The 121,896-nt window shown below is 37.6% G+C and overlaps 1 protein-coding gene across 4 annotated transcripts; it reads left to right on the forward strand.

The window, feature by feature from the left end:
• The first annotated feature begins 21,905 nt into the window (after positions 1-21,905).
• Positions 21,906-121,140, forward strand: LOC148408872 (seizure protein 6 homolog). 4 transcript variants are annotated; one of them, XR_015868596.1, is made up of 18 exons: positions 21,906-22,268; positions 73,727-74,461; positions 74,878-74,999; positions 91,510-91,702; positions 99,203-99,388; positions 100,018-100,186; positions 101,981-102,147; positions 102,242-102,436; positions 103,266-103,404; positions 113,270-113,466; positions 115,409-115,603; positions 115,724-115,915; positions 117,043-117,237; positions 118,259-118,297; positions 118,400-118,508; positions 118,589-118,685; positions 118,965-119,045; positions 120,758-121,140. XR_015868596.1 is itself a non-coding variant. In XM_088441138.1 (17 exons), exons 1-17 carry the CDS (start codon positions 22,217-22,219, stop codon positions 118,989-118,991), a joined length of 3,009 nt encoding a protein of 1,002 aa, XP_088297264.1. In that variant the 5' UTR covers positions 21,906-22,216; the 3' UTR covers positions 118,992-119,294. The 4 variants fall into 4 exon arrangements, 2 of the variants coding, with proteins under 2 accessions (XP_088297264.1, XP_088297263.1); XR_015868597.1 differs by having other exon boundaries at positions 118,968-119,045; XM_088441138.1 differs by lacking the exon at positions 120,758-121,140 and having other exon boundaries at positions 118,965-119,294.
• Positions 121,141-121,896: the final 756 nt, after the last annotated feature.

Consider the following 121,896-nt stretch of genomic DNA (forward strand, 5'->3'; position numbering starts at 1 on the left):
AATAGTTGAACTGAAAAGAAATTAAGCACAAATTATTAAACGTTAACCTCAGCAAATTTGCTGTACTAGACCTGCATTTTTAGCAGTAATGGTTAAAAATACAGATTTTATCAATACTTTAAGTGCAGGACATGAAATGAAGCCCTATAGAGGAGCGCCATCAACATCAATTGACATCAACCACACACCAACACAAAGTCAGAAAACTGACTTATGTATGTCGTCATGTGATCCGAACAACGGCAATTGAGTTAGCATTTAATGTCTACTGTTCGGCCACAGGATAAAGTTAACCGAAAGGAGGGAAAGGCGAAATAGTTTCCTGTCAGACATGTCAATTATGAAAGGAAAATGAGTGAAAAATAACCATGGTAACTATAGATCAACAAATGTAATTTAAACACATTCATTGCGACGGCACTAATTATGCAAAATTCCACGTCTCCTTCATTCTTATCGCATGGCTACATGCTGGCATGCACTCACTACATTTGGCCTCCTGTAGACGCTCCAAAATGACATTCTGGCAGGTGTTGAAACCTGCTCTGCTTGAACACTCCACAAAAGGTTTATCGTACACCTGCTTGGCTATTTTACAGGCCTTTTTCTTCTTGGGGAACATCCTCCAGGGTATCTCTCCCCCAGTCTTAAGCAAATTAGTTTTGTGCCCATCAGCGTGATAGAAAGCTAACAATGTTAATTCAAAAGCAAACTGAATGTGAATTGTATCTCCACCAGGCAGGTGAGAGTCATTAACTTGAACGCCTCTCGTGCTCTGGCATGTGCCTCGCCATCATTTTTATCCCTACCAAGTGCAGTTAATCATCGAATTCACGGGGAGAAATATTGACTTTGGCTTTTCCAGAGACATAAATATTTCTTTAAGATGTATGAAAACACAAATAGCACCAGAACCATCACTGTACCCTTGAAAATCTCTGCCGATTTATCAGGTGGCGAGTGTTGCTTAGCGCATGTTTGGCCAAGCCGAACACAAATGCATCACACTCAAATTGAGCAATCTTTTAGAAGCTGTAGATGGAGAATAACTCATTTGAACCACTTGGCGAATGGTAAAAACGTTCTTAAAAAAAAAAAAAACAACAACAAATAATATTCAAGTGTTCACACTCTCCACAGGGTGAATAATAACCAAAAACAAGATGCAAAGTTGGCATTGAAATGCAAAGTTATTCATTTAAACATGAAAATAGTACTTAAACAGAAGCAGAAAGTACATTTAACCTTTTCCCTATTTTTCTTGCATCTTTAAAACAGTCAAGCTGAAGGAGATGCGCATGAAAAAAAATGAGGTTGTTTTGCATTTTCCCTCATCCCCAAAGGATCAAATACCACTTAACTTTTCAGAACACAACTTTCTTGGCACATATACACTTATCCAGACTTATCAAAGAGACTAAGTGTAGCTGGGTAGCCATTAAATGATTGGTTGGAAGTGAAGATGAGGCAAAATAACGACAGTACAGGTGAAACTCCTACTGAGATTTGAGCAGTTGCACACATTTTGTACAGTCAAGCAAACATTTTGACAATTGCCAAAAACTGGCAGCACACCCCAAAAAAAAAAAAAAAAACAACCAAAAAACTGTGATGTCCTACTTGAATAAATGCCCCTCATAATATCATCATTCATGACACAACGGCTGGAGAAATCATATACAGAAGCACGGATTACTGGGCTTTGCATCACCTTAATCGTGACAATTTTCCTGAGCATTTAAACATCAATAAACCCACATCAGCTTTTAAAACGTATTGGTTTGACTTATTTTGGCTTGACAAAGTAACAATAATTTGAATGTCGCCATGTTGAAATCGGTGGTTTTGAGAAAAAATGTGGTTAAAGTTTTGGCCCATTCATTTTCAGTGGTGCACATCGTCTACTAATCCTTTATTTTAATACACTTTGATTACAAGTGGAACCTTTTGTCTGCTGGAAAATTAAAGTCGAGACCTAACGGATGTTGTTTTGTAGAAATTCCAAACTGGACAAAAATTCATAGTTTCGTCAATAACTCAAACATTTTCCGCTATTTAAACCTGCTTTGGTGAAAATGCAAACACATTATACTTATATCCATCCATTTTCCATAGCCACTTATCCCCACTAGGGTTCCTGGTTTACTGGTGCCTATCCCAGCGGTCTTCAGGGACACCCTGAACTATATCATTTGTATTGTAGAAATGACAACAGTGTGATACAAAGGTGAAATTTGTACCATATAGCCACAAACTATATCGTACTATAGGTTTCATGAGGCATTTTTAATTTATCTTGCCTCAGAATGCATCACATAAATCATAATGCATACAGTACATACTTACTTACACACTTTGTGTTCCTATCTAGGGAATGATTGATTTCCAAATGACTCACAAGAACCAAGACCGTTTAGGACAGGGGGTCGTAGGAGGGCGGGCTGTTAATTACTTGTCACAGACTTAAGGCGCAGAACGTATTTTTGGACACATTCAGCCAAACAGCACTTTCTGCTGAATGTTAATGATGCATTCCAGGTTACTTACAGGTTAATACAGTACGTGTCTTTTCTGATTAAATACTAAAGCCTGATGTTTAATGCATAAGACTGGCTGCTCCCTGCTTGGTTAGTCTTAAACTGACGTGCTTCTGGAGCTCATATATGGACCCAATATGATCATAAAAACAACAAAATAATACACCAATCTGGCCATATTAAATATTTATGCTGGCCTAAAGTAGTATTGGTTTCGGTTATAAATTATTCTCGGTTGTTCCTGACAGGGGCAACAACCTTTTTCTGTATGGTGTGTCATAATTAGAGCGTTTGAGGCGTCTCCTCCATCATTGTTGGCGGTGACAGTCTCATTTACAATAGATGGTAGCCTGAAACAGAGCTGCTGTTAAACTCATGTTGGAGATTCATCAAAATGGACTCTCAATTGGAAGCAAGCCCAGTAAAATTGATTTGCTGTAGTAGTTTGCAGCCAATATGTAAACTAAACATTGGACATGTGTTCAGCCCGAAGTAAAGCACGGAACATGGATTTCTTTAACGTATCCCTGAATGCTACTCGACGCGTCGATTTCTGTGAGTTTTTGCAGCTGAAAGCTTTGTTTTCCTCACTGTGGTCAACATTTTCACTAATTAAAAAGGAAGATCAGTTTCAAAGTGTTTCTTTTGATCGCGGGGAGAAATTGAATGCTTTGTATGTGTACGTGTGCTCTGTCCTATCTTGTGATGGCACATGTCTTGGCCCATGCTGTGAGCGCTCCTGCTGAGTTGTAATAACATACCTCAGTGCAGTCTGAAATATTCATGGACAGGTAAGCCCATCACTTTGTGCCCGTCACATGGATTCTTATTATCACTCTTCTCTGCTTTTGCCTTCAGGTCACTTTATTCCACCCGACTTTCACTGCATACAACTCACCCCTCAGCTCCCGGTTGCATCTTGTGCCGCCACCCAATGTTCAAGCCTCCAGCACCAAATGCCACTCTTTATTGCGTGTGCTTTTTCCAAAAAGCCTGAAAACAGTAACTGTCAGGACTTCTTTTTCCCCTCACTGCAAGGTAAAAAAAAAAAAAGCTACATCCAGTCATGTGTTCCGGCTATGTGGATGCCGTAACTTCAATCCAATCCATCCTGTCTGTTGCAGACCTGATCGAATGTTCAAGTTTAGTTTGCCATAGAGCTTTCCAATGCCTCCTTACTTTAGCATCTTTGTTACTATCGTTAGCTATGGCTGCAGTCGCAGCTGGGTGCTTTGCATTTATGTTTTTAGCTAAAGTTGAGCTGTTGAAGATACTGTCAGAGCATTTTTTTTTTAAGTCAAACTTACTATTCATTGGAAAAACCTCACATGCTCTTTCATTTTCATGCCTTCCTTGGGCTCCTGAACTTCCCCTCCCTCCTATTACAGGAGCCTATCAAGTGATGCCAAACACAATGACAGCCAATCCGAGTTCACTTCAGGATTGGATTGACTTTTGTTTTCCAAACCACTCAAGCAGAAGCCTGATGCATAAAAACGGCCTCATCAACATACAAAAAGAATGAAATTAGATTTTAGATTTATGCGATTAAAAAACATAAACTATGACTGTAGTTGATTCATCATAATTCATGTTATTTTGAATACATTTGGTGAAAACATAATAAAATCTGATTTTAAAAATTGAAAAAAATATTGACCACCATCTTTTCAACAACAATTGTACTGCATTTCTACATTTTTGCACAAGAAGCATTATCACATTTAAAGCACATTTGGGTCAAAAGAACAATCCATTATGTTGAGGGGGATATTTTACTTAAAACAAGCTCCAAAGTCGGGTCAAATAAACCCACGTAGCATATCAGTCCATTTTTTACTTAAGTTTGGTTATTTTTTATCCACCTGCTTTTTGATTGTTTGCTTATATAGACCCAAGACATTTAGTGATTTATTTTTGACTGATTTGTTAGGGTGGTGATTCCTCATATGACAACTTCTTGGATTAGGTAAATAACCTAAAAAATACATTTTTCCCCCCCTATTCAATCCCATTCAGGTTATTTTTTGCGCAACTGTCTTTTGAGTACATCATGTTTGGAAATAGTCAGGAAACAAGATCAACTAAATAAAGTTCCAGCAATGTGTGAGGTAAAAGTCTATACAGTATGTGCGAGTAGCGTATGCATCACTTTTAAAATATGATCTTGTGGTTCGAGTGAGGTCAGGCAAGGGCAAATCATGCCTGTAAGCAGCTTTCCTTAGCAAACAACAGTCATCATCCCTCCCAAGTCAAGGTCTTCCCACGAGGTCAAAAGCATAACAGGTCAATCGCTATTGGTAAGAAAGCCACAGAAAAGCCGTATTTGCTTCATAACAAGTGGGAGGAAGGCAAAAGGCACGCAAAAGAAAAGTGCCACCTCAAGATATTGTTTGTGTTATGGTTTTTTCGGGTGGCAAAATACGTCGGGGTCACTAATGTTACCACTCATAACTAGCCCATATTTGTCAATTTCTTCATTATATCACAGTGATTTGATTTTACATTCCAGGAAAGAGGTCAGCGTCTTTTTATATCCTAATTTTAAAATTGCAATCGAAGTGTGTGACAGTAAGGGGTTAGTTGATGATATGCATCATGGCTAATGTGTTTCTGGTGAAACCGTCAACAAATAAGCCGGGGATCCTCACGCCAAATGACATTTCTTTTTTGCAACCGATAAACGTCATAAACAGACCGTTATGTTACCCTTCTGCACGAAATTTAGTGGAAGCCTGACATACGTGTGGCTTTGTTGTTTACATCATCGTATTGATGCGATCTGGACATCGGCAAATGAGTGATCTGTGGTCATTGAATTTTTCCATCAGGAATATGTTTCTGTGGAACTTAAAGGGGAATGTGGCAAAACTTTTTTGCATCTTAGGAAAAATTCTAATTGCTGCTACTTTGTGAATTTTTGAGGGTTCTCTATATATGATACATTTTAAAAGCGACTGAAGAGGAGAATTAGAATATATGAATCACTCAATTTTCAGTTTTTGACACATAAGGACTTTTTTTTTCGCCGAGCCGGTCACATTTATAAATGAGCCTTAATTACTATTCATTAACTGCTATTTCTTAGCTCTTGAATACTGATGCTGTTTTTCTTACATTGAGTTGAGCTAAGTTAGACTGTCAATTTTGCTGTTACCTAAGAAGGCTATGATTGCTTGAGCCTGACTTCTATTGCCAATCTAGCCACAGAGAATCACTCATCTCAGCACAGTTGCTCTTTCCACGGGCAAAAAAATGGATTGTGTGCTCTGGTCCGCTCTGCAAGGCATTCACCCAAACTCACTCAAAAACTTCAAACAACTTCAACTTTGAACCCAATGATGGATGTTGGTTCCCACTCTGTACCTTTAGAAGTGGCTACTCCACCATCAGGCAGCCTAACCATCTTCTTTGTAGAACTCTTTACTCTCTTTCTGGATTCATTGAGGGTGTTTGGGATCATTTATAACTATATTTTGGCACTGTTTCAGTTCAGTTCAATGGCCAGTCATTCATGTCTTAGTCAAAACAGTTCTGCCTCCCTGAGAAATTTGACCAGAGATATCCATCCATTTTCTCAGTCGCATGTCCTCACAAGAATCAAACATGCTGGTACTTATCCCAGCTGTCTTACTGCAGTAGGCGGAGTCCAGCCTGAACTGGTCGCCAGCCAATTGCAGTGTGCAAAGAGACGAATGATAATTCACACTCACAAACACACCTAAAGGCAATTTGCAGTATCCAACATACCTAACATACATGTTTTTGGGAATGTGTGAGGAAACCATAGCACCTCGGGAAATCATGCACAGGCACGGGGAGAACATGTAAACTCCACACATGAAGCAGATGTGCTAACCAATTTTCCACCCACCAAAGAGTGCTGTGAATTGTTGGGTACTGGCAGAAATCTGTTTCTTCTGCAGACGTTAAAGTAACATACGGCATTATAACGTCTTTTTTATCTTTTGCAGACGAAAACAATATGTGCTCAAATGTGGTGTTTTTTAAGGCAAGGACATGTGTGCTCTGCTTGTTCCATTAACATGTAATTGTTTGCCTTTTTTTTTTGTCATTTATATGATTTGGATGGAAGGACCCGACTGGAAGGTAAAATCTGCCTGTTTTGTGCCAAATGATGGATGTTGGAAATGTTTACAGTTCCATTGACTATTACAAAAGTCAAAGATTCACTTGAAGAAAAACATACTGAAAGCATTTGTGTTTGAATGAAATTGATGGTTTGGAACAAAAACATTCTGTTAACGTCTGATAAATAACATGGTTTATTCAACCCAAAAAAAGCGTTGTTTTTCTCCTTATTCACGCAAGTTCTAAAACTGGTCATTTTTATACTCTGGTGGCAAAAGACCAAACACAAATGGAAATCAAAAATCACAATCAGAAAGCAGACAAAAGAAAAACTGTTGTGAACAGAAAGATAAAAAAGAAACAACACAAAAGACTGAACACACCTGCAAAACAGAAATCCCCTCAAAATTAAACAGTAATCGCAAACAAAAATAACATTAAAAAAGACAAATTGCAAAATCATATATATAAAAAACACTTTAAATCACAAACACATGGAAAATGTTCATCATTTGTAAGATGTCTTTCGTCTCCTGTAATATGCTTTGTGTTTTTTTTTCTTTACAGTTCATTTTATTTTCATGGTTTTTGGGTGAGCTTGTTTGATATGATGTTGCATCAGCCTTTTTTGATATAGTTTTGTCTCTCTCGTTTGTGGGTAATTTTTTTGGGGGGGATTTTTAATATGATGTTGTGTTTCGTCTTTTATTTTTTGGTTCGGGTTTATTTTTTGTGTTTGTGGTCTGTGATTCCTGAGTTGTGTTTTGCCATTTGTAATATATATATATATATATATATATATATATATATATATATATATATATATATATATATATATATATGTGTGTGTGTGTGTGTGTGTGTTCATTTTGATGGTATGTGTGGATGTTTTGTAAAAACATCAGCTCAGTAAGAGTGTAGAGGGGTTTCATGTCCAGACAATAACTGAGAAATGTGTCGAAATTGCATATCTGAGTGGAAACCTCTGTGGAAATCAGCAAAGCAGACCTACCCTCAAAAAAATCAATCTGCAAATGTTTACAGGTCGCATTGACTTTTCAAGCAGTGTTTTGGAAAAATGTGTCAATATTATTTTAATGAGTGCTTTGTGAATTGTTTTGTAATGGAATGTGTGGATACACTGTAAAAAGGAGATGTGCACAGCACATAAAATATTCAATAATTTATCAACCCCAACTCTTTTACATTTTGCTTTGAGTTGACTGCTCTGGAGACATGCTTGTCACCAGAATCTGGATGTTCCATAAACAATGTTACTAATCATGCAAGTAAAGGACATGCAAATATTTCTCGTGCTCACTTGTTTCTACGGTGCTGCTGATGAGAAACATTGTTATCTCTGGTTCAGTGATCGATAGAGAGGCAGCCTGACAAAGGTGAGATTTAAGCATCTACCGGGAGATATGATCCGAATACAAAAACAACCATGTGAGGAAAAAAAGCAAAGCATCATGATGTGGTGAGGATGTGTGATGCAGGGTGAGACAAAAGTGCTGATTTGAAGAGTTTTATTCCACAGAAATGACCTTTATCTGTGGAGACTATGAGCTCTATTTCTTATGTGGAAGAGAGTTGGACCCCACGTTAGTAATTTCACAGACGAATGCGAGCCAGCGGATCTGAGAGATGGGGGGGTTGGGCTGCGGTGGGGGTGGTCACAGCTGACTTCAATCCCGGCCAATCAAAGCAGCTCCTTTGAATGCCAAGTCGCGAGGGGAGGGACAAAACACAAATTCCACGAGACGAGATGTCTCACAAGATTGAGAACAAGATGACATTTTGGCAAATTTGTAACAAAATTGCACTGATTTTTTTTCACCCCCTGAGAATTTAAATGAGAGAAACCTCTACCCTGCTCCACTGGATCTAATTTAACTTTCTTTACGATCAACACACCTAATGATCCATATTTAGACCATATTTAACAGTGTGTGCATTTGCTAAAGTTTACATTTACAGCTGGCGTTTGATTATCCCATTTGAACAGATGGGAGTTGGAGAAAAACACTTCACCGATGGCTGTATTTTGATGACATCAACATTGTGTTAATGGTGTATATACAATCTGCCTATTTACTCAGCAGTTGCATTGGCAGCCATTGACATCAGATTTTTATCCACAGTGAAAAAGGGCTGGATCCGATCATAAGCTTTCTCAATTCATATGCTTTGTACTTTTATGCTTTCATATGCAAAATTCGCAAAAAAAAAAAAAGTCATGTGAATTACACATTCTGAACTGTAAACAAAGTTTCAGAATAGAATCCATGCTCCTTGACATTTAGGCGTAAAAGAATACCAACAGTAATCTAATATCACTGCGAGCTCATCATTTTCACTTTCAGTTGACTGCACTGCCATGTGCTTCTACACTAAATTGCCAAAGGACTGAGTCATCTCACCGTCAGCAAAGCTGTGATTTCAGGCAATTAGTTGTCTTTTACAACAATTAGTATGGATAGACATGGACGGTTGCAGTTCCACACGCTACTTTCTTCTCATTTACGTATTTGTTCATTTCATTTAGAAGGGAAATAGCATGGCGCAAGCAAAGAAAGAATACCTGTATGTTTAGAATGTTTTCTGGTATGCTGCAGTTGATGAAAAGATGATGATGAAAGAACACATTGAGCGGCACAGAGTAAGGTTGCCATGTTGAAAAGCTTGTATAAATTCCTCATGCGTCTTGCCATGGTTCAGTCTGAGTCACTGTGAAGCTTCATGGAGTAATGAGCGTACCGAGGTACAGAAGTCAAATTAAACCCTGTAGCAATAAAACACATAAAATTGCCTTTTGAACCATTAGCAATTCACTTCATAATTCCATTCCATTCAAACGTTCTTTAATATAAAAGTCACTTAATTGCATCGAATTTAAACTAAACATGCACTCAAAAAGAATAGCATAAAAATCACAAAGGAAAAATAAATGTGTCTAATTGGACCATTGTTCCCTCAGTTAGACTGCAACGAGAATGTCGGCAGAAATGCCTTTGTGCTGGTATTAATTAACAAAACATGAATTATTCTAAAAAAAAAAAAAAAAAAAAAAAAAAAAAAATTACCACACCATAGAATTGTATGAGCACAATAATTGTCTTGCAAACAAGTAGAAATGCTTTGTAAAGCAACTTAGGAGTAAACATATACTAATACATGCAGTATCACATGCTCAATATTACCCAACAATGTAGAGGAAAAATTCTGCTATGTATAGCCAGTGCTAGTGGGTCAGTAGATCGTTAAGTATATATATATATATATATATATATATATATTGCGGAAAGACGTGCTGTTGAAGGTTTTCTGAATAACAAGATGACTGTAATTGCACATGCCAAGGGCACTCCTTGGATGTTGACCTAGATTGGAGCCCGTAGCTGACTAATCATGATGAACAAGGCAGCATTTACACTAAAAATTTCTTTTTTTTAGAACAGTATTTTATTCTGCCCTCACCGTATTGCTCTGGCTGCACGTGTGAGGTGGAGACTCCCTGCTGGAGGCACACCCAACAACGTGGACAACGCTGGCCAGGCAATCAGTCAATCAGCTCACATGCACTATACAAGACACACGATTGGCTACTGGCATGACATCAACCAATGAAGGCTGGAGTGGACCGCATTAGAAGCAGAATGGTGAGGTTGAAAAAAGCGTTGAGAAGATGTTACCTAGAGTGCTTTTGTAACACATTTGAATTTCAAGTGTAAACTTCTCTTCCCTGTTGTTATGTCCCCTCAGCTGCGGACTCCACTCTAGGTCGACGTCCGAGGGGCGTTACTACGAGGGCAACTCCGGCTCTCCGTGTTCCCCGACCACAGGAGACGGTATTATGGGCTTATGTGAACCCCTATACATCGTAAAGAGTTTTGATATGCTACATGCTAAAATTGAGAAGTGCTGGTATGCCATACTGCTGCGTACCGGCCTATTTAAAACACTGTGAACAGCATATGAAGCATAATCCCGATATAAATATTGCACACCGAGGTGAGCACATATTCTCAAGGTCTACTGGGAGCAGTACTGAATGAGCAGCTTTTAGAAAGCGTCATAGCTAACACTTCTTCTGATGACTCCAGCAGCTTGTTGATGTGAGAATCTTTATCAGTTCGAGTTCTGCTCTCTGGAGTAAGACATGCTAGAATTCCACAATTTGTTGAGAGTGGGTGGTTGACCTCCAATTAGTTTTGAAATCATTTTCCCCATAGGAAATAACAGAAGGAGAAAAGATCTGTTCCGGGGTCAAGCTTTCAACATCAGACAACCTTTATTAACTTGTGCCACAAGTCACAGTGCAGAAAATAAATGAAACACAAAATATCATAAGGTAATAGACTTGTTGTCTTTTATAATGTGTTGCATGTCAGCATGAAATCGGGATGCGGCAGTTCCTCAATGCATTGTACATGGATGCGTAGCAGATTAGCTTCTTTCACAATCACCACACCTTTTTTAACTCCCCATTAGGAGGTCATCTGACATAAATCGACAACCTGTGACCGAGGAGAGCACGGCGTACTGTATAGATGACACCTGGCGGGGGAGTATGAAGAAAGCGGGGCGGTTTGTGTGACTTGTCACTTGTCAGGCATTGCTTCCGCTAGCCTTGAGATGCTGGGCTGTTTCCTGAGAGTGCTTTATCATCATGATAAATGCAGCCTTGGAGCAGTGCACTATCAGCATGCTCAGAGGCGCGGACACGCTCTGACTAATGAAAAGAGAAGGTCAAGGAGAGGGAGGGGGGCACTGTTGGATAGGGAGAGTGAATGGTGATGCCTATGCTCAAGTGCGGGACAACATGTCAAAGTCTCTGCCAAAAGGTTTACGTACGTTAATGTGTGTCCATGCTTTGTGTGGAAGTTCCATACGTCGGCCATTTATAAAAACAATGAATACATGTTTTTGTCCACAGATAACCTCATACTTCTCCATATAACCGGTTATATATATAATGTGGTTTATGCGGAGATTAGCCGAGAGATAGTGACGAAAATACGAAAAATATGAATTTGACAGAGATGTCCCTTTTGGGATTTCTACCAAAATAACCTCCTTTAAGGGCTGGAATTTCATTTCCCAGCAGCCAAATGGTTCAAACAGTAATTGAAATGTACGAAAACAATATAATATCAGACCATGCGCAACATTTGAAGATACCTGTGTCACAACTTTAAACGTCTTTTTCTCAAAGCTAGGAAACATTCAAATTCCCTTAACTTTGACAGATCATTAAGATACCGCCGTTAACTGTTTACTGGGCACAGCGGCTACTTTCGGCTGATAGTCTAAACAGGCAAAAACATTTTTTTAAACAGGCAACAATCCTCAAGATTTTTAAGAAATTTAAGACATATTAGAATTTAAGCAATGGGTGTTATGGATGCTTTTGGCGGTTTTGCCATTTTTGGCCAAAACCAGCTGCTGTGCCCAGTAAAGGATTAATTTCATACAATTTTGAAGGAAGTTAAATGTAGAAATAAAATATATCAGTATTTTAGTTTACATTTTCTGAGACACGTGCCTGATTTGGTATAAAAGCATCATATAAAGCCCCATCTCCACTAATGGTTTTGACCCTGTAAAACACCAAAGCACATTGCGCCCCCACCGCCTTTGACAACCCGGAAGCAATGCCTCTTCTCGCTAGTGATGAATGTATAATGACGGTACACTCAATTTGACATAGTTTGAAACAAAAACAACGCAGAGTGCTGAAGATGATCATAGTCCCTTACCAATCAATTTTTTGGGAACCACAACGGAACTCACACCAAAAACCACAGTTCAGGATAGCCTCTCCAATTTTGTTTACCTATGCTTCCTGAGAATATTTTTTACCATTATTGGTTAGCTAATTCTTGATTTGATAATTACCGTGCGTCCCTGATAAAGACACAAGATAATATCTTCAGTGGCAAAACAAAAATAAAGGGACAAAAAATTCATTGTGGTGCATCTGCAACTCCATGCTTCTAATTATATTAGACAAGGAGGGTTACACTAATTTTCCCGTACCCATATTACTGTTGACATATTCCTTCTATCTCAAACGTTATTACAGCAGGTGTTGAGTATTTCCTGCATAGTGTTAATTTTGGAGTCATCAAAGTGACAGCGTGGAGCATAGGAATCCTTTTGGGCTCATTACCATAGGCTGCTGAATCTATTGGCAAGACTCTGCATGAGTGGGACTGGTGCTGCTCCACAGCCGTCAGATAGGAGTAATGATCAGGGGGGAGGGAGGGAGCATGCTGCATATTCTTCTGGGTCGCAGAATCGGCCCGAACAACAAAATATGCTCGCGCGCGCGCGCACACACACACACACACACACACACACACACACACACACACACACACACACACACACACACGAAGAAAAAGCACAAGATGCGGTATGTCTCTTGAGTAGTCTTCTTGTCAACAGCTACAAAAAAACCCACCAAGCAGATGTGAAATGGTTGCGGTCAAAGGTCAAGCGGAGTCTCATGCACAATTCCTTTCTCCCTGGAAAAATGGATGCGCAGAAAAAGCTGTCTTGTGTGCAGTGAACCTTTCCCTCCGACCATTACTCTCCTTGCTAATAAGGACGCGCAATTAACAGGGCTCCAACAAAAGAAAGAAATACATTATGTACTTTCGACATGTTCTGATCTATTCATAAAGCGTGAGTTAAAGTAAAAGAAGACATTTGCCATCTGGGTGGAAATTGGGTCATTACAGTAATGGCCAAAGAAGGCATTTGACACCAAGGTGAAAATGGTGTTATTACAGTAATGAGGCAGATAAGAAAGAAAAACCGCACTTGATTAAAGAGCGGTTTTCGATTCTCATCAGTAAACATGGATTTTTCTTCCCAGTCAAAGAACACTGTATTGCCAATTTGCACATTTGCACAAACAATATTTATGAGGCCTTTGCACGCATGAGTGATGAGGAGGAGCATCTCCCGTGTAAAGAAGTACCAAAATAACATATTCAGGCTATTATTGCTGCCGTCCTTTTGACACTTTAATAACGGACAGAACAACATCCCATATTTCGAGCTTTTGTCAAACGTTTTTGACCGTCCGCCATGATTACCTTTTGGCTTCTTGTTTTGTCAGAAATTTGAACTGACTCACATGCTTTCAATCAAACATTTAAAAAGAGGAAAAAGTAAAGCACAAAGTTTTGCATAAAATAGAACACACCAAATTGGTTGATTCGTTTAATTATTCTATTGTCTATTGTCTCCGTTTCCAATATTTCCTATTAAAGCCTCGAGAGTTTTCGGTTTCAGGAGAAGGTTGGCAGAGTTGGTAGAGTGGTACAGCAACATTTTATGTTTCTTTCTGGCCTTAAATTATTTGGATACTTTTATGTGACTGCCTCAACAGAAATATGGATTGTATAAAAACACTGACATAATGGATGAATCCTGCCTGGAAACATTTTTTTCCTTGTAGCCATATTCAAAACAACAGTGGAAAGAAAAAAATAATTTCCCTGATCTATTTTGGTACAGCAACATTTTATGTTTCTTTGTACTTTTAGATGACGCCTCGTTTATCGGTAAATCAAAACAAATGTTACGCCGGTGCTGATGCTTACTTTAAAAAACACCAAATATGCAAGTATTCACTTGTCAAAATTGTTTATTTATTTGGTTCTTTGTGTGCGCTTCAGAGTAAACAGTGGCTGGAGATAAAATTGGAAATTTATATTATAGCTTCTATCCAGGAAAATTCTATTTTTGTTCTGTTTAGAATGATCTGATCACAGTCAATGTCATTCACGGCCATCGTTCATCTTATTTACTTTTGTTATTTTGCTTTTCTATTTCACCAGAATTGAGTTGAAGTCAATCAAGATGTCATTGAAGGGTAGGCTTTCATCTTTGATTCAAGAGGTTTCATAAAAAAATATGAAAATGATTATTCGGGACTTCAATGTCAGCCTTGCAGTTGGAATCTGTCAGAATTTTTGTGTGTTGTTCGCTTCCAGTGACTCGGTTCAGATATTCTGGTTTGCTTCCAAATTTTAGAAGTCATGCAAGCTTGTCTGACTGAACTCCCAATTTTTCAATTTTGTCCATGTGCTCTGTGATTAATTGGCGAGTTCTGTCATTTGTGCCTGCATAAAAAAGCTGTCATTTCAGCGTCTCAAGAAGTCCCCTTGGAACTAAAGATACGAATGAGGCTGTCTTGGTTGGAATTAATAATAATAAAGTGCTCTGTGCATGGGCGGGCAACACCTTGTTTTCGTACTTTTGCACACAGCTTGGTACAGTTTAAAATAATTAAATTCACACTGCCTGTGCCAAAACTTAGATGTGGTTCAAGTAGATGCAAAGTTTAGTCTTTCAGCCACCAAATTGTCAGGTGAGCTGGTTGTATTTACAATAAAATACCCTTGGTATGGCCAACTTTATGCAGACTAAGACATAAACCACATTCCCAAACCAGTCACTTAGGTTTATTTCAACAAGACATTCAAGTCACGCCAGTTTTTAGACTCAAGAGGAACTACGCCGTCTAAGCATATAGAGCCCAAAATTGTAGTTCAAACAGTTTAGAATTCAAACTGTTTTGCATCAGGACAATCATTCAATGGCTGATAAATGGGAACACACCCACTTAAGGTTATTAAAACAAAAAAAGTGGGAACATTTGGTGCTGCCCATTTGCCCAAGATGTGTCAGTAAAATTTTGTGGGCACCTGCACAGTTTATTTCAAAGCTAATGAAAAAAATTTACTTGCAAGAATAGAAACCCGTGGTATTATTCTCACAAAAAACTGGTGACCACACCGCAAGTGAAGGTATGTAACAAGAGAGCAGAACGAAAGTCTAATGCTGCAAATTTAAAACCGAAAATTACAGAATTACTTAATGAACAATAACAGAGAAGTTTCTGCTAGACTGAGCAAATGAAACCTGGAAAACAAAATTGCAGCAGTGCTTAAACCCACAAAGCTTAAGTGCAACTGCAAATAAGTTTTGACGCAGTAGGAATAATGCCAGGGAACTAGTCGAAAAGCAAAAAGGCAAACACTTTCTTCCAGCTGGAGCCCAACCTAAATAATAACCAAAGCTGATTGGAGACAGGTGCAGCTGGCTGATTGCAGGCAGGTGCAGCTCAATGACTCCGCCCACCAATTAACCAATTTAGCTTGTAGGAAGAGAGAACACACATTACCAGCAAACACATAACAAGTTAATGTCATTTTATTTGAACAATTTTATTTGAACGTGATATTGTTGGCTGAGCATTTTCAATCTATTGAACATGGTCGACTGCAAAGTCGCATGTAAGTAATGGTGGTAGCGATACTGGGGTATGAAAACAGCCATAATATCGTGGTGATTTTACGATATTAAAAGGAGTGTATATGTGTCCAAAAAATATTTTACGCCACTTTTTCACCGTGACACTGAACCAAAAGTGGAGGAAACCATTTTACTTGAAAAAAATTATCTTTAGCAAGTCCAGTGTTATGAAGATTAATATTATTACCAATTTGGTAAATATCTTCATTTTCAGAAACATAGTTAAACATACTTATCAGTAGCAGATTTTATTTACAGTATAGGCTATGCTATACGTTGCTAAAATGGGTCATAATTTGGACGTGTGATGCATATAATGTGGACAAAAATATTGATTTTGAGATTTCTTCCAATACCCGCCTTAAGCGCTCTATTTTCATTACCCAGCAGTCAAAAGATGGAAGGGTGTGTAAATAACGTATTAGATGACGCACATCATTGCTAACATGTTTTTATCTGACAAACTAGCTAGTGTGTTCAAAATAAGTTGGAGATCCTTTCCTCAAACGTCACATAAATGCACATAGCAAGTAATAATTACATTTGAAAATACACCATATTACCCTTCAGTCTGAATTCCAACAGGACAAACTTACGTACGGCTGTGTTGTTCAAAATGTCAATCTTGTCATTGAAACCAAACACGGCCACGCCCATTTTTATCTTCCACTGAATTATAAAATAAATGATGTTGTATTTTCTGCAGTGGTAGACAACGCTAAAGAGCCTCTTCTTGAGTTCTGTTGATGTGAAGGGCTTTCTTTTCGCAAGGCACATGAATGCTTGGTCTTTAGTTTGCCAATGTATTCATATTTTCAAGAAAAAAAAAAACCCTGCGAACGAACATTATCAACCAAACAATACTCTGCAATAAATGTAGTCAAATGCAGGTGTTCCGGCTGCGGGATATGAACAGATTTGAGGACAATCGTTTTGATTGCGGGCTAAAAGCGGTCACAATGCCGTATTCTGAAGTTAATGCATTATGATTAGCCCTGCATTCACATGTGAGTCTGACTGCATGTGACTGTGATATTGTGGAAAATTACTACAGGCTGTAATTTGAAGCTCGCCGTGCTGTGTGGGACGGGACCCATTGATAGCAGTTGGCAAGCGATCGCGCCAGTAGTCCATCTGAATATCGCAGTCGCTGCTCTGAGTCAGTAGTCAGTGTATTTGTTAGCTGAGCATGTAATAATCAGTCAGTCCTTCGCTACTTAATCAGCATCATTAGATGTTTTTACATAATCCTGCCATATGAAATTACCTTAATGCTTGTAAAGGCTCACTGCCGCAGTGTGCCTCATTACCTTGGGACATTGGTCATTTCATTTCAAGGGTCTGATTTTCATTAACCGCTCACCCCCCCGACCCATTAGCAGAATGAAAGCTCGCCTGCGACCATCTGGCTGCCAACTAGACCTGAAAGCTTCTTCCAGCCTTTCGTGTGTTTCTTTCTAAGTGAATTTGCAATATTAGTTGCATCTGGGAGAACAATTAGAAAAGAAGATATAGTGTTGAAGAGACAGTTGATAAGAGCCTGTCACCTTGTGTTAGGGTTATAGCACTGAGCTAAATTTAAGCTACGCTATTTTATATTCATCCATTCATTTTCTATAGCCGCTTATCCTCACCAGACACCTCTATATGTGTCTATGGATATATACGTATATACATATATGCATATGTAGATACTGTATTTTTCGGACTATTAGCCGCAACTTTTTTCTCATGATTTTGAGCCCTGCGGCTTTTAGTCCAGTGCAGTTAATGTGCCGAATTTTTTGCTAGCCACCAGGAGGCAGTCCACCAGCCAAATAAATGTGTGTATCGATCTCTCAATTTGTGGAACGACAATGAATTGGAGCTAAAAATATGTGAATCAATGGCTGTGTTCAAAAAAAGTTTTAAACATATATTATTAAAAGATAAAATTACGTATAAAATGACTAATAATTTGTATGATGTAAGGTTTGAGGTGTGCCTATGGTGATCATATATATATATATATATATATATATATATATATATATATATATATATATATATATATATATATATATATATATATATATATGATTGTGTATATGAATTATGTGCAATGTGGTTATATACTGTTGCTGTTAGCGAGCAATTAAAAAACGTTCTAAATACATTTTTAAAAAGGTGTGCAACTACCATTTACCATCTTTCTGCATAAATATCTGATGTTGTGATCTGCAGCTTATAGTCCAGTGCAGTTTATCCGTGACATTTTTTTTTTTTGTTTTTTTGCTCAATTTTTGCATGTGTGGCTTATATACCGGTGCAGTTTAGACAATACGACAGACAAACAGACACAGACAGACAGACAGACAGACAGACAGACAGACAGACAGACAGACAGACAGATAGATAGATAGATAGATAGATAGATAGATAGATAGATAGATAGATGGATGGATGGATGGATGGATGGATGGATGGATGGATGGATGGATGGATGGATGGATGGATGGATGGATGGATGGATGGATGGATAGATAGATAGATAGATAGATAGATAGATAGATAGATAGATAGATAGATAGATAGATAGATAGATAGATAGATAGATACTGTAATATTCATCCTTTCTAGTTTAGAGTAAAAAAAAAACTCAAAAGAGCAGGTGTGCTTTTTACAACACCACTTGATACATGATTTGTTCTAAAGGCTGGTCTATTTATAAAATAGCATCTGCTTGCTGATACTATTTTGGTATCTTCAAAAAGTTCTCTCTAGTGCTTTTATTCCCACCCTTCTTCTCCCTCACCAGCCTTGTCTCCTAATTTGCTTTTATTTTGGTTTTCAGAATGCATACCACTAATGTAAGATGTACTGTTCAAGTGACAAAACACAGAATATGCTTGAGAAATTCAGCTATGGAATTCTATATGAATTATATTAATAGGCAAGGTGAAATGCATACATCGATAATAGTATTCATGAGCAGACCAACTGACTATATTGAGCTTCTTTTTAAATGCGATATAGCATGCACTGAATGGGATCTTCATTAGGTCTAAGGTTTGTTCTTTACAAATATACAATTCTTTTTTTTTTCAGGTTAGAATAGGTAATTGGGTAACATTTTTAGCTAAATTAGAGGAGTAAAATTAGAAACAGCCTTCAAGTGTGATAGAGTGCACTTCTACATTACTGCAAACAGTGATAACATCAATAATCAACTACAATTACTAAGACAACTAAAACTTACAAATGTCCATTGTGTATTGCCAAATTCTAACATACACTGTACTTGTAAATGAATGATAAAGTACACTTACATAAATGTGTTCAGTTACATGAATCGAAAAGCCCTTTGCCAGAAAATGTTGTGTCTATTGGGTGAGTTATACGTTTTTACCATTACACTTAGCCAGCCGATAAAAAACTAGGCCTTGGCCCTAAGTGATGAATGCTCTCTGATTTTATTATAAGCTGATGGGTGTTTGACAAATAGCCCTTGACGAATGCTGTCACACCATTGGGGATATTGATTTTTCAGAAGAAGCCATTGTGTTACTTGCTCTGTCTTGACTAGGAGGTCAAAAGTCAACAAGACTCAATGTACAACTGGGACTTGCTTGGTTTGCTCACGTTATACCTGACTGAATCTTATGCGGTATTTTGTCCAATATTTTGAGCTGAATTTCAAACAAATTTCACAAAAAAGGGAGCGGAAATTTCAATGTGGAAGAAAGTTACCCAAAAATCATCAAAATAAAACACAAGGGAAAAAAAAATAGCGACAAAGATCTTGCAGCAGTCACAGCATGCTTAAAGTCAGCATGCTATGCCTACCCTTATGTGATGAAAAAAAAATAAAATTAAATTAAAAAAAGCATAAAAAATCAACCAGTCCCATAATGTATACAGGACCCTGTATGATAAAGGCGATAATACATAAAAATGACAAAAGGCAAAAAATACATGTCCATACAAATGCATAGCAACTGATACCACAACATTTTTTGATCATTTTGGGAATGTTTTTAAATACTGGCAGTTTTTGTGATTTTAATAAGCTACTTTTCTTCATTTTGCTTTACTTTACAGTCCTTTCAGTTCTTCTGTTTCCAAATACTTTAAGGTATTCATTCAATTCATAAAATTGTATGACCAACACCAAGTTGGCTTGTTTATGTGTTGTTGTATACCTGTAAATAAAGTTCTTATGCCTTGCTTAAATTAATACACCAAAAACAATGACATGTTTTCATGTTTGTGTCGCACACACCATGCAAACATTCAAAGTAGAGGGTGTAAAAATATGTCAAGATCTGCGCTAATGACTTCTCCGAGAGCTAATCGGAGTCACGAGTCAGCCAACCTAGAAACCAATCAATGTGACAAGCTTGGGGGCGGTTAGAGCTGCTCCGCCCTATGAAAAACAACCACACACCAGTTTGGAGATTGATATTCTCAAACCATGGCCCAGGGGCCATTTGTGGCCCTCTATTTATTCCAAGCGGCCTTGTAATCCTGCCAATAAAATGTGATGCTAATAATTTTTATAAGGTCTGGTGCCTTTCTGAATATGCATATATGCAACTAAACAGGTAACAACATTTCTCTAGATAACACTGTTGGGGCTTAACTTATTTCTATTTTTACAAGCAAAATGGTTTCCTCCACTTTTGGATCTTTGTCAAGGTACAGAATGTGAAAATGGGTCATGATTTCAAAGTAAACGCTTAAAAATGGGGTATTTATGACAAATTGCTCCTGTTTCAGTTCTGAATTGAAAGTTGGAAGTTGGCTGTGGTTCAGTGCCTCGGTTCAAGCCTCTGAAAAAGCTCACATTTTGTAAAATCCCAAACTATTTGCAGAAGAATATTAAGAAGAATTTTTTTTTCTAAAATATCATATAATATTCAACAAAAACATACAAATGGAAATGATTGCTTTTAGTGTACTTGATATATAAAAGTTAAAAATAAACTCCTTTCATCCGTTGATATATATATATATATTTTTAAAATGATTATTATTACAGCCCCCAGATTAGAACAAAAATGCACACCTCTGTTTTAGTGATATTATTAACCTAAACTATTAAATTACTTAATAGTTCAACACCTAAAGCTATCCATTAATAAAGTACTTACATTCCTGATTATTTTAACACAGGAGTGTCCAAACTCTCTCCTCAAGTGCCAGCATCATGCAGGTTTTTGATATTCCAACGTAACTTATTCAAATGATCAGGATCGTTATCAGACTTCTGCTGAGCTTGCTAATGAACTCATCTTTTGAATTGGGTGTGTTGAATAACGAAAAAAAAAAAATCCTGCAGGGTAGCAGTCACTGAGGACTGAGTTTGGACACGCCTGATTTAATACTGATTTACCTAATGAATAGATAGAAATGATAGATTTATTCTTTTGTATTCTATTAATTCAGTACCAGACACTCCTTAAACACCAAAAACTTAAAAAAAAATACATTTAAGTGAATATGTGAGAGTGAATCCTTAGGGATTTTGTGCCTCTTGGCTGATTATATGATTTTACTTCTCCTGTAAAAGAAAAAAAAATGAAACAATTCAGAGTGGCCCTTGCATCCTTTGATTGTCTTTTTTATGGCCTCCAGAGGAAAACATTTGAACATTAGTTCCTGATCACCTCAATTACTTTAGCACTCAATTACATTTTTAGACCCTCTTTAAGCCAAAGACTTGAAAAGAGAAAAGTTGCAGGGAATGGATTTCTGAACTGTTCAAAAATAGAAATATTTGTCTTTAGGATTGAATGACTTCAAAGAAGCATTCAAATCAGTAAAGCTTGCTTTTGCAGCCACGTGTTCCTAATGTTGTGTCCAATGAGTGTCACATGACCCAAACGCACGTTGACGCCCCCCCCCCAAACTCCAGCGAGGCTGTTCCGTCTTCTGACGCTAGGAGAAAGAGCTGTCCTCGGTGCTGACGACTCGCTCTGCTGTCTTTTGGTCCAATGTGCCGCCAGCTCTCGTAGCCACAATCCGCTTACCGAGCGTCCGAATTAAACCAGGACCTCCGCGTTTCACTTGATTATTATCGCTTACCGCCTCACGGCCGATCCGACCAAGTGAAGCTGCACAAAAAAAAAAGAAAAAAGCCTGGCGGATTCAACTTTGCATTTTCGCGGACGTTCAAATCTCACGGTTTGCTCCTCCGACACAAGGACGATATTTTGCATCCGCGCGACCTCCACTTGAATTTCCCGAGAAAAGCTTGCACGTTGGCGAGCATGCTGGCGGTGTGGCTTCTCGCAGCTGCCGTGGCCAGCAGCCACGGGAGAGGTAAGAACTTACCTGCACTTTTGTTTTGCTTCTTGTCCGTGCGTGTGTGTGTGTGTCAAACTAAACAAAGCCGGGCTTCGGGATGCTGACATCTACAACAAGCCGGGGCACCTCCAATGTCTATTTATTCTTTTTTTAGGCAGTAAAACCCCGAAAAAGAACGTCATTATTTTGACGTGAACCAAGGTTTGAACATAAAAACCGAAATGAGAAATCTAAACATGTTTTGAAGTCATCCGTTCAACAAACTTAATACATCTTCAATATTAAATAGTAAACAAACAAAGCATCAATTACAAACCGGCTGAGCTAAATCTTGTGTTTCAAATTCATCAAAACGAGCTAATCGCTAACGGATTTTGATTGATCAGACGTGCAGAGAAGAACCGTATAATCCAACAGTAGATCCACTAGACTTTTTCTGCACACCGATTTTAAATCACCGTCGGGCGAATACTGATTATTAAAGGATGATGAACTCCTAAAGTGTGCAGAAAAAAAAAAACAAAAACATTTCCACAGGCTGCTTTGCAAGCAGAGTGTTACTAACCACACATTGATCTTCATACAGCCACGAGGTTCAAATACACAGTTACTTCCTGTCCTATCAAAACACAGCAAGAAACTCATCTTAATTGACCACAAAATCAATCAAACAGGCTATTGTGTTCAACCTTGCAATGTGATCAATTCGACATAGGGGTGTTTGTGAGTTGATTGGGGTGAGGGAAAAAAAGAAGAAAAAAAAAAACAAGTGCCAGTGAGTGACTTATTTGGCCGCTGAGGTCTGTGTGACAGACGGTGTTGGGTAATAAGACTCTAATCCTCAGGAATTGCTGAAGATTATTGACCAAGCTGTTTGACACAGTTGAGCGCTTGTGGGAAGTGACGATGGATTCATGCATAGTGGCCTTGTCCTAATTATTTTTGTATTGTGCATCTGGCCTCTCCTTCATCCTTACCAGCAGCTCAAATGACGCCTTCTCAACTTCAGTTCCATGCTAGGGCGTGAGTTTGAAATATATGCCTCATAAGTCATCATTTGTATTGAAAATGATGAAATATTTGAAAGTGAGTTTGTGATTTGTACCTTAAAACTTAAAAGTGTGGAATACTAGTTTAAAACGGTCATTAAAAATGTTCCTATGCCCCTGTGGACAAATTCAATCCCAAATGCATATTTTTACTTTTTTGGAAGAACACACAGTCAAGTCAATGCATTTTTTTCATTGTTTTTTTTTTTTCAAATATTTGGGTAAAGAAGGGTATAAAAAAGCTGTCAGTAAAGAAGTAAATACAAAAGTAATCAATACATTTAGTTAATTAAGTATTAAAACAAGTACAAATTTAGGTAACCAAGTAATAACATAATCAATTGCTTCAGGTCATTTAAACTTCGGGTAACTAAGTAATAACATAATCAATTGCTTTAGGTAATTTAATATCAATACATTTCTTTGTTACTTTAACACCTAAAATAATCAACTTCTGGGTGGTCAAGTTCTAAAATAATCAACTACTTTGGGTAAAATACAAATCACATTTTGTAATTAAGTCATCAATTATTCTAAAGCAATCAATTATTTTAGTACTTGATTACCTTACATAAATGAATACTTAAATACATTTATATATATACATATATATACATATATATATATATATATATATATATATATATATATATATATATATATATATATATATATATATATATATATATATATATATATATATGATTTTTGACACTGTTCAATTGCCTTTGCTGAAAATGGGAATAGGAAAAATAAGTCTAATGCAAAACAAATGTAAGACCAGTGGAAATGAATTCATATTGCGCTGCCTATTTCATTCTCCCTATCTCAGCCCATCTAAAATGAGATGCAATTTGAATGCAGCGCCTGCCACAATATATTACAGCATCAACAAAACGAAAACAAAACACCCACTGATTGAATATCAGGTGGAGGAAATGTGCTTTATTTCACCAGTAGAGTTTCCGCATTAGTAATGTGCAAATCCAATCATTTGTGAAAGTTGCCCTTAGCAGACATTTTATATTTTTAAAACGTTTGATTGAGTAAAGACTAATGCAGAGCGTGTTATGGTTGTTGAGGAAGACGTCGGAATAATTGAGTGTTTTCAGCCCCCAGGAACACACACCTGCACGCGTGTGTTCAGCGCTCTAAACTCCAGGGAGATGGAAAATGCAGGAGGCAACTATTTTTAGAGCAAAAAAATGAATTTTCACCGCTTTCATTAGTGAATTTGCCGCTTAGCCTGCAAAAACTGCCTCTTACGTTTTTCAATTTTTAATCACTGAGGTTTCGATGTTTTAAGAAGGTCAATCTATGTGCACGCCGGAGCTTGCCAGTCGTTGTTGGCGTCTGTTTGCGAGCTTGCGAGGACCCCGAGCAGCCATTCGCTGCATTGAGAGGAACGCATATTAGCGGCTTGAATTTAAGATGTGAATTGGAGTCGAGCGTTTTTGGAAGCATTTTTGGATTGTAACAAAGTTGACTTTCCCATGGCGTACTCCATTGTTGATCATTTTGCTTTATTTCAGTATTCTTTAGTTATTCATGTATGTTGTGCTTTCAAGTCATATTTCTTTGTTAATTGGTTGTCTTTTTTTCTTCAACGTCGTGACATCACATTTTCATTGTCAATGCAGAAAGAAGAGGATAGTCATCTAAAACATTTTTTCCCTTGATTGCTTTGCCGGAGCTTTGCCGAGATAACTTAATGAGCTTGATAAGCCAGCCACTCTGTGACAACATTACATGCAGAACACATTAATAATTAGTTTGAAACTTTTTTGCAAAGTGTGGCATCTGCTCAGTGGGAGTTTGTGTCACACCATTGCAATTATTAATACTAAATGATATTTTGATTCCGAAACGCAGACAAAATTGCTTTTGGCACCTGGGGTGCGGAATTTATTTTCCAAAAATTCAAAAGGTCGTATAGGGTTGCACTTACTTCCTAACCTCAATTGTGCTCCCTGTTCATTTGACAATTCTTGTATTTTAGTTTGTCAGGAAAAGCAATTGACTTGCAAGATTAATTTGACTCAGAGAGAAAACAAAAATCTTAAATATATATATATATATATATATATATATATATATATATATATATATATATATATATATATATATATATATATATATATTGAACAATTAAAAGAGGTTTATTGTTAAATGTATAGCATACTCTGACCACCTCCGGAGCAATTTGATATGTTAGAATTGAGAAATAAAAATATTGACCAAAATTATAGGTAGCCTATTATATTAAACACGATACTGATAATTGATCCATATTCCCAATAAATCAAAAAATGTGGCTACAACATTCGGTGTCCAAACTATGGCAAGGGGGCCATTCGTGGCCTGGCATTTATATTTTAGCGGTCCATTACAAACTAAACATATTTTGACATGGTACTTGAAGTACAAAAAAATAAAAGTTTATGGCAGGTAGCATTAGAAGTGTAAAACAAACTGCTAAATTGTCCGATCACCTTTAACATAACTTCTTGACAAACAATAAGTAATAAGTAATTTCTCACATGATTGACAGATTTTTACCATGTTTAATAAGAAAAAAAATAAAGTAGCCCCTACATCTTTCTATTTTTCTGTATACGGCCCCAAAGGAAAAGTTTTGGACACCTCTGGTCCTACAATGTGCATCATTATTTTTATTTTGTCCTGAGACTTTTTTCTTTTTTTATAATTGTTCGAACTCTTATAAGCATTGCAATGCATAACAACGATCAACAACAGAATGTCTGAATAGTTTAGGTTCCCATGATAACCTTGGTTTTACAATATGAACACACATGACACAATAGTCCATTTTTCTCAGTGCTGTCTCTGACCACATGAAACGTTTTTCCAGATAGGAAGAAAAAAGAAAAATCAACAATCATCAGTTAACTTTTAGCTAACAGTGTAAAAGTCAGCGGTGCGTAAATTCAGGAAAAAAAGAGAAACAGTAGTGAAAGAGGTGGAAGATCAAATTGTCTTTTGGAAGATGTTGTTAACGTTGATATGCAATATTTGGAAAACATTTTTTAATTAATTTTGTACTACTCATGCATCATATACTGTTCATTAAAAAATGCTAACACGAACAATAGCAATGTAATGGAAATGTAATGTTTAAGGCGGGTCGGTGAAACAGTGGTTAGCACATCCGCCTCACAGTTTAGGTACCCGAGTTCAAATGCACCTCTCTCCGGCCTTCCTGTGTGGAGTTTGCGTGCTCTCCCCGAGCCTGCGCGGGTTCTCTCCGGTCACTGTTTTTCAAAGGATTACAACCATAGTTGAAAGAAGCTTCAGTTTCATATGATTTTCTTCTTGTCAAATTTTGATAGACATCTCATATGTTGCTTCCATTGACTTTGGTGAGTTTTCATCAGCCCTGCAAACCCCTTTTTAGAGTTTTATAACATTTAACGACATTCAGCCGAGCCTATTATCTTTATGCCGACACATTACTGCCTCCAGTTAACAATGATCAGCAGTGCGCTGGGAGTCAGAGAGTCAGGCATGTTTTATGTATCTTAAAGCTCATTAAATGAGTTACGAGCAGTTGACGGAGCTCTCCATGACATCCCTCTCATGGTATAAAAAATGTGTCCAAGATGGAGGCTTGTAATTCACATCCTAATAATAACTTCTGTCTTTAAGGCCAGGAACCTTTTCCTCATACCGAATGAGGCATTAGTAGATTGACAACAGATATTTATTACTTGGCCATATGCTAATGAAATGGTTGGGAATCGGTATTCGTGAACTGAAATTTGGATCACCTGGCTGATCTTTTAATTTACTTGAACTCAAAACAGGAAACTTAATCAATGAGGTGATCTGGCTGCTTGGGCAACGGTATAGAAGAAAAAGCGGTTTGGAGTCGTAATGGCAATTTGTTATTTTCTTTATCAAAGCAGGCACAAGGTGATCCGTATTGAAAGTTTCATCGAGTTGAATGGATTTTACTGCTCATTAGATGAATTAAAACCAGGACAACAAATAGGTAAATTAAAAAAAGAAACTTTTATTTCTTAATTTGTTGACAGATGTAAAGTCCCGTATTTTTTGGCCCGATACACTGGATCTAATTAAGAAGGAAGTTGAATTAAAGATGACAAACTTAAAAGCCATTTTCTATACATGAAGTGGCTTATATAACCCAGACCGCCACGGACAGGTCAACGCTTAAGATTTGGGGGGGGGCTATCACAGTGACTGCTCTCAACTGATGCCGCACTGTCCTTCCTCACAACAAAATGTCATATCAAGCGCGGCTAATAAGTAATAATATATAGATGGATATAAAGCACCACATTTTTCAGACCAAGCCATAAGAAAATAGGAAGGAATTTGAATTAAAGATCACAAACTAAAAAGCTGATATCTATACATAAGGCACAAGGAGCTATAGGGTGCACCAGGTTATAATGTGAACCGTTTTGTAATGCCAAACTAGCTATTGGGCACACCCGGCTAAAAGGTGAATCGTGTTATATATTACTGCACATTAAGCTTAACAAAGTCGGAGAGAAAATAAATCAATAAAACCCTTCACTTTCAAATTTGGATTTATCCATATTAAGATATATGCATTTTAGATATGTATTTTTGCTAACGTGTAACATTTTGTTGACTGATGAAACGCTAAATATTTCTCAGAAAGTGAAAGTAAATATGAAGGAATTTGAATGGCAAAAGTGGATATCCATAAATAAGGCTAAAGGACATATTATTGCACATTGAGTAAAACCAACTAATAAAACAAATAAGCAAAAACAATCTTTAGTTTTACATTTTCCATATGAAAATATATGTATTTTAGATACCTATTTTTGTCAATAGGTAATCATTTATCAGCAGAGATGATGTATCTAATTTTGGGGACTGTGCGGAAAGTAAGTAGGAAGTAATTTGAAAAAAAAAAAAAAACTGAGAAACTAAAAAAACAATATCCATACATATTTTTTTAGATAATTAAAGGATTTTAATTATCATGAAGAACACAGTAGTTCCTCATTTTTGCGCATTCTAGAAGCTGTTCAGGCTCCACGATGTTCATCAAATGAGTCGATGTATGGGAATAATATCAGATAATTCTTCTTTGGGATGGATTGTTGCTTGGTGCGGCACGGCCCATAATTTGAGGGGAGGTAATCGAGATCACCCAACACCTGTTTGTTGGATTGCTGGTGATTAAGTTCATCAAGGGCTATTCAGCATCTGTATGCTGTCATAATTAGTTTAATTTTACCAAGCCTTGTCACTTCTAAATGAGAGTCATTAAGCCAGGAAGCCCCTTCGCACCCTCCAAGGCTGCGGCGCTCGTCTTCCTCGGCCCCTTTCTGTGCCCGTCTCCGTCTCTTTCACCGCCTCCTAGGTGGAGCTCACAGCTTGGCTGAATGTGACTCATTTTCATCTCTTCATGTGCAAATGTCTCTCTCGCTCAACCAGAATGTTGCATGCATCCTAATTTGAGTCCTCACCGATTGTATCGCTCCCTCAAAAGTGTGAGGGTTTATTTGTCAAATAGCAAAGAATCATTTTTCTGGGTTGGTTTTGGATCTCCTGGTTTATGGCCAAAAGAGAAAAAGCCTGGGGTACGATTTTGAAGGAGTTTTTTCCAGGATTTTTCTCAAATAAGATTTTATGATATTATAGTCAAGTGGTGTATACGTAGAATTACATTAAGAGTAAATAGGTTGAAACTGAACATGGATACGTAATTTTGCAATTAATTAGTTAAAAAATGGCTGACAGCACTCTCTCTCTCTCTCTCTCTCTCTCTCTATATATATATATATATATATATATATATATATATATATATATATATATATATATATATATAAAGAGTATGCTATCGAAGTATTGATTTCGAGTTTTAAATGCTATTTAACTCTGGAGTGTTCTGTTTTTAATATCCATCCATCCATTTTCTATAAATATAATGTTGGGACTAAATAAGCAGTCATGTTCAGTCTGTTAAAAAGAGGATGTTGCATTTGGTAGACAATTAAAAAAAATATAAAATATACATATAAAAGAAAAAATAAATATAAAAATGTCTTTTTTGCTAAAATTTTGCTGCTGCGGCTTAAACGCGCGGTTTCTTTAGCTGTGATTGGATTTATTCTCCAGTGGTTATTTGACACTTCTTGAAAGTTTCAGGTCAACATATTTTTTCCTAAGGTAATGGCTGCTATGGACATTTGAAAGATGAATGTGCCAAAACTTTAAATGTTTTTAACCCTCAAAACTTTACAATATTCAAATTTCTCTTTATTTCTGAGCTACCACTAAGTATTATATATCATTTTAAAAGAAATTTTGCCTAGATTTAGAATACATCAAGATCTCAATTTTCATTTTCGTCAACATAGTTTTGGTTTTGTGAAATGCGCCACGTACATTTTCAGCCAACTCCGAAGTGAATTCAATAATCTTTAAATCTGGAATCTAATGACGATAATGATGGCTTGACGCTGATGTAGAAGCCATTCTAGGAAGAAAATATTGGCTTTCCTTCAAAAGCATTTCCCTTCCTGTTTGTATAATCAGTCTCACAGATTGGATGAGCCTGAAATGGGTTCCAGATAATTATGTGAGATGTTTCTGCAAGAGCCAGTCGTTTCAGTCAGTGAAATCCTGAAGTCCCTGAGTCACTGCAAAAATTAAGAATACAAAAAAAAAAAAAAAAATAGAATCATCAGATCGACATATCGGTTCAGACTTAATTCCACATTCCAAAAACATGTATCTCGGGTTCATTTCAGATTCTAATTTGTCCATAGCTGTATATGCTCTAATTGACGGGCTATCAGTTCCTGGGTGTTTTTGCTGCCACTCACCCAAATTCAGCTGGGACAGGATCCATCTCACCCGTGACCTTAACGAGGACAAGAAGCACAGAAAATGAGGAGCTGGAATTCCAAGCAGGTCTCATCTGCTTCATTTATGATGTTTCTCTAACAAAACAAAGAGAGCATAGTGGAGCAGGACCACCTGCAGGGAGCGTAATGGATCCAGAAACCGCTCGGCCATATTAGGAGGGGGCACAAATTTCAAACATTGCTATTTCGGGGGAGAAAAAAAAATAACAGGTCTAAATGAAGAGATCTCTGCCACTTTGTCAAGGCAGCACATCACCACCTTAACTTTATACCTGCGTCGCGTTCGGCCCGGCGCACAATCGATCGCGCTGGCCGGACACTGGGGGAGGGAGGGGGAACACGGTGGCCCTCCCCCAGGCCAGAGCAGATTTCTGCACCTTTCACGCTCAGCCCGTCTGTGAACACACCTCTGTAATCTGGACTGGCGTGCTTTGTGGCTGCAATGGGGATGCCTCTCTGAAACGATTAGGCTCGGGGACAGCGCCTGCACTCTTCCCCTCTTCTCTATGCCAGATTCCATCTAGAAAGCATTTCATCTGTGGCGGCGGGAAGGCGCATGTGGGGTGGCTCAGCACTGTGTGGAAAGCAGCAGGTAATAGGCTGTGTAATGTGTTTGGGGGACTCGTTTTAGTATTCACAGTTAGTCCTGACCTCTGGCGGGTGGTGCCACCCTCGCGGTAATTTCCTCTGAAAAGATGTAATTGAATTCATCGGGATGAGTAAACATATTATAAGTAGTCGAGAAAGATAACGTTGTTGTGGATAGATCAGGGATGGGAATTGTATCGCCGTGAGTAATTGAAAAGAGTTAAGACAAACAAGAGAAGAAAGTGTGCAAGGGCTGAAGAAACTTTTAATTTAAACATTTTTTTTCACCCTCGGTCCACTTTGTTCTCTCCCCATTCGGTTTAAGATCAGATTTACTGTGATGTATTACTTTGGACGATATTTTACAACGGTCTGATACGATCCCAATATGCACCATGAGTTGTTATTGTTTTCGTAAGAGATTGTTCCGAAGAGGTATTACAATTTATTTTTATTGCAAAAGTATGAAAGTGAGAGGTGTGTTTTGAATGAATACCACAAATTATGACGAAATGGATGTGACAGTCACTGATTACAATTTGGGCTGAAAGTTTTGGGAACAATTAAAACTTTTGAGGAAATATCCATCGGTGGGGCTGGGTGATTATGCAAAAAAAATAATAATCATGATGATTTGATTGCTTTTGAAATAAAAAAGCAGTTATTTACTGGTTTCAAAATTTTGTATTTTGTACCATCAGCACCATGTCAACCGCTCTCAATGTAAATAAAATCTCATCCAAATCTTATCAAACTGACAAACATATGCTTGACATTGAACATTTTATATATATATATATATATATATATATATATATATATATATATATATATATATATATATATATGTATTAGTTTTCCCATACAAACATTCTGAACCAGGAAATGGTTACATAAAATGCATATATGACCTTTTAAGGGAATTCTTTTTGGCTTGATCCCTTTCTAATGAAACCTTGTTGGACCAGGAAGTAGCTTGTTAAAATATAACCACATCATTAAGGAACAATGCATGAATTTTTCTTTGTGCCCTAAACGTTAGAGGCGGCATGTTACCAGAATGTATTGTCAAAGCCATTGTGAAGAAAAGCTCTGCAGGTATGCCATCCATTCATTTCCGTTCAATGTTCCAGCTGCTGTTTCTAGTTGTCACAAAACCCACAGAGCAGTCAGGCTGTGATGTCTTTGAGTCTCTCTTTGGTGAAATGTATTGAAATGAGGTCCCCCTGGGAGCCCTTTGTATAATTTCGAGGTACTAACATCGACCCCCATCTCGGAAAATATCGAACATTGCCACTCGGAGCAACTGCTGCGTGGTCAGGCAATTGTCTGTCGGTTGCGGGCGAGACCTGTGCCTCTCCTTGTGATTGAAAGCTGGCTCATTGTCATGGTTTCCATCTGTCAGAGCAGCAAGATGCCTTTGAAGAAAAACTCGCAGCGAAGAATGGATTACTGAGCGAGGGAACAGCTGCAACGCAGGTGGACCAAAGCGCTGAATGATGAGCGGGATCTTTTTGTGTTTATGATGATACCGACATTCTCAAAAGTGATGTGTATAAAAACACCAAACTAATTGGCAGTGAAGGAATTCAGCCTTCACAATAATACTCCGTTTTTAATGACACTGTCACAGCTCATGTCAGAGAACGGCTTTGAAAATGCTCCCCGAACCAAACTTTTCTGGTGACATCATGACATTTATGTGGAATGCGCTGGTGTTTCCATACCCACGCTTTTTACATTGCAGCTTATGAAATAAACAAAGGCTGACATTTAAGGGTAGACTTGGCAAATAACACTCAACGCGGGCTGCATTGTGGATTAACCTCAGTCATCACAACGCGAGCCGGGTTACACACACAGGATCGGAAATAGCTTCATTGCTCTTTGTGATTTTTGTGCTGTTTAGAGAAATGGCATCAATTGGAATAGCATCAAACCCTGGGCTTTTATCCTCTGAAAACGTGGCATGGCTGCAGGAATTGAACATTTTGATTTTCGGATAATTTGCTTCCTGGTTGAACTTTGCACCGACTGGACACAATTTTATTTACACAGGAAAAATGTAATGAGAGACAATAAATGAGTAATTAATCATCAATAGGACCTTACCACTTGGCCTTCTTGTAATTATTATTTTTATTTTTTTTTTATTCTTATGATCTATTATCTTTTTGACATATCTTCATGCCATTTTAGGTTGATTATATATATGTATGCCGTGTTTCTCTGAGTAAGAGTCAACCTCGCTTTTAGGTTTTACTTCAATTTGGGTAAATTTTACAAAAACGCAAATAAAGGTCTAACCTTGACTTTAGTGATTGCATAGATCATTGCTTTCCATTTAATTCACTTGGTGTGCGTGACTAAAATGATGAAATTACGGTACTTTTAGAGGCATTTTTACACCACATATCAAATAACATACTGTTGTGGTTATGGGGGGTCGGGGGTGGCGCAGGAGAGTGACAAGATTGCGAGGCAAATACTGAAGCTAGTGTTGCAAAAATATAATGATTTGAATATGCAATGCTTTATTTTTTATTCAATTGAATGTTATTTTGTCGAAAAGCCCTAATGGTCATTTCGCTACCCAAATAGCTCCTTCCATTTTACTCGGGAATGTCCTCTCCTTCCTGCCCGGCATTTGTGCAAACATCCTCGTTACTCTTCCATGGGTAGTCATCTTCGTACCCTTCCAACTGCACACATTCAGGGATTGAAGGAGACAAGTCAAGCCGTATTTTCCTTTTCATAATGGGTCAAAGACCGCCGAAAGAGACAATAAGGCTACGCTTGACGCAAGTGCATTTTGTGGCATTCTGTGATAACACTCTAAAGGGGATACATACTATATCAAATTAGAGGTATATATAATGACCTCTAGCCCTGTAATGACATGATATTACTTATTTATTTGAATTAATGTCATTCAAACACAGAAATGTGGATAGATAGATAGATAGATAGATAGATAGATAGATAGATAGATAGATAGATAGATAGATAGATAGATAGATAGATAGATAGATAGATAGATAGATAGATAGATAGATAGATAGATAGATAGATAGATAGATAGATAGATAGACATAATCCGTGCCGTCAAACAATTGAAGAAAATGTATATCCTTGGAACGCAGTTTCATACGGGCTAATTATTGTATAACATTTCAAATCCCTGTTTGACTTATTTAACCCAGACATCAGTAGCTAAACATGGCTCAGCAGCTTGCCAAGAGGAGCGCACGGGATATTCACTTTGTGAAGCCCTACTCTGTGTGTGCATGTGTATGTGCTGGGATTACATCTGAATTATAAAGGCAAACAGATGAAAAGGGATTGTGACAGTAAGAGCTGATTCTTGCCAAGGACATGGCCTTTCACGCAGCACGGGCACAGTAAACTGAGACTAGGACAAATGTTTTATATCAATTTAATACTCCCTCGTGTGATTTCTCTTAAAGGTCACACTTGAAATGGAGGTACAGTATTACGATTGAACTCAAAAGGGAATGGAGTAAATTGCTTGAACATCTCAACGGTATCATGTGCAAACCATCTTGTAAAATAAAAGGAATTTTGCAAATGATTAAGACATGAAAGCGTTTGTTCTTTATGTCAAACACAACTCATATTCACTTACATGCGGAGGCCATTTTCACGAGATGTTAGGATTAACGAAGAGTGTGTTGTTGTGACATCCGGCTTGTGTCGTCGGGTCGCCACAGCGAGTCGGTCGTGTGATTTGTTTGGCACAGTTTTTACACCAGATGCCCTTCCTGACACAACCCGACCATTTTCTTTTTTTTTTTTTTTTTTTTTAATTTTGGCCTGGAAGCAGACACATGCTGTCTTTATGAAAGGCAGCAGCATAAATCACTACACTACTATCCCAAAGATAGTTGCGTTGCAGCGCTATTACTCATAAGTAGAGCTGTCACTTTTGAATCTTTTTAAATTGATTATTGAGTCCATCACCCCCAGCTCCATTTTTTTAATAATCTATAAAAGTAGATGAGAGTTGAAGTGAATGGCTATAACCATTTGAATTTGTCATTATCTTCTATACATATACATTTTGAGACACCAACAAAATTTGCCCTTTGCTACCAATAGCGCACTAGCGATTACCATTTAAGGTCAACAAACACTACACATACACAGTATGTTATATGTTACATTTACATTACACTGACAGTATAGAGTCATTTAAGTCACATAGAGATGATGTATACAGTGAAGCTGCCTGTTAGCTTCTATGAGGTCAATGACTTCCTGTTCTTCTTCTTGACGAGCCTACTGGGCACATATATGCTTGAATATCCCCGTACTGGTTAAAACATGAATACCTAAAACCTCTATATATTATTTTTTGATTAAAGTTTATTTGTAGTTGCAGGCTATTTTCTAATTAATATCTATGCTTTTTTGGAAGTTCTTTCCTTTATTTGGAAGCTATAAAAAATAATGGAACCGTATGTCAAGGCGGTTTTTTCATATGTTTATTTTTTATTTTTTTGCCAAATACGGTTGTGGTAATCCTATCCAACTTAATTATTGAACACTATTTTTGTCACTTTATTCTTATTTGGAAATGATTCCAAACTTGTAATAGCTCATGTTTTTTGAGGGAGTCTTTCTTCTTTGCCGCCATAGAAACACAGTGTGTCAGGAAAAAAAAAGCTCTGTGTAGAAAACAGTTGCACAAACATTGTTCCGGCAGATACAATATTTTCAGTTGACCGATCTCAAAATTGATTTACCACATATAAACAAACTTTGTTACCGAATCACTTTTTGAGTAATGCATTTAATTACCATGTTTTTCAAAATATAAAACACACTTAAAATTTTATTTTCTCAAAAGGTTTGCATAATAATCAGGTGCAGCTCCTGTATAAATGTCTAACTGAAGTTGAATAAAGTTTGGCTCATTTGCATAAGTGGTTTATTTCCCATCTTGTGTACTAATGCCCCTTATAACTCTGTACGCCGTATTTCACCTTCTATATAGCAAATTCCAAAGCTAGAGCTGTTCATTGACACAGTGCTTTATAATGTGGTAAGCCTTATAGAATGAAAATCGAATGAAAATTAAGGTGATTACAAATCAGTCATTATAATTCTGTTACTGTTGCTGTCACATAAAAAGGTGCTTTATTTATAATATTATATCATTAAAGCTGTTTCCATCAGTGTTTTCTTTTTTTTAACTGTTATATTATGTGGCGCAAGGTGAGGGGGGGGGCATTTTGATAAATGATGGTATTGGCTGAGGGAGAGAAAATTTAGTAATTGCAAACCAGTCAGAGGACAAGCTGGGCAGGTGTTGATGCAAACAGCACACTAGACACTTATGAGCTATTAGGACTGAGGAAAATAATAATAACATTAATAATAGGACTTCAACTAAAATATCAAAAAACTAAAATATATCACTAAAAAACTAAAATTTATCACTAAAATATTTTTCACAGTGTTAACAGTAGCGGGTAATAATGCGTAAAACTCATTTATCACTGTTGTGTTATTTTATGATGGTTTTCCATTTTTGGTTGCTGCTGAACACCGCAACAAACATTCTTGCCCTTTTGATTTATTTATGGTTTGCAAAGCAATTCAAAGTGAAGTGGCCAATTTGAGCTGATAATAACTTTTTTTCCCCACAGTCAGGATGTGCAGCACAATCACCACTTGATTTAGTAATAAGGAAAAAATTACTTAACAGCATGCAACCTTGGGGGAAACGGAGAGGTTATACTTAAATTTCCTTTTTCATTGAACATCCCAATTGACAACTTTTGTATTTCGACAAGTAACTTCTTTCCACATGCTGAAATTAGGAGTGTACGAACTACACATTGAGAAAGTGGAACAAAATTGACAAACTCAAACAAGAAAAATAAATTTAACAAGACATATTTTTAGTGAAATCCCCTGAATTCAACTTTCTTGCATTTTTTTTTCTTTTTTTAATTATAATTGGGCTCTCATTCAAAATGTTTCGGGCTTGGTAAACATGTGCAATCACACACACACAGATCAAATTCAACTACCCAAAGCCACCTGTTCACCACGAATGGATTTTGCATATTTTAAAGATGAAAGCACAACATGCCACATATCAACCCATTAATATAAACAAAGTTCACAGAGTGCACCCAAACCTATTCTCTGCCTGAAAAAAAGCAATTCTTTGCTCTGAGCGAAGCACCATTGCATCATGAGTGTGTTCACAGCAGGTTGTTGTCATAGCAACGGCAAGCCGAAAATTTAGTGCTCCCCATGGTGGTGTTTATGTGCGTTCAAAATAAAAGAAGCATAAAGGACCGAATGGTCACATCCACGACTGGACAAAAGGGACAAACAAACTGTAAAATTCCACGCATAACTGATGCCATTAAACACAGTTGGTGTTAGCGTTAGCTAGCAGGGCCGCATTACGCATAGTCTCAAGGCTCACCTCTGTTTTGTGTTTTTTGTGCAGGTGCCACTCATTGGCTGAGATTATGCCGCCTCTGTGATATTCACATCCTCTCGTAGTGTTGCTATCGGTTAGTTCGCCGTCAGTGATCATAGAAGCAGACATCTCAAAATATCTGACACGGCTTGGGATCTGTCGCAGCCCGTCTCCGTTTGCAGGATGACTTTAGCTTTCATCTGGGCTTCAGTGTCTCAGTAGGATATACGACCACTACTCATGAGCCGTGATGGTTGAGCATCTCTCCAGCTTCCAAGGTGTATAGAAAAATAAAAAAACAACCAAAATAACAAAATCAGACTTATGGCTCAGAAAATGAGATATCGTTTAATTCTACACTTAATTCTCTTACAAAATGATTTATAATAGATGGAGGTAGCTAAGAAATTGACAAAGTTATAGACATTTGAATGGTGCCAAGTTGATATCCTTAATTTTGAGAAAAAGACTTTTGGCACGTTCATCGGTGCTCATTGTCGACAAAAGGAAGACATGAAAAGGGAAGAGCATGTGAGAGTTGCCATTACGATGAATGATGAATTCGTTTTTTGATTAAAAAAAATGCTAGAAGGCACGTTCAATAAAGGTCTAGTGATATTTATTCTTGGTAAGAACCACCTGAAGTTTGGTCTACCACATAAATGCAAAGCACCATTTCATTTTTGGTGCGTATACTGCTGCAGAAGTCATGGGAATGTAATACAACCCTTGTGTGATATTTTGACACATTTGTGATCATTATTTCTGCATTAGGGTATTTTAAGACAAGGGATGGCACACTCCTGGTCGTGTGATGTGTTCATGTTGCACTTCGACATGTTATCACCATCTCGGTGAAATTTCAGCTTCATGGTGTCTTCTTTCAATGTTTTCCTTATGATGTAAAATGACTTTGATGTAAAGATCAAATGATTGGACAAAATATCACACAAGGAACTCATTTTTGTAACAATCACTACTTTGCGTACAATATTTTTCTGGTGGGTGAAAAATCACCATTGCATTAATAAAATACACTCCAGCTTCAGTCTGAATATACTTTTTCCTTTCAAATCTAAGTGATGTTTTCAGGTCCAGCTTTGCACATAAGGACTCAGTCACTCACAAGGACAACGTCACCATTATTCTCACTCTCGGTAATGTTTGTGTTTATGATGTGTCCCTGTCAAACCACTTTCTTCCACTGAGTCAACAAGTCCTGGCAAAGTTTTATCAAAGCGAAAAAAGTAAACAAATAAATATATCCCAGCACCGCTTGGCTCCAGCGCAATTACCTTCTGTAAATGAAGCACAGTGTGTCCTGTGAGCCGCTCACCTGAGGTGTGGGTGGTTCGCACATACATTGTGTCAACAAAACAGCAATGGCCTATCTGGAAGGTGTGAGGCTGTTTACCTTTGTTGCCATGTGGATTGATGAGGTGGCTTAGGCAGAGGCAGGGGCATGATGTGAATAGTTGGAGAATTACTGTGAAAGGAGGTGTTTCCCCTCGGAGGCGGCTAACTGAGTTTGACAAAGCTGCTTCAGCTGAGAGGCTGCGGGGACGGTTCCTGGCTGGGATCCAGCAATGCCGGCTGCTTGTGTGGATGCACACTTAAGGTAGCGAAGAAACGTAATGCACGGGCAGCAGGGGAGAGACAGCTCACTGTTACATTGTTTAAATCAACCTGTGCACAGTGTGTGTTTTAATGGTGTGAGGACAACCGGTGGTGTTTGTCCAGTTTTCAAAACTGTATATCCCTCATCATTAGAGGGAAAGCGCAACACAAAAATACCCATAACAGTGATAATAACGACAATAAGAGTTGTGAATTGGAACACAGTAGTTGGAACCTACAGTAACTCTAACTGACTATAAACTTTAATTTAATTCTACTGTGCTACATCATCTCACTACTCTCCTTAGCCTTTCCTTTTTTTCCATATTCACTCAATACTGGATGAAATGTGGAGAAAGGTTTCTATGGGGAGGGGGGTAGATTGATGGATTAATTGCTATCAATTAATTACAGTCGCTGTTGGACCAATGTTTTTTTTTTTTTTTTTAAATCACAAAGGTCACTCATATGCTGCCTTTCTGTTTGGCATAACTTATCAGGCTAATGTGAGTTGGAGGGCAAAATGAAAGACATGAAAATGGAAGAGCATGTTAGAGTTGCCATTTAGGTAAATGGTAAATTTAACATAAGGGACAAAAAAAAAACCCTGACATCCCTTTGACAAAGGTTGAGCGACGAGCATTCTTTCTAAGAAGGTGCTTGCTTACCTTGGAAGGTTAGCCTACCACATAAATGCAAAGCACCCAGCTTAGAGGGTAGCCACAGCTAATGATAGCAACAAAGACGGTTATGTAGCGAAAAACTGAATGTAATTTATGTTTGAAGAAATTAGTAGTGTTAGTAGTAATTATAGTTAGTATGTATCATAAGATATATATTAATAACATTGAAAAAATATCTACAGAGTACAAACAGTCCGCATAATCTATTGTTTTCTGTTTCTGTACTCCAGTAAAACCAAAGTTGTTTGCCCAAAAGGCTCGTCATGTGAATACTCTACTTCAGAAAAATACACAAATAAAAAATAACGTTTCCATGGCAATGGAGTCGAGAAAAGCTTACCTCCTTCAAAGAAAAGATGTTTGGGGGGGGCAAGGTTAGAGGAGTATAAGAGGAGTTGCAATGCGGCGATGCCCTGATCCAACATATGAACAGGATGATGACAACAACTGAAAATAAGTCATTGAAAGAAGACCTTAATGATTATTTGGTATGGAGTGGCACAAAAGGAAGAAACATGAAAAAGGGTCAATCCACGAATCCAGCCGTCAGACAGCTGCGTCATTACTGCAAATGGATCTCAAAAGGCACTTTTTCGTATGTTTGCTCTTTGTCTCGGGCTCCCCGCGGAATTGTTAGCGAAGACAAACCCGCCATGCATCTGAAAGCTCAGCATCGAATGGAAGACAGATCAAAGCCCGCGCTGTCTCGCTAAGATGCTTTCGTTAGAGCCCCGAAGATCGAGGGAGGGACGGAAAGATGAAGAGGACAACAGAGGGCAAAGTTGGTGTCTTTGTGCTCACTGTGTATAATTAGCCTTCTTCCCTGGTAAATGTTGAGATGCAATGGATGAGAAAGATGCATTCAAGGATATTGTCACAAAACCCCACAGCCCTTGAAAACAAGTAAGCTAAATGATGTGTTCAAGTACAAGCTGGGAAATAAAGCAGGGTCCTCTTAATTATCTGTAACGGATGTCTTTGATATATTCAAGTAAAAAAAGAAGCGTAGATACGACCACAGTTAAAATGGTGATCAATGCGATAAACGACTTAAAAATTCATGCGATTTAGCGTAATTAATTTTTGTTGAGCCTCAGACAATTCTTGGCAACAACTTATATGATATTTACACAAACTTTTGGACCTTTGTAACATTTTGGCTCTACACTATGTTCAGTTAATCATTAAGCATAACACTGTCCTTCTTGGCCTTTTTTTTAAACCTCCCTTGTGAGCGAAGCTTCTTAAATTAATTATGTTTGCCTAATGAATAATTAAGCCTTGGGAAAGATAATTTGGTGTTACGCAGCGAGCCAGTCCATTGTTGCATGTTGCTCTGCGTGCCTGCCCGATTTCACATTGGGAGTATGAAATGAGATTTAGCAAACAATTAATCTTCTGTTTCGTCATCTAGCGTGACTGAAATGTCATTGTAGATTATGTCTCGACAAGTGTCAATACCGCTTGTCGATTTTTTTTCTCCTAATTATAATAACGTATTGTTTATGTGTCAAATTTGACGCAGTTTGAATCAGAAAAATGACTCTGACCTAGCTGCTATTGTCACAGAAAAGCAGGAGTACCGCACTGACAACGGCGGATATAAGGAGCCATTAATTGTCTTTTGTCTGTGGAGGTGAGCCATGGAAGGCAGAGGTTAATCCACCACAAAAGATATATAATTACCAAAGTCCTACTTGAAGTAAAAAAAAATAATAATCCATGTATTTTATGCATATATTGTGCATTGTTAACACCATTGATGACAGTAAATGCCTGTCATGACCAATGAAAGCATCATGCTCATATTAAATTGGTGCAAGGATATCCGCCACACTTAAATTTAAGCATGAAGATTAAAATGACACCTCGTACCAAAGAAAACAGAAAAATACCACAAAAAATTACGACCACAAAAAAATATGCAAATAATAAAAGAATCTCAAATTACCAACACAGAATAAACATTTCTGGTAAATTGATAGAGTGACTGCCATGAAGGAAAAAAAATACTATACTGTTTGAGTTGGACGTATCAAGGATGGATTGTCTGACGGTCCTAAAATAGCAGCGACAAAATTACATTTAGCAATTATAAAAGAGAAGTAAAATAATGATGATGTAGTGACTGACTGATGATGACAGATTTGGACGCCAAAAATAATGACGGAATGACGATGCAGGATGGGTGGCCCTGTCATTGCCATGTGACGAATGAGTGACCGGAAAAATTTATTTATGCATAATCTTCTGCAAATTGCGACACAGATATATTTTTGGAGCATGCATGGAGCTTTTTAACTCATTCAATGCCAGGGACGTATTTTCAAGTTTTTTTTTACGAGTCCGGATGTTAAATCCCAGATACCTAAGTATCGATTTACCTTACTTTACTTTAAGTATTAAATAACATAAGTAAAGTAACTTAAGTATTGATTCAATGTTTAAGTATCTGAGATTGAAAGTTCGGATCTTTAAAAAAATGTGAAAACACGTCCCTGCCCCAATTAATTTTGGCAAATCATTATTTTACATTGGAGCTTGTATATGTGCCAATCATCTCTGATGTCAAATAGCGCTGTGGTAAAAACTTTTTTTCTTGAAAAATTATAGTAAACGTTGTGAATACATTTAAAAAAAAATCATTATCTTTGAAAGGATGATGTTTACAGTTATTACTTTGGGAATTTTTGTGTATCCTAATGTGGTGAATATACCAATAAATTCCATCATCGTCAGTCCACCATTTTTCCAAACCTAATCAAACCAGAATGGTTGTGGTCACCACAGGTGGAGATCTTATAAATACTTATTGGTCCATGGTTCGTCAGCAAAATGGATGCCCGTCGGCGGACTTACACCAATCTTTGCCCACAACGAACAAACACCCTCTTTCCTTCACTGCTTAGTTCATTTTTTTTAGGTATCTTGCAATTTCTCCGCAACACGGGTGTACGTCATCGGAAGACGGTCCTCTACCAATATATATTTACCTCGGTGTGATACAGTACCGTACGTATGTCTGTTTTAACAGGACCGATACCAGTGACAGATTCAATTTCTCTGGCCTTGGTGATTTATGAAGTCTGTGAGTCACTCCCAGCGTAGAAGCGAGGGAGAGCCCAGACAGACGCGCAACAGACAGACAGAAAGACGCCTGCCCCTTTCTCTGTCCTTGTCTTCTCATCTACACCGCCAAGCAACTCTTTGTCCCCCTCTGTTGCAAAAGGCGTGCCAAGAAATCATTGGCTCGTCTGAGAAAGGGCAAATCCTTTTCAGCCAATTTAAATTCTCCTGAGCACATAGTGCTGACTATTCCAAACTAATTAATAGACATGTCATGAATAAAAACACTTTGATTATGAGAAGAGGTTGCCCTCTGCCTCCTTTTAGGCTTGTCATTAGTATGGGGACACGTGGTGAATAGCCAGAGTGGCCGTACCAGCAGCCAGAGACTGCCGCAGATGCCCTCGCCTTGATTAATTTTTTTTTTTTTTTGCTTCATGTTTTATTCAGGCCTTACTGCATGGACCCAATGCCAATGTCTCTGATTAGCCATACCTGTAACAACGAGCAAGCCGGGGCAGCCAGGACTAGGAAGGCGAGGCTTATTCAAAGGGCAGGACTCAAAGGCACGTGACCTCAAGGCCCTCGTCAAACGTGCGCACTCTATTACCAGCCACCTCGGTCCCCTCAATCAAAGTGACATACAGTGCATGTCCTCTTGAGTCCATCCAACCAATTGCAAAGAAGATTTATTTATGGCCGCCCTGAATTATTACTAGTGGTCCCAGGGTGTGTTTTGATTCGGATATATCAATTCCTGTGCAGCGACTACTTGATGTCTTCTTGCTCTTGACAAAGCACACTTGGAAATCGCTTTTTAAGTAGCCACAGCAAGCCCCGGGTGCACTGAAAAAGAAATGTCAAAAAGAATTTCAAAAAAAGATCTTAGTTAGCTTCAATGCTAGGATCAAGTTTCATCCCATATCTGTTTTGGCTACATTTCCATGTGATATTTACCACTGTTTTCATTTACTGAACAGCCAAAGCAGGGGGTGCCCAATGCTTCAAATGGGGGGATTTCGAGGCAGTGTTATTCAACTGCATGATATGGGGATAAAAAAACAAAAACAAACTCAGCCTAAAAAAAGAATTTTAATAAAAAAAGAAAAAAAAATGTCACTGAGCTGCTCACTCTCGAGGAGCAAAAGACTAGACCATTGTCATGAACATGCTTCTGGAAGGAACTTCAAACTAAAAGCATACAAGGCTATTCGTGCCATATATTATATGTTATGGTACAGTTTATTTTGAAACATTGGCTGGCCTTCTCACAACTTTCAGCTGTTTTACTGTAATGCAGTAAATTGACAGGCAGTCTATTCTCCCAAGTATTTCATTTCAAGTCTGGTCCGACAAGCAAAAAAAACAAAACAAAACGTAGTGTGACATAGCCCAGATGTGCACTTTCATTCGCATGGTTTTACTGAGCACAAAACACTGTTTAGTGAGATAATGCAAAAAGAAGCTATTAGTTCATTATATTGGTGCTGAGCTGTATTGAACGGCCATCAGAGGTGATTAGGTTATCATAGATCACACCACTATGTATCCACTGGATGAGTTCAAGTTTTGTAAAAGTGAACAATATATCAGAAAATCATGTGGGTTGTTCATCCAAACCATTGGTTTTTGCTATTTAAATTTTATTGAAAAATATCTTTCAGAACATTTTGAATTTCTGATTCCGGAATATGACAAGTTGAAACAAAAGTCATACAATTTCCATTGTATTTTAGGGTGATTAACAAAGACAAATGCAATTTTGAGCCTAGTGTTTGTTCCGAGTCCTCATTGATTTCACCAGCCCTTGTTTTTTGTCCCCATCTCAGGCAGCTACATTGACTAGCGACTAAATTTGTTACAAATGGTTCTTGGTGAGAATTTTTTGCATAATCCACTTTCAGCTAAACTGCGGTGTGCCACTTTTTAATTTTGAAAACCTTGTCACTTTAACAATGATCCTAATTAGCTCTTTGAAAAGTTCTTTATGGGCTCACCAAAAAGAAAAAAAAAAAGCATAGACCAGCCTGCCTTAAAAGAATACAAAACATGCTTCATCTTGGCTGCTTACAATTATGGTAGGACAAAGACTAGGACAATACGATTCCCAACAGAAGCAATCTAGCAGGACAAAAATGCCCATGGATCAAAATTAGAGATGCACCTACAGACCCACACCGATTTCAACTCCATAAAAGAGCACAGCAAAACAAGAGTTTTCATTACACACACGTGTCAGCACAAGCAAGCACCACACAAACAATTAAAACATTTTAAAAAGCAAAACATTGCTTCCAAGGCGTTACAAACAACCAAGAGGAGCTGTTAGTGACAGCTCACTTTAAAACACAGCCGGTTGTGATGAAAGGCAAACGAGCCCTTTTTAAAACCTGTGGTGAATGACAGCTGCAGCTGATTCGTGGCGAGTTTTCTTTGCATCCAATCATCTGCCTGAGTGGGAGGCCATCTTGCTGAGCCCAGGGGGTCAATTTAGAGAAGAGGGCCACCAATCACTCAGGTGTAACTATAGCAGCATCCACATATTTGCAGATAGAAGCTCACCAGCGTTTCAGATTGTAAGCAAAAAAACGCTGCAACAGAATGTAAATACATACACTTAAATACCTTTAGAATGATGCTGCATGCACCCAGGCGAAAACAAATGCACAACCTACTCCACAAATTGTACTTAACACTTCTTAAGATGTTTCTAATGAGCCAAACAAAAAAGTTGCATCAATAATTTAAACAGATAATAATGCTTTCGATTTATTCAAACTGTCAGAGGTCTTAATTTTCCAACACATGCTATTTTGTTGCAGTGGCCCAAAAAGCAAACAGCATTGTGTCCAGAGTGTACCCTGGCTCTTGTCCAATCTTAGCCGGGATAGCCCCCAGCGCCCATAAGGCCCTCCATGATAAAGGTTACAGCAAATGGATAGTTTCTACCAGTGTAAAACTTTAGTAAACTGAGCAGTAGACTTTAAAAATCAAAAGTCAAATTTTTTACCAAAATGGTGATTTTTTTTTTTTTTTTAACTTGGATGCTTACATTGTGCATCTTGCTTGAAAAGTTTCAACCAGAGCAAATTATGCAATGGGTACACATGGATGCAAAGTACATATACATGAGTACAACTTGCTGCATTATCTTGATTGCTATTATTATAAGACTACAGGAATAGCCAGAATATTGGTTGGAAAAAAATCATATATATATATATATATATATATATATATATATATATATATATATATATATATATATATATATATATATATATATTTTTTTTTTTTTTTTTTTTTAAATCTAATTTTTAATCTATCTGCTTGCTGATTTGATATACTTTTATGCATTGGGCTGCTTTTTGTGCTCAAGTTGTTGAGGGCTGGAAAACAAAGATCAATCATATCCTGAAATTAACAGCGATTGGCTGTGATTGTGTTTGGCATAACCTGATAGGCTCCTGTTGTGTTCGGGAGGCCAAGGAAGACATGAAAATTGAAGAGCATGTGAGAGTTGTCATCACAATGAATGGTAAAGTTATCTTTAAAAAAAAACAAAAAAAACCCTGATGACACCTTTGACAAAAGGTAGAGGGCAATCTGAGTCACTGCAGTTACACTAAGTTCTTGTTAGCTCAGTAGAGTATCATGTAGACATCAGGGTAAATAATAGTCGTCAGACGTTAATATTACGGTATGTGAGCATTTGAATGCATTGTCTACATTTTATCCAGAGCTGCGTGCTAGTTTGCCACATGAACCCAAAACCCCGTACGTAATAATGCTGTAAGCGTGGATGATTTTTTTTCTAACGAGTGTTGAAAAAAAAAATCATAATTGTACCTTTGAGTATTGCCTAGATACAAAGGGAGCCTCATTTTATTGATTATATGCTTCTTGCGCGCTGTCTTGTTTCGTCCGTGGCCTTTTTATAGATAGCTGGGTGTGACCGTATGTTATTCAGCGCGAAAGCGGCTCGTCAACATGTGGTCCCGAACCCGGCTGACTCTTCCCAAGGGGAGACCCCCTGCAGGAGCCATCTGTATCCCAGACAAGGTTATCCATCATTCTTGCTGTAGCTCTCAATTTAGGGTTCTTGTGCAGACAGCTTCAGGCGTCTGTGAACAGCTTTACATGGACGTGGCAGTAATGAGAGCCCTTGAAACTTGCCTTGTGGCTCGCAAAGCCGGCCGCAGGGGCTGAAGGGAAATCAGTGAGACGATCCCCCAGGATGAACCCGTGCCTGCTGTCCTGGCTTTCTGAAAATATGAGCTTCTTCCTTCACCTTGTTTCATTATAGAGCAGTAGCACTACATTTAAGGGAAGCAAAGGGGATTAGGAAGCGGCCACAATCCAAGAAGCACAGTAATCCCTGCTTCGGGCTTTTTAGAGACAATGTAGTCGAATGTTTTCCTCAGTGGCATGGAGTGTATAAAGCTGAACAACGTTAATATAAACATCTTAGCTCATTGTGATTTCATTATTCATGATTACCGTGAGAACAACGGGTATGCACTTAATATGGATGTTTATGTATCATTGCTTCCAGGTATGTTGACGTATAACCCGCATTTATATTCTTCCTGGGGGCAAACCAAGAGGATGTACGATTACATGCGTTCCATAAATTAGCTTGAGGGCTGCCTATTCCAACCACAGAAATGTGCGTTGCTCATTAATTTTTACCGCTTAGAGTTTCCTAGTAACTTCCAATCACCCGTCTGCTTCTCTAACCGGAGGCTAGCTTCACCCCACTAAACAAATACGTCAAACAGAAAACTGTCTTTGATGCAGTGCTGAAACAAGTAACATTTTGCAGAGACTACAAGAACTCTCCAATCTTCGAGGGTTGTTATGTTTTATGATTGCTCTGCTTGTATTTGACGAGTCACACAGGACATGCCTGAGCTGCTGAATCCCAATATCACATGCAAGGCAGTTACCGTATTAAGGCGCACCGGATTTTCAAGCTCGATCTCAGTGGACAGATTGATCTATTTTAGGAAAATTTCCATATATGTAAACTGAGTTATAAATTACACAGGGTTTTTATGTTGACAGGGTTATAGGGTGCACTAGTTATAGCACATTACTTCGGCACTAACCTCAACTCTAGATTTAGACCTATTAAACTCATATTTTTTTGCAAAAAAATAAATTATTTGCAAATGGAGGCTAAGTATTATGTTTTTGGACCATAAAGTCAAAACAAATAAGAAGGAAATTGAATTATGAATTGTAAAAATGGACTGTAAAAAAAATAAATAAATAAAAAACCCATACCAGTACGGGCCAGCTATTAGAAAGAGTTTTGTGCTGTTTTATTTGTTATAAATATAGAAACAATTTGCCAAAAACACAAAGTCAAAGTCTTGTTTCATTTTTTTTTTCTTCCAAAAATTTTTTAACAAAGCTCCGGGGACCCCTCTTTTAAATAAAAATAAACAAAAAAAAAACTGTAATATTCAATTGTAATCTGTATTTTTCTAACCCTTTTCTCGCCCTCCTGTATTTTTTTTTTATTTCCCTGTGGCTCCCTCCTTTTGGTCCGTACCCATATAAGGCACATCTGAAAAGGCACAGTTTTTGAGAAAATTAAATTCTTTTAAGAGTGCCCTACAGTCCCAAAAACATGATAGATAAAGCACCCGATCAGCAATGTATAGAGAAATTCATCAAGCAAGATAAGTAAGTAAGATGCTTTATCAGGTTTCAAAACGATGTCTAACCCAGTTGATTGCAATAAATTCTAGATCAAGTTCATTACAGACCAAACAACCTGATTGCTCAAGACAAAATAATATATATTATAATCTAGGGTATAAGAGGCATATGTTGTTATTCTATATTCTGTCACATTGTTGTAGTGTTTGGTGAGATTTTAAATATGCATCGAGCATGCTAAGTCCTTATCCATATTCCACCAGTCCCAAATCGAATCATTTGTTTGCCATATCCAGCTTGCTTGAAGTCTGAACAGCAAAAATCCCACAGGACACATTTTTTACTACAGACTGAGCCCAACCATCTGTTGAGGTGCTTTGAAATGTGATTCAAATTGGATTTCTACAGATGCATCTTCAGTCCCGGCGTGCTGGTCTCTCCCCAAATTGGTTATGAGTTTATTGGTTGAGTCACTTGTGCTATGGCTCTCACACACAACACCAGCAAAAAAAAAAAAAAAAAATCATTGGGGAAACTGCGCAGGTCCACTGGTTAAGAAGTAGAACAACTTTGTTGATGTTGACATGGAAAACGCATACTACAATGACTCATCTACGTCTGCTGGCTAATTTGCCGAGATCACCAAATGTCCCCCCCCCGACCAGTGAGATGTTGTTAGTGCTTCTGAACGTACCTCGACTTCACAGCACAAGTGTGTCGAGACTCCCTGGAGGATCCAGGAAAGAAAGGACATGGAGCCATTGTTGTTGATATGGACCAAGTTCAGCTAGAAGGCTCCCCTATGAAGCTATTGCTGACAACTACATTGTGTCATTGCAGTGATAAGCTAGAGCTTTGCCAGTCATCTAGGTTGATGTCATATGTCCTCCAGAGGCCCTTTCAGCTTGGGCCCTGAAGCAATTACCTGCCTTTTTATGGAATTTCTGCTTACTGCTTAATGCCTATGTGTTGTGTTCATATTTTTTCCCTGATGGTTTAGCAATGTAAGCCACCGGATTGTATATTGATAACTGTTTCCACAGCAACCAATATGGACACTTCCGTACAGCGTGATAAAGTATAGATGCAACAGATCCAATCTAATTGCTTAGAAATGGCAGTGTGAACCTACATTAAGTGACCCCCAGGTGTGACATGAGCAATGTAATATTTTCAAAAGGAACGATACAAGGAACGATACAAGCGCTTTCTGCATGCGGATGAAATAACGCAGTTGCCTTTCTTCAAAGAAATAGTTATCCAGGTTCCAGGGCTGGAAATGCTGTGGGATGGTTAAGCGTGGCACTCTTTAATAGTGCTTGTATTGGATTTTTCTCATTGTTTAGTTCACAAGATTTGTGAGCAGAGGTTTTTGTTTCTATTCTTAGGCAGACGAACCTCCACAGGGGCTTCCTGGTCTTTTATTTTGATCACACAACAATATATTCTGGTTTTCCCAGTAATGATTCTGTTTCTTCCCATTTGTTAAACTGACAGTACATCTCTGTAGCCAGAAGTAATTGAAGGAAGCTTTTATATATATATATATATTTTTTTTCAACCTATCTACTCTTAATGTAATTCAATTTATGCACCACTAGAGTATAATATAATAAAATCCAATTTGAGTTCTCCACTTCTCAGCTCAAACTAACAATATTACTATGCCTTGCCACTTTAAGATTCAAAAGCTTGTCCTCACATTATTTAGACTGCCTACCTTAGCATAAGGAGTCTTGAAAAACAATGCAGAAAGAAGAGATTATGATGAATATAGACAAGACATTTTCTCTCACGCTGTAAAGTTGTGGGTGTATTTTTCCATTTTGAGGTAACCAGGAGGTGTCACTAATAACAGAGATGAGATCCTGTGCATGTAAACACATGAGAATTGTGAGCTGTGAAATTGACTTTGGAGTGTGAAATTAAAAGCAACGCTGACTGGCTGTGACTCTGATTTGTTTAGAGGCGGGGCAAACTACTGCAATTCAATTAATGCCCTTCATCATCGACACAAGTCTGTTGGGACGTGACCATGGAAAAAAAAACGATGTGAGAACATCTCATAGATGATTTGGAAGTTTCTGAATAGATCTCCTATCAGTGCTCGTTTGCACCCAATGAGCAAAGCAGCCCTATTTAATCCATTTAACCGTTGAAAAAAAAATGACATGCGTGATAACTACTGATGAAACCAACATTTTCAAACAGGCACAGTGTGCCAATCCAATCCATAATGGATTAGGAATCAAATAGTTTGGTGTGTGAGGACGAAGAGAAGGCTAGTGTAATGGCAGTAGGATTAAGTCTGAGCGGATATTGTGCGGCTGCCGAGGCAGACTATCTTACAGTTGCTGCCTCTCAATAATAGAAATGTCAAGAAGTGAAAACAGGGGTGAGGCGGATGTCCTGACTGCAGGTCTTGGAAATTACACAGCGGTGGGGAATCCATCATTTCTGCTTCATGCATGGATCCAGTTTTCTTTTTTTTTTAATGACAATAACAGTGTAGTACATTTACTTTTAGAAGATTTTTTGGGGGAGTAATGATTAGCATATTAGTGCCATGCACTTTTTTTTTTTTTTTTTTTAATTTTGGGGCAAAAAAAAAAAAAAAGTCGCACAGGGACCAAGTGGAGAGAGGAAGGTTGAGCAGAGGTGGAGTGCAGATGCTGCTGAAGACATTTTGTCGACATGAGTGGCTACAGACACATTTGATAGATTTTGCACTATGTGTTTTTTTACTTGTGTATGTTCTAAAGTGAATAAAATGTTATTGAATGTTTATATTTTAGATGTTTCCGTATGTCTAAATGAAACCATGTTTCACACAATATTGTAAAGGAGGCATGTCCAAACCCAGTCCTCGAGGGCCGCCTATCCGGCATGTTTTGGAGGTTTCTGTCCTCCTGACACACCTGATTCAAATGATCAGCTCATCAGCAAGCTCAGCGGAAGCCTGACAACAAACCTGATCATTAGAATCAGCTGCATTGGATGACGGAAACATCAAAAACATGCAGGATAGGCGGCCCTCGAGGACCGGGTTTGGACATGCCTGTTGTAAAGAATATTAAATGTCCCGTCACTTAGCACGGGTGTTCATTTAAAGGCCACTTACAGGAAAATGGAAGAATGGCCAGTTTAAAGTTTTTCACAATTAAGTTGGTAGACACAGTAAAACAATCAAAGAAGCAATTTTACTAGGGCTGTGACGATTGAATATTTTTTAGAATATTCCATTGATACATTGAATGATCTGATCAAATTTTGTTTATTAAAGTGTATTACAATTTTTTTCCCCCAGTTAGTTTACTTTCCAATCAAAAATACTGATTAAGTTTGAATTAAAAAAAAAACAAACAGAAAAAAAACACCCGTTTTTATTACCAAACTTATTATTTAAACAGGGGAATGTTAATGTTAATAAAGTTGTACACCTGAACTTTCATGCAGGTTTTAAATAAGTGTGACAACAAATATCAAGTCAAGTCCAGCCACACACATTTTTTAACTAACTTTCCAGTTGTGTTAAATGGTATCTATTTAAACACATATCTTCAGCCACTGAAAAATGAATGGCAGGCCGTAGAGTGGACACGCCTGACCTAAAGTATCACATGAATTGTATTTCATCACTATTCCCAGTGTTATTTTAAGGGTAAAACATTGTTGATTCAAAATAAAAATGAAAAAAGAAGTCTTTTAAACGGCTCTTTTTAATGAATGGGTCTAAAAGTTCCATTACTAATGCAACCTCCTTCATAAGCCTAAATTTTGTAATTCGTATTAACACATTCACTGAAAATTTGCGATTAAACTCTCAACCCTTTCTAAGTATGCACATAAACAGAACTTATTTTCTTTATTCCGACCGTCTCTGGAAAATCCCCCCAAAACACTAACGGGGCAAACAAACAAACAAACCAGAATAAATTACAGATAAGCCTCCAAATGTAATGGGTTGTTCTTTAGTGCTCCATAAAAACAATATTTATTTATTCTTTTAGGTATTACTGCTAAAAAATAGGAAATAACAAAATAAAGGGTAAAAATCTGTTCTGGCAGGCAATGAAGCTCTGTGTCCTCTATTTGACTGACTGTTATTTGCCCAACTGTCACTCCCGGCTTTTCAAATTTAAAACAGTATGAAGTCCATCATTATACATTCATTAAAAGTCCATGCTGTGCTGGTCAGTCTCAAAACATCTTGGAAAGTTGTGTGAAAACACCTTCCCTGTGAAGTCCTGAGCTTCATCCGCCGTCCACAGGCAGTGTAAAATTGTTTTAAAGTGTGCCAGTTGCCTGCAATTTGTCACCACTTGTCAGGTGTTTTACTTTCAGTTTAACTGGAGTCGCCTTGAAAGAACATCTTAAAGAACATTTTTTATCTTAGTTTGTGTGCTGTTTTAGATAAAATACACACACAGGACGTTTAGGGAATTGCCAGAAAATTAAGATCTTTTTAGTTTAAAGCGGTGGTTCTCAAATGGGAGTACTATTACTATTACTATTAACTTTAGGGGGTAAGGACATTTTAAAGAAAACAAATAAATATACAAAAATCCTTTAAAAATCATTATTGAAGTAATTAATTGTTTCAGGAAAAAAAGTTCATAAAATACATTTTATTATTCAATTTTATTATTGTAAAAACCAAGACCCTCCCCCATACTAGAATGGTACGGCCCAACTTGACATATGCCACCTCTCGTCACCTGTCAAGTTAATGATTTGCTTTTGTGTACACATCTCTACTATGATTCCAAAAGAGGACACTGTAAGTTGAATATTTTTCTGCAGACAAATATTGACATAATTATTTCTTGTTGAAAACAGGTATGACATTTCATATTGATTATTATTTTGTCGACAAATATTGTCAATAATAAGTCAATGATCTATTGTTGTGAACATTTCTCTACTCTAATCCCAAAAAGGACACGCTTTATGTTTAATATTTTTCTGTGGACATATATATATATATATATATATATATATATATATATATATATATATATATATATATATATATATATATATATATATATATATATATATTTTTTTTTTTTTTTAATCAGGTCTAACACTTTATATTGATTATTTTTTGTGGTAAAATTTTAATAATTCAAGAATTTTCTTTTTTATTACATTTCTTCTATGATCCAAAAGAGGACATTTTGTGTTAATTCTTTATTGTAGGTCAACACAAATGAAGTTTGAAAGGGTCTGAAGTTTACTAAATCAGACACTGATGGCATGTTTGAAGTTTTTTTATTTTATTTTTTTCACTACCCAAAAATGCTTTGCACTGGTTAAACGGTAGTTGGCTGAAAAGATATTTCACTGAAAAACGGTTTAGAATCACTGGTCTGAAATGCATTAGTTAAAACACACACATATTCGCTATGATATTATACAATCGCAATATGTGTCGAAGCAATTGGATTTAGCGTAATAAACATTAAAACAACCTTGCCGGCGGAGCAAGAGTACCTTGTATCCAGTTTCATGCTTTATTTTGTAATGTTTTATCCCTCCTCAAGCGATCACTTTGTCAGCATCAGTGGTGGCCATAAATCCTACACTGGAGGAGATTAGTCTGTGAGAAGTGCTGCCGCCTGCAGTAATTAAAATTCTGCCGGATGGCCGGAGTTTTTCCTGCCGTCTCCTCTAAACATCACATGCTGTCTGTCTGACTATCACTCTCCTTTGTTGTCCTTTTGTCCCTCTCGAAGGTTTGAATCAATTATAGTTTGGGCACTTTCAGGACACTTGTAAACTGAATACAAACAGCCTCCTTGACAAATTAGACTCATTTCTGCACTAAGTATTTGAAAGAAAAGAAGAGAGAGTATCGTTCTACTCATGCAGTCTTAATCAAACTATGATTTTTTTTTATTGGTTTATTTACTAGATGAAGTCATACAGTGAAGCATGTGGGCATCGGTCTAAAACGATTTTTTTTTCTTTTTTTAAGACAAATATGCCTGTCTGAGATTGCCTCGCTGGCATGCGTGCATTTTATGACTCGGCTGCTCATATCTTGACAATTGCATTCAATCACAGACAGAATGAAAAACCATTGCACATCTTGCTGCAGCATCAGCAGTATGCAAAGGCTGTGCCGGTGTCGAGTTTGTTCATTCAGAGTTCTTATTTCTTTCTCAAGTAATTCCTGAGAGACCCGTGAGTGACCTCCATCGATCTGTCATTGTCCCCATTTTCTCAGAGGAATAACGATACTTTCATTTTGATATTTAATTCTAGAAATCTATAACGGACTGTCGCGGGATCTTTTATTACAGCTATATATCTTAGTCTGACAATTGAGTAAATACTCTATCAATTTTATAAAACACGCTATAAGATTGATGGTGGGCCGGGTTTTATTATTTACTGTTTTTCGATTCTTGTTTATCAGGATGAAAAGAGCAAAATATCAAGTATAAGTAAGATTTTTTTCCATTAATTTCACACCCAATCACCCTAAGAATAAACCTCAAACATGGTAGTTAATGCCAGAGACATTGTACAATGATAGTGTAACCATTCCAATATTAAAACTATTATTTCTCAATGTGGTAATTTGGGTAGGAGTAATATGTTTATGATTCAAGAACTTCATGAATATTTCTGAATATCAAAACTATGCCGACAAAAACAAAGCAAATACTGTAATTAACCTTCAATTTTGTTCAGTGTAATACATAGAATATGTGTATGTATCAATTTAAAATGTGTTTAAATTGAGACAACAAAACACTTTCACGGTGGAAGGTTATATAACCGCAAAGTAATACTTTGAATTCAGTAAACCTTAGGATATAATCTTTTGGAAATACTCCGCCCCAGAAAAAAATAAATAAATAAAAATTCAATGCAGTTTACAAATGACCAGTGTTCCATTCAGCATCTATAATGTCACTGCGTCACTCAATTTTATTTGGGATTTCCCTATTTTTGTCACTCATTGCCTGAAATGTCATGGTTTCAGTCATTTCATTACCATCTGCACCCAATTTTGTTTATGGCCCAGGTGACCTTTTGTGAGCCATAAACAATGTCTTTGTCAGTCTTTACGGCATTGCAGGGTAATCGTCTTATCGGTTATTTTCCTACTGTAAGAGCAACGTGACCTAAACTTTCTGTCCTCTGCCATGAGATGTGAAGAGATAAAATGCTTTATCTGTAAAAGATGCTATTGGACTACACATGCTGACAAAGTGCCAGCTGATAAGAGGGAGCATGTTGGCAGGTCATGACTCTGCTGTATTGTTTTGTACGGCGTGTCAAATAGCAAAAATGAGAGCTTGGGTAATGAGCACTTATGGACAACAATTATTATAATTATTGCAGGAAGTGCAAAAGTAGAAAATGTCTCGCATGCATTTGGTCTTCTTGATCCTGAAAGTCAGCCATCAGTGATGCTACTTAATGAGTGTGGTGGATTCAGGCCACGAAAGAACTTAACTGTACTTCAGTGAACAGTTGGCTTCTGGCTTACGAAAATGCCAAAGGAAATCCTTGTGTTCCACAAGAGACTCTTCCGAAACTAAAATAGGAAAAATAGTGCATGCCGTTTAGTGAAATCTTGAACTCAGCGAGTTAAAACGACAAAATAAGTGCCCTTGTGTGTCTCTATGGTCTTTCAACAATAAAATGTGACACAACCCAGCTGGGTAAGGATAAAACTAATTAAGGGATCAATATTGTTTTAGGCTGAGCATTTGATGTGTGTGAGTGTGTGTGAAGTGTGAGTCCACACTAGATCCAAGACAGACATAAAATGTGTAAAATGTGGTTATTGTCAGAATCGGAGGTGCCAAAGCAGTCAATCGCTGAGCTTCTTGAAAGAATCCACAGTCTATCAGGTATAATAAATGTATAACTGTAAATATAAGAGATAATAAATACATAGAAGGTAATGTTTATTAATTTAATATTGAGTTTATTCATGAAGAGACGTCCAAATGCGGTGCAAAATCAGAAGTATTTTGATACACTTTCTCTCACAGGTGTCCAAACTATGGCCTGGGGGCCACTTGCTGCCCACCATCCACATTTTTGCGGCCTGCAGTATGATAAGATGTAATAAAACATGTTTGGTGGGAGACACGGTTAGAAGTGTGAAAAAAAAATCACCTCACCTTTAACAGAAAGCCTTGATCTCGCAGTTTTTTATTGACATAACTATGTTATATATATAACATGTTTAATTGCTTGACTGATTGATTTTTTAACCATATTTAATAAGTTAAACATAAAAAATAAACAAATAATCATGTGACCCTTCTATCTTCTAAATTTTTTCTATTTCTCTGTATGCGACCCTCAAAGGAAAAATATATATATTAAAAAAAGAAAAGTTGGCCCTGACGAAAAGACTGGCCTTAATAATTACTTAACAGTGGCAATAGTGAACACAACTGAGGAAATTAAAAAAACAAACAAACAGACAAAAAAAAACAACTTCACGTGTGGATCAGATTTGTTACACTGTTGTTTAATTGACCATTTGAAAGCTGGGGTGGCAAATGTGACAAAACTATCAGTTGTAATTTCATCACTTTTGAGCTACCTTCATGTATTTTATATACATGTTAAACGGTATCCAGTGTTTGAGTATTAAGAGTTAGAATACAGCAATACGCACCTCTGATTTTGTGCAAATGCATCACATATATTATAACTTCTATATATCATGTATACTTGGTTATAACTCCCACCAGTGTTGTTTGCATGCTTTAAATTCCTAAATACATGGTAAATTAAGGTGCCTATAAAATGTTGACATGAATTTAATGAAAAAAAAAATCTGTCAGATCACTAGATACATGTTTCTGCTTGATGGCCAGTGTTTCAGCAAGAATTCCCAGTTTCCAGAGGTACAGCCCGCAGGTCAAATTCGTCAATAGCTTTTACCTTCTTTCAACGGTCTACTGTTTTCATCTGATATTTATCAGCGCTAAATTTATATCATGAGAAAATCTTATCCATAATCCCATTTCCCATTTTGGTCTTTTTCTTTGTTGAACATTATGAAACCACGATTATCTCCTGCTACCTCCCAGGCTGAATTGACATCACATTTTACATAACCTCTCCGAGCAGCTGTGTGTAAAGGTTGCCGTCCTTTCAACCTTGTGGTTGGCAGTGCTCGCGGGGCCGACGCTCTGATGTGTTGGGCTTCTTTGCTTACTCACCCCCCACATCAGCACTCCACAACTCCTACTCACCCCCACTCTCCCCACAGGAACAAGCTGACAGGTAGCAGGAGTCGAGGGAGGATGTTTGGTGACTTTGTTGTGAGGATAGCTTTTGTTTTAAGTATATAAGGCGCAAAATTGTGAGTGTCTTCAGGGCTTTTTAAACACTTGAATGCAAATCATTTTTTTATTAAACATAAACACTATAGGAATGCAGGAATATTGCAGTTAAATTGGGAGCAATTCAAAATACATGGGATTTTAAACGCTGCCAGCATATTTAATAATCCAACAGAGGATTTAAATGGTGGTTATAATTACATGCGTTCCATGCGCTTCTGCCAAACAAATATCTAGTGACCAAATGGGAAATCTCTTTCCACAGGAGACCGAACTACTCTAACATTAACAATGAAAGTATGTGTATGACAGCGGCGCCCTTTCCAGTTATGCTGGCTCTTGTGTTTTATTGTTTTATTGTCCCCTGAGCTGGTATATTCCAAGATTTAAAGGATTAGAGCAGAGTTATATTTTCCATGGTGCCACAGACCGCTTAACCCTGAACCACTGGGACAAGGATTTGTTTCCTCATATCAGATTAACTCCAAAAAGTACATGATTTTACAGTTGACTTATTTTACTCCATGGTCAGTATGTGGGTAGACGTTCCGTAAATATAAGGCCTTTTCTACATGTAACCAGCTTCATAGTCTCCCGCTTGTCGTTGTTTGTTTATTGAAAAAACTCTATATGAAACTGCATAGCGCGGTTTCAAATTTGTGTACAAGCATGCCAAGTCGCTTGGCGGTAGAATTGTCTCAAATTCTGTCCAATCAGAAAGAACGTCAGCCTCTGACGTGTCCAATCAGAAAGAACTTCTGCCTCTGACATCACCAGTATCCGCATCTTTGGTGGGAGAAAGAGTAGTGCGATGACGCAAATCTCCGTTGAAGCTGGCTACATGCAACCACAAAACCTAACACTTGGGCAAATCTCCACTTTGGCTGGAGGATTTGAAATAATTCAATTTTGATAAAAAAAAAGCCCAGCAAAAAGGGCAAAATTAAAACATATACTGTATTGCCTTTTTGTAAGAACCCCTGCTACGTTTAGACAAGGTCTAAATTTAGCATCTAGCCTTAAAAATCACAAATAACAAGGGGCAAACTGATTAGTCTATCACATCTATGTTATTGTTGCTTGAGATTTCCAAAAGACATATGTCGTAACGTTTACAAATTGAAAGTAAGCCAAATGTGACGACACATACCCCCCAGGCACGTTGGCACGCTGTACTGGGAAAAAAGTATGGAAATAGACCGCAAAGAGGCTGACTCATAAAGCACCTTTTGCACATGCAATACCCCTCTACACCATTTGTGGCGGTAGTCGCAACTCCTCATTGTCAGAAAGAGCCAATCGAAAACCTCATTATGGGGCATATTTGTAAAAAAAAAACAAAACAAGGCATAGCAATATCTTTCTTCTCACAATGAAGTCCCATGCAAAGCAGACCCTTATGCACACTATCGTGCAATGTTGACATAAGTCCTTCTTGGTATATCCAGTAGTGTCCCTATATCTTGCCATTGCGTGACTTCCTCAACTTTTTGACTTATTAATACAGTAATATAATACAACTTGGGGCTAGCTTGCATAATAGTGATAAATTCATGTTCTCACTCTTACGTTCAAATGGAAAATGTACATCGAAATGCAGGGAAGACGGGTGAAAATTTTTCAAATACGGTATTTTTCAAATACGGTGTTCATCACTCCCTGTTCTTACCTCATGGAGTGATTCACTAGTTACTAGACAATTGGAATAATCAATTAACGATCAGACACGGAATCAACATGCCGAATTTGCCGAAAATTTCTCCTGGTACCTGGTCAACTATATAACAACGTTTTCTTATTATTAAATCAGACACTGGATACTTTCTGAGTTCCGATGTTGGATCAGTTTATCTTTATCTATTTAGGCCCCACGATGTAAAAAGAGTAAAACCTATTCGGTAAAAACAAGTACAAAGGCCAAATGCATAAGTTCCTTTACATGTTGTCCATTTTGAAATATTTTTATACAAGTGGAAAAATACAATTTTACACTCAGAATTCAAATTTATGCAAGATGCATATTTACTGAGCAATGCTGGAGTTTTATCCTCACAAATCTTCTTGAGGAAATTCCAGCAAAGGCATCTTGTGAAGAGTCAAAGCAAAACAAATCTGGCTCTATATAATGTTCTCTATTAACAATACCTTATTTTGGGTCCAAAAATCCTTTAGTTTTCTCAAAAATTGAGAATCCACGTTATAATAAGGTGTGTCTAATAACCCGGTAAGCCCCATTATATGAAGTAGAGCTGTTCATTGAGCAGTGTGCCTTCCAGGCTGAAAAGTACGGTATACTGCATGCAATATTCCTTATAGTTAGAAAAAGAAAAGCAGCATGAACATTCTTTGTAGCGATGCCTCGTTATTTGAAAAGGATGGTCAGTGTCATCATTTGGATTCACTCTCTGGTTTTGCAGCGGACATTATCAAGAGAGTAGCAGTGCTTCAGAGCCTCTTGTAATTCATTTCGAAGGGAGCGGCAGAATTTATTATTTATTACGTAGTCAACTTATTCTTAACAACGATATAGAAAATCCTTTCAATCCTGAGGTCAAAGGACAAGCATATTCCATATCTGCGAATATGCATTTATTAAATACAAATCCCAAGTCCCAAATGGTCGGTGGAAAAACAAATCAGTGAAGGCGTGATTGAAAGATTGAGTCTGTCAGGCACTGAACTTTTCTTTTTCGCCGTTAATATAACAGCAAAGGAGTCATATTGGATTTGTTTTCATTTCTTGCGTCCTTGTACTTTCAAGACATTTCCACTTGCTTTGACGAGACAAGTCGTGCAGCATGCAACTGTAAAACGCTTTTATATAGATGGATGATACTGAATTTGTGAAAATGATAATGTATAAATAAATTAAACTGTTGACACATGAGATGCAAAAAAAATAAATAAAAGGTTTTATCAGCGTTTATGAAATGGAACACTTCAACACATATCTTTTAAGTTACTTTTTCCAAATATAAGTGCTGTATTGGGCTGCAATATAAAAAGGTTTGACAACTTTATTCATTCCTGTGTCATGCACCCCACATTGTGTATGCACACCCTACATGTGATAGAAGCAAGCGGTGATAAAGGCTGACATTTGTGATAAATGCACTGACCATAAACTGTCAAATCATAGCAGAATGTGGCTGCTGGTTGCTCCTGGTTACGCTTTGCACCCTCGCACTCGCCCGTGTAACTCCCCTTCAGCGTGGCTGCCATTTTGGACACACATGGTCAGAGTTCACTTTGACAGGAGCCGGAGTGAGTCACATCGTGGCCAAAGGCATGAGCAGCCAATGTTAGTGGCCATTAAGCATCTTTTTTACCTCATCTATCTCGATGACCCCATTTCAAATGTCCGCATTCCCATGCAGCATCGTTTTTTTTGCATGCTTGTTTTACATGCGTAAATGCGCTTTTTCTCGGGTAAACACTTTGCTTGAAAACAAAAAAGGTGCGGATGATGCAGGGTTACCAACATCTGATAGCTGAGCTTCTTCATCTCTTATTCATTCCCCAGTTTATCACCCGCTGACAAGTTGTCACTCTCTCTTAGTCTTTTGTCCTTTTAAAAAACACATTGAATTATTCAGCCTGGCTTCATGCATGATACTGCTGCTGTCAGGCCGCATTACTTTGGAAACAGAAGTTTTTGGGTCATGTTTGTGGAACCAGCCGGAGGCAAGATGATAAATGCTGATAAGCTTTTTAATTATCATAACTTGGCATCGTAATGTATGAATTGCATAATGTAAACTTGGAGAGGAGTTTTAGTTTGTGCTACTTTTGAAACTTTTATTGTTGACAGAGAAATAACTTGCAGGTTACTTGCAGATTACCTTCAAATACCGGATTCAAACTCATCTGATTGGCACACCTATCTGGCTTGTCCCTTGTGGCATACCTCTCTGGATACCGCTTATCATGTATAATCTTTGAATGACAATGTTTTTACTGTTTGCAAGGCATGCTGAAAGATAAGCAGGATGATAAAGATAAAAGCAATTCTATAGGACTTTGCATGAGGTGACCATTATGTTTTGTACAGTATTTTTCACATTATATTGCGCATATATTGATATATTCTAATTGTACACTTAATTCCAAGGATGAAAACCCATTAAGTGATGTCAATGACAGTGGAGCAGTGTCAGTTCATTTTTCATGCGATTTAATTCATCATTACAGTCGATTTTGTATAGTCGTCTAAGAGTAATTGTCAATAGAACTTTATCTCTCCCCCTCTATAGATATACACTCATCTTTTTTAAGGTGATACATCAACAAGAATAGCAAAAATAAACAAGAATAAAAGACTCCCTTGTCATAAACCACCAGATGCAGATGTGAACAGCTTTGATAAGTCTTGAGTGATTACAAGAGTGTGTGTTGGTGTGAGTGTTGAAGCCACCTGCTGTGTGTAACGAACTCAAATGTTAAGAAAAAAAGACAAAACATCAACAAGAGTATTTTAATGTCTTGGCGTTCATCTCCTCAATACGATTCGATGTAAAATAGTTGTTTACTTTTAGTCCGTCCCAGATGGCATCCAATTGGTCACCACAGGGATTTCACATCTGTGTAATGCATGTCCATAATGTAAAGTTGTTTGGCTGGCCCTTTGCCAGATTCTGAATTTGCTAGTATATCTTTTTTGTAAGTTAAAAACACATTTGCTGCTGTACGTGATTAAGCTCTATGCGCAATTTATTGTCCTCAAGAGCTGCAGCTGCAGTTTTCGGCATCAACTTGATATACACAAGCGACTCCAGAGGGACAAATAAATCAAAGGGCTTGTTTACACCAAAGGACAGAGCTTACGAAAATGCTACATTTTGCATTGAAAGCATTTGTCTTTTACTATGGAGCTTATTTAAAGATTTTGGATGCATACATTTTCTGTTCTTATTATTCTTATTCTTATTATTATTAATCATTCCATTTTTACATGCTTTTAATAAAGGTACAAACATTCAATCCCAGGTACTTGTGATGTTTGTTTACATTTTTTCCCAAGTGTTCGGTGAAATGAAGGTCTAAAAAAAACGCTGGCACTAAATAGATTGAGCACTAAAGTAACGGATTACTTTAGTCATCAATTTATTTTATTTCTAGTAAAAAGGAATTGATGAGTTTAGTCCTTAAGTAACTCAAGTAATTTGTTATTTCAGATACTTTTAATAATTAAATAAAGAAGCAATCCATTTCTTTTGTTCAATCAAGTACTAATGGAATCAATTACTTTATGTGCCCAAGTAATTGTAGTAGTACATTAGCACCTAAAATGATTACATTTAGTACTTCAGTACTGAAAGTAATCAATTACTAACCCTATTTGCATACTTAAAGTATACACTTTAGTACTTGATTACCTAGTAATCAATTTCTTTAGTAGTTAATCACTCACAATAATGGATTACCTTAGTATTTAGTTCATTGAATACCAGCCATTTTAGACCCTTCTTTAATCATATTTTTGGGGGAAAATATGTAAAATAAATAAATGAATACCTGGGAGTGAAGATTTGAATTTAAAAAAAAAAAAGTAAAAGCGAAGCAATATGTGTTTGAATGATTAAATATTAGTATGAATATTGTTGATTCTTCAAAACCATAAAAAACATTGGTGAGACTTAATGAATTTTAATGCAGAGTATAGTTTTTTTTTAGTTTTTTTATTTTTCTATAGCCACTGTTCCAGAAAAGGGGGCGAGCCGGGTTTCATCAATCAATGTATCTATCCACAAAAAGAATAGACTTGACTAGGCATGAGGAAAATACATGTTTTAATCAAGACCATGGTGCCTTCTCCGCTCTAAAAAAGCCATGTATGCTTCACGGTGCCACGGGGAGCACTGTCATATATCACTGTCAGCGTTATTATTTGTATCCCGGTGCCTCCCCATAGGCAGCTTGTGTTCTGGTTTACAGGGTTTATGTTTTCAAATTTGTGCACACGGGCACTCACCTGGGTCTGCTCTCTGACACCCCGCTGCCAAAACAAACAAAACCCATTTCAGGATTACTCACAGTCAGCATATATAAATCTCTGCCCTTCAATCCATCTCTATTTCATCACCCCATTATATCTCTTTTGGTTGTAGATTTAAAGCTGCTATTGTCATATAATGAGATGCCTTCTAAAAGGGCTGTGGTGTGTTAGTTCATTTGGATCAGGGTATAGGGCACACTTGGTTATAAAGTGCGCCGGGTTATTAGGCTGCACTGTGTTAGAACGCGCATCAGGTTTTAATGTGCATTACCGCACATTTAGGGAAATAAACCAATAGAGCAAGGCAAGCTTTGTTCAGCATTTGTATTTGCTAACTTTTAAAATGCCATACTACCAAAAGGTAAAAGTAAATAGGCAAGAATTTGAATGAAAAATGACAATCTGACATCCACAGTTATACAAGGGGAACCTAATTATGCGGCACATTTTCAATTTTTGAAATAAAAAAAAAACATTTTGAATGGGCCTTATAATGTCTTCAGCCCTTGACTCTAAGTTAAGCCTGCAGAAAAATGGCGGGTAGATTTCTCTTTCCACTTACTTTTGCCCGTACTCCATTTTTGACAAATGGGGATTTCAGTTATTTCACGGAGCAAAACCGTGAATGAGTTTGTTCGTGTGTCTTTTGCAGTTACATGAACAAGTTGAAGTCTTAGAATCATGCAAACAACACAATTTAGCATTTTCTACCATTGGAGCACTGCCCCCCAAAATAAGCACATTTTTAATAAACCGTAAATATTTCAAAGCATATGGTATTTTAAATGTATCACATGATAGTAATCCATTTTAAAGTTGTGAGTCCTGTTTCACCCTGAGCTCCCTCCTTAATTGACTCCAGCATGGCGTAAATGAGAAGAAAATGAAAAGATAAATTACAGTAATGGAAGGAAATGAACTGTGTAAGAGACATTTTCTCCCTTGTATTTCCTCAGATGCGCAGCATTGGTAAATTGAATTACAAGAATGATTCTTCTATGTGAGACGTGGGTTGCCAACACAAAGCAACATGATGTACTCTCATTAGTTCACTTGTGCTTGATAAAGATAAGCTAAATACGCGTGAACGAAATTGAATGGAATTGTAATCTTCCCAATTCAACATAATTCAAACCCACCTTGAATATTCCTCGCTATAGTATGCATGCAGAGTGGTCCATTTACATTGTTGCTGCGCGGTGTCTCTCATGCAAATAAGGCTGCCGCGAAGGTCTGTTTTCGTTCCGCTCCGGGTAAAGGTCAGGTCTTATGAGCTTCTATTAAGACGTAGTTTGTTTGGAGCCTGAAGGACGAAGCTCATTGAACCGGAACATAATAAATGACAGCGGAAAGTTATGGTTCCGCTCAATGAAGTCAGAGGGCAAAAGGAGAAAAAGAGTCCATTTTATTATGCTATTGAAAATTAATCAATATGATGCTTCCAAAATCAGATTATGCAAGGTCACCTGGGCCGAATCGACGAAATATCCCTTACTTAAATTTTACTGTATTTTTATTTCATTCTTTCAAGGCAAAATATATTTTATTCGACGCCATAAAACCTTTTTGGTGTTTATTGCTCACACATTTTTGACAGGCTACTCTTTCGACATGTTTTTGACCAATTTGCATCGTTCCAACTTCAACATATTCCAACAATTCACCCCTCATATGCTTAAGAATATCTCATTAAAAAATTAACGATTTTCCAAAATTTTAAAGTTTGTGAACTCAAAATTCTCACCCTATAGTAACATATATACCATTCATTTGACTACATTTGGCTACGTATTTATTGATGTTTTTTCAATTCGAAATTCTAAACGATTGGCACGTTCCAGTCACCTTAGGAATCATTTATTATGACAATTTTTTTGCGTACCAAATATGGCCAATCATTCAAACCAAAGAATGACATTTGTACTCTATAGTCACTCCTCCCTCAAGAATTCCCGATTGATTGAAACAAACAAACCACCATCTCTTGTTCAAAGCTTTTTTTTATTCTTCAAATACACAAAAATCACAACATTTTCCCAAACCCAAATTTACATTTGAAATCAATAGTTTTGAGAAGTTAATCAACAGGCGTTGTCTACTAATGACATTGTCATACACTTTGACTATAATTTGAACCTTTTGGCTGCTTGGAAATGAAAGTCGAGACATTAATGGGAGTATGTGTATGTGATTTTTTTTTTTTTTTTTTTTTTTTTTTTACGGTAAACTCAGCACTACACACTCCTCCTCCGGCTGTCTGTAGCTGACATTGCAATCTCTGGAGAAGTGCCACCCTCCATATAATTTTATTTTATAACTAGGCCTACAATTATATTTAAAACACACTGTTGGTCATTAACAGCATGTTCATTTGCAATTTTTTAAGATTTATAATAACAGTCTAAATCTTACATATTGTCACTTCAAGGAGGTTGATTATGTAGAAATCCCCCAATTTGATATCTGTCAAAAATGTGTATTTTCATCAATAACTCAAAACTAGTCTCCACGACATTCGCCTGCTTTTGTGAAAAGGCATCACATATAAACGTGTGCTTCAATGGGTTTTTATTCAGCCTTTCAGCATTTACTTGCAATTGCAAGGATATTGCAAGTGCAGGCCGCATTCACTAGATTTCCAAGAGAACTAGCTTGTTCTTCCAGCCGGCACTCACCTAATTGAATTTTGTACATTTTCTCCCCGACACTTTATTTATTTCCACTTCCGTGCACCTGTGACACCTAAAAGCCTAATTAAATTATCAATTCATTAAGTCGACTAATGGAATCATTTATCAGATTCAGCTCATTATGTCCTGTCGTCTTTCTTTATCGCCGTTAGTCCAAACAAACTCTACAGGTATGGAGTGCATGTCAAAATGAGGACATTTTCATTTCCTGATGTAAACCTCTACTGATGATCTGGAAGTCACGCCGGCAGTTTTGAAAGACGCGCATGTGAGCCCAATGGAGGCTGTCGATTGATTTGCTTGTCTAGGGGTTCGGTGTAAAAATAAGGAAATAAAGCCCCTGGATATAAAGGAGATTGATGTCAATCAGCAGCGCGCCTCAAGTGCAGCTTGTCCCATCTTATTAACGCGCTCTCCATGCACTGAGTGTTCTCTGATGACTCCATTGATATGCAACTGAAGAGAGAAGCTTGTCTCTTGCCATCTTACCGAGGAGTCCCTTGTGATTGCTCACTCTGTCGCTGCATTCGGCGAAGGCAGCCTGATAGATTGTCATGGATACGGAGATGTATGTGAACAAAGTCGCGGCTTGTTCCCCCCTGTTATAAGCCTATTTGCAATTAAGATACCTATTTTTTCTGGATAATTACAGCAATTGACACACACACACACACACAATCATGCACATTTATGTAAATGATGTTCATTTTTTTCTAGGATTAGTTGCAATCAAAAACAGTTTTCCACAAAACTTGTATTTGAGTGAAATCTAGGGATTCATGTAAAATGTTTGCCGGACAAAAATCAACCCCTCCGAATCTGAGACCATGGTCCTAAGTTGGAAAAAGATGGAGCTCCCTCTCCGAGTTGGGGATGAGGAGGTCCTGCCCCAAGTGGAGATCAGTTCAGGTATCTTGGGGTCTTGTTCACGAGTGAGGGTGAACGGGGAATCAACTGGCAGATCGGTGCAGCGCCTGTGGTTATGCGGACGCTGTACCAGTCTGTTGTGGTCAAAATACGTTCCTGCTCTCACCTATGGTCACGAGCTGTGGTCTGTGACCGAAATAACGAGATCTCGGATACAAGAGGCCAAAATTTGTTTCTTGCTCAGGGTGTCCGGGCTCTGCCTGAAAGAAGTGGGTGAGAAGCTTGGGCTTCTGGGAGGGGCTTAGCATTGAGCCGCTGCTCCTCCGTGTTGAGAGGGTCCAGTTGAGGTGGTTCGGGTTCGAATGACTCCTGGTGAGGTGTTCAGGGGGAAGGAGGGACTATGTCTCTCGGCTGGCCTGGTCTCTTGAGGGTCTTGTTCAAAGCAATTTAAAATGTTTAAAACTCCAGCATAAACTTCAACAAATAGAATGCCACTGCACCACCTGGTGTCATGTATGTGCAATTACACGCACAGGAATGGCAGTGCCTTTTTTGACATCACATCTGGCTCTGACACAGTATTTGAAAAGGACTGTCTCAAAGTAATGCCATACACCAACAGAGAATAATACAATAAAATAATTCCGGACAGTCCAGGATGAGTTCCCTCTTTCTCAGCTCAAACCAACGAATATGCCGTTCCCCTTTAAAAACTCACTCGCTACTCATTTTAGATTGTCCTTCTTAAATTCTTGAAAATAATTATTGAAATTAAACACAGAAAGAACATATGATGAATATAAACAAGGCATCCACACACTTTCCAGAATCTTTCAGGATAAAGCAAAATGTAACACTCTCAAATTGATTTTATTTGTTTGTCTCGACAGACATGGTGATACTAGTAATGGTGGAGTAGGGTTAAACACGACTACTTAAGTTTGTTTAGGAGGAGATATGATTTTTCTTGCCTAACATAATAATTGTTTCAATTATTTTAGTTTAGTTTTCATTGGTTTTAATTAGTGAATTGAACATTTACTTTGGATATTTGGTCAAGTCCCATTTGAAAGAAATCATAGCTCATCAAATCAGCACACATCACAAAGACTCCACGAGCTTTTACATTTCCTGAGCATCAAACCTTCATTCCTCTCACACCTTTTAAAACCTGCAATCTACCCGCGAGACCCACTAAAAGTAAAAATACGTTCTAAACAAGAAGCTTCATTTCACTACCTAAATTTCCCCATGGAGAGTAAATGACTTCTTTGTGTATTTGTGCCAGTAGTCTGAGTAGGAACACTCAGACTAACCAGTAGGATAACAGTAATCTCATTCTGTCATGGCAGTCACCACCTTTAATTTATGAATACGCTCTAATTAACAAGCCTCCGTGTCATGTGACTTATGCAGTTACACACATAACCTCTTAAGTGTTTCAGCTCGGGGATCTACTTTTAGCCACAGCAGCTCAACTGCAGTAAATGAGAACATGGCTGTGAGTTTACATCATCCTCAATATCTTCTGCATGTATGCAGACCTTCACTGGCGTCACATTCTGGAACGCCAGTAGTTAAAAACATGCATTTTTCATCTAAGTTACCCAAAAGAAAACATCAATCAGCTCTTTGGGGGTTTTAGTCATTGATCAGCGGATCGTTAAATATGATGGCGATACGCCCATCTTGTGAAGCTGACAGAGCCCATGAAGATCACCTTGTTTCGACACTCCAATGCTTAAACCAGCATATTACAGTACATCTGCACTTGATTGGAGTCCTTCAAGCGCGATGAATTTAAATTGGCTGGCAATAGAGTGAGATGTTCCATCTATGGATTGAACTGGGAGACGGAGAGATCTCTGCTTTTGGATCAAGAGTCAGCCTCAGTAGTCTTTGCCAAAAGTTGTAATTGGAAAAGAAATCAGTTTTGCATTTGAAAACAAGGCAAATAGTTTGTATTCAAATATACTTTTGTGACAAGATACCGGGATTACAAGGAGTGTCAGATGAACAGATTAATTGCGATCAATTAATTACAGTAATAGTAATAGAAGTGTTTTGTTTTGTTTTTTAAACTAAGTTTTCATGTCTAACTTCATGCGTACTATATGCTGCTTAGATCCGTTTTATGCATCAAGCTTCATGCGCTTGAGTTGTTTAAAAACAAAGGTCACACCCTGAAGTTGACACTGATTGGCTGTCATTGTGCCTGATATAACTTGAGCGGCTCTTGTGGGTGGCCGGCCTAGTTCAGGAGTAGAAAATATGTGAGAAAATGGAGAACGGGAGAGTTGTCAAGACAAAGAATGGTACATTTAACTTAAAAAAAAGGTAGAGTGCTTGTTGACTTCGGAAGCAGCTCAAGTTTAGCGTACCACATCAATGCAAAGCACCAGTTGCAGTTGCAGCCACAGCTAACGATAGCACAAAGACGCAAATGTTGCGAGCCTTAGCAAAGCTATTTGAAAAACTAAACTTGTGAACACCCTGTTTGAGCAAGTGTACGAGGAACAGGCTGGACAAGGTTTTATTTTAATGTTATTTTATAATTTTTTGGCAATTGGGAAAAAAAAAAGAATACAGCACCATTTCTACTTATGTTTGAAAGTTGAAACCAGCAAAAGGTAAATACTAAAACTATAAACAGTTACATAAAAATAAATGGCCGAAGCCGCTTTCTTGTTATTACAATCAATGTTGAAATCCGCCAAAAAACACAATGTATCTAAAAGAAAAAAAAAAAAAAACTGACGGTTTTACTGAAAGATATTTAGGTCAGGTTAAAAAGAGATTAATTAGGTCAATTAATCACTGATTTTAAATAAATAATGTTTTTTTTCTTGACCCCATTATTCACAATACATCATCAAGATTAAGTTCAGTAACAGTAACAGAAGGTGAATTAATATGAACAATAAACAGTCAATGAGAGCAATAAATAAAGAAATAATAAAGGATCAAGAAGCACCATTGATCATATTCAAAGGAAGTTTGAAGTAATTTATTTTAGTTTTTGTTCAATATATATGTGTTATAAATGTAAATTCATTAATAGCTTAATTTCATTAATAGCTGTGGTTGAATGAGGCCCATTATTGTGTTGCAGTAAAAATATGCATCGACGTAATCAATTCCAACATCACTGATCACGGAAAACATCCAGCATTTTTTACGGCTATGATACTAAAACTGTCAATCAAAAACTTGTTATTTCATTCTTTAGGTGTTATATCCTCCTGGGACCAATTCTTGGCAAGAAAATATTTCAGATTTGCCCATTAGTTATATTCACTGACACCTTCCATTTTTACAAGCATCCAACCTGCAAGCTGTGCAATCTTTGCAAGTTTCTTCTGCTTGATTTTTGTCTCAGTTGCATAAATAAGTATCTGCTTCACTTTTGTCTTTTTTCAATGCAGTTACAGTTGTGTATTACTTAGTCTAAACAGTGGCTTATAGTGATCATTTTTACTCATTTACATAACACAAGTACCAAAAAATAACAAGATTTCAACTTTTACTGAGTCAAACTTCTACTGCAAGCATCCAATTAGGGTTGAGAGAACATTGTAGTAGCTCAGTAATCACCGCAGCGGGGTCTCCAACCTGTACACATTGACTTTGTATTGATCTTTGTATGAGAAACTCTGCTTTAACCTAGTTCCCTACTCCATCTTTCTACACCACTCGATATTCTGACTGCTGGGAGCTAGCTGGATGGTCAAAAGCTTGAGACGGAGATTTCGACTCAAAGGGGAGCCAAAGATAAGGAGGACAATAAAGATAATGGCAATTCTATAGTCGGTCTGGATTTTGCCATACTTTGCATGAGGCGATTCTTATTTTGTATAGAGTATTGGTCACATTACACGGAACGGATATTGATAAATTCTATATTTTATTCCCTTTAAAATGATATAAAGTACATAAAGGCTTTTTGCTTGTATACATTAGTTTTTACATCATATAGAACACTTAAATTCTTATGGGTGTGATGTGTTTTCACACAATCAGGCTTATGTCTCAGAAAATTAAAATGAATATATTGATACACTGTAATTCTACGCGTAATTTCCTTTCAAATGATATATGGAATAATGTTACATGGAAGTAGCACAAAAATTAACAAGATTACACCAATGTGAATGTTGCCAAATTGAAATTATAGCGACTACATTTACTACTTTATTTTCATAGATTTCAATTACAATTTGAAACTCTTGGCTGCTGGGAAATGAATACACACTCACACCTACACACACATATTTATATATATTTTAATTGAGACTGTGCTTTAAATTCCAGTGCACCTTATGGTCCACGTAAATTTGTACATCATTGTTTTAAGTAGTCTTTTATACTTTTGGCGAGCCTTAGTTGAGCAAACGTTTTCTCTCCAGCACAATGATTAAAACGAGGACTCATTGTTAAGCAACCATGTCAATTCATTCTGGATGACTCAGTTCTATTTCAAAAGCCAAATCAAACACAATGATAAACACAAACAAGCTAGCTCTCAGGAAGCAAAATGTTTCTACTGTAACATTACCGTGCTCATGTTAAAGTTTGTGTCAGACATGGGAGCTTCTCCGCTGGTCCATTTTGTATTAGCTAAGCCATGTGTCCCATATGACATTTTAATGCGGGGTTTATTTTTCAAGCCTTTGGAAGATCAATAATGCGCCAGTCCTATTTCCAGAGCAAATGTTTGCTTGCTTGGTTGCAGACTGAATCCAGCATCTATTTCCCATGCTGAGAAAGCAAAGGCAATCTCAATGCAACCATGCATAAAAAACTGCAGATTGTAAACTGACCTCCAGACTTGTTTGTTGTGTTTTCACACAAAGACATACAGCAATTCCCAGGGCTTCACTTTAAGCATATTGTTATTTGCTCTTTCTTTTAGCAGAAGTAGATTGAAATCCTGCCACGATAATATGCGGCGTGGAATGAATGACAAGCAATTTTTACACCCATTTAAACTTTTTAATATCTGGGTAATTATTGGTTTGTTCCTGTCAAAGATTCTGAATGCATGAATATTTTCAGGGTTTGGCAACTCCAAAATCCATTTGTCAGAACTCCTCAGACAAACAGTGTGAGGGGAAATAGACACTAGTGAACACACAATTTAATTATGTGACATGAGCTGCCACTTAACTGTTTGTGATTACATTGTACGCAGATTTCAGCTGTCACCTTAACAGATGTAGGTCAAATGTGCAAGTATAATCCTGTCAGGCATTGTGTTGTTTACTTCGCCTGCGAAATGGCTCCCTTTATTTGTCAAAGTGTTTTAATTAAACTTTAATTGGCTGCATTGTTTAAGAGGCTTGTGAAAATTTAAAATACTGAAAAATGCATTTACTAAAGGTCTTCACATCACTCTACACCTTCAAGCCTAAAACATTCATACTTATGGCGTTCTGATTCTTTATTATTTTTATTCTCAATTGTTTTTGGCCCGATCCCTCAACTTAAACAATATATACATATTCAAACCCAATTCTCATACATAGGCAGATTTAAACCATTCCAACATATTCAGCTCATTCCATTTTGTTCACTCTCATTTAATGTAGTTCCAAACACTTCACTCAGCCTTCCTTCCGACCTTCATGAGAAGTTTCTCCAGAAAATGTATTCTCTAGTTAAATAGAAAAATCGCCAGTTTGATGAAAAAATGTCAGCACACTTCAATTCTATGACGAAAACATACTTTGACTTGGCACCACATCACACACCTGAACATTGCGCTTAGAATTAGAAGACAATAAACACTTGATAACAAGACAAAAGTGACAACTACATCATTTTTTTCTAACTCACCAGTGATAATTCAAATTCTTTCTTCAACACCACTCACAATTGTGATGCATTGGAAAACTTAAAAAACTGACTTTTTTCACCAGGCTAAATATCTTAACTGAGGCATGCAGCGATAAAGTTACCGAAAAGCAAAGATATTATCTTCTCATCCCTTCGCCCAGTTGTATGGCAACCAAAAGGCTGTTTGAATATCAAACTAGTTGACAGCCATGCGTCACATCATGAGACAACGGAAAAGGAGTGGGAGGAAGTCAAAATGTGCCTTTTCTTCCACCAGACAAAGCTTGTCTTCTTATAATACACAAGCTATGACATAAAGGAAGAGTAAAAATAATGTCCTCCGCTGTGTTCCTTTGTTTACTGTGTCACGTCCCACTTGATTCATGGCTTGGTTACACTGTAGCGCTGCTATGATGTCGATGTGCTTGGATAACTAACACAGCTTTCGCCAACCTTCACACACACATACAGGAAAAACATAAAGATGAGCGATTGTTTCAAGTTGTATTGCAGTAAGCTGATTTGTATGTGATGTGATTTCGCAAACGCAGGCTTATATCACAGAGTTTCAGTTTGAGTTATTGATGAAAATATACATTTTTTGACAGTGATTACCATATTTTCATTTCTGGAGACGAAAGCCTGATTTTGAAAAACACATCACAAATCTCAAAACAAGTTTCATACTTTTTAGAAACGATTGGTATTGTCTTTACTTTCAGGTCCAAATGAGAGTGGCGGCACCAGAGAGGGGACTCTAGATTTGAACCGGGGTCACGTCACATACCCAACGGAAGACACAGAGAGCGAGGTTCACTGGGTCACCACCGCGTTGCCGATGAACAGCCCAGATCACCGGCCTGTCCTTAAAGAACTGATGCTTCATGAGCACCTTCTGTTGCGGGACTTTGAAGGAGACCAGCATTTTTTCAGGAGCGATGGCTCAATGGCGGCAGCGTATCCCACCAGACCAGGCTCAGATGTAGTGCACCCCATCACTCAAGTGGTTCCCCACGAGGATGCGCCAGCCTTCTCAGACATCGCCTCTACTGTAACTGCAGCTGCCACCTCACCACTTACCACATTCTCCCCGACAACACCCAGACCTCTGAGGCCTTTCCTTCAAAAGTCTTCTGAAGAAAATAAAGAAGTAGTAAACAAGATCGAGGCTAACACACACTCCCTTACAACCCAAGTGACACAAAATAATGACAAGACCCCAGCTGCTTCCTCAGTGCAGCAAGATCAACCACAGCCTTGGAGGTCTTTTTCTGCCCAAGCGAATCTTCCACTCTCTACAATGAGGATGGAGAAAGGGCAAGCAAGGGAGACATCACCAAAAGACAAAAACAGTCCCAATCATTTCTCCCCAACACTAACCTCATCAACCAGAACTGAGAGCGCCACCACGTCAACCTCCGTGATCACGACAACCATCACCACGGTGCAAACATCTGGTGAGTAACGTTCTTAATTCCTTCAACTCCTAATTCTATAGATTAGTTGGAGGAAAGCAGGAGGGTGTTCAAATTACTGTGAAATAAGCATCAGCCACGTCACAATAACCTCAACCCCAGAGGAAATCCATAGTTTGCAGTACCTCCCTGTTAGGATTTGACTCAAGTATCTCCAAGGAGAAGAAAATTAAGCGACAGATTTGAGCATCCTTTCAACACAGCACAGGAGAAAAAACAGAGTTGCTCATGTGTCAAAGACAATCTGATTTGTCCTGACTGCCCATGCTGTAGCTGGAGAACCAATCCACAGAGATAGTTTGAGGGGTAGATGGCCGCAGAGACACAGGTGGGCTGTCAGTAAGAGTCAGTGGAGTGAAGGAAAAGGGAATCACATGTCTTTTTGCTGTCTCTGGCAGAGCCGTGCGCCCTAAATTTCACTGACCCTGAGGGCAACATTGAAATCCTTCAGAAGCTTGACACGGCGATGGAGTGCAACTACTTGATTACCGTCTACCTGGGGTATGGCATCGAGGTTCAGGTCAGTGCTCAAGACCCTGTGTCATTCTTGTGGCTACCCGAAACAATACCAAGCTTTTAATGAAGTGATTGACTTGTGTAAACATCATTTGGCCTCCCTAAAGCAGGCCTTGGCTGCAACTCATGACTTCAAACAGAACCAAAATGATGGGACCAAATCGAGTGCTTCTCTAAAATTATTAAAGCAGGTTTTACCCCGATTGTTTTGTCAATCTGTCGATAACTATCAAGCAATAACATATACCCAATTTCCTAACACCATGAGTGACTAGGTGCCAGGCAATACCCACACTGAATTATCACCCTTGCATGTATATGTGGACACAGGTAAACAGCAAGCCAAACTCAATTTAAAATAAATACAGTTGTCAGGAAGTAGCATGTAAGCTACTAGCGTCCAAGCTCCAAGTGCTTTATTCAGAGGAACTATCATATCCAATATAAATAAATGAATCTAAAGAAAATAAACAAACATGCACTAATAGGTGACTGCCTAATTTGCAGTACATGTGCATATTATTTACAAATGAATAATGGCTTAGTAGCTATAAATGTATACTGTGCAAATTAATTCAACTACGACTCTTTCCAAGGCCATTTCTAAACATGAAAAATAAGCAAAATGTAAAGTCTACAAAATTCACCATTTGTTTAAACTTGTCACACTGCAGAACCTAAATCTGCGAACATTCTGAATACTTAAAATGCTTTCGAGCGTGGCAGGCAGAATGTATTTGTATGACTGAGCTATTAAAACTGCAGCCACTTGTAGTGCGTCTTGCAGAATAAAAGGCAGCGCATGAATAAAATGCACCTTACAACACAAATGACAAAACACACATGATATCGTTTTTGCCGTTTATTTATAATCAGCGGTGAAAAACGGTAGGTTTACAAAATTCTCCTATTTCTTCCAGTGGACTCTCAAACTGTTGATCCCTTACCTAAAATGGAGCATTGCTGTCATCGACTGGTGTATTAGTAAAGTTATAGACATTTACTGTGGAGCAGAATCATATACTCCCACACACATTTCATTTGTTAATTCCACTTCACTCATTTCACTCACTCTACTGGTAGTGAAGGCATTAAGTGTATTGAGTCATTAGAATTTGTTCATTTTACAATAATTGTTTAAAAGATTCATTCACTGACTCTTTTGTCATTCCCATACAATATGTTCACAAACTGATTTGTTCGTAAGACTTAAATGGATCACTGAGAATAGCTGTACAGACACTGACACCTTCACTATTGGTATTGTAGACTTTGAATTGGAAATGAAGTATGTCCCCCCACCGATTTGGCAAATGGATCAGTGAGTACCAGAAAGGCAATGCTCACAGGAAATGAAGTACCGTCACTTACCGAGGTATTTGCAAACGGGAATTTACGTACATTCACTCATTGACGCGTTCGTAAACCTGAGAACAGGAAATGCAGTACAGTACCTTTGTTAACAGGAAATGAAGTACGATCACGCACTGATTCATTGCGAACAGGAAATGACATACGTTCTCAACTGGCTGGTTAGTAACAGCAAATTACGTCCATTTACCATTACGTACATAACTCGTTCTGAAACCTCCCTACCTTCACTCACTGAGATATTTGCTCACGGTAATTCACGTACATTACCTCATTGACACCTTCGTACACCTGAGAACAGGGAATGCAATACAGTACCTTCGCTAATCGGAAATGAACTATGTTTACTCGCTGATTCATTTGCAAACAGGAAACGACATACGTTCTCTGAATGGATGGTTAGTGAAGAGCAAATTACGTACAGAACTCGTTCTGGAACCTTACTACTTCCTAACTTAGAAAAGAACAAATCACTTCGGCAAGTGAGCCATTCACCCAGACCCAAATAAACCTCACAACAAAGCATGGCCTTACATAAGACTCCTACTGCGGAAGACAATCCAATCTAATTATTTTAGCTATCACTTTGCCACTGCAAGTGACCCCTTTTATTGACAGGTGGGCTGATATTGTTGCACATTATAAATTGTGGCTGCTATAGCTCATAATGCGCTTAATAAGCGGTAATGTTTGTTATATAAAACACTCTCAAGTGAAACAAGGGTCCACGGGTTAATCCAGTAAAGAGCTATGACATATTTGCTGTTAGCTTTTGAATATTTTCCGGTCTTGTGTGGGTTGATGGAGATAGACAGGCAGAAAATTGCTCTAGTGTGTAGGAGGACAGGGACAGTCTCAGGTTGAACGTTTGCATGGAAAGTCTTTTTATAAAAGGTTAAAGGAATTAATTTTCTGTGTTTACGGGAGTGTGTGTTGCCTGGCATTTGCAATTCCTCAAAAAGCTAATTTACCACAGGAGACTTTAAACTATATGTGAGCTTTGTTTCCCTGCCTCTGGAGAGCCAAGATAAGTCTTGACTGAGTATACTCTTTCTGAAGAGAGTATTTTTCCAAGAACCACAGAGACTCTTACCTGCACATATCCACACAGGCATACCTGAGCAAAGACTTGACAACATTTGATGTCATAGCTGTGAGCCCTCATAGATTTTTCAGCACATTTGACAAAATATTCATTGGGTACTTTGAAGTAGCAACGCAAGAAAGGAAGTTTCCGTCCACCATACTGATGAGCTGATTAGGAAGGCTGAACTTTATAGACAAGTGCGTGACACAAGTGATGAAAGTGGAGCTATGGTCTCCATTTTTTTTCAAATCAGACACTGAAGGCAAGCATGTGTTGCACCTACTCATCAGCAGTCATCTCCTTCTGCCCGGAGGCCATCCAAGTCTCTTGGTATACGTGTGGCAGTCTCGCATTTCTAATTTTCTAGTCATTGTTCTTTAGTTTTAGAAGGAAATCTTAGAGTGATTTGCTATCTGTATTATTTTCACAACCGCGTAATTATTGCTGCGATTTCAAGTAAGACATTGAGGTACTGTGCTTTATTTCATAAAATGGATTTCACCCAACTTCCCCCCTCACACACACACACAAATTGATCTATTAGGCACCTCAATTTAAATGCCCTTAACTCTCATTTCAAGAGTTCCACTTTTCATCATGTTGTGCGAAGTCATTTTGGTGATACTAATCTCTCTTTAATCACAGTATCCAATGAGAAAAGAGCAATGCCATGAACTGTCGACGGAGCGGATAAATTGATTGCTTCCACCTTCCTGATGAGTTTATTTGCCATTTTCCCTCAACTATCTCTGGAGGTCTCCGACACCTCCCACACATTTCTGTGGGCACAATCTGCACAACTCAGGAGACATACAATCATCACATCCGCGGGCGCCAGGCGATGCGACTCCAAATAAATCTGCTTACTAGTTGGATTGGGCAACATTTTACTGTAGCAAAAATAGAATCATGGTGTATTAGTGGAGAAGCAGCTTGGTCCAAAAAGGTGTTTTTGGCATTTCGCCACCGGTAGGAAGGGCAGTCATCAGTAAAACTGCATGATACAAGAGCGAAAGAGAAAATTACGCGAGCGATTAAATGAGCAAATTTGAAGGGCACATTTTTTTTTTCCATTTCAATTTATGTTCCTCATTTACTACTCTGCTGATTATTACAATGACTACCAATATGTGGAACCGTAAACTTTCAAATATAAGTAGTCTTGATTATTTTAACGTATTTATTTTCTCTGACACTTGCAGGGAATCGATAAATCAAGACAATTTTCAATCAGCTCCCCGATTTGGATCTGTGCTCCCACAGCTCACAGCATTTAATGAATTCTCCCATCTGTTCCTCTGACCACTTTATGATTATTTTGCAGCATAAAATGGAGGCTGATCTTATGTTAACTAGAAGAGTAATCAACCAATAGTCTGGAAAACAAAAATATAAAACATCCATTTTGACCATTATTGCGCATTATGATAAAGACGACACGTTGAAATACAAGCTAGCTCCTGTCATTTTTATTAAGAAATTGAACTTATTTTGAATTGAAATAAGTTTATGCCAAAAATGTTTTGTTGGATTTAATTCTATTTTCAATACTACTTCTTCTTTTGGGATGGAATTACAGCAATACATTTATTTAGGTATTACATGGAAGATGGCTTGCAAAAGCATACAACTTAAGGGTATACAGTTTTCAACCATTTTGGGTTTGAAGGAAAACCCAGTTCTAGGGCTCCGGACATTTATCTACAGTGTAGATTTTTGAGCATCCATCAAGTAAAAGTAGGAATTGTCCTGAGATAGAAAAATGAAAATATTGATGATAATTATCTAACAAGTGAACCCTCTCATGTCTACAAATACAATATCTCTTTTGCTGAGATATTGTCAGAGTTGACAATAAGAGAGACTAAAGAAAAGTATACAACCTAGGTCAAATGTGTTTTTTTCAATGGAAGAGAAATATTGTAACTAGTTTAGTTGTTTATTTGCATATTCAGAAACATAATAAGACACAGGCTGCTTCAAAGTAGATGGAGGTCCGCAAATGGCCTCCATGTCATTGTTTGGACACCCCTGGTCTAAAAGAACAGTTTACATGGATGTGTATCTGTATTTGCTATAGCTACAGCATCTGGTAAATAAAGCTAATAAGGAAAATGGCTGGTCTTATGACAGATCTTTGAGGTACACCTGTAATAGTTAATCTTATAATGACTTCAAAGATTGATAAACATCAAAAGGAACGAGACTGATAGTACTGGGAATTTTTTTAAATGACATGTCCATCAAGCGTCATGTGCTTTTAACAAACTTAAGATCAAAATCATTCATTTGCATCCTCCAAATGTCCCTGCTTTTCTGCGGTGCATTTCTTCTGAAATACACTTTTAAAGGACAGATGGAGGTTTACAAGAGTGTGAAAGTAGTATTAAATTCCTTCAAATCTGTTTTGGAGCTCATCTAATTTGACCAGCAGTCCTGTCGATAAGCTGGTTGTCAGCTTTTTGTTGCACATCTGTTCCAATTCGATATCCCCCCGCTCGCTTCCAGTCTTTTCCTTTCCCGGTCTCGAAGTCCTTACATTTCTGTGCGCATGCTGTCCTCGCAGGTCAGTTTCATGGAAGTCTGCATTCTCGGGGAAAAGAGGAATGAATTCTGTGGGGGCTCAGAGAGTTTGATACATTTAAGGGGTTAGGAGCCCAGACGGGCAATTTCTCCCACTGCCACAAAGCATGATTGGAGGAGTGTTTCCATTTTCTGACAGGCTTAAGGCAGCAGCATTCAAGAAGATGGTGGGGATAGATTTTGTGTTCAATACTGTGAATCCCATTTTTTCTTCAGTTCTTTTCTTGTTTCTCATTTCCATACTAATGCCACAGTTTTTCTATTTGTCCGGCTATTTCAATGCCTCAATCAGCATCAGTTCTACTGGAAAGCTTTCAACCTTTAATAGTCTTGGCTCTTTCGGCCTTTGAATTAAATATGTAATCTCCAGTTTTACTTGGCCCATCAGCATCAAACATGTATGCTGTTTTGACTCAGCACTTTCAACCGATGCATTAATGAATAAATGTGACACGACTGTTAGAGAACATTAATACGACTCAAGCTTGCTTTTTTTCTTAATCTCGTTTCACCTTTACATAATGAATAGCCGGTCATAATGAATCCAAAAAGAAAGCGCATTTGAAAAGAAACCTCATCGAATACATAATTGGTGCACTGATATACCTTATAGTTTCTTAGTGTTAATAGTATTTTGATGTGAAGAGTGTAAGCAAAAAGCTTGTCGATTCAAATGCAAACCTGCCCTATACTGTCTGATTACTATCCACAACTGAATATTTTTCTTTGAAAATTCTAGAAGCGGCACGGTGAAGAGTGGTTAGCGTGTCCGCCTCCGTGTTCCGTTCCGGCTCCGGCTTTGGCCTTCCTGTGCAGAACTTGCATATTCTCCCCTCGTCTCTGTGGGTTTTTCCCCGAGTACTCCGGTTTCCTCCCACATTTCCAAAGAACTGCCTGGTAGTCCAAATATTGGACATTCTAAATTGCCTTTAGGTGTGTTTGGGAGTATGATGAGAGTGTGGTTGTTAGTCTATGTGTGCCCTGTGAATGACTGGCAACCAGTTCGGGGTGTCATCTTCTTTACAGTAATTATCCTGTATAGTCTTTTGTGAAATTTGATTTATCTTATCTTGTTTATAATAAAAAACAATGACATTATATTTTACTTTTGGCAATCAACGACCAAATCAGTGACTACCAATCTTGGTACCCAAGGCTAACCCTTTCAAGTTTGTATTAAGCAGTAAAATGCACTATAAATACAGGTTTGTAACCACTCGCGATCGAACAAAGCTTTACCATTCCGCCATTTTGAAACGAATGAGGCTGACCAATAGCAGACCAGCATCTCCGTCATGTGACGGCAACAGAAAATAAGTGCAATTACCTAAAAACGCCTGCAGATGGAGACAAAACAACACAAATACAGTCAACACCCTGGGGTCATGACAGTTGCTTTTGTCACAAAGCTGGGAAATTACGTAAAGAGGGGACAAAGAAACTCAGTATTCCACATCGCAACATGAAAAAAAAAAAACATTAACCAGAGACGCTGTAACACGGGGGTCCACTGTATATGATTAATTAATGGAATAATCATTATAATTCATTAAAAAGTATTCAATAGCGACACCCTTGCCATAGAGCAGTGATTCAAATTTAGAACCTTGCCCACATATTTTGCATCACATTTCAGCCTAGTTTACACAGGCATACAGTGGGCCTTCAAAATTTTGTATTGAGGTGGATCAGCGTATTGTCAAAACAAAAAAAACAATCGACTTGGGGCATGTCATGTGTTTTGAGGTTTAACAATTGTTTGTCGATGCTACCGCAGTGACCAAGCTCTTCAGAACCCAATCAATAGTCATTTTAATAAGCAGCACTAACACTTGACACACAGCCTCTTCACAGATCCGGCTGAATTGCAGTATCGATCTGAGTACTCTTACTTTAAATTCAGTGTATTTTGTCCAAGAGAAAAAAAATGACCATGACATTGACCCTGGTCGAGGAAGAGAATTACTTTTCTTTTGTTGGTGTTAATTAACTGCGAGCTTCCTCATCACATTAACTGGACAACAATGAACATTTCTTTTGATTCACTTATGCTTTGATGCCTGCTGTCCACACGTAATAATAACACACTTATCAAGTCTTAATTTTAAGTTTGTCTGATGTAAGAAATAAAAGAGAAGTTAGAGCGTAAGAAAGATAGAGTTCAGAGGTTTTATTAGTATGTTCAAAATGAAATGATCATGCTTTATTTTTTGTTGACAATGAAATTCCCTGAAAATATTAAATTATTACTACTGATATGCTGAAAAAAATTCATGCTATGCAATTAATCTCATTTTAAAAACAAATATACAGATGTGTGACAACTTTTCAAAAGTATTGTTGATAAAATTAAATATATATATATATATATATATATATATGCAAATTAGGAAAAAAATAGAAGTTCATTGTGACTGTACTGCTTAATCTGGTGTTCATAAAAATTGTGTTTCTTCAGATATGTTCAATATAGAATTTAAAAACATGCATTCCTTCAAAAGAATACATAGCTGGAGCAATCCACATTTCCTAACTGGCTGACAACATTCGCTCCATAAGGTATTTTCAAATCTTAAAGGTTGCTATATTTCCCCCCAGAGTTTAATAACATTCACAGATTTCCCTATTTTGACGCTGGCCGCTGCTGTCAATGGTCATGTTTACATACAGTCAACAATCCTTTCAAAACAGGCGTATTGGCAATATTCTGGTTGCGCGAGGCCAAATAAACACTCACAAAAACCTGACTACACTCATATTCCACTTATTAAAAACCTGAATAAGGCCTCTGGGTTACTATTTTTACAACCCTTGATCTTATCATTGGCCGCTATATTCAGATTGAAAAGAACATTTGTATGCAGGTTCTTTCCATAAGGGACCTTGGTCTTTTGAGAACAGGAACTTCTTAAAAGTGGAAAAAGAAAAAAAGAGTTATATGTGGACATCCCATTGATTACAATTACCCAACATGTAGAACTGACTGTTGGTTCACGAATATCACGGATTATTCTAAGACCTTGTCTACGCGTAGCCAGAGTTCTTGCAAACTGTCAGTAAATGTTTCTAGTTTTCCGTGTTTGCTATATATGGCTGGCCTATTTTTATCATCAAAACAGAATCTTTCAAAACCTTTGGCCAAGAGAAGATTTGCCCAAGCCTCCAGTCCCGGAGATTTGCGATCTTTCCCGTCAAAGACGTACGTAGATACTGGTCATGTCAGAGGCAAAGGTTCTTTCTGATTGGACAGTATTTGGCAACACTACTGCCGCCAAGCAACTTGGCATGCTTGTAATTGAATGAAACCGCACCGTGCTGGATTTGTATGGACGCAATTTCTTTAAATCAACAAGGGGGAGACTATGCGGGTTTAAATAAACCGTGAACATGTACGCAAGGCTTCAATGTATCAGGAACAGACATTTTGACCTTAACCCGAATATTGACGGCATATGAATGTAATATTCCCACACATTTCTGTGGGCACATATGTTTTATTCTAATGACTATTCCATCAAAATTGAATGCATTCAACATCTGTAGTGTATCCATATTCATTATCAGGTTATGCAAGAGTGAGGGTGTTCAAAGACTGGAAGGGGTGAAAATACGTCAATGAAAAGTACGCAAGGGATGACAGGCAACATGGGACTTCACTTGAAAGAGAGAAAATAGCACAATATACAACATATTTGTCTAAGAGAAGCTAAGACTTTGCAACAGAAAAAACAATTGTATCCGTTCCTCAATTTTGGAAGGAGATAGTGTGGTAGAAGGATGCCTTCTTCATGTTGTGCCTTTTGGGAGTGAGACAGGACATAAAGACTGGCTTGATCGTGATGGGCTTTTTAGGGTGTCAGGGCTTTGCTGAGATGAGTTTTCATGAGGTCTAGCCATCTTGAGAGGAATGCTTTTCAGGTGACACTAATTGCCGCTGCACCCATCAAGCTGTCATAAAGGCAGAAGGCTATGCCTGGCAGAGGGGTTATGTTCTCTCAAACACACAGTGTCACCATGGGGGAAAAAAGACACTTAAGATGCATGCTTGAGAATACAAAAAGTAATCCGCGAGGCAAGAACTGAAAGCTATGGAAAAGTGCACACTGTTGTAAATAAACTCAAATGTCACGGCTTGAGAGGCACTGAATAAAGTGGGGGTGGTTTATTGGAAAGTAAGAACCTCATCTCATGAATAAGATTGATGCAAGACTGCCGTCTGTCTTTCTGTTGTCACAAAAAGGTTGTTAAGTCTTTGTAGCATTCCCAAATAGGAGGAGCGGAGTGCTCTGTTATTTCTGACCTTCACTCCCTAGACCTGTTCCAGTTGGTTGGACCAACCAACGCCATTAACATTGATGCAACGTATAAATCTTATAGGTAATATTCACCTGACATCACACAACCATGCCACTGACTCAGTGACAATTCTCAGGGCCTAACAAACATTTGCAAACCGGTGAAATGTAAAAGCTTAAGGTCTGTTTCTATAACAATACTTTCATTCTATATTTTTTCCACTAATAATGGTACATACATGGGTGCAGCAATAGGGTAAACCAGAATGTGGAAAAAAAAAATGGTTGTTGGGAGTACCTTTACACCACAAGTGTGAATGAACAAAGAAAATGGTTCACTGGAGAAGAAACACTAAATTGTAAGGATGAATGGGGAAAATTCTAACTGAGATTTAAGTCGAACTAAGCAGTTTTGCATCGCTGTTTACATTTTGGACTTTGAGCCTCATGTAAAAGCTCGGAAAACAGAATTAAGCGGTGGCCAGGAGTTCCAAATGGTTCAAATTTGAATGAATAAATTGCTTGCACATTGTTGAGCAAAGCATTCTAGAATGCCTTTTCGCAGACAAGCAGTTGAAAGCAGTTAAGTAACATCGCAAAGTGACAATGATGGGCAAAAGGTTTTCAAATTCTCCCTGAAAAGGCAAAATTTTGCTTTTTACTTGTTCTATATGTGACAGTTGATATGTGCTCACATGTGAATTTTGTTTTACGTAACTGTGACATAGCCTCTAAAAGAAGGACTTGAGAGAGAGTGAAATGTGTCTGAATCACAATGATTTGTATCCTTCGTAATGGACGTGATTGATTATTCCAGTCCAATGCTGAGGGAACACATTGAACCAATGTACAGCAAGCATGCTCTTTGATGTTTATGCTCCCTAATGGATGTGATTGCTTATTGCAGTCTAGTGCAGAGAGAACACATGAAACCAATGTGCAGCATACATGCTGTTGTCTGCACACTAGGCATTGTTTTGTGGGTTTAGTTTATTTTATTTATTTATTATTTTGTCTTTAGCTTTATCTACCTTATTTGGATGATTGAGTGATTGAAATAAAGACTGTAATGCTTAGTTTTTGCTTTTTTTTTTGGGCTATAGTTGTCGAAATCCAGTCTTCGAGGGTTAGGGTTATCCTGCATGTTTTCTGTCCTCAAGATATACCTGTTTCAAATATCATCTAAGTAAGGTCTGCAGGAGCTTGAAATGTATCAGAATCATTCATACCACCATATCTATTCCAATAGTTCCCTGTCCAGATGTTTTGTGTTGTCTTGTTGGTTGTGGGTATATTTAGTTTCCAGTTTCCTTTCAGTTGGTGTCGGGGTATTGCGTACCGTTGCCGTCACACTTCCAAACTGTTGCTGTCTCAGTATTGTTAGTCCCCGGGAGTTTATCTTGTTTTTCCCCTCGAGTCTGGTCTATTATTTTTGTAGTCAGTTTATTTCCGAGTCTTGGTTTTTTATTTTACTTTGTATTCAGTTGTTTACTTTGTTTTCTTATTTTATCTTCAGATGAAATCATAGTTTTTCCAGAGTGGAACCAGCCTCTCTGCTTCTCTACATCTTGGGTTCACAGTCACACCCGACAATTTAGGATCGTAATAGAATCAGTGCATTTGAGAGAGAAGGTTAGAAAGCATGCAGGATACCGGCCCTTGAGGACTGGAGTTCAACACTTGTGTTCAAGGCCAAGCTGTGCAGAGGATGGTTTAGATTTTAACGTGATACATTGTTTTTTTTTTTCAGTGGTTTAATTGTTTTTATTTTTTAGTGGGAAAGGGAGACTTACAGTTTTTGTAAACACCTAAAAAGACAGACCGATGACAATGAAAAGAAGTTTATAGTGAAGTTGGACTGTAATTGACAGAACAGCAAACAATGTAAAACCCACCTTGCAAATAAGATCTCCGAACCGCACCACATGACAAAATCCAAAGGTAGATTTTCTGTCAATATTTGTAAGAAAACCTGAGTGTAGCCTGTTTGAGGTATAGGTAAATAAATAGATCAGCAAAAAATGTGAAATGATTCGAAACAAGCAATTTATTGATGAATTCAGTCCCAGCCTCTGGCATATTCTCATTAGCACTCAGGTTTTGGCTGGTTGTTAAGGAGTCATTGTTTTAGACCGCCACTAACACAAAAAATGGCCTTGGCTTTTTTTCTTTTTTTTTTGCATGGAGGCAAGTGTTCATTTGAGATAATGTTTTTCCGCATACCGAGCACTGGAATGAGCCTGTTTTTGAATGAATTTATCAAGACATGCACAAAACACCACCTGGAGGCAGCTTATTCACTCCATGATGGAGAAATGAGCATGTAAAATAGAGGGCGATGAAGCAGGTACCCTCTATGAACGCTTCAGTGTATCGGTCAGTAGGTTTCATCATGGTAATGAGGTCTCCGCAGCTGCTGAGTCCAAAAGCTGTTGAATTATCACCCCCACCCCCCAGCGGCAGGGTCATTTAATTTCCATGTATAGTGGGATGAGTTTGATTACAGACTCCTCATTTCAGCATCAGCGATGGCTCCTGCGAGTCGCTGTAAATGTTCTTAATGGAGCCGTAGCAGATGTTTTCAACTATAATTTATCGGTATGAGTCAGCCTGTGAAAAGTTCATTCATAGAATGTTTGCTTACAGATGAAATGTTATGTGCCAACATGTTATGTGTTAGACATGAAGACGGAACCTGGAGAAGTGTTTGCTATCATTTAATTTTTTATTCCCCACATGCATCTCATGTTTCAAAGTGCTGATCGATTCACTAATGTATTACAGACAGTCGCCTACCACTTTTGATAATTAAAGTAAAAGCTACAATAGTAGACTATAAACCATATAATAAATGTAAAAGCTTGTTGCAATCAAAACAACAGTTTATTATGAGCTAAATACATTCAATCACTTGTTTTTTTACGCATAAAATGGTTGCTAGCATTGTCATAAATTCCCAAACATCATTATGCATTTACGTCATCATTAAGCCTTTGCAACATTTTATGTGAGTGTGATTCACAAGAAACTGTGAACTTACTGTCACAGCACAACTGATTATATGAAAAATATGTTCACACATACTATACAAGACTTGAAATATTTTTTGTAGCGCTGTTTTGCAAAGCATTGCCTTGAGAGAGGAGCAACTTTCCGGTTTTGTGGAGCAAATTTTTTCTAGTTAATTGCAAGGTCATGAAGAAAAGTTTTAAGAACAAAAATAATACAGTATGATTAACAACTGCTGTATACTTTGATTGATATTGTTATAGTGTTTGATGTTTGGTTTATCAATGGCATATTATCCTGCATTTGAATGTGCCACACGTCATGTCCTCATGTTGGCAACTACCAGAGACTTGGACATGTCAAGCTCATTAGAATGGAAACTGCGCAAAAAAAAAAAAAAAAAAGCCCAATAAGGCTATTGTAATAGTTATTGTAATGTTTATTTTGAAGCTGGCCTGTATTATCCATTGTTGAATTGTTGTTTTATGTTATTTTGTTGCGGCGTTTGACATAAGTTCTCCTCCTAAGGTTCCTCACCGTATTCCATATCTTGTACATAATTGATTTTCTTCTATACATACTCAATAGTTTGCCAGGTTATCATTGCGCATTTGCATTTCTAAAGTATTGATGTCTTCAAATATACACATTTGAATGCACTGTATTTGCAAGTACAGTTGAACAAGTTAGCATGTCATTTTTTTTTGCCCCGGTTTTTACCCCACTTCCATATGACGATGTGTTCGTATTAAGACCATGAATACTCATTAAAATCATGCTATAACCCTCAGCAAGTTTGAAAAAATATATCTTAGAGTATTGAAGATTTTTTGTTCGTTTTTGAATGAATTATGACGGGACCTACCAATTCTGTATCCAAACAATTCGGGGCCCGAGCCGAATACATAAATATTTGTTATATGAGCCCCAGAGCCAAGCAAGACTGTTGAAAAAAAAAATGTGGAAGAAAATGCGCAAGACCACATGAAATCACACACTTGCACACCACTGAGCCAGTAAAAGAATGGACAGGTGAGCAAGAGAGCTGTCCCTCTGGGCATTTGGCTGCAGTAGCGGTGAATTTAAGGCAGTGTGATGTCTCCCGACATGGCCAATGAGTCATAATTGAGGCAGGACAGCTGTTGCCGGCTGCAGTGACAGGTCCCAGGGAAGGTGACGGATGACAGGGCCCTCGGGGGCTCGGTCCAAATGTTCAATGCTGGCTGCATCCCCCTGTGTCCTTCATAAGCTTCCCTCGCCTGTGTTAACCAAGTCGTCACACATTCATAGTATGCTTTACATTTTGTTAAATTGACAGAGAATGTCAAAACATTTAATCAACCCCAGAAGAGACTGAACTAGACCAAAAATAGGATGTAGAACCGAATATTTACATGCAAAACATGAAAATCATCCCTTCTAAGCAAGTAAGGATTCAAGAATTCTACTCTAGTTGAAGTTTGTAAAAAAATTGTTTACGTAATCTACATTAATAATTTTCAGCAAATATAAACTGATTAAATGTCTGACATTTGGTCCACTACTTAAGATACCTGGATATTATCTCAGGTCAAACTGCATGGCGTTTAACTGTGATAAATGATGTTGCTGTCCATGACGGTCAAAGCATAAATTGTGAAAAGGTCACCGAAATTACTATAACAGCTGTAACCTCGTTCATTGATCACATGCATAGAAAGTCCTTTCAAACTGATTACACGGTATGTGGAAGCGAAACCAATTAAGGTCATAATCTCTGTAAATTAAAGAATAATATGGGATGCGCAACCAGAGCAGCATGGTTTGATTTATTAATACGTATATTATATATATATATAATATTTTCAGAAACTTCCATATGGGGCACAGAGGGTTACGTATAAGGCTCATCAGATTCTAATGCACACCAGGTTATACCTGTGTGTGTATTAGCGCTTGGAACGAATATGTGTAAATTCGGTCATTTGGTCAAATATGAGTGGTAAATGATTAAGTTAATTCATTTTTTAGACCCACTTCTACCCTGAAAAACAATGAAAAAACACTAATTAACTATCTGGGAATGAAAGGCTAGATTCCGAAAAGAAGTATCAATTTGTCCTTAGGATTGATTATATTACTAATCCAATTATAATTTGAGGATTCCAGTTCAATGTTGTGATGTCACCAGAACAGACATTTTTTTACATGGTAGATGTTCAGGGCAAGTGGACTTTATATATATTTGTATTCAATAAAAACAGGAGGTATATAAATGAAAAATTCTTCTCTGTATCATTTTGACATTAGTGTGTGTAAAGTATCATTGTCCTTTTCATGCAATACAGTCCTCTATTCTTTATATTAATATTTTGTTGTGTTGAGTATTGTTAGCTCAATTGCTATGCTAATATAGCATTTGACACCCTCAGTTGTTTTTCTCCTCTATCAATGTTATAACTCACTCTCCAGGCATGACTAATCAAACCAGTCTCAATCTAACTGCAATATTCGTGATACAGGTGGATCGAGCGTAAATTGATTAGTCATGCCTGAAGAGCCTGACACAGGGATGTTGTGCTAAACATGCGGCTGTTTACACTAGTCACTTGACTATTTATTGACCTGAGGTCAATAAATGGAGGCTGCGCTGCGTACATTTGTAACGGTTGCCAGCTCACTTTATGCGAAAGTGCATTAGTCAAATGTTACACCTTGAGAACAGGGACGTAATTGCCATTGGGAAATTCAGGGCCAATCGAACCCTACCGTCACAGAATCGGTTTTGTGCAATCTCACCATCCTAAGCCTCACCTTGAAAAATCCACTACTATTCATCAGACGATAAGGCACGTAAAACTAATTTAACTTTATCAATGACAGTGTGCGTTATACTATAATTTTATGCGCCTTATGTATGGAGGTCAAATTGACGTTGAATATAGTTTGCCTCATTTGCTGTATTGGTTTGTTTTTTTTCCTCTTTCCCCTTATAACCCAGGGCGCCTTATAACACAAATACTGCCTACCTATTCAATGAGACTGCGTTTTATAATCCAGTGTGCCATACAATCTGAAAAACACGATAAATCCTTTATTATACCATCTTTTTCAGACTATACCATATTTTCAGACTCTTAAGAAACATCAGATACAATGCAGTCCTAATGATTATGTTATTTTCAGGAAACGTTTGGTTGTATTGGGCACACTGGGTTATACGGCGTACTACTGCAGATTAAGAGAAACAAGGAAGAACACCGTATAAGTCAAACTTTACTCAATTTCAATTCGTTACGTTGAACGTAATAACAATTTCATCAAATCATAAGATGATATAGCGCACCGATGCTTTTCGCCATCGATTAAATGAGATGACGAATTGATTTTTATGTTACTTTTATGTCACCATAAACAACACCACTCCAGCCCTCAGTTCAATGAATATTTTGTTCACTTATTATCGGTAAAAGAATTGACAGGGAATCAGCTCAATAAGCAGTGGAAGTAATACAATCAAAATCAATTTGAATTATTTTCTAATAAATTCCCACAACACTTTGAAAACAACCTAAAAAGAAGGTTTCACAGTTGTGCAAGAGCATTGTCATGGTGACCTGTGATAAAAATCTAATCAATCAATCAATCACCTCATGAATGATTCCGAAAGAGGTCACCTTCTAAACTCAGTGTCCAAGAGTCCATTAGCCCACCTGTGCATATTGTACCGCCCCAGCCCCATTGTCTATGTGACCTTTTTTTTTTTTTTTGTGCGATGTGTTGACACTGCTCACCATCTAAGCTCTTTCAGACTGTCTCACTGCGGCACACATATCACTTGGCAGGCAACATGTTTTCAGCTCGGTAGCATACCTGCGCTCACAATGACTCCATTGGCTTTCCGAGCATGCAGCAATTTTTTTTTCCCGCTAGACAGCACAGTTGTGTTTTAAAATTGATGTAATTCTGTTGATGTTCAGGTTTTTTTTCACTGTGTATGTGGTTTTTTTTGTTTTTTGTTTTTTTTTTTTGGGGGGGGGGATAAAGTCATGAACACATGGCTACCCATAAAAAAATTGACGAATATGACTAAACACTGAGGCAATGTAAATGCTCGAACTGTCCATAATTGAGATGCACCAAACCGAACATCTTGTGTGTGACACCATTTTTCTTGCGCTAAATTTTAGGTTGTGAACGCAAGTGTGTCAGAGGGGGAGCAAGTGACAGTGGAAGACACGGGTGGCCGAGAAGCCTTCGTTCTTGCCAATGAGTCAGTCTTGATACGTGGCCTTGTGCTACGCAGTCGGAGCAACCAGATCTCCATACGTTTCCGTGGCGACCAACAGCACAACTCTAGAGTCCTTCAGCTCCATTACCAAGGTGAGAAAAATATGATCTAATATGTCCATTATTGAATGTTAAAGTGTACCTGTAGGTTTCAAGGTTTTTACACTTGTCTCTGTGTTTATTTTGTGTTCGAGTTGTGTAAGATTTTAAATCACAAAACAATGTCATTTTGCATGATGGCTGACACAGGCAAACATATTGCAGAATGCGCTGAAGTGCAGTGGGTAAAAATGTAACCCAGAATGAAGTGGAGACAAACTTGAAACAAAACAAGTGCAAAACAAACACGCTGATTAAAACAGCTGGAAATGAAACATACAAAAATGAAAACCACACAACAATGAAAATGCAATCACAAAAATGAAATGAAAGCAAACTTACAACAGATACACTGCAATTAAATCAGCTGCAAACATATAATGCAAACACATGAAAAAAAACACAAAAAAATGCAATCATAAAAACGATGAAATAAAAAAAAAAAAATGCAATATTTTCCTAGCTGTCTTTGTGATTGCAAGGTTTTTCTTTTGTTTTTGCATTGTTTTAAACTTTCTTTTTGTTGTAAGTTTGTTTCCATTTCTTTTTTTTTTCATTTTTGCCTTTTTGCTGCGTTTTCTTACTGTTTTTGCATTTTTGCATTTGTTTTTTGGTAACATTCTGCCATTGCAGTGTGTTATACCCTTTCAGCCGCAGCAGTTTTGGTTCATCCAAATTTTCCCATAAAAGCTGCAGACTGCATTGAGTAATCAATTGCTATTAAATCATCAATAAGATACTCACTTCACATCACAAAAACTCATTAATATGATAAACGCAATTTGCTTTTCTAGTCCTATCCTAAATATTTTGCTCCTAAAATCAAGATTTTTGCATTTCAAGAGATGGCAGCATTCACAACATATTGTTCTGTGATACTCAAAAGCAAACACATGAGTTTACTTTTATGTTATTTCTTAAAATTTCCATGTCAGACTGACATTAGTGTGACATCCGCGGCAGGAAACTAATGAGTAATGAATTTTAACTGTCAAATGTGGCTTGCGTACACAAAAAGATTATAAAGCTTTCAATGCCCTTAAGTAAGAACGAGCGAGTAATAAAAATCTGTCTGAATAAATCATTAGCATGCTCCGGCAGCGTATGTAATGGGTCATAAATTTGTCTTCAGCATGCCAAGTGTGTACGGACGGGCGTGTGCGACATTGATCTCCCATGTCCACAACAATGTCTGTTTATCCTAGCAATCGCACAAAGTGGCCACCAATTACATGCCCCATCGATTTGAGTTGATGGTGGAGCTGGTCAACAAAACATTTATTCCACCACATTACGGCAACTCTTTCATCAGCTCGAAAATGAAAGGCATCGTGCAAACATTGCCACCGATGGGAAATATATCACTGGTTGCAGTGTGGTCAGAACTGATGAGAACTTTGAGGGGTCAGTGCAGATGCGACACAGCTTTTTAAATTAATCAACGTGATGTAATATGGTACTTTCCGTTATTATATTGTTCTCTGTTCCATCTGCCAATTCAAGGCAATATATTTGAGGGAAACGTGTTGATATTAGTTGCTATTCTTTAGTTGTCTAGTTTCCGAGTCTACTTTTGTGTTCGATGTTCCAAGTTTAGTTCTGAGCCTAATATCCCGAACCCATTTATCCAAGTCATGGTTACAATGGATTTGTGTATAGATAATTTCTACTACTCAATTTGCTTGTCTGTCTGAATTTTGCAAAACAGAGATTGAACTTTTTTTTTGGCACTTTGGTTCACTTTTTTAAAAATGTGTTTCATAGATATGGTCATAACTAAAAATCCATTTGTAGACGAATTAAATAAAGCTGCTATTACTATTGCTACTGGTCTGGCTTATAAGGAAGAACATTTGCAAGAAAGATAAGTGTAGTAAACCTGGAATGGAAAGTCAGGGTCATATGAAAATTTGCATTAAACTGAAGCTGCAATAATCGGACCGCGATGTCGCAAAATAACACTGTAATGGACTGCATTCAAGGAAATGCGTTGATATTAGTTGCTAAGGTCATAATGGTCACATATTTTTCATTTTTATGTATTTAGTACCTGCCACAAAGGCTCCTGTATTTACTGTTGACATTCATTTGTTCATTGATGTATCAGTTGCCATTGCAGATTTTTTGGTTCTCTTTAATATGTTTTTAATGCGTTACAGATTGTTATCTAGTTTCCGAGTCTAGGTTTCTGACTAATATTCCAAGCTTCATTGAGTCCCAGGTTTAAAGTCTATTTCCAGTTTCAGATGCTTGCCGTGGTTACATAGGATTTTTACATGTAAATACATTCTACTATTACACTTCCTCATCCTGTCTACTTGTCAGTCCAAATTCCGCGAAATGGGCTGTAAAGCTGTTCATATGACTAGCACATGCTTTCTCCCTCTTTCCAAGCATGTGGGTAGATTTACAAGTAGTTTGCCCATTTTTGCAAACCTAGATAAAAGCACTGCTGTGTTTTTACTTAATACTGTTTCAACAGACGCCTTTATTTTCTCAGTGTGATGCATGAATCGCAAGGCAGGTTTATCGGTGCAATATCTTGTTGGTCTAAATTAGGATCGTTCAACCTTGGCAGAGGTCGGCGCTCTCATGAGTGCCATTTCTGCTTTAAACTTAAATCAAATCCAGCCACATGAAAGAAAATTCTGCTGAGCTGATTTTTAAATGGGGAGGGTGCACACACCGGAGACACAGCAGATATTTCAATTTGTGTTCTTCTCCCCACCAAGCCGCAGCGACACCTTGTCCTTTATAATGGGCTGTGAGAAATGTGATTGGACAAGCATGGAATAAGCAGGCCGATGGAGTTGTGTAGGCTTGGTCTCGGCTCAGAGTAATTAATATCTGTCTCGGCATTAGCGCGGCCTGCGACTGATGGATGCTTCCATAACATTATTTTTAGTAATAGTCTACTATGAAAACAGTGTGCAAGCAAGTGACCTCATATATATATATATATATATATATATATATATATATATAGATTTCCCAGAAGCAACAACCAGAAGTATAACCTTTGCATTTACTTCTAGTAACTGGCACATATACTTTAATTATCATTACCATGCATGTATTTCACATACAATGTAAATGACCAGATACTTGTGATTTTAATTAAATTGTAACTCAGGGTGCCTTAATAATTAAACTGTGTATTACAGGACTAGAAAGAACACTATTTTTACACAATGGCCAAAACAAATATCACATTAAAGAGGAATTGATAACGAAAAATGTGATAATGATGATAGAACTTGAACGTTATATATCTTTGTTGTCATTTAACACACCCTAAAAACTAAATAGCTCAACAATGTCAAAGTTCACACTATGGTTTATCGCCAAAAGCCTTCTGGGTAGCTTTCAATGCAACTGATCAATGTGATGAATATAAAATAAAAAAATAATCACTGAAAAATGTGTTGATCTCAAAAAAACATGCAAATCTCAAATGTATCTGTGTGAAATATTTTGCCACAAACATGAAGTGTGAAGGTGCATTAATGAGAAACTTTAGTCAGCCAGAGAATTTATGCAGGCAGAAAAGAGCTCAGCTGTGTGCCTTTTTCCTCATCCGCATGGGGGAATAGCGCTCAAGGAGAATAATTTATGTAACTGTAGTCTAAGAGTTTTAAAATTCATAGCCCATGAAACATGCTATGCTTGGCATTGATTTTCTTCACAAGTCATACATTTTATTGACAAGTGATGAGATCAGAGGACCTACAAAGTTATTTCTGTCCTCTGTAAATGAGCGCTAAGCCAACCATAAAATTATAAATAGGCTCGTTTGTTTAATCTTTTGAGTAACCGTGACTTATAACGACGCACTTTGTACTTCTCTTGCCTCCACCGCATCATGATTTAGGACACCTACAGTACTTTGCCCACACACTCGCAAGTATGTGTCACCTTGCCTGATGTTGATGTTAGTCAGTATTCACACAAGGCAGTTGTTTTTGGACTGTCCTGATGGGCTGGTTGGAAAATTAGGAATGCATTTTGAAAAGTTGAAGGATTATAAAGCTTTGGCAGCATTTGGAACGGAATCTTACATATAGATTTGTTGGCACTAAATAGGAAAAAGAAAAATGAATTAATGCTAATACTGTACATCCTTTGTGGAAGTTGCTTTGCTCCTCGCCAGTGAAAAAAAACAATTAGGCATAACAAATTGAACATGATAATCAGCGCTTTGTTTGTTTTAGTCATCTTTGATTAAGGATTGATGTTTTGCAGTCTTTTAACTTTATTTGGAGCTGCGTTTAATCCTGAATTGATTGAAATAAATAAGATGTTTCATGGTCATTACAAGTTTTGTTGTTGCACATCACTGCTTTAAATATGGAAACAGCTGTTTAATTTAGTCGTGTTATTTTTAATAATGCCACAATTCTAGTGGAAATGCTTTTAGTTTAAGAGGCTCTAACTGTGTATGCATATTATACTGTAGTGGTACAATTGAATAACGAGGTATTTTTTCTACTTGAGAGGACATAAACTATGCAATTGTTCTAATCACGGGCAATTTATATATAAATTCTTTAAAATGTATTGAAGAGGTTTATTACTCTGTATGTTCAGTCCAAAATATTTCGTTTCACAGTTTTGTGAATTATTCAAATCATTTTATAAAGTAATAAGATGAATAAATGAATGCATTTTTTTTGCAATTCATGAAAGAATCTGTGCATTTAATTTTTATTTCAACAAGCAAAATTTCAGTAGATTTTGGACTATTAGATTTTTTTTTCCTCACACTTTGTACACTGCGGCTTACAGTCTGGTGTGGCTTGAAGGCAGTTTTTTTTTTATTAGCCTTCCAAAGGGCAATCTCCTGGTAAACAAAGACAGATAAGATCCCTCCAAGTTTTGCTTTTGAGTTTGAACTGATGTTACTCGCCACTAGGGAGCACTCTCCACTCGTAAACACAACCAGGCGTGTTACTGTTGTGTTGGTTCAGTATTCTATCAATCCGAGTGTGTCAGTGTTATGTTGAAAATATATTGATGCTGCTCTTATTCCTTGATGTGCAGGCATTTTTAGTCTGTGTTGAAGGCATGATGATGCTTTAACCAGGCAATATAAAAAAAAGTTTTAGATGAAAACATAAATTTGAGAAACTTCCAAGTACCATCTTTCTGCGTAAATATTTGATGTTACAATCTGCGGCTTATAGTCTGATGTGTCCAACACATGACAAAAAGACTTTGTTACTTGTTAAATATTTGTTGGTGCATTTTAAATTCTGGTACAATTTATAGTCCAGAAAAAAAATGTAATTGGGTTTTCTTGTGAAATGAAGGCTGACATTTGGTGAGCATGATCTGATTCGGTGACTTCCTCTTGAAGGAAAAAAAAAAAAAAAAAAATCAGGAACTTGAAAACTTAAGTCGTACATCCATTTCCCGTGGCCTTAGCGGTTCCAGCAGCTAATCTTCCAAGCAGCCCGTGCAGCGCAGCTATTATTTGTAATAGCTAAATAATCAGACTTTATGGCCCGGCATCTAGCGGAATGGAAGCAGCACAAAATTTAATACTTCTGGAATTGACTCTACAAGTTTTGCCCACGGCTCTTCCGCTGCACGCTCAATAGGGATGTAAATGCTTCTAAGATAATAGCAATAACTAGGTTCATTGGAGCTAGTGATAAACGACGAATTGAATGGATGACCCAAGGGCAGTGCGACTTGTCCCCGTGGCTTACAGAGTGGGGAGGGGGGCGTTGTAGTTTCATTAGTGGCGGGAAAGCAATGGCTTGTGTAAAAGAAAAACATAAGTCATTAAATTAAAACAAGAGATAGGGGCAGTTTTACAAGCGGTTTATGGCCATTAGCCACTCGTGGCTATTTTCCCTTGAGGTTAATTCCAGAGACGGGCATGTTTAGTACCGAGTTATATGTCTCATAAAGTAAAGTTTTCATTTCCTTAATGAGTGTCTTGGAAGGAAACGGTCTTTTATGCAGTTTAGCGATCATCATTTTAGGAATAAAACACACGGAGTCAGGTGTTCCGAACTGGCTGCTTGAGTTTCAGCTTTCCGTGGGAGATAATGTATGAACTTTATTTATTGATTTATTTTCAAAATTTGTACAAGAAATGTAAATACCTGGATTGAGCCCATCAGTATACATTATATATTTGTCAATATGATATCACTTCAAATCATGTTATCACATATTATGATGGTAAGCTCTACCTTACTCTCAGTTTGCAAATGTCAACATTCTAAATGCCCATATCTCGGAAACTACTTGATGGATCTTAATAAAACTAAATACACTTTATCTTGAAGGTTATAAGTTTTATTGGTTGAATTTACAAAAAAAAATGCATATATTTGTTGGTTCTATGACAGATTTTCATAAATGTTCAATATGAGCGCCGCCTGTTACTCTGCAGATGTTGATAGCCGTCCTGGCGATTTAGAAATGCATAAGCAGCCCTTTTCTTGAAATTTATGGTGTCATGTCCTAATTTGTTTTGCAGGTGGCGTGGTCTTTGCAAAATTTGTGAAGAAGGCACGCTGCACTGTCTTCGACGACTGAGTCCTAGCATACTCTAACACGGAAAATGTCTTTTCTTTTGAAGTCAGGGGCATTTCTTAACCTGAAAAGATAGAACTGCCAAACGTTACACACAAAAACATGAAACGTTTGTATATACAGGGTATATACATATATATATATATATATATATATAGGGTATATACAGTGGACTGACTTTGTGTCAAACACCATATCCACTCTATCTTAACATTTATATCATTTTATAGTATCATGCAATATTCACCTTGTGTCCCAATTATATTAGCAATCATTCAGTCTTTCGGAGAGTTAATTAAGCCGAAAGTTGCTGTACTAAAAGTGCATGCAAAGTTGCAACGTTGGAACTCTTTCTGTCATTTTGCTTGCTACACAGTTGCTGCTTAGTGTACTAAGCTATTGTGAGTCTAATTATGTTTACTTGTTATGGTGCCCACACATTCCAGGAGTTTAAAAGTTGTATTGCAGTCATTAAAAGGCCTACCCTAATGAGGTAGAACCGGGTGGTTATTAGACAGGGAGAGAGGTTGTTTAATAGCTTCCATTAGACTTGGTTTCCACGAGAGAACTTTGTTCTACTGCATGCTGATCATTTATTTGAAACGGGGCCAATCCAGTCCTGGGACATTGATCTTAACCAGCTGGAACCGCAACTATGACAACATACACAGGCTATTCATCTTCCAAGTTCCACATTAGAACTCCATAATGATGTTCAAACGATCAGAACTTAGATTAAAGGATTTGAATTGTGATTCAGAGGCGAGCAGTTTCTGATGTGTTGTTGTACCGTAACTGTGTGTAGAATCACAAGTAAAGATTTGTTCACTTTCTAGTTGTAATAAAAACACACTGATTAAATTCAGCATTAGGTGCAATATTTTGAGGAAATATTTTCATTTTCACAAATAACCAATATGTCTTCTGTGTCCTCACTTTGTTTAGCCTTTGTGCTGAGCTGTCCCTTTCCCAAAGAGCCAGCTGGTGGAGAAGTTTCCGTGACACATCTCTATGCTGGTGGAGAAGCTTACTTCAACTGTTTCACCGGCTACAGGTTGAAAGGCCTCCAAATGCTTACCTGCCGCAACGCCACTACGCCATACTGGAGCGGGAAAGAACCACAATGCATTGGTAAGATGCAGAAGATGCAGATCTGCAATTTTAAAAGCTGTTAAATATATTTGGGCTACAAATATTATATTACTGTCCAGTCTTGTTACTGTACATTATGTTGAATTCATATACAAATCGCATTTCATTTAAAAGTGCGGAATTGCTTTTTGAAAAATTCCTGCTCATTAGCATCTTTTCTCTAAAGGAAACAAACGATTGTGATTAACAAAAGGTGTTGGCTTGGTTGTTTTCTACTGGCTTGATTACTGTACAATCCAGGGCCAAATGAATGTGTTTTCATACGATTAGCGGCACAGACAGTTATTGTCTGGAGGCACTTAGCACCTGGCCGCCTTAATTAGAATCGGGTTGCATGACTTTCCCTGCCCTGCTGGTAAAATTCTCATCTACAGAACCCAGACTTACACCATGCCCGCGTGCAGCTGTTCTAAACCGATACTGCCACTGCTGTTGCCATTTTAACAAATCTCTCACAGTTCCCCACTATCATGAAACTTTTAATGCGAACCAGACACACAGTCTGCTGGAGGTCCGTGCAGTCTGTCCCAAGACCTTCCTCCAGAACGTTCAAGTTTGTGTGTAATTACTGTGGCTCATTTGGTCTTTTTCCCTACCCCCTCACACAGCATCATGTGGCGGAATGATCAAAAACGCCACCTATGGTCGGATTGTATCTCCTGGATTTCCTGGCAACTACAGCAACAACCTGACATGCCACTGGGTCCTGGAGGCCCCTGAAGGCCAACGGCTACATATTCACTTTGAGAAAGTGGCTCTGGCAGAAGATGATGACAGGTGGAAGAAGCACACACACATGCTATTTTTTTTGTGTATCTGCATAATAATGCTCATGCTTTTTGGGGAAACACGGCAAGATCGACCACTACATCTCAAGGCCATTTGGTTCTTATACATTCAAAATTACAGTGTACGGCAGTGCGTCACAATTACGTTTTGCAAAGCCACCCCTTGCAAAAAGAAAACATTTCTCGATCCTCCCCCACTTGCAGCGGTGACTAGAAATAGGATGATTATCATTAAGAAATCTGCATGTGACTAAAGTCTTTAAAAAATACCTATAATTAAGTACTTCAAGATAATATCATATTTTGGGAAATTTTCAGACAGGGCACACTGGGGTATGTACGTATAAGGCTCACCAACTTAAAAATCAACTCCATTTCAAAAGGTGCATCAATGTTATAAGGCACTTCACAGCAAATTAAGGGAAACAAACAGTAAAGAAAAAGGCTCGAACTTTATTCAGCTTCAATTGTTTTCATTTTTCTGATGATATACATTTATTTGTAGATAGATGTAAAGTGACATGTTTTTTGTATCCAAAAGGTCAAAGTTAATACCAAGGAATTGGAATTAAGATGACTAACTCAAGAGCCAACATCCGTACATAAGGAGCAGCTGATTGTGAGGCAGACTGTCGATTTAGGAGGAAATTGTAGGATTTTAAAAGTCCAAAAATATGTTCCGTTTTAACAGTGCTTTGGAGATCTCAGATGGATGCTCTCCTTGCTTGAAATTATAATTCAGTTCAAAGACGCCACAAATTGATACTGTTAAAACCCTTGTGGCATTATTTAATAAATTATGGAAATTCCTTTGTTTTTTATGACATCATAAAAGAGTCAATGGGGAAAAAATACTAGGGAGATGAAATTTCCAGCAAATGATTAAAAGATACAAAATTTGAAAATGCAACCATTCTGACCTTTTTATGCGATTGCAGCTGGATGAGCAAGATTTTGTGTACAAAAATAATCATTGTCCAAACTTCGGACCATATAAAATTATTATAATTAACATTTTTAGATGCATTTTAATAGGACTTATTACATTGATTTTCCTGCAATTTTTGCAACATTCCATTGGGCGTCGGTCAAACTGTCAAACAGAAAATTCTTTGTTGACTTGCGTTTCACCTCAAGACAGCAGGTGGCGGTAGAGACCAAATCATGGCTCTCTCTTAAAGTGTTATCACCACGTCTTATGCTACAAAGACAGACAATACCATTTTTCAAATTTTTGAGGCTGTAAATAAATCTTATCTACTGTACATATCTATGGTTAGACCTGATGCCAATTTGAGTGGTTGAAGGAAAAAATATATTCATAAATAACTAATTATTCATCTTTAAAAGCATTTACAAAACTAGGTAAAAATGCAATGTGTATAGTTTTTTTTTAAATTATGTGCACAAGGGTTGTAAATAACTAAAAATCCTAAACCTGAAGTATAAATAGGTAGGAACCACAAATATTGGTCCCCGTCATATGAAATTCCTCTTAGTCACTGTGTAATGAGCAGCCAGAACCGATCTATGTATCACTTTCCCATGTCGCAATATATTCCTTTTCTCATTCGAGGGTCAGCCTCATCGATAATAACCTTCTATGAATATATAACGGGACAACAGAAGTGAGAACCTGAAAGCATAAATTGCTATCATCACACACATGACCGTTCACCTCATTTTGAGGTGGCAGACAACATTATCACAGCTCCACATCTTCTATGCATCTCTAAACACTCTAGGGTAACTTGCATCTATTTTCATCACCTCCCTTTTTTAGACTGCTGATTAAGAACGGCAACAATATCGACTCCCCTCCAGTGTATGACTCCTATGAGGTGGAGTATTTGCCCATCGAGGGAGTGCTGAGCACAGGACGTTATCTCTTTGTAGAGTTTACCACAGACGCGACGCTGACCTCCACTGGCGCAGCTATCAGATATGAAGGCAAGGTTATTGGGCAATTTGCCAGGGAAACACTTGCGTGCTCTACTCAGATGTCACTGTGTGATTCTCTTCTACCCCCCCTCCCACCCCTCAGCTTTTGCAAAAGGAAAGTGCTACGAGCCCTTTGTGAAGTATGGCAATTTCAGCAGCAGCGACTCCACGTATGGCGTCGGGGCAGTGGTGGAGTTTTCCTGCCAGCCTGGCTACACGCTGGAGCAAGGCTCCGTGGTCATCGAGTGTGTGGATGCCCAAAACGCTCAGTGGAATGAAACGGAACCGGCCTGTAGGGGTGAGCTATCTGACTGAACCCTTTCGAGTCCTTCTGAGGCAATTAGAGGACATACAATTGACTTTTTAATGCAAGTGCATGTTCGGTAAATTTCAGATAGGTGAGATTTAATGTTCATACACTGAACCACACCATAAGCTTTTTTTTTGTCCCACAAAATGCACACACGCATTCTCTGGACCTTCTCTCAAGCCAGTAAAGGCTGCATGTTCCTTTTGCAACACAGCAAAATTGAAAAGCTCTCCAGTAAGCTCCAGAAAATGAGAAAAAAAAAAAAAAACATTTGTTAACCCCCTGGGTCACGGTCACCCTGTGCTGCACTGGCAGAATGCTTTTCATCCCCTTGTGCGAATAAGTCTGTTTATGTGTGATTCGCATGTTTCACTTCAGGCTAAACTTTTCATACGATATGTAATTATTATAAATGAATACTGCAGGGCTCATTCAATCCTCCAATTTTTAAGAGTCCAGACATTCAATACACTGTACTTATATTTTTCTCAATTTTAGTCAAATGATTGGCTGAAGCATTTAAGTGCCAAAGTACAAAATAATTAACAAAAGTAAATTATTATTTCAGGTGCTTCAGTACTAAAGCAAGTATTTTAGGCACTAAAAGTACGAAAAAAATGTATTTCTTTTTAGTATTGAAGTAATCAATAAGTAATGAAGTATTTAGTACTAAAATATTTGATATTGTTCAGAAGTCTGACTTTAAAGCGAGAACTGACATTTTTGATATTCAGACTTTATTCTATTGCAATTTGGATGGCGACACCAACTTTGCTATCAATGCATTTTCAAAGCTGCGCGTGTCTTTGTGTTGCAGCTGTTTGCAGCGGCGAGATGACCGACTCGGCCGGCGTGGTGTTGTCTCCTAATTGGCCCGAGGCCTACGACAAGGGGCAGGACTGCATCTGGGGCATCCATGTGGAAGAGGACAAGAGGATCATGCTGGATATTCAAGTGTAAGGCGCTGCACCCAGGTGTGCGAGTGGAAAGTCACACATTGAGGTCTCGGAGGTCACGCTGACCTCCAGACGCTAAATACGGCATCTCCAGACACAAGGCATCCCTTCCGCTTCACTTTCTCTGGCCCACACTCACGCCGACACACTATGACAGGCACATGGGAAAGTGTTTCTGTAGTTGCAGTCGCTAATTAGATTTTTTTTTTTTTCCCCGTCCTCTACATTAAGCATTCTGCCTCGCTTCCAGCCCGTTCTCCGACCAGATTAGCCAGTAAGCCTTCCTGCTCTCACTTCCCTGGTGTGTCTCAGAGTTGGCTTTGAAATGAATATGCTCTGGCAGTGAACTACCCTGAGCCACTTATCCAGCCCTCCCAAATGGAACTCAACACACAATGCACACAGATGTCAGCAGGAGACACGCGCACGTTGTTTCTCCTTCGCCTATTACTCTTAAGCTAACGTTCCAGCTAACACGCAATTTCCCCCTCATAGAGATATTCCCAGAGTGTTTAAGGACCACGTCGTAAAACAGTCTTCTCATGTGCCCGCTCTCCACAAGAAAAAAAAAAGTTACTGTATTTTTCATCAGAATGATTCTCCTTTTGTGCGGCCATATACGGCAAAGAAAAATTGTATAAGTGATGATGTTATTGCCTGAAGCACTTGCACACACGAGGGCACAGGGAGGTTAAATTTAAACCAGCGGGAATGCTGCCGCAGGCTGTAGAAAAATTGACTCGCAGACAATCCCTATCACAGGCTATTGTTCGTTATTGAGCATGCTAGTCATGTGTGTGTTTAGGCGATCCTCTTCCACAATAGTACAGACTTTATCTATACATTCCTGCACACTATGACACTGATTGTCACAAATCAATTTTAAATACAATCCAAGCTTCAAATTGTTCTTTTTTTAACTTTGTTTCATATAAACCACAGGTGTTAAAATGAGGCCCAGGGACCATTTGCAACCCTCCATATTTTTTAAGTGTTTATTTTTCCTTATTTGCAAGCATAAAAAATAATACGTTGATGTCAATGCAATGTATGCTTTTATTTTTAAGTTGGTCTGAGCAGCGTTGTTTCTTTACTCATTTTTTTTGCCAGCACATAACGTTTCAATCATCAGCAGCACACTGCCATTAAAAAAAAAAAAAAAAAAAAAAATCATTCACTTATTGATTAAGGCTGCTAACTAACCACTAGTAAATTTTGCTCTCATTCTGCAATACGGCACAGTTCTCTAGTGTGGGCTAGCCACCAACTTCGCGGTGCATCAAAATGCAGTCGGACCTTTCAAACCGACTGAAACAAAGTCTGTTAATGTTTTAATGGACAGTTTAATGTTTCCATGTCACTGTCTTGCAAAGTAAACGGGAGTAGATCATGATGTTTCATCGCACATAGATTGAAGCAGAAATCCTTCAATCAAATCATTTTGAATCAAACATCAATTCTGAATCGATTCATAGAGCCAAAAATTTGAATCAAATAAAAATTTTAGACACAGGTTATCCCCTCTCTTTAATAGTATTTGTCTTCATTTGGGACATTGGGAGCCTGTCCAATTTTATGTCGATTGTTTGCCAGTCAATTTCAGGTCATATACGTATTGTATGAAGACTGAAAAACATTCATAACTATGGTCAATTTCTAACAATCATATAACCAACCATGCAATTTCTTTGTAGATGTGAAAGAAAGCCAGAGCACCCCTAAAACTCTACTGTGAATGTCTAGTATCTTCAAATTTCACTTCCCCTGAATAAAATGACTGCGAATGTCAATAATTTTCTCCATGTCGGGCTCACCGAGTTCATGTACATTACAAGATATCATTTTGTACTACTCAAGTGACTCCAAAAAGGTTTGCATATCATTCATTGGAAAAGGCTTTGATTTTGACTGATTAATATTGAACGTTTAAAGTCAACCACTTCACCTTGATGGGGGGGATATGAAGTGAGCTGATTTCCATCCAGATCGCTCAAGGTTGCTGCTGCCTGGCCTCAGCAGCGATTTGCTTATCTTTTACAATAGGAGTAAATTAGAGGCTTACATTTTTTGTGTGTCAGATTTGTTTGCTCCTGTCACACGTGTTGACTTGACAAAAAGCTCTTGTGGATGAGTGCTGTCTCATTAATAAAATGAGAAAGGGGGGAGTGGGGGTTAGTCCACACCTCCCCACATTAATGAGAACATTTTCCATATTATCATTCATCACCGTGCTTGTGCTGGAAATGACAGAGGAGCAGCGTGCATAATGAGGACTGATTAATTTAGGCCAAACAGGGGGGCTGGCTCCTCACTAATTAGCATTGAGGCAGACGAGAGGTTGCAGCTGATCTGCACCTGCACATGGGTTTAAGAAAATGTTGCACAGGACTGGATTACACAATAGGGAATTAGAAGAAAAAAAAAAAAGTTTTGCATTACACATAAGGTTTGGGGAGCCCTCATGTGGAGACTGACACTACTACAGCCTACCCCGCAAGTTTCATTCGAAATAAAAGCCAGCAATTTAGTTGTCAAATACGAGAACAATGACAATATTGCCTTTTGAAAGCATGACGGCGAAAGCAATTTAGCTTCTTTTGGATAATATCGGACTCTTTAGACTTGGCAGGTCAGATTCAAAAGGCTCGCTATCTATGGCGTTATATTTGTGCCACAATTACGCACGCGCGGAAAAAAAAATTGAGCGGAGAAAATCAAACTGAGCGAGCGAAAACAGATTTTGAGAGCAAGAAAAAAACTATTGAGCGCGTAATGATAAGAGTTTGAGCGCGCGCCGATGGAGTTTGAACACAGAAAAAGAAATTGCTCGCTCAAAATTCCTTTTTGCTCGCTCGCAATAGCATTCTCCCGCTCAACATCTCGCTCTCGCTCGCGATACTCCTCCCTCCCTCGCTCAACATCGAGCTCTCGCTCGCTCGAGTCGTCCTCTGCGCTCGCTCAGTTCTGTTCACGCGTTACGTTTGTGCCACAAAACCAGCCAATCAGAGCTTGTAAAAGCACATTGATTGACAGCTTTGTATCCAATGAGATTGCTTGTTGTGTTCACCCGGAACGAGCAAACGAGAGTGCGTCACATCGACGTAGGCGGGAGGGGTGGGCTTATATTATTAAAGTACAAAAACTAACAAGGTATTTCTGTCAAATGATACAATACAGTAATAATAATAATATTAAAAGTAATTCTCCAGCCCAAGTCCGTGTTGACGCACACTCGTTTGCCCTTTTCGGGTGAACACAGGGCAAACGAGAGTGCGTCAACGGATAGCGTACAAGCAATCTCATTGGATACTAAGCTGTGTCAATCAAAGTGCTTTTACAAGCTCTGATTGGCTGGTTTTGTGGCACAAACGTAACGCGTGAACAGAACTGAGCGAGCGCAGAGGACGACTCGAGCGAGCGAGAGCTCGATGTTGAGCAAACGCGATGTTGAGCGAGGGAGAGAGGAGTATCGCGAGCGAGAGCGAGATATTGAGCGAGAGAGGGCTATCCCGAGCGAGCAAAGAGGAATTTTGAGCGAGCAATTTTTTTTTCTGTGTTCAAACTCCATCGGCGCGCGCTCAAACTCTTATCATTACGCGCTCAATAGTTTTTTTCTTGCTCTCAAAATCTGTTTTCGCTCGCTCAGTTTGATTTTCTCCGCTCAATTTTTTTTTCCGCGCGTGCGTAATTGTGGCACAAATATAACGCCATAGCTATCCAGCAGATGCCATTGTTAGTCAAAAGTAGATTTTTTTTTTTTTTTTTTTTCCCTAAAGCAAAACACTCGAAAGCACGCACACCATTCAAGACAGAGTGCAAGGCCTTTTGGAAAATTGGTTTTTCATGATAGTAAATTGTCGTGAGAACATGAAATGAGTCAAAATAGGTGTGTCAAGTCAATGCCAGGTTGCTCTGGTGAAACCAGTTCACTTAAATGGCTGCTAGTGGTTATCTACTGAACTGAATGATGTGTGAGTCTTGGCTGAAGGACACTTTGCTTTGCCAGCTTTTCTTTCTTGTTTGAAATTGCGAAAAGCAAGATGACGGTGTTTTGGTCGGACAAAAGGCGACAATTTAAAGCGCTATCAACATGTTGGGACAGATGACAAGCCAGTCAGCAGCATTTTTTGTTCTTGTTTTGTCCTCTAAAAGCTTCAAGATTAACGGTTTACGGTTAACCCTCATTTATTTGTGGTACAATTCCATTGGACATAAAAAGAGCAATGCTTGGGAAAAACAGAAGAAACTTTGAATGTCAATGTTAGCTTCAGTTGAGGATTCTGGTGTTAAACTTTGACAAAGAGATTTAAATTGACATATTTGAAGCAAAAATAAAGCTATTCCCTTTCTGCAACAAGTTAAACAAATCAATTAAAAATCATTTTGTATTTTAGTGTTTATTGTAACCTGTATATATCACAATAGGTTTCCTGGATGTTTCACCAATATTTTAGACCAATGGCTCTCAAATGTATTTGAGAATTCAACGGGACTACTGCAGGTTTCAGGAAATCTAATTTATTACCGTGACACACGCATGGTTATATGGCGCTCCTAATTGGGATGTTATGGTGACTTTGCAAGATGTTGTATGCCTTTATTTTGTTGGGTTTTATGAGGATTTGGTCTGTCATTAGTGATGCAATTTCCAAGCAGAGCAGCCACAATTAAAATAGCTGGCTCCTTTGCAAAGCGTTATATGCATTTAGGTTTTATAAGGATTCACACTGTCAGTAACGTTTCAGTTTACCAGCAGATGAGCCAGAAATAAAATAGATGGCGTGACATGTTAACAGGGCTTCTGCAGTTATCTGCAGATATAATTTAACGTATAATAATGACGTGACAGATTAACACCAGATTTATTGGAACATAAATGTTAAATTGCAATTTACATTTTTTTTGCTAGTCCGACATTTGTCAGAGCTCCGCCTCCTTTCCATCATCAGTCCGTCATTTTTGCAAGCCGGACAAAATTGTAATAATCAGTCCGTCTGTGTATTTTTCCCCAACCTTCTGCCACTACTAGAGGGCGACATTTGACAATATTTTTTTTCTGGTCTGTCATTAGTCATGCACTGGTCTACCTCTTTCAGCACTCACACTAATTATTCTTTTCTGTTTGATTATTTACACTTAAAGTTAACACCATGTCTGTGGTTCTACAGTTACACTGCAATTAAAATGCAGCACAGTGATATAAGTGTAACACAAAATAAAGCCAGCTAAGGGGTTTAACCTTAGGCTACAAAACAGCATCATGTTTAATACAGGGGACCAGGGTGCAATGAACAATCACATCCACTTGATGGCATTATCATGTTTTACATGACTCTGAAATGGTAGATGTCTATTTTAATTTATAACTGCCTGTCCAAGTACTATAGAAGATGGTTTCATTAACATTTGTCTAAATTTCATATGTCACATACATTACAAGTGAAAGAAAGTATTGCTGAGGTTGGATTTACGAAAAAATGTCTTTAATTAGGGAATTAAAAACTTCTATCTTGCATTTCCTGACCAAAAGTAAATCACAGAAAAGAAGCAAATTTTATCTGAATTGATTGACTGAGACAGGGAGTTACTACGAATAAATCTCTGGTTAAGTCCTCTGTCTTATAGCTGTGAATGACAGTGACTTGAACCAACTCAGTTTATTCACTTGAGTGAACATATTTCTCCTCTCCTTGGTGGTTCTGTAAAGTGACTATTGTCACATTGACTGCAAGCTGATTACAGTTTGAACAATAAAAACGCAGCAATATAGCAGATAAACATTCAAGTCAGTTTAATTAGTAAGCAAAAAGGGGTGTGGCGGCCTGACAAACATCTGAATTCATGTCTATCCCGACGATTACAATGACAGATCAAGGTTCCCATTCCAAAATTTTTAATTCACCGTTTTTTTGTTTTTTGTTTTGTTTTTTTAGCATTCCCGTCAATCTTTGGTCCATCAGCAAATTGGGCATTCATTGGTGACGGACAGTACGTCAGTGGTGACGAATTGCCAAGGACACTATTTTGTATTTTTGTTTTATTTATTTATTTACTTATTTATTAAATAAAATAACACTTTGCACTGATTTTCATGTGACTTACGACATTACATGGCTGAAAAAAAAAGAACCACCGTGTCATTGCCATGGCAACGACAGGGGCTATTGTCACTACACTAAGCCAGTATACCTTTCAAATGATTTAACATGTTAAAGGTTCATTTACAAGATATTGTAATTGAATAAATCTGATTTAATTACATGAGAAGGATGCTTTAAAAAGAAAAAAAAGAGAGAGAGAAAATGAGGGGGAAAAAAAATCCAGCCAAGTGTTTGAAAATCTAGTGTTGAAGCCAATCACTGTAGATAAGATGGCTAACTGCAAAATACACATTGTCTGGGGTGGTCTGATTGTTAGGGGACCGTTGGGGTTTGATAAGGTTCCGTTGTGCCTGTGTGTTAAGGACACCGCTTGAACTGAACGAAAATGTGAAGTGTGGAGATAATAAAAAAAAAAAAATGCAGGCGGAACAATATACTTTATTCAATATTGATTGAATAAAGTAAGCCTGGAAAGTCCGCTTGTTTACTTCTGGCTTTTGCAATAAGGGTGCCAAAATGGAAACAGTGTTTTGGTACTTAGCAAAACGCAGGCGGAACGTCTGATTCGACACACTGTTCCGAGATCTTTATCAATAGGACGGCGTCCCCAACTGTTTTGAAAAATCAGTCATCTCGGCAAGTGAACAGTGATCATGTGATTCCTTCTTTGCACCTAATGGAAATGCATATGAAATGTTTCTGAAGAATGTCAAAGGAAAAAGTTACAATAAGTGTTTTTCCTTATTGATTCTGTGATGAGTGTTTCTTTTTTCTCTGTCTTTTCTGTATATGTTCAAAATAACTAAAATATACCAACCCTAAATATATAGGCTAGCCCATATGTAAAATATCTATGCTTTCACTGTTGCTTGAATCTGGTAATTTCACATTTAGCTACCAGAAGTTGCTGTGAGATGTTGCAAATGTTCCAGATGATTCACTTTCTGAATCAACTGTTTCAAATGATCCAATCCTTCCATCTAACCTCTATCGTTCGACTCACATAACCAATTACATGTCAACTTGTCTTTTTAAAAGTTATACCAATTATAAAAATAATATCAATATAAAAAAAAAAAAAAAAGAGTTTGTATTCAAGGAGAACACAAACAGTCTGGAAAATGCTGTGTCCAAGCAACTGATTTGGACGAACCGCATGGTGTGTCAAACAACTGATTTCAATCAACTGAAAGCAGAGGCAGACATTGTAAGTACTTGCAATTTGAGGACAATTTGCAATTTCAAAAAAAGAATTTCAAATCGAAACAAAAAAGTGCAGCTACATGGAAGACAATGTGTGACCACCACTGAATAGAAACCACAGTGCGAAACCATTGAGCTAAATACAAGCAAACTAATGAGGAACACCTGCCTGGGGAAAGCTGATTGGTTGACACAAGGAACAGTGTTAATGAGAACAGGTAGAGGCAGAAAAAAAAAAAACATGGTACACAGGAAAACCAGAAAAAATAATGAAACTGTTCTCATTAAACTTAACTAATTTTAACTTAAAATAGTCATCACTGGTTCAGCTTGCTTCATTTAAGTTCAAATAATGCTTGACCAGAATTTGTGAATTAAGCTTCCTGTTATGTTTGTTTGCAAGGAACAGCAATAGTGTCCCTGGGTCACTTTGACCCAGTACATATTTAGTCACTCGAATGTGTCACAAATATTTACAATCCGAATCCAAACGTTTGTTTAACCAGCAGTTTCTGTTCATTTTTCAAGAACACCAACAAGGTCTCTGGGTCAGTATGACCATGATGGGTGTGTATTTATCTAAAAGTAAAAAAAATAAACGTGTCAGTTTGCAATTACTTTTGAAATGTAATGATCGCACTACACACACGATTTCTTCTTATTTTTGTTTGCTTGAGAAAATCAATATATTATAATTACGTTCTTTATCATGACTTTTTATGAATATGTCACTGGGATGATTTAGAGGTAACCATTTTTGGGAAAACCCAGCCTGCTTTAAACTAATTATATTAATTATTCTTTCTGTTTGTTTTGTGGGCTTAAATGAGAAGCGGAACTGATGATGTCTGTTTATCTTCTCACTCTAATTAGCCCCGGAGTCAATTCATCTAATTCAGCTGTTTCACACAGGTGATCTAAATATTCCCAGAATCATTTGTCATGCATGTCAGCTGCAAGGGCTTTCAACTATTTAATCAACATTTATGTGACATTGACTTTTTTTTTCCTCTCAATATAAATGAGTCGAAGAGTTAGGAGTTGATATATTTAGTAAGTAATATAATGGTGTAACATTTTCTAGCATAACTAATTTAAGCAACATGACAAAGTACCGGTACAAGTGTGAGTTTAATTTACAAAATTAATTAAATAAAATTACTGCCACAATGTTCTCCACAAACATAAGGAAGAAGAGAGCAAAAATCACATAAATTAATTTATTGTTTGTTTCAAACTCTCCCAATATGTAATAAGTCAGCTCATGAATGTTAAATCATATATATTTTTACTGCCAGTGTGGAAATGGGAATAAGAATTATTCACTAGATTATGTCAGTATTGAAGAGTAGAAATCATTATGATTTGCATCCTTAAACATTAATTCATTCAACCCCAAAGACATTTATGTTTTAAGAGTGCACACATTCAATCCCAGCTTCTCATTTCATTTTTTTCAGTTCTCATTTTAGTGCCTATAGTTATTGTTCCTGTAGTACTTAAGTTTCTAAAGTAATTGATTACTCTAATACCTAATTACCCAAAGTAATTGGCTACCTATTTCCTTTGTTTCTCTGGAATAGTAAAAAAATTCTGGGTCAGTTTGACCCGGTTCGTGTAACTCACAAAGTAAAAAACGCAGTGCTTATTTTATACAGATATGTTGCATTTGTTTCGCTGGAAAAGTAATAACATGCTGGGCCAAGTTGACCCCGGGCTCATTTGTGCCACTGTCAAAGAAACAAACATAATTTAAACCCGCTTATTATGTTTGTTTCTTAGAAATAGTAAGAAAATGCTGGGTCAATTTGACCCGGGGTCATGTAACTCACAAGGTAACAAAGGCAATACTTAATTTATACCCGTTTGTTTCTCTGAAATGCTTATAAGATCCTGGGTCCATTTGACCCGGGGTCATGTAACTCACAAAGTAACAAAGGAAACATGTATTTTATATAGATGTGTTGCATTTGTTTCTCTGGAAAAGTAATAACATGCTGGGTCAATTTGACCCGGGCTCATGCCACTTTCAAAGCCACAAAGGCAATACATAATTTATACACATTTGTTGTGTTTGTTTCTTTGAAATAGTAATAACATCCTGGGTCTATTTGACCCTGGGTCATGTAATTCACAAAGTAACAAAAGCAATACTTAAATTGTACCATTGAGTTACGTTTGTTTATCTGCAATACTAATAACATTATGGGTCAATTTGACCCGGGGTCATCCAACTCACAAAGCAACAAAGGTATTACTTCATTCATACTCGTTTGTTGTGTTTGTTTATTTGGAATACGAATAACATCCTGGGTCATTTTGACCCAAGATTTTATTTCTTTTTTTTTAACGTGTAATCCTGATAACACAAATGTTGAAACATTTCACAAAGCTTTCTGACAAATGTATTCAAATGTGATTTGTAATGGATATGATGATTATACATAAGCCAAGCAGAGATGTTGAAAAACTGACATTAACTTTTAAATGGGTCAGTTTGACCCACAACACAGCAAGTGGGTCTATCAGTTGTACCAACACTGTGTATATGTTCATTGCAGACTCAACTTGGGGAAAAATGACCTCCTGACCTTCTACGATGGTGACGACCTATCGGCCAACATCCTTGGCCAATACAGCGGCAAACGTCCGCATTTCAAGCTCTTCACGTCCATGGCTGATGTCACCATCCAGTTTCAATCCGATCCTGCCACCAATATCTACGGCTACAACAATGGCTTTGTGGTCCACTTTTTTGGTAAGATTAAAATACACGAGAAGAAACCCGACGTGTTTACTAGCAATTTAGAGAAAAGAAAAGTCTGGATATTCTCCTTGGTTGCATTCTGTCTTCGCCGTGGCTCTGTTTGTCTGGCTCCTCGCAGGTGTGCTGCATTCGATAACGGAGACAAACAAGAACACAATAATTGGGTACACTTAATTGACGGCTGCTTTTCCTGATGCTTTGTGTTCTCCGCCATTGTGCGTCAAGCGATGCCAAGCCTCCTGCTGCGTTCCTCCCGGCAAACATCTCTAACCTTTGTTTACATCTGCCTCCCAAAACACTCTTGTTTTGTTCACATAGAAACCCTTACATTTGGATCCCCTGCTCTTACATGATTTTCTTCCCATTCTTATAAAACTACACCTTTCTTCCATGACAAAGAGTTGATCACGTTAAAAGTTTTCAACATCTCTCGACCTAGCAATGAATTAGCCAGAGACTCGTGTAACTGAAGAAAGGAAAACATCTAAAGCCTTAAATGTTCTTTCAATTTAGAGCAAGTTCGTCAACCCAAAATGAATGTGACAATAGATTTGACTCACCTTCACTACAGCATTTTGATGCATGATTGCAGAATATGATTTAGAGAGCAATGTCCACCCGTTTGTATTCAACTCAATGTGGCCTTTTAGTCACCTATTAGCTGAAAATGACCTGTACCAGGTAATGACCAATCACAGCTCACCTATTTTCTGAGATTGGTCATGTGACACTCACAGCCAAAGCCGTGCGATATAATAATGTACAGATTAGAGCAAAGTCACAATGTATTTGTGAATTTGTGATATATACGTGAAACTGAAGGAAACAGTCTTCTTGAATACAATGTTGTGGAAATTTATTAGTGGTAGCATTCTCACTTTTATCTCAGAAATGTGGGTTTATTTTTAGAAATGTTATTTCAAAGTCAAAATGATGACTTGATTCTCAGAAATGACTATCCTTAGAATTTTCACTTTTCACATTTCTGACTGTGTTCTTGGAATTATGACACACAAAACAATGTTCACTATAAAGTCAGATTATCGATATTATTATCTGATTTTTGCCTCAAGGCAGTATTTTTAATTCCTACTTTAAAGTCAGAAATCTGGGTACAAAGTAAAAACAATCTGACATTAAAGTGAGTATTCTAAGAACATACTCAAAATTCTGTCTTAAAAGATTCACATTTATTATTAGAATTCTGACTTTATTCTGACCACTCAGTGATTCACAATTCTGAGAACAAAGGGAGAATACTAAGGATAAAGAGAAAAAAAAGTGTGAAAACAGTGAGAATTCTGAAATAAAAGTGAGATAACTAGCTCACTTTTTTCACTACACCAAAGGTGTCCAAAGTCAGTCCTCGAGGGCCGCTGTCCTACATGTTTTCCAGGTTTCGTTTCTTGACACACCTGATTCAAATGATCAGCTCATCAGCAAGCTCAGCAGAAACCTGATAACGATCCTGATCATTTCAATCAGGTGTGTCAGGAAAAGAAAGCTGGAAAACATGCAGGACAGCGGCCCTCGAGGATCGACTTTGGACACACCTGCCCTACACTGTCCCTAACAGCTTACATTTAAACAGTGCCTAAAATAATTACAAATGAACACAATATAATTAAATTAAAACAAATAGTTGGCAACTCTTCTCAAATTTACCTTGCGACAATATTGTAAACGGAAAAAAAAATCCTCTCAAAAGTGTTTTTTTCACGTACAACAGAAGGATTTTATCACAACACATAGTTCCATAATTGAAAAACACACGTTTGAAAAAAAAAAAGAAAAATTTTACCGTTACAGGGAATTCACTGAAAGGCCCATTTGTAATACGATAAGACTCCAATGACATTTGTTGTACCCTCTACAGCAATAACGCTCAGCATTTATACAATTTTTCATGATCAACCCGGCACAATGTCTACAGAGGTACCCAGGAATGACACCTGCTCCGAGCTGCCCGAGATCACCAACGGCTGGAAGAGCACATCCCACCCCGACCTTATCCACGGTACCGTGGTCACCTACCAGTGCTACCCCGGATTCGAGATGGCGGGCTCCGAGATCCTCATGTGCCAGTGGGATCTCAGTTGGAGTGGGGATGTGCCCAAATGTCAGGAAGGTGAGGAAGAAAATAACATCATTATATAAAAATAAATAAATAAATCATCAACGTCTTCTGGACTTAAAACCAGACATCACACGTAATAAACAATTTGCCTTTTTTACCCCCATACACAAGTGATGACATGTCAGGATCCCGGAAATGTGGAGCACAGTCGACGCGTGAACACAGGCAACCGCTTTGCCGTTGGATCTACGGTTCAGTTTTTCTGTCATAAAGGTTATATTCTATCGGGCAATGGCCGCCTAACCTGCTACAACCGAGACTCGGCCAAACCCAAATGGAGCGACCGGCTGCCCAAGTGTCTTCGTAAGTGTCTTCGATATGACTCTCTTTTTCTTCACAAAACATAATATATTATTTAGTACATTTGTGGTAGAGAAACAAAAATGTGTTGTCTATGACCTAATTGTCAACTGGCAAATAAAAAAACCAACAAAATAATAAGCTTTTTCATGCATCACAGCTTCTTACCAAGAACCACGAGTCAAAGTCAAACAAGGGCTTCTGTCAATCTGTCAATAGCTATGCAAATAAAGTTTTGATTAAAAAAAATTCATTTTCAATCATAATATTTACTCTTTTTTTTTTTTTCAAATTAGCAGTTCAAAAAATGTCTTAAGTTTTTAGTGGCGTCAAACAATTGAAATTTTACCTAATTAGTCCCAAAATTTTGCATAGTTAGTCCCGATTTTACACATTTTTCAACAATGTTCTATAACACTTGCAAAAATATCATCTTGGCTATAATTTTGGAATCCACATAATATCAGCAAAAAATGTTTCAGGTTGTCTCATAATTTATAATCTATAATACACATTATATTATGATAATATGATGTAATGTTCTATTAATTTAATAATATACATTATATCATTATATACATACTCTTTCTCTCTCTCTCCTTATAACCAGAACCCTAACCCTAACCCTATATATATATATATATATATATATATATATATATATATATATATATATATATATATATATATATATATATATATATATGTGTATGTAATGACGTAGTTCTCAATAGTCTGTCCAATAGATGGCACTGTTTCGTCACTGTTTCTTTCAACCGCTGCAGTCTGCCTTAGAAAAAGAAAAGAATAACTTTCTTCCTTACAGTGTTATATTTGTGTGCATACTGATGAATAAAATTTAGAAGTTGAAACGCTGAGCATTTGGACAACGTTAAATATATATTGATTGTAAAAAAAATGACGTAATAGCCATTGACCGTTACCTCTTTTAACAACTTACATGTAGTACTTTTGTTAGGAACTAAGTTCTTAAAGTACAGTACCTCCCCTCCAACTTTTGCTAAAACTCAATCCATCTTTCACCAATCCCCTAACTTTTATTTTGTAACACACACCAACGTGAATCGCCTTTTGCTTGTAATCACCCTTCCAAACGTTTTCGTCTTCAGCTGAAAAGTACGAGCCATGTAGGAACCCGGGCGCCCCTTCCACCAGCGCACAAAGTTCCGAAAAAGCTTTTTACCAAGCAGGGGAGATGTTGACCTTCTCTTGCCAGTCGGGCTATGAGTTGCAGGGCGAGGCCACCATCTACTGCATCCCCGGACACCCGTCACAGTGGAACAGCACGCCACCTGCCTGTCGAGGTAAACTGCATGGCTAGCACTTTTTTTCGCAAAAAATCCAAATTTGGGGGCTTAGGCTGTTTCTATACGTATCCAATCTAGCATAAAAAAAAAAAACACACAGTTTCCTTTGTTTAACCTTCCTGTTAGGTTCAATTGCAAGAAACAGCAATAATGTTCTTTTGTCACTTTGACCCGGGTCACATTTAGTCATCCAAATGTGTCAGAAATATCCAAATCCAATATTTTGTTTTAACCAGTATGACCCGACGGAGTGTGTATTTATTTATTTTTAAAAGTAAAAAAAAAAATCTGTTTTTTTTCTTTTTGTTATTGTAAACTCACTGAAGGCAAGACTTAATTTATACATGTGTGTTATGTTTGTTATGTCTGTGATTGTAATACCGTTGTGGGTCAATTTGACCTGGGGTCATCTGTAATCATTCGAAGGTTTCAGAAACTTTAGTGTAAAATCCTGCTATCAAATCTTGTGACTTCCTTTTTCCTTTCCTTTCATGTACATCAAAAAAGTCTTCAAACAATTTGATGTTTTTTTAAATCACAAAAAGTTGCACTAGTTCAAAAATGCATGCAAATTTATTTTTAAATAGATTGATTTTTTTACATAAGCCGAGTCAGACTGAAAAACTACATTTGACATTTACCTTGACTTTCAAATGAGCCAGTTTGACATAACATAAAATAAGGCTTAAACAAATTGTCTCTACAAACAAATGCATAAATGAGTCTTTAAAATCATTCGTAAGCATGTCAGGCCACTCGGCGGAAGTCGAGAAGATTTTTTTTTCACCACTTTATTTAAACAAATGCAATTGACAATAACAACTGAAAATGTTGTGCATTGTGCATTGTAGTGCATTGTGTGATTGTGTGAAAAAAAAACCTGGGGCATGTGGAAGACAGGGCAGAACGCAAACATTTATCTACCATTTGCAAGAAAGCCGACTATGTGTCGACTCGGCCTTGGCTTTGTGCAAAAACAACAAAAAGGACCAAATAGTCTCTAATTTTCTTTTTGCAGCTTCCTCAAGTCGATATGTGAACGAACACAGGCGGGACGGTGAGTGATGATTCGAAATCAGCCAACAACAAAGCTTGCCTATTCATTTTTTTCATATTTTGTCTAAATATTGTTTGTGTGTTTATGTTCTTAACCCCACAGTTGTCAATACCGATTATGGCATTGAGGGAACCAATATTACCCTTGCTGTCTTCATTCCAACTGCAATCATCTTGGCAGTTGTTCTCGGGATTTATGTTTGCGCTGCAAAGTAAGCATTTGTACTTGACATTTTACATGACCTTTGAAAACAAATTCACGACATGATGTGTCCCCCCTCCTGTCGTTCAGACTCCAAGGGAAGTCTATCAGCATGCCGACTTCATCACCTCCGTATGACAACATGGCGGAGGAGTCGGCCTTCGACAACCCAGTTTATGATAGAGGAGTAAGTACCGATGCGATGGCCGTACAAGCCGTGGACTCACAAAACACCAGCGTGCTGTCCTGAATCGCCCCGCCTCCTGTTGCCATCTCATGTTTCACCAGAAGAGGGCGTCACAGCCCATCTTTCATCATCATTGTTTTTTGTTTTGTTTTTTACTGCAACACTTCCACATTATTGTAAATGCATCACTCCATTTGTCCCACCGTCACACCATAATACATTTTGTTGACGAAATGCTTTTAAAGCACCCTCTACAAAACCTATCCTCTTCTCCTTCAGCAGTGGCAGGCACATTCTAGATACTAAAGCTGTCAGCCTGTCACTAAATTCACGTTGGCGCCACTTCACAACAACTATGAGGTGAGATCTCCGGCCGTTGCTGAGAGCACATCTCACGCGTTGTCACCTGAGCCACCAGACCACCAATTTTGACTACCTCTCCCACCCTGTCACGCTGTCATAATCTTGCCGCCTTTCGAATGCTTCGGTACTCCTGGCTAACGTCACGTCTACATTCAGTTGTACCACATGAATGATTCACATAAAGTAGTGGCCAAGTTCTTACAACGTTTACACACACACACACACACACACACACACACACACACACACACATATATATATATATATATATATATATATATATATATATATATATATATATATATATATATATATATATATATATATATATATATATATATATATATATATGTGTGTGTGTGTGTCTCCAGTAACAGACTACTAATATCCAGTGCTTTTAAGTTTTAAGTGTGAAAAAATAAATGTTGGTACTCCCCTTATTCAGTGGGTAAGAGCAGGTGTTTAATGTCATAACTACATCTAAAATAGTTGATAAATAAATATATTATGCCTGAATTTGAAATGTCCAAATGTATTTGTATGCACCACATCTCATGGGTATCGTGAGATACTGTATCGACACTCTTATCGGTAAGCTGCCAACGCCGGAGACTTGTGTCGTAAAATGATGGGTGTTGTTTTCTTTTTTTTTTTTTTTTTAAATCAGACATATAGAATTTTTGCCCCCCTAAAAAAGTGGCTCTGTTCTTGTGATAAGTAACTTTTGATTACTTTTCTTCCATTAGTGTACTATACCATACGTACATACTGCTTTTGTTTGAATTTTTTCCCTCTTTGGACAATGATGGACACATGCATATATATATATATATATATATATATATATATATATATATATATATATATATATATATATATATATATATATATATATATATATATAAAAACATTTTTTTTCTAATTTACTGGAGGTACGGGAGAGGCTAAAATGGAGAAATTCTCGTATGCCGTAACCCTGCTAGCGACCACTTTAAAGCACTCCTAGTACCTCTGCAAAGTATTCACAATATTACGCTGCAGAGAAGGTATATCCAGTAGTTACATGGGATATTATTAGAGCTACAATTGGATAAAGGACGTTTTTTTCACTCTATAGCCGCTGTATCAAGTTCACTTGCACAGTTTAATAAGAGCTAATTCAAGATGTAAAAATTTACAGGATTAAGGTATTCTTCATGTTTTTTTTTTCTTGTGAGTATAATTTGCAGTGTTTTAATTAATCCATATTGTTTGGGGGTACCAATGAAGGTGGGCAACAAGTGAATGTTCCATATTGGCCCTCAACTTATGTAACAAAATTATCATAAAAAGTAACCGAGATGTGCAATAATTGATCACAATCCTTTTCCTTGTATGCGGTGTAATGTCACATGTGTTTTCCAAACATAGATGTAAATTGCCATTAAAGCAAATAATCCGCCTGTTAACAACATCTACAGTATGTATTTATTTGAATAATTTTGTGGTATTTAGTTGTATTTCAAGCACAGTTCTAGTCTTTGACCTTATGTGAGCATAGTGGCATATACAGATCCAAATTCACATCTGGCTGGCATACTGTATACTTGGCCTTTGTATATTATAGTTGAAAGCAGATGATTTGTATGCTGTACAAACATGTATAAAAAAAATGTTTCACTGATTATATCAACTGCCCTTTGACTGATTTGTGTGTCTGGTCTTTACAGGACTAATGAAAAAAAAGATTAAGGGGTGTCTATTTAGGGACCTTGAATTGCTCAAGCTTTGCCTTTTGGGATCTCCCTCTGCACTGTTCATCTTTTCCTTTGAGGATATTGTAAATATGTCTCTCCAAGGTCGACTCTGTGAATCTGTGGATCACCGTGGTGATATTTTTATAAACTAAATCGCTAATGACAGAAGGTGATCACTTGATTTTTCTGTATTTTTGATGCCCTAACTCAGTAGCAGACCTTGAGGGAAAAGGGGCTTCTGTTGAAATCTGTTCCATACAAATTCCTACCATCTAGCTTATTGTCAACTTGCAGATATTACTGTATTTTGTTTGCTGTGTCTGGATTTGCTCTTTGTAAATAAACTGCCTGTCCAATATGTGTCTCCTGCCTGACTATAAGAAAACATGCAGAAGATAAATTGCACACATTAAGAAAATGCACTAACATAAGTTAAACCATTAAAAAAAACTTTGTGTTTGAATGCTTAATATATATATATATATATTTTTGTTATGGAAAAAAATGTGATTATATGAATACAAATATATATTATTGAAACCACCATCAGACTAAATTTTATGACATGAGCAAAAGTATATTCCTATTTTCGTATATTTCAATAAAAGTAAAGAATATGAAATTTGTATCATAATTTATTCTGAATTCAGACAACAAAAACATTTCGTTATTTAAGCAATACATAATGCTGAGCAAAAAAATACTTAAATAAATAGCAAAATGTCGTACTTTTAAAGATATACTGAAAGAATTGCAGTGCCAACACCAAATGTAGACAAAGTACTAATACATGAGAAATAAATTGCATATAAATAGGACCATTAGTCTTGAATGATGTAAGACATTATCAATATAGCAGAAAAATATAATTTTAGTTATGGCTTTATGAATACAAAACAAGATGGCGAGGTTTTTAAATGATATCCCGGCAATTATGAAGCAATACTTTAATTCCCTAAAATTGTCAAAAGAGGGCGCTACATTGCCGTACCACTTCTCGCGGTGCTTGAAGACAATAAAATAAAATAAAATAAATGAATCGTAATTATTTAATTATAAATAAAGGTATGTTTTTTTTTCCATCCCTGTTGTCTGTTGCATTTCCGGTCTGG

This window comes from Hippichthys cyanospilos, chromosome 18, assembly GCF_059441005.1.
Source record: "Hippichthys cyanospilos isolate Australia breed blue-spotted pipefish chromosome 18, RoL_Hcya_1.0, whole genome shotgun sequence".
Taxonomy (NCBI): Eukaryota; Metazoa; Chordata; class Actinopteri; order Syngnathiformes; family Syngnathidae; genus Hippichthys; species Hippichthys cyanospilos.

Bases quoted from the DNA above. Each gene is read 5' to 3' on its own strand.
- LOC148408872 (XM_088441137.1), top strand. From the start codon at position 22,217: ATGCTGGCGGTGTGGCTTCTCGCAGCTGCCGTGGCCAGCAGCCACGGG. The intron at 99,389-100,017 runs GTAAGATGCAGA...CCCCTCACACAG, and splicing joins GAAAGAACCACAATGCATTG to CATCATGTGGCGGAATGATC. The intron at 115,916-117,042 runs GTAAGTGTCTTC...TTTCGTCTTCAG, and splicing joins CCGGCTGCCCAAGTGTCTTC to CTGAAAAGTACGAGCCATGT.